General features: G+C 36.4%; 3 protein-coding genes and 1 long non-coding RNA gene across 4 annotated transcripts; 3 read left to right on the forward strand and 1 right to left on the reverse strand.

Annotated features, from left to right (window-relative positions):
* Positions 1–28,304: 28,304 nt before the first annotated feature.
* LOC145098031 (hypothetical protein At1g04090-like) lies at positions 28,305–30,353 on the forward strand. Its single transcript, XM_079035718.1, has 2 exons — positions 28,305–28,455; positions 28,675–30,353. Exons 1-2 carry the CDS (start codon positions 28,338–28,340, stop codon positions 30,246–30,248), a joined length of 1,692 nt encoding a protein of 563 aa, XP_078891844.1. The 5' UTR covers positions 28,305–28,337; the 3' UTR covers positions 30,249–30,353.
* A 26,816-nt stretch (positions 30,354–57,169) lies between these two features.
* On the forward strand, positions 57,170–58,779 carry LOC145070727 (uncharacterized). Its single transcript, XR_013690058.1, has 3 exons — positions 57,170–57,417; positions 57,634–57,733; positions 58,739–58,779. It is a non-coding gene; the product is annotated as an uncharacterized LOC145070727 (long non-coding RNA).
* A 2-nt stretch (positions 58,780–58,781) lies between these two features.
* Positions 58,782–61,835, forward strand: LOC145070719 (protein SOSEKI 1-like). The gene is made up of 6 exons (XM_079017676.1): positions 58,782–58,920; positions 59,142–59,211; positions 60,130–60,248; positions 60,470–60,793; positions 60,863–61,163; positions 61,539–61,835. The coding sequence occupies exons 1-6, from the start codon at positions 58,878–58,880 to the stop codon at positions 61,696–61,698; spliced, it is 1,017 nt and encodes a 338-aa protein (XP_078873802.1). The 5' UTR covers positions 58,782–58,877; the 3' UTR covers positions 61,699–61,835.
* Positions 61,836–84,364: 22,529 nt separating this feature from the next.
* Positions 84,365–88,187, reverse strand: LOC145098038 (elongation factor 1-delta, putative (DUF936)). The gene is made up of 4 exons (XM_079035723.1): positions 87,271–88,187; positions 85,728–85,988; positions 85,537–85,628; positions 84,365–85,397 (listed from the first exon to the last, which is right to left on the reverse strand). The coding sequence occupies exons 1-4, from the start codon at positions 87,922–87,924 to the stop codon at positions 84,740–84,742; spliced, it is 1,665 nt and encodes a 554-aa protein (XP_078891849.1). The 5' UTR covers positions 87,925–88,187; the 3' UTR covers positions 84,365–84,739.
* Positions 88,188–144,179: the final 55,992 nt, after the last annotated feature.

Raw genomic sequence — 144,179 nt, forward strand, 5'->3', positions numbered from 1 at the left:
GCGTACTGCTGTACGCCCAGCGTACTCCGAGGTTCCAACCTCCTATAAATAGGATGCGAGGGCAGCCGACTCATTTTCTCTTTTTCTCTCTTCTCTCTCCCGTTTTGCATCATTTTGCGTGCCAGAAGTACCCCGAAGCCCCGGTATCATTCCCGAGCCCCGAAGCAAGTCCCGAGGTCCTGAAGATCCCGAGAAGTAAGATTCCCGAGCCGAAGCTCTGCTCGCGAGGAGTCCGGTTTTTGTGAAGATCTTCCAGATCTGCCGAAGAATACTACTTCTACAAGCTGTAGTGTTGTCCGATCATCTTCTGATCAAGTGAGTGTGTAGTTACTTTCTTCTAACACATAAATATGAAGTATTTGCTATGAAATACGTGCTATGTGTTTATATATTATTTGTCTATTTGAGATGGGCGTGGAATTGATGTTTTATACAAGTGTTAAATGATTTAAACTGTGTAAGTATTTATATCTACGAAAATGTTGGGTAGAACTTGGGTAGATGGGATAGTTGGTGACTATGGAGTTAGCGCCTATTGTACAAACCTTGGCGACGATGTGACTTCATGCCTATTTGATGAACATTGGCGACTATGGAGTTAGCGCTTGTTGAGTAAGCCTTGGCGACTATGGAGTTAGCGCTTGCTAAGTGAACCTTGGTGACTATGGAGTTAGCGCCTGATAACTATGGATTTAGTACTTGATAAATAAACTTTTGCAGCAATGGATTTCGTGCCAATTCCTTAGGAATAAATGAATGAAGGATAGTTGGTTCTTAGGGTAAAACCTTAAGAAGATAATGGGGATGGGTAATTGGGTTGATCGTTTGCTGATTAAATATAATAATTATATTATTGTGGGTTGAAAACCCTATATGCTCACCAGGCTCCCGAGCTTGACCCACTCAGTTTTCTTTTCATTACAGGTAATGGCACAAGGGTATAAGTTGGTGGACTTGATGAGCGATTTTGGATTATAGATCAGTAGTTAAATAACTATTGTAAGGTCTATTTTATATTGTTTATGCTTTTGGTCTGTATCGAACATGACATCCCAAGGTTTTATTATTTAATGAAAAAAATACATTCTCTTTGAGAAATGTTTGGATAAATGGTTATCATATTTTTGTTTTTGGGAACAAATTCCGCAATAGTTTTCTTTAAACGATTACTTTGATTTTAAAAACAAAGCATAAACAAATCGGTCTTTTATGGCCGTGAAATTGGGGATGTCATAGTTGGTATCAGAGCATTAGTTTAAGCGAACTAGGAATATGGATTTATTTCTAGACTTAAACTTAGAATGCTAAGCAATGATTGTGAGTTGGGTATGTCCATTATATTTTAGGTAGTACACCTAAATTGACACAAGCACTAGTTCATTTTAGGAAAATTGCCTAAAATGCTATTATGTGCTAATTGTTATATGTTTACCATATATGATGTTAATTGTTCGGATCTATGGTCTGTTGCCGACCGGATCTGGAAACCTTATGTGTTTAGGATTCTAAGCGTGCGTCTACGATGTTAGAACTAGCATGTAAACATTTCGGAGTGATAAGGATGATTTCAATATCTATCGTGAATAAGGATCTAATTTCACCTTATTCGGTGTATAGATCAAAAATGGTGAGAGCGAGGAGTGGAGATGGAAATGCTGATGAAAACAGGAATCAAATACCAGTGATTGAACAAATACCAGTTGTAGCAGCAACACCTGAACCAATTACAATGGATGGAGTTCAAGTGATGATCCAGGCAATGTTCGATAATCAGATGGAAGAAACCAGACGTCTGATTAGGCAGAATCGCAAAGAATTGTCAATTCAAGTTGAAGAGCCCGAAGTAAATGGAGGGCAGTCTGAAGCAAGGAACTACAGTGGGACCGTTGGTCAAGCCAACCCACCAATAGTTCGCCAAAACAACCAAGATGGAGGAAATGACGGACGTGGATGCAAGTACAAGGATTTCATGGCATCCAAACCACCATGTCTTTCTGGGAGCCCGACAACGGTGCAATCATGGACTGGATCTCCGAAATGGAGACAATGTTTGAAAGTTGCGAGCGTAGCAACAGACAGAAGACCGCTCTTGCAATCCCTCTGTTAAAATCTGGAGTACTGAGCTGGTGGAAGTTACTGGTGTTGGATAAGGTGTCTAATTCCATAACTTATTTGGTACATACTTGACCCGGCCTGGCATGGTCCATTTGGGTTGCACTTCACCCAAACGATTTATGGATAATTTTATGAGAATTGTATACTTACGATTTATTAATATATTATAAGTTATAATATATTAATATGAAGTCATGTTATTTAATTAGTTTAGTCTTAAATTAATTATGAATTAATTTAGAGATTAAAATGAAGACTGATTAAATTATGGGCTATTATATTTTATATAGTGTGGGCTAATACTCATTTGTTAATGGGCTAAGCTAATATGGAAGTCCATGGATGATCCATGGAGCTTTAAACCCATGGATCCTTGGAAAGGAAAAGACATGGGTTATTAGGGTTTCACCCTAACCATGCACACTATATAAAGAAGCATATGATGCAAGAAATGTGACACTAGTAGTGTGAGACTTAGTGGTGGCCGATTCCACAAGAAAGTATACTACTCTCTCAAAGTTTTCCAAGTGTTTGTGGTGATTTGTGATTCCATTTGAGGCATTCACACTATTGGTGCTTGGCTCTCAAACTACAAACAATCAACCATCATCAAAAGGTATGTATTTCTACTAGTACTTTTATGATTCATAATCCTTATGCTATGCTAGTTAGGAAGAAACCTTGGAAGTTATTATTTGCATGTATTTTAGAAGAAAACATAGATCCAAGGTTTATTAGGGTTGCATGCACACTTAGGAAGTGTTAGATTGCTCAAAACCCAACAGTGGTATCAGAGCCTAGGCTTGTTTTCTTGAATACTTGATGCAGATTGCTGAAAATCGAAGTTTATGTGCTGTCTGCACAGCAGACCCGCCGAGTCCATGAAGGGACTCGACGAGTCCAAGACAAAATTCATCCAACTCGGCGAGTTGGTTCATGCACTTGACGAGTTGGAACCCCAGATAGCATATCTTCGAGTTTTGGTGCTAGTATTGGTCTAGAATCATTACCTTAAACTGTTTTGGACTCATAAAACCTATTTTTGATGTGGTAATGATGATGGTGGACCAATTTCAAAGTTATAATCAAAATTTCAAGTTTATATGTGTTCATATGATTCTTGAAATTGTTGATGTGGATGTTCATGTTCATATGAGTTTTGTTAGATCATAGGAATTATTTGCAAATTGTTTGTTAGTTAATTCTTGATCTTAATGTGTTTTAATGGAATTCATAATTTGTCCTCAAGTTATGGAATTCCAAAAGTTTTTCTTTTAAATTTTTTTTTTAAGAAGTCATAAGTTACACTTTAGAAGAGTTTTTCTAATAAATGCTTTTATGGACTTCATAACTTGTCTTCAAGTTATGGATTTGCAAGAGACTCTTCATTAAAAGTATTAAACACTTAATTAAAACTCATAAGTTATGAATATCCAAAAGTTTATGAATTCTTCAAAACTTGCCCTCAAGTTTTGGAATTTGTAAAGTCTCACACAAACTTTAATTCCATACCCTAGAAGTTTTAAAAGTTAAAATTCTACACTTATACTATTTATAACATTAATGGTTAATTATTATATATATGTATAAGAACAAGTCGTTTTACCGTTAGTAGGCCTCATTCACGAAGCCGGTCTATAAGGTGGGTATAAGGTTGTTGCCTATAAAATGGCAACTTAATGGGTGTCCACTCTCACCCACCGCTTGCTTGACTGGTGGAGGGTCGTTAGCCAAACGGGTAGGAAAATGACTTTAAATTCTCATTAAAAGTATAATGATTATTATAAAGTAACTAAATGTTTTATTTAATTCCCAATCTTAGTTACTTTAGGAAAAATGTGAATTTGGTGCTAGCCCATGGAATTCACACTTTGTACCTTACCAAGTCGTTGGTGGAGCGTGTGTGGTTAACCGGCACACTAACTTGGACTAGTAAGGATCACGAAGGGTGACTTAATGTTTGTCATAGATCAATGGAGCGTGTGTGGTTAACCGGCACATTGATTAGGTGATAATATTAAGGGTACCAAGTGAATTGGTATGGTTATTCACACCTTGTTTTGTGATCCTCGACATCCCAGTCACAAAATTTGAGAGGGCACACTCGAGATTGAAACATGCCATTGAAAAGTTCAATGAATCTCAAAAGATCTAGGAATTTCAAATCCAATTAAAACCTAATAAATTATTTCGTTTTTCATGGTGGAAATTGGTGAATCGTCATTCGCCTACCTTCAAATATTTTATAGCTTGGATTACGGCATCCCTCTTCCAAATTATAAAATATTGTGTTGGGTCCTAGCCTTGATATTTCATATTGGGTGTTATATTAAGGACTTTGAATCAACTAACTTGATTTTCACCCATTATAGATGTCTGGTTCAGACAACTATGATCTTCCCAAATCTCTTGAACATGGTGTCCCTCAACATCATGCTTCACTTCCTCCACCTCCTCCAGTTATTCTCCCTCACCCACAAGTTCTTGAAAAGTTTAAAGTCACTCTATCCCTATTGGCAAGCATAGTCTATATGTTCTCACATCTTGAAGATAAATTCACATATTGACAAGCCGGGAGAGTTGGGTGTCAAAGTCCCGTGAAAGTTGGTTGTTCAATCACTTTCTTAGTAACATAATGAGTCTCTTTGGGACTACTGTGAGACGGACTATGACATGACCCTTAATGATGTTATCTATTTGCTTGGTGTTGTGGACTCAGCAATGATTTGGAACACCAGTAAAGCAAATTTGATTAAAAGAAAAACTTCCCAAGTCTACATGGACATTGACAATGGTAGCATTGGATATCTAGAAAAGGATTTCTCTTCCCAATGGAAAGGGATCGGCTATAGTCAACTCGGTTAACCAAATAGTAAAGAGAAAGGCAAATTCTGAGATAGTCTCATGTGCCATTACCAAAGGGTCCATGTGTTTTGTTGCCAAAGGAAGGGGCATTGGTTGCGAAGTTGTCCTATTCACCTGAAAGGTCATAAGGTTGATCAAGTCAAGAGGTTTGACTCTACTTCGGGTAAAGTCCACTGTCTAACTCTATTAAGTTCCTATTTGGAGATTCTTATTACATAATGTGAATAGGTCAGATGTTGATGTTTTTAAGAATCAAAGAAAAGATAGGAAGCTTAAAGTAAGTATATGTTGATTCTGATTGCAAAGGTGGTTTTCGATCGCATGGTTCGGCAATCAGAATTTTGAGCTGTTGCTTAAGAGTTATAATATATTGCTTATGAATAGATAACAACAAGGTTTTCATGTGGATTGTAAGGATAAGTTTTTCCGCAAAGTTTTAAAATAAAAGAAAAAAAAGAGTTTTAATTTTATTTATTTTAAAAATATCCTTACAATGGCATTTGTGGAAAATTGTTACTTATATGTTTCCAGTAATAGCAATATTGGAAAGTGGATTTGATTCTTTCATTTGTGGTAGTGTCTGAATTTACCAAATGAAGAAAGTTTTCCATCACCCAAGTTTCAATTGGATAGAAACTTGGAATCATACAAGTTGTATTGTATGATGAATGAGAATTTTCATCTTTGAAAATTAAGACTAATTCTTTGATCACATGTATATGTGAGTCAATTGAAGGACTAAGGAATTAGGTACACTGGGTGTGCGCTGGTCAAGGTCCACCATAAAGATTGATTTGTCATGATTTACTGAAGATTAGTAAATATGATTATACTTATAAGGTTAAGTATAATTCTGTAACATTGGAAAGGTTACAATGTATGACAAAACAAATGAGAAGAATCAAATTAGGCAGAAATATAACAGTTTCTCAAATCTGAAAGGATGGGAGAGTACTATAGTATCGTATTTCATGATCATCTTAATGATTATGAAATCATATCACAAATTCATACTCTAAGGACGTCTTAGTGCATTGTTATGGCTAAGAAGAGAGGTCATGAATTGTTGGATTGGTTAAGATCGAGAAGATGAGTCATACTTCGTTCCAAAACAATTCTTAGAGTCATACTCCAAGATTGTAACATTGAGTGACATAATGTAAGGTTTAAAACACTTATCAAATGTAGTGTAAAATGTTTCTACCCTTGTACATTTGAGATTGGTAAGTTGTGATGTCTTGGATGAGACAAAGACCAACTAAGACCAATTGTGTGAAGTGTTAGTCTTGATAAGAATCCGCACTATCCCTTGAATATTTGTTTTGTCAAGGAATGGTTCTTGACTGGGGAAACTTATATGTCAAGGGGACAGTGGGAGCCTTAAAGATCCTGAAAGAGTTTCAAGATTTAATCAAGAGTAAAATATGTAATTTATCACTAGCACACAACTTAAGGTTTGCAACCTATCGTGTTGACATAATTCTTATTTCTGTACCTACTTCAAATAAGTTGAATTTGCATGTGAGTTATCAGAGTTCAACTTGGAAGCGTTGGTGGGCCTTGTGCTACCAAGGTGACAAGAAACTAAGATTGAACAAGTTTAATCCATGTAAGGCTGAATTTGTCACTAACCTTATCTTGTGATTATGGTTTTGACAAATTCACATGGATAGGAACTCATACACTATAAAATCTAAGTGTCATAAGGTTTCTCTCCGATTCATGAAAATGATGGTGAGGAAACGCTTTCACTAAGTAGATTTTACGTAGATATCAATTGTGTTATTTGCATTTTCAAAAATCGTTAGTGGAACGTGTGTGGTTAACCGGCACACTAACATGGACTTGTGAGAAATGGCAAAGGTCTAAGAAATTGAGACTATGATTACGGCATCCCTTTTCATAGTTCTTGAAATTGCTTAGAAATACATGTGAGCTATCTAATAAAGGGTGTATGAATCTAAATTTCAGAAGTCCAGCAGATTTCTGGAAATATGTCAGAGCTAGTGGGAGCATAAGTGTTATGCTGATAATCATCATGTTAGTGGGAGCATGATTATTACGTTTGGTGTTGCAAGTTAGCAATGTTAATTATAGAAAACAAAGTTTCAATTCGTGAAGTTGCAGGGGTTGAAAAGTTGTTTTGCTATAATTAAGGGAGAGGAAATTATACTTCGTTTCAATTCTAAAGCTTAGATTGAGATTTTAATCATCTTTAGTCAAGAATATATATATGTATGAATTTTATGTTGGAATGGTTCAACTTGAAGAAATTCTATATATATTGCGTTTTCAAAATTCGATTATGATAACGGCATCCCTCTTCATAGTTAAATTTTGAAAACATGGAAAATAAAAAATATTGTATCAAAAGACTGGTCTAGTATCATGTCTTTATGTGAGACATCATGAATCGTGTCCCATATGCTTCGGATATAGGATCGATTGCATGTTCTATAATATTCATCTTTTCTAAATTTTCCAAATGCTTAAGGCATTGAGAAGGGAAAAGTCTAGAACTGGATATGACTAAAGTGATTAAGCAATTGTCGAGGAAAAATCTGAGGTTCGCCAAATATTGGTTGCTCAGGGAAAGTTGGAAGTATGATGTAAGTTGTCGGAAAGGACCGTATTGACATGTTCTGAAAAGAAGTAACTCTTGTTCGGAAGTGATAGTCAAAATGGGACTATGGAAATGTCTCCATAGGTGGAAGTTATTCAATCTATGTAAGATTAGAAAACCTTAATGCAAGAAGGATGTTCAAAGCAATGTACTTTGAATATGAGACTTCGTTCCATAGAGGTTGACCTTCTTTGGAATACTCTATAATGACTGGTGACAAGGTTTTGGTGACTTTGCGCATAATCATTACAAGAGGAACATTGCATAAAAGTTTAAAATCTAACAGATTTTTGGTAAATGATAGGAATCGGGGATTCTCACATTTACAATAAGGATTTGGGATTGTGAAATGAGTATCAATGGAATCATGTTCAATTGATCTACATCACAATGTAAGGATCATAGAAAAACATAGTGTGCATATTTGGAGTATGGAATACCTATTGTTTAGAAAAACAAAGTGTACATGCTAGGAGCATGGGACGACTGTTGTTTTTTATTCAAGTCTTAAGTTGATTGTTTGAAACATTATACAATGAATAATGTGTAATCAATATGGTGATAAATAAAAGGTGGTTCTATTTATATTCAAAAGGGTTCTGAGACCATATTGGATTCGATTATTATTGTGTTTCACTTTGCATGTTTTGACTTCCAAAATAGCTAGGTTATTCTTTCCGAATGACTAAGTTATTTAAACACTCCACAGTCGTTCATATGTTGGAAGTAGGTATGAATCAAGACTGTCATGAATCGAGTTTGTAGATGGCTAAATGGGTTTAGTCATAGCAATGGTTGCTACAACATTCATGAGTGCTCATATGTTATGAGTATTGGAATAAACCCACGCTCACTTGTATCACTTCATGGAATTTATCTCGAGTGATCGTGAGACAGTAATATCATATAAATCTTCAAACCTAGAGATATGAGTTGTTACCTATGAGTTGGTTGTGCATTGATTGCACGTAAACGCATCAGTAACTTGATGTTATAAAACGTGCCTTTGTGTACAATTCAACAAGTAGTAGAACAAGCATATGAGTCGAAGTTTATCTGTTCCTTCTAGAAATAGAAGCGATATCTGGGCCCCTCGATGATTTTGTTGTGACCTATGTACCGGCCGGTCAGAAATAAATTGATGTGTTCGATTAGGTTCTTTGTCAAACAAATCGAAAATCGGGAAACAAACTGCTGGACAATAAGTACGACGTTGTTCCATGTATTTGTCCGGCTGATATCATGAGAACAAAGGATTATATGATCACTTATCTAAAATGGCGCTTCTTAGTTCAACAGAGTTTTCGAAAGCTACGATTGCTGGTTGGCTCCTGAAGTAACATACGCAAATATAGTTATTAGACTTATCCAAGTGGGAGTCTGTTGGATAAGGTGTCTAAGTCCATAACTTATTTGGTACATACTTGACCCGGCCCGGCATGGTCCATTTGGGTTGCACTTTACCCAAATGATTTATGGATAATTTTATGAGAATTGTATACCTACGATTTATTAATATATTATAAGTTATAATATATTAATATGAAGTCATGTTATTTAATTAGTTTTAGTCTTAAATTAATTATGAATTAATTTAGAGATTAAAAAGAAGACTGATTAAATTATGGGCTATTATATTTTATATAGTCTGGGCTAATACTCATTTGTTAATGGGCTAAGCTAATATGGAAGTCCATGGATGATCCATGGAGCTTTTAACCCATGGATCCTTGGAAAGGAAAAGACATGGGTTATTAGGGTTTCTCCCTAACCATGCACACTATATAAAGAAGCATATGATGCAAGAAATGTGACACTAGTAGTGTGAGACTTAGTGGTGGCCGATTCCACAAGAAAGTATACTACTCTTTCAAAGTTTTCCAAGTGTTTGTGGTGATTTGTGATTCCATTTGAGGCAGTCACACTATTGGTGCTTGGCTCTCAAACTCCAAACAATCAACCATCATCAAAAGGTATGTATTTCTACTAGTACTTTTATGATTCATAATCCTTATGCTATGCTAGTTAGGAAGAAACCTTGGAAGTTATTATTTGCATGTATTTTAGAAGAAAACATAGATCCAAGGTTTATTAGGGTTGCATGCACACTTAGGAAGTGTTAGATTGCTCAAAAGCCAACAACTGGCTGGTTCAATGCCCAAGGCGGAAGCTAGCAAGATGTCTTGGGAAGAGTTCGTGGTGCAACTGAAAATGCAATACTGCTCTGAGCAAGATCTTCTGGAAATCAACAATGAGTTCTAGAATCTGAAGAAAGGAAAATTGAGCATCACTGAATACGCTACAAGCTTTACGGAGAAGATGAAGCTTGTTCCATACCTAATTCCAACTGAAATTTCCAAGGTCAACAAGTTTTCCAATGGATTACCAGCGGACTTTGGTCCGATAGTCAAGCAAGCAACCACTCTGAAAGCCGCCATCTGGGCAGCCAAGAATGTTGAGACCCAAATAAAAGAAAAGGGTCTGGAAAAAGCTGATGTTGGAGAGAAAAGGAAGCGTAAAGGATCTTCAATAATCGACAAGGAAAGCAAATTCTCGAAATCTGGGGGAAAAGATGAAGCTAAGTGGTGTGAGAAGTGTAAGAAGAAACACTTCGGGAAATGTAGCGAGGAAATGACTTGCTACAAATGTGGGAAGACAGGGCACTACACCAACAAGTGCGCTCCTATCAAGAAGGTGTGCTATAGGTGTAACGAAGAAGGGCATATTTCTAAAGACTGCCCGAAGAAAAACACACCTCCACATCCAAGGGCATTCCAAATGTTCCTCAACGAAGCAGAAAAGGATGGGAGAATTAAAAGATGAAGACTTCATATTAACATATAAAGTATGTATCAGGAAGCATATCCTGTTAGAGGCATAGTATAGGGTGAACTTGAACTTTTGTGTAATAGTTTCAAGAATTAATATAAACCCTGGTTTTGTTATCTGATGTGTTGAATGATTATATGATTTATGTATGGTGACTAGGTTAACTGCGAGACAATGCTTGGGACGAGTATGAGTAGGTGTGAATGGTAGTAGAGATCTATACTACCGGAAGCACAGGACTCGCACTTGGATCAGGGAAAGTCACAAGGTTACCAAGAAGCTAGAAATTGTTTCCGTTTTATTCAAGCATGTCATTACCATTGTTTCGGTAATGACTAGTAGGATGATGGTTATTCCGACCCTAGTGGTCATATTAAATTGAGTCCGACTACGATGAGAGGTCACCGGGACACGACCCATCGGTTAGTTACAATAGATAAATGAATGTATTTATCCTAAGAAGAAGAAGGAGTCCACAATAAGGATTTATTTTGTAACTTGAAGGTTACGATTTAAAGTCCAACATAGTAAGAAGAGCAGATGCAGGATTGAGCATCAAGGTTATTACTTAGGATGGAGAGGTAACTTATGGAGTCAGTATATGAATCCTATTTCGTTGATGATTCCGGGACGTAATCATCCTAAGGGGGAGATAATTGTAACACCCGTAGATCAGGGCTAGTCAATTTAGAGACGATAAGCGTCAAAAATGACTTTTTAATAGAAGATTATTTAGGATGAATAATCTTAACTAAGTTGTAGTATATGTTACAAGGATTCCGTACAGATAAAGAACCCCGAAATTCGAGTTATAACGAAGAAGTTATGACCTGTCGAAGTTTTGCGACAGAACCGGTACGACGCTGAATGATATAAAAAAAGTAAATTTACGTTAGAGTGATATTTACCCTTAACGATCTAAACGAAAGTCATAGAGTTCGTTAAACCATGAGCGTGCATAAAAAAAGAACGCCCAAATCTGACTTCGTATGACGAAGTTATCATTTTTCGAAGTTTCGACTTAGCGGTATGCAGCCCGAATACTCGATTTGAGACCGAGCGGTTTTTAGCCAAAACAATATAAATGAGAATCGATGATCTCATTAATTGTTGTAAAACGATGAAAAGTTAGGCGAGAACGGACGTCAAACGAAGAAGTTATGAATTTATAACGAAGTTTTTCTATCCCGGCCTACTAAAAATAATTAATAAAAATAAACTCAAAATTAGCCGACGGAGTATAAACGAAAGTTGTAGAGCGTAGTCTCACTACGCGTGGATATAAAGAACGTCGAAAACGGAGTTCGTATGAAGAAGATATGAATTTCCGAAGTTTATTAAATAATTAATATTTAAAATTAATTATAAAATCTGGTATTATCCGAAGGGGAGTCATCGGACTCATCCGAAGTACGCCCAGCATACTCCTGTACGCCCAGCGTACAGCGAAGCGTGACATCCCTCGCACTCGAGTTCTTCGGATGACGCATGCCATGACGATTCGGACGCATACGCCCCGCGTACTGCTGTACGCCCAGCGTACTCCGAGGCTCCAGCCTCCTATAAATAGGATGTGAGGGCAGCCGGCTCATTTGCTCTTTTTCTCTCTTCTCTCTCCTGTTTTGCATCTTTTTGCGTTCCAGAAGTACCATGAAGCCCCGGTATCATTCCCGAGCCCCGAAGCAAGTCCCGAGGTCCTGAAGATCCCGAGAAGTAAGATTCCCGAGCCGAAGCTCTGCCCGCGAGGAGTCCGGTTTTTGTGAAGATCTTCTAGATCTGCCGAAGAATACTACTTCTACAAGCTGTAGTGGTGTCTGATCATCTTCTGATCAAGTGAGTGTGTAGTTACTTTCTTCTAACACATAAATATGAAGTATTTGCTATGAAATACGTGCTATGTGTTTATATATTATTTGTCTATTTGAGATGGGCGTGGAATTGATGCTTTATACAAGTGTTAAATGATTTAAACTGTGTAAGTATTTATATCTACGAAAATGTTGGGTAGAACTTGGGTAGATGGGATAGTTGGTGACTATGGAGTTAGCGCCTATTGTACAAACCTTGGCGACGATGTGACTTCGTGCCTATTTGATGAACATTGGCGACTATGGAGTTAGCGCTTGTTGAGTAAGCCTTGGCGACTATGGATTTAGCGCTTGCTAAGTGAACCTTGGTGACTATGGAGTTAGCGCCTGATAACTATGGATTTAGTACTTGATAAATAAACTTTGGCAGCAATGGATTTCGTGCCAATTCCTTAGGAATAAATGAATGAAGGATAGTTGGTTCTTAGGGTAAAACCTTAAGAAGATAATGGGGATGGGTAATTGGGTTGATCGTTTGCTGATTAAATATAATAATTATATTATTGTGGGTTGAAAACCCTATATGCTCACCAGGCTCCCAAGCCTGACCCACTCAGTTTTCTTTTCATTACAGGTAATGACACAAGGGTATAAGTTGGTGGACTTGACGAGAGATTTTGGATTATAGATCAGTAGTTAAATAACTATTGTAAGGTCTATTTTATATTGTTTATGCTTTTGGTCTGTATCGAACATGACATCCCAAGGTTTTATTATGTAATGAAAAAAATACATTCTCTTTGAGAAATGTTTGGATAAATGGTTATCATTTTTTTTTTGGAACAAATTCCGCAACAGTTTTCTTTAAACGATTACTCTGATTTTAAAAACAAAGCATAAACAAATCGGTCTTTTCTGGCCGTGAAATTGGGGATGTAACAGAAGGTTTATGCTTAATTCTCTAAATGTGATTTTATGTTGAGCAAGGTGTATTTCCTGGGGCACATCGTCAGTCAGAAGGGCATCTTGGCCGACCCAACCAAGAATAAGGGAGTGATCTGATGGGAGGTTCATAGGACTGCATTTGAGATCTAGAGTTTCCTAGGTCTTGTAGGGTATTATCGGAGATTTATCCAGGATTTCTCGAAGATTGTAGTGCCTTTGACCCGCTTGACAAAGAAGAATGTGACATTTCGGTGCAGTCCTGGTCAGCAGTTCGCTTTTGAGACTCTGAGGCTGAGATTATGAGAGGCCCTGATTCTCGCACTTCCTCGAGGTTTGGATGATTGTGGTTTATTTTGACGCCTCTATTTTGAGTTTGGGAGTTGTTCATTCGCAGAGAGGTTATGTTATTGCTTATGCTTCGAGGGAACTGAAGCCTCATGAGGCGAACTATCTTACGCATGATTTAGAGTTAGGGGTCGTGTTTTTTTATCTCAATATTTGGAGACACTATTTGTATGGATTTCGGTGTACTATCTACACTGACCACAAGAGTTTGAGGTACTTGATCGACCAGATGAATTTTAATATGCACTAGCGGAGGTGGTTGGATGTAGTACATGATTATGATTGCGAGATCCTGTAAAACCCTGGGAAGGCCAATGTGGTTGCCGATGCTTTGAGCCATAAGGTCATGAGTTCTTCTGTTAGGGATACTTGTATGAGAATGGTTGTCACTTCGCCTTTGTTGGATTTTATCAAAAAGGCCCAGGTAGAAGGATTGAAAAGGAGAACTAGAAGGCTGAAGGGATCATGAGGAAGATTCCCTTATTTTTCAAAGACAATCGACGGTTGTTGACTTAGTGTACTAGATTCTGGATTCAGATAACTGGTGGGGTGAGGCAGATAGCTTTAGAGAAGGCGCATAAGTCAAATTTTTATATCCATCTTGGGGCCACGAAGGTGTATAGGTATCTAAGGTTGAGTTATTGGTGGTCATGTACGAAAAGAGAAATAGTTTAGTTTGTTAAGCAGTGCCTGACTTGAAGGAAAGTCAAGGCCAAACATCATAGACCTGATGGCAAGATGAAGCCCTTACCCACTCCCATGTGGAAGTGTGAAGCGATTGTCATGGATATCATCATAAAGTTGCCAAGGATGACACGTGTTGTTGATTCTATCTGGGTCATTGTTGAGATGACCAAGATTGTGAATTTCATACCAATTGTTGAGAGTATATATGATAATAAGCTAGTTGACATCTACGTTCGGGAGGTGGTAGTTCAACACGAGGTGCTAGTTTTGGTGGTTTTAGACCGGGATGTTCGTGTTTTGGAGGAAGTTTCATGCGGAATTTGGTACTCAGTTGCATTTTAGTACAACATACCACCCCCAAACTGACAACCAAAGCGAGTGGAGGATCTAGATGCTGGAAGATATGCTCAGGGCATGTGTAATATATTTTGGAGGGAATTAGGATACTTACCTTCCACTGGCCGAGTTCTTCTTCAACAACATTCATCATGCCAGTATTAACTGATCGCCGTTTGATATGTTGTATGGAAGGAGGTGTTGGACCCTTGTTTGTTAGGGGGATGTCTGGAATTGGTTCATGGGGAGTATTGAGGTTGTACTCAATACCACTAAGTTAATTCAACATGTGTGCAACACGTTGCGAATTGTGGAGAGTCGGCAGAAGAGTTATGCAAATCAGCGACGTTCGGACCTCATGTTTTAGGTTGGAGATTTGGTGCTTCTGAATGTGTTATCTTGGAAAGGTGTCATCCGATTTCGGAGGGGGTGAAAGTGGGACCCTAGATTCATTGGTCCTTTCACGATATCTGCCTGAGTGGGCAAGGTTGCGTACCGGGTAGAATTGCATGATGAGCTCAGCCAGGTCCACAACACTTTTTATGTATCGCAACTTCAGAAGTTTGTGGCCGATGACAATGTATTTGTTCCTCTAGATGACGTTTAGGTTGATGATCACCTAAATTACATGGAGAGATCGATAGTGATCATGGATTAGAAAGGTTCTACGCAACAAAGAAGTGACTCTGATCAATGTCCAATATCAGCATCGAAAAGGTTCTGAATGGACGTTGGAGCCTGAGGCGGAGATGCAAGAGCATTACCCACATTTATTCGTGGTATCAGAATACGAGGGAAAGGTCTAGTTCAAGTGGGGGAAAGTCATAAAATCTTAATTTCCACGTAATTTTCAATTTTACCCTTGGTTGGTGCTTGTTTTTCAAATTTGGTCCCTATGGGAAATTTCATAATTTTGACCATGACTTGCATATGTTGGGCATACAGTTATTATGTTGGGTGTACGTAGCCAGGGTGCAAATCCTATTTTTTTTAGGGTTTAGCTCTATTTAAACATCTTTATGGCTTCATGAACTATCTTAAATCCAGCTTCAATTCTCACTTTGAAACCTTAAAGTGTGTGAGTACCTTGTGAAGCTTAAAGAGCCTTGTACTGCCACTTTGGATCTTTTGGAGATGATCGGAAAACCTTGGGGTTGTGGTATTTCCCTCAAGACCTTGGATCCATCATCTACACTCCCATGTGCACCTTTTCGAGGTAAAGCTCGATCTGTGATGAGTATTTCATTTAGATCTAGTTTTAGCTTGATGTTGGCACCTTTTGTCCCAATTTTGATCTTTATGAGTATGGAATACTACAAGACATTTGAGTTGTCCTTTTAGATGTTTTAGGGTGTGTTATGTCATAAAAATGTGATCTTGGACATTAGTTTCTTTCCATGCGTGATTAAGATTGACTTAATCGGTAAAGAAGCTAGGGTTTTGGATGCTAAGTTCTTAATAGCCATGCAAAACCGTAAAATTGGTATTTTATGATATGTTCATAGCTTAATCATATACGTAGTCTTGTTCATAATATGGCATAAATATAAACTCGTTTTTTACGGAAAATATAATATAAATCATTTTATCTAGTTCAATCCTATGGCTAGGTCCTTTTAAGATAATCTCAAAATGGTTCCATGTGGAAATGTCACGAGTCCTCCAAAGCAATCTAGTATATTGATCCCTTTCAAGATATTGTGAACTTATGCATAAAGATTTAAATCTTAAACATTATTCTTTATCTATCTCTTTAGATTTTACAATCCATGAATGTATCTTATCTTTCTTAAGTCTTTCATCTTAGAATTAGTACCAAGTCAAGGCGAAAGGGCCTTACATAGTCAGAGTGTAGTTTCCCATGATTAAGTATGTCTTATTCATACTAGATTAGGAATATCACTATTGCTCTCACTATTTCTTAGTAAACACATATATTTTCTTAATTGTAATTCAAAAGCATACCTTGTATTTGCATATTAAAATGACGATTCCAACCTTAATATGTTTGAATTATATCTACAAATGGATCTTGAGTCTTACATATTATGTTAGGATAGTAGGGATAAAGAAAACCTCCTGGCTAAGCTACATTGACATCTTCAAATAGGTGTCTATTAAGAAAAGTAGGTTTTCTTGAAATATATTTGTCATATATCATAATCAGAATATGTAGTTATGATAAATAATGTCATGTTGATCTAGTTATAGCTACTTGAGTAAAGGTTTGTTCATAGTCATTGGCATTAAGATGATTAAAGCCTATAACAACAAATCTTGCAAAATGATGTCACACCCACAAACCAAACGACAAAAACGTCTAGGGGCTTGTGCGTGACTTCATCTTGAAATATCATTAAAGTGAATATAAACGAAACATAACATCATCATCATCACACATGTAATATAACAACATTCATTGTTTACATCGAGTATTGTATTTGAATATTAAATGTCAAAATAGTAAGAGTAAGATAAAACAAAATATAACACAATATCCATTAGTTTTTTTCGTTCATCCTGCTTCAACGGTTTCCTGAGAGTACAAGTTATTTTGAAAAACGGTAAACATAAAAATGTTGGTGAGTTCATAAGCATGTTTGTGAAAATGATTTGTATAACTTTGAAAACCACCAGAAAATCCTATATTTTCTGCAAACTGTTTAGTGTGTTTGTGTCAGATATTGTATTAATGCATGTATGTTATTGTTTATTTGATAAAAAGGGTAAAGAGAATGTAGAGAGAATGTAAAGAGCATGTAAAGAGAATGTTCCCAAACAACCCGATGTTGTCTGTAAAAGAGAAAGCTGCCATACCAACCCTCGAGGTTGAGTACCAGTACGAGAATGTTTCCGAGTAATCCAATAGAAAAGAGAATGGTCTTCCGTAAACTTCATAACGTTAATTCCTCTAAGTGAGTCATCATAACCATACTAAATAATGACAATTTCGTCTGTCTTATAGTTGTTGGACGCCGGTTTTGATTTTTGATTATAAGGTTTTTGTCACCCTAGACTAAGTTAGTCTAACTGTAGCGAACAGCTTAGGTGTGGGGTGTCATCCCCGTATAGATCTATACACAAATCCTCGCTCTCCCTCCAAGAGACTCTGGTTATAACTACAGGCTACGGACGTATACTTAATAGGTGCCAACCAATATAACTCACTAGATCCTTAATCAAATTTACGCGAAGAAAAGTATAAACTCATTCCAAGCCTAATGAACCATGTAAGTGAACTACTAAGGCATCACTAAACATGTAAATCATTTGAAGGCCCAATCGGAATAAGATTATATAACATGGGCCCAAATATATATATGAAAGGACAACTAAGGCCCATTTCACATGTAAGGTATTTACAGGCCCAAATAGCACACAAATAGTATCCAAGGTCCGTCGCACATGTTAATGGGTCAATGAGGCCCAATATCCATATAAATAGTATACAGGACCTATCACACATAAAAATGGGTCACTAAGGCCCAAATAGCATACAAATAGTATCCAAGGTCCGTCGCACATGTTAATGGGTCAATGAGGCCCAATAAACATATAAATAGTATACAGGACCTATCACACATAAAAATGGGTCACTAAGGCCCAAATAGCACACAAATAGTATCCAAGGTTCGTCGCACATGTTAATGGGTCAATGAGGCCCAATAAACATATAAATAGTATACAAGACCTATCACATATAAAAATGGGTCACTAAGGCCCAAATAGCACACAAATAGTATCCAAGGTTCGTCGCACATGTTAATGGGTCAATGAGGCCTAATAAACATATAAATAGTATACAGGACCTATCACGCATAAAAATGGGTCACTAAGGCCCGATAACCTAGAAAATGATCAAATTAATCCGTTTCTTAGTTTATCATTGGTTTTGGTTCATGTGTTCACTAAAATATCGTAAAAGCCCACTTTTTGTAAAAATGACATTCTTGGCCCAATAAGCCAAAGAGTCACAATTAAGGCCCAATCTTTGTAAAAATAACACTTTAGTCTCCATTTTGTTCAAAACTTGTGTTGATGACTAGTTTGTGGTAAAATTAACATTTTAAACCCATTTTTTTCAAAAATATCATTTTTGGCTTGATTTTTTTGAAAACACACATTTTCTGGTTTTGGGCTTTTCTGACCTAGTTGTTGGAAAATTTGTAGAAAAATCATCGTAAGTCGTAATTTGGATCCGTAAATTCTGGAAGTTTTGAAATTTTGTCTACTTTGTTCACAAATTTTCTCATAATTTTTAATGGCTTCTCGCAAGTGTGAAATTGCTCACCTTCACAGGCTAGTCTGAAATTATTTCAAATCTGATAGGAAGTTTTGTAAAATTCGCCAAAAATTGTAGAAAAGTCGTATCAAAACATGAGTGTGGTCATTTTAAAGGTATAAATCTGAACTTTATCCATGTAAAACATTTTTGAAAAATACTTCCATTTATATTAGGTCAAAACAGTTCGAGATTGGGCTAAAACTTTCCTGCAAAAAGCTGATTTTTGAGTATAAGTTATAGATCTTTGAGCACAACACTCATTTTTGCTATTTTAAGTGTATAATCCCCAGATCTACAAGTTTATATGTAATATATGTGATAAAAAACATACTTTTCTCAAGGTTCTTATGAAGATCCAAGTGATAAACTTCAAGTTCTTAACATATTTTTAGATTAATGAAGTAATCAACACATAATCACCAAATAATTCATGGAAAACACACATAGTCATGCATATACACATAGATCTACACAAAGCAACTTGTATTATCCCACCCCCCCCCCCCCCAAATCATATGAAAACCGAAAATAAGGGGTATGAACTCACTTTGGGGTTTGGATTTTGGTTTTGATGAAGATAAGAAGAAGGTGGTGTAAGTTATGACTCTAGCTAGCTTCTTGAAGTGATCTTCGAATCTTGATGAGTTCTAGGGAGCATGATCACGAATTTCAGGTGGTAAGAGGAGTGATTTGAGTTTAAAGATATAGCAAATCAATTTAGGTTGTGAGATCTTACCAAGGATGATGATCTTTGATGAAAACTCCTCTTGAAACACACCCAAAATCTCGAAACTTTTATAGTAAGATGAGGAAGTTCTTTGAGAGTGTTTGGAAGTAGTTTGAAATGAGAAAATGGAGGTGGTATGTTGGGAGATTGAAGCCGAGATTAATAAGAAAAGAGAGAGAGTTTTGTGAGGTGATGTTGCATGGAAATCCACCAGGCAACAATGATGTGTCAAGGTAGGATAATTCATCTCTTATCTTTTTTTTTTGTATAAATGTGAGTTGGGCCGAGATTTGGGCTAGAGTAATAAGAATGAAATGATTTGGGCCTAACCTTGGCCTTGTTTGAAATTTTTTGAAGCTCCAAGCATTTTTCGGCCCATTGGGCCATTAAGAAGGTTTACGGTCCACTAGGGCAAATGGAACCATTTATGGCCCAACAAGACCTATTAGAGATAAAAATGGATTATTTTAGGCCTACATGGCCCAAAATGCTAAAGTTTTATGAATGTGGTCCATTTGGAATCCAATTAGGGTTCGTAGTACCAAAATAGTCACATTGAAAATTTATTCGTCCATTAGGCCCAATAAGGGGATCCCAGTCCATAACAAACTTGAATTGGGGTTTTTAGGGTTTACAATCCATATGCGATGTATTGTATTAGGTTTTGACTTTAAATCAAGAGTTTTGAATTCAAACGAATGGTTTTGATTAAGCATAGAGTATGATATTCACTTAGAGTACAAGCCTTACAATAGATGATGTTTTCATGATAATAGAATTTCCTAGCAAAAATGGCAGTTGTGACAAATGTGTATAAATATGTATGTTTGCATTCTTTCTAAATATATAAATTACTCCATTTAGCCTTTTTTTAGGGAGGAAATTTAATAAAGCCCATACTTGATTATTATAAAAGGATTACATATCATTGTTCATGACTCTAACTTATTTATCAGGTTTAAAATCTAATATATCATTTGTCGTAGTTGATCGATTTGCCAAAAACCATCAACAAGAACTCATCACTGAGAGATTTCATATTTTTCATGTTATATATGATTCTTACCATATATCCAAACATTTTGTGTTTATGAATATTTTTTATTCTTTTTCAACATCTCTTTGTTGAAACTAGTGTCAATTGTTGTTACATCAGGCTATGGTTCTTGAGCTTCTACAAGTTCCATTTGTCTCCCACTTGATTTATCATTAGAAGCTTGCTTTCTAATAAATCAGCTTTCAAAGTAATAAGAAAAATTATTCTTGGTGGGTTTGTATAGAATAATCTAAGCAACCTTTTACAGTACTCTACAAATATATAGTTAGTATATTTTCGGTCTAGAAACTTTAGTCTAACATAGGTTTTAAATCCTGCAAACATTAATGAAGATAAGGATAGAGCCTTTCCATACTTAATCTTATAAAGTGTTTTATCTACTCATTAGTTAGTGTATATATTAAAAGTATCAGTGATAGTGATTACGGTATAAACCAAAAAGAAAATGAGAAAGGAAGATAATTTCTACTGATTAGAAAGTAAACCATATCTATTGTTTAATTCATCATTTATTATTACTAAGGATTCAGATGGTATTATTGGTTTGTATTTTAACTGTATTCTTGGAAAAACTTTAACAAAGATTTAACAATTATATTTTAACATGTAAAAGATAATTACAACAATTATAGGTTTTAATCAAGTTAATTTTGTATCTTGTGCTAAATCTTACACATTCATTAGAAAGGAAATACTTTATGTTGTAAGAATAAATAATAAATTAAACTCCGAGAGGGAAGTTCCAACTTGTTTGTACTCAACTGCTTACTCTTTTTTAATATTTGTAGACATTTACAAATATTATATTAGTATTAAGTATCAAGTAATTGATTCTTAAATGAAAATTATAAGTTATATCTAGCAGATACTATAATTACTGACCCGACCGGTATTTCTCAAATAAGAGGGACAAGTGCTCTTCTAATGTCATGTTTCTTGACAAAAGAAACAAGATTCATCTTTAAGGGCCTTATTGGATTTATTGGGCCTAAAGGTGTCCTTTCCTTAAACTAACTTCATATTAGAGCTCACAGGTTGATTCTTTTCAACATTGCATTCTCCCATTGTTTGTATTGGCTCAAATTAAAATATCGTTGTATTGTTGGAATATTTACTTAACCTATCAGAATTTCTGATATATATCTAAGTTAACCAAGACTTCCTAAAAGTCAAGAATAAATATTCCCATTATGATTTTAGAAACATATATATCATCATATTGAGGCCTTCAATAGGTATCATGTTCAGGTTTTCTTCTCAAAACATGTAGTTTAAGAATAGACCCTTTAAGAATGTTATTAGTTTAGCAAGTGAAACGTGATGCATGATAATGAGATTGGATTTTGTTTTCATCTATAAACTTAAAATTTTAATATTTTGGATATTTAAATCATTAATAATTAATACCGTTCCATTTCAAAAACATTAATTATTAAAGTCTAGGATCCAAGTTGCAAAACAAACAAATGATTAGGTGACCTTTATCATATTTTTTGAATTCAACAAGATAGATATCAAGTATCAATTACATTCTAATATATAATTCCTAGTGTTATGGGATCACTAATAACAAAGTTTAATACACATGTTTGATCTCATCTATGCATTAGATCTCTATTCCTTAGATGAACTTTATCATAACAGATTCCCGATTAAATCATCGAGTTTGAAGAACTTCTGTAATTGGCCTATAACTATGTTATAGAAATCGCAAATACACCCCAGTTATCAAAAGATAACACATGACCATTATCCTACTGGCACATACAAGTGACAAAATTTGAAACTTATAATTTTTATCGTGAAATTTACTGTTATTGGTTTTAAACGATAAAACTCATTTTTTAGAACTATTTTACCATCTTATGTAAAAAAGATAAATTCAATTAAAACCAAACTATTTGTGATGTTATTTATGTTCAAAATATTATTTTGCAATTAAAATCTAAATTTAACAATTATAACATAATATCAACATAAAAATAAACAACACAAGCTTGCAAAATATATGTGCATAAACCTACCTTAAACTATTGACATATTTCGAACCATCACAAAAATATCAAGTCCATTACTAAGGGACATAAAGGGACCAAAAAGTCTTCTAATGTCTTCATGCTCCCACTAGCTTCAACATGTTATAGCAAGCTTATAAAAATAATTTAATAAAGTCTGTAAAACTTAAATAAAATCGAGTTTATAAACTTTTGTTCTTCAAAATGGGCACCATCTTCATTCTTGTTATATTTTTCTAAAAATAAAGTATTTCTAAAACTAATATATTACTTAAAATATAAACAAAATGAAAACTATCTTTTTAGTTATTATATATAATACGAATAAATATATACTACAACAATTTTAACAAATCAACATAAGCACGTCACAAGAGGTCAATGACTAGTTTATACACATCATATATATATATATATATATATATATATATATATATATATATATATATATATATATATATATATATATATATACACTAAAAATTTTGTAAAACAAGACTTTATTTTTCTAAGACAACTTGGTGACAAAAAATGCATGAAAACTTTTGTTACTAAACTAAAAAATATAGAGTTATATAAAATATGTGTGAATTTTCTTACAAAAAAAACGTCATCATTGCTTTCCAAAAACAAAGATTATACGAAACAATATAATAATCTAACCAAGTTTGTAAAAATGACTTTGATACCAATTTTTGGGTTTTATTCAAAATCGTTTTCCAAAAATGCTAATAACGACAATGGAAGACAAAACATAGAATAAATTTAAAATTCGTTTTAACCCACAAAGGATCACTTTGGAATAAAGGAAATATCAAATCAATCATAAAAGGTAAAGTGTTACAACATTTGAAGACTTTGATTCTCATGGGAGATGGGAGTTAATGAAGTTGTTCTTAATCATTAAGAGTTCATACCAAATGAACCTTAAAGAGAAGCAACTTATGAAGCCTTAATTCAAGCAGCAAATTGCAAGAAAGAACAAAAGGGACCGGGGCTTAAAACCACGAAATTGGCATCCCCATATAAAGAGAAAATCAACAAAAGAACAACCATTTCATGCTAATAATGTCTTCCTTTTATACATCCTAATACATAACAAGGTCAAGCGTATAACAAATGAAAGTATGGTGTTTTTTATGTCAAATATGGTGTGTAAGATGAAAGACAACAAGCATGCCCTTACTTCCTTCCTTCTACCGTGACTTTGACGCACAAAGTCAAGGGAGTGGATTGTCTTTCACATAATACATAACTAGCTAGTTACTTCCTAACTAAATGGTTTACTCTAAGTGCCCAAATATTGAAGATAACTATAATATTTATACCATATGATATTTACTAGTTTTTTTTTAATATTATTATTTTATAGAAACAATAAGTCCCGATATGTTGGCAAAATATTATTTGACTAAAATAATAAGGTTTCAATTAAATACAAGTGTTTATATTTATTTGTAATCAAAATTATTCTAATAAATAATTCGTTAGTAGTAACTTTCTATAAGTTCTGACTCTATAAGATCATATGTCATTAGTAAATATTATTTTATAATGACTCGTGAGCATAAGATCTTTCAAAACTATGACCGAATTGGGAAGGATCATGCAGGGTCAGTGAAGCCAATAGAGAAAAATCATATATCCTGGAAACAATGAATGGCGAAACAGTTTCTAGGTGCTGACACATCAAAAATATAAGGAAATTTCACATGTAAAGACACTTGGCAAAAAACAATTTCAAAAATAAACAAGAGACCTTTCAGAACCAACAATCTATCACAATATGAGCACAAAAAGCAAGTATCATTACTACTCCTAACTGGAAAACGACACCCTAACCTGATCTAAATGTCAACATATTACTACCATTGATTGTACCATACAATGAGTCTCAATGATTAGTTTAAGGTTGATTGGAACACCACTCCAAGAACTTACAATTTATTGGAATACGAGCACAAAAAGAAAACATCAATACTTCTCATAAAGCAAAAACGACACCATAACTTGATTGAAGCATTAACAAATGACTACCATTTCTTGTACCATACAAGAAGTCCCAGTACCTAGTTTAAAGTTGATTAGAACTCAACTCCATTTCTTGTACCATACGAAAAGCCTTGATAACAAGGGAAAACGACACTCTAATTTGATTGGAACGTTAGCGGATGACTATCGTTCCTTGTATCATTCAAGAAGTCTCAATGACTAGCATAAGAAAACTAGTTGCTAAAAAAATGCAACACAACACGAATAAAATCTGAAAAGATGACCATAAACGTTGCACATCAACTACCTTTTGGTTACCAACAAGGGTACTTCAAACATGCATGTTCAAGCAACATTGGTCATCGCAACATTAAAATAAACGAGCAAGTCATTGAAGTAAGAAAAAGGGATATTTATGAAGAAAAAAAAGTCTATACATAATAGTCATGCAAATTAGTGAGTTTGGGGCAACAATATACAACAAAAGATATTGGCAATGTACATTGGTTACACATGCAAGCTACTTCCAAGGAAAATCTTGTCAACTAAAATCATAACCGACCTCCCCACCAAACCACCAAATCAATTCGTTATAGCCTTACAAGTAATAAGGAAAAGAAAGATCAATAAAAGAATAAAAACCACCACATAAAATTTTGAGAAACTATGTATCATGAACTAGAACTGAACACTAATTGTGAAAACATGTTTCGCCAGCCAGCTGTTACTCACTAAAGACTAGCACACACTTTGGTTTTACATATATACTATTAATAATAAGAGATAAAGAGTCATCGCTCAATAAAGATTAATAACCCTAATCTAACAATAAATTAGACATAAATGAAGAATACCCAATAGGAAGCAAGAATCCATAGATAGGACATCACCTAGGGCAAGAATGTGTCAAGTGACGTGGTTGCTCTGATACGATGCTTTGATTTCTTATGTATGAGTTTATCACCAATCTTGTTTCAAAATCAGATCAATTTTTAATGTACGAGCGCATCAACAAAACTTGTTGAAACAATGGAAAGGAGTTGATGGAGGCCGGCGTCGACGACAGGGGGATCCTCCGATGTGTTAACTTCAGACCGGTGGACTTGAAGGAGAGACATGAATTTGGCTAAGTGAAGGAGAAACGAGAGTTGGCAAATGGCAAGGCCATCAAAGTTTCCAATTGGCTTTATTTTTTAAATGACTAGGTGAGATAGACAATCCTCCTTAATAAATGAAGATTTTTTTTGACAAATATCAATCTCTCATTAGTTTTAACACTTGTCATTTTATAGTATTTTTTATATAAATATTATCCACTTGTCAATTTTTGGTTTGTTTCAATATTTAAAATTAAAGTCATATACTTATATATGTAAAGTATTAAAGTATTATATATATATATATATATATATATATATATATATATATATATATATATATATATATATAATATTAAATTGCATTAAATACATTTCTTCTTTTTTTATCTTAAAATTATACATTAAAAATTGTTTTATGTTTATATTTTTTTTAAATCAACCCGTATAATATACGGGCCTCTCACTTAGTAACCAACAAAGAAACTAAATCTCCCTATTCTAATAAAAGAATAGGTTTAATCTCATATTGACAAGTGTCATGCAATTAGAACCCTTCATTAATGTTATATATCATTTATAATGCCACTTGTCAACATATTAATTATTCATTTCAAATTTCAAATTTTAAATTTCCCACTCTAATTTTATTAAATTAATAATTGATTCTTCATTTTAAATTTCAAATTTTAAAATTTCTTTCTTTAATTATATTAAATTAATAACATTAGATTAAAAAATAAAATAAAATTAATATAAATTATAAAATGATATAACTCCATGTATTTATTTAAATCAACGATTATAATTTTATATACCTAAAAAATATATCTCTTAAGTAATAATTTATTTAAAATGATTGATTAATAATTTTATTTTTTAATACGAAAGTTTGATTAATTTTATAATCGTGGTTATCACGGGTTATAAACTAATTGATTTAGTGCAACCTCTTACTATTCAGTAAAAGGAAAATCAAACAGCCCACAGACTTTAAAGCGGTAACAATTTTTTTAGTCATTAAGCATCTAATATAGAGCGACCATTATATATATATATATATATATATATATATATATATATATATATATATATTAATTTTATTCTACAGTATATATGACCCGTGAGCGATGACTACCATAATATTAGTCATTAAAATCGTAGCATTACCAAAATTTATGTACGACTTAATATATGGTGTTCTAAGAACATTAACATGGAATCCAGCTCATGTCCGTCTTATGCCCCTATTGTGAGTTGGAAGAGGAGGATACGACACACGTACTATTCTGGTGTCCACTGGCATCAAAGGTATGGGAATATGTAGGTCATTGGTGCAACATTCCACATCTCCAATTTCAGAATGCTGAGGAAATGGTGAAATATGTAACACAATGGGGTACATGTTCAAAGAAAAGAAAAACTCTAACTAGCATATGTTATGGGACTGCATGGAGTATTTGGAAAGCTAGGTGTGATTGGATCTTTAAAAAACAAAGAACAACGCCACCCAGACTAGCAGATTCGGTGAAATTCATTGTGTTTACATGGATTAAGCATAGGAGAGACCGATGCAACATTAGTTAGATAGAGTGGTGTGTTAGTCCTTTTACAATTATGTAATTTTTCTTCTCTCCTGTATTGTACTCTCTCCCTCCTAGCACCTTGCTGGAGTTGTTTGCTTGTTTTTATAAAATTATTTGCCGGTTCCAAAAAAAAGACTTAATATATGGTGATCATATGTTAGTGATCAAAAAAGGTACTCATTAAAACGTGGTTACTAGGAAAGACTTTTGTTGTAGTGATAAGATATACGCATCGGACAAATGTGACAACTGAAACTTATATTTCAAAAGAAGAAATAAAAAAGCCACCCAACACTTCATCCAAAACAGCAGAAAAAAGACAGAGAAAACCCCCCAAACAAATCGGCAGAAAATGTTTGCAATATGCCAATATTAACGTCCGGCATCAATTCAGGACAACCAAATAGGAACAATATTGATAAAAAGAAAATATTTGAAACATAGTAATTATCCTAAGTTAATCATAATACGTCGTTCCAAATCAAGAAAACACATATATATATATATATATATATATATATATATATATATATATATATATATATATATATATATATATATATATATATATATATATATATATACAAAGTAGCAATGGTCTTTGCTTCCATTTCTTGCAAACAACTTAAGCAGAATCCCGTTAATCGTGTTCCAATGTCACATATATAGCCAAAGTCGGCATATAAAACGGCGGTGTTTTGATATTCCCTCAAAGATAAGATGATTGTGTGTTGTGACAACGATATTATTCTCTTTTTGAAAATTATAAACAAGTCATGAAAAAGAATGATAAGGATATTTCTATATACCAAATGGGGTTGATGGAGCCTTTAAAGGCTTAACTTACCACTTAAAGCTAGTCACATGGATACCTTGCACGCCATGTACTTCACCAGACGCAAAGCCTGCTTTCTCTTTTTATTTCTTTTACATTTCTCTTAACTTCTAGTTTTCTAAATAACATATATATAATTACATGTACAATTAAACTTTCCGTAACCAAGAAACACGTTTATACCAAAATCATGGGACCGTTCTCCAATTTATTTGCAAATATATTGAAGAAAGATAAGAAGCCTTTGAAGCCTTTGCCTATTGAATCCGTATTCAAGCTTCCTTCATCAATACCCAACTTTCCTCCAGGTAATGTTCAATTCATCATCTATAATGTAAACATATATGATGATATCTTATTAGATATACAGACAATAAAATCCATTTGTACTTGAAACTTGTACATCTTCTTTGTTTAAAAAATGTTGCAAAAGGGTCATCTTGTGTGACACATGCATCAAGCCTGTTAACCATCACTAATTACAAGTTATGAACTTAATGATTTTATGTTGAAATATATGATGATAGGCGATGGTTTTGCAACTGGAACAATCGATCTAGGAGGTTTAGAAGTGTGTCAAGTTTCTTCATTCACCAAAATTTGGGCTACTCTTGAAGGCGGACCAGATAATCATGGTGCAACGTTTTATGAACCATCTTCAATACCTGAAGGATTCTTTATGCTCGGATGCTACAGCCAAACCAACAACAAACCTCTATTCGGATGGATTCTTGCTGGAAAAAGTGTCGCAAATGAGACTTCACCAAGTGCACTAGCTATGCCAACAGATTATTCTCTTATTTGGAGTAGTGAGTCTCATAAACTAAAACAAGATAGTGGAAATGGCTACATTTGGTTGCCAACTCCTCCTGAAGGGTACAAGGCCGTTGGTTATGTTGTCACAAACTCGCCAGAAAAGCCTTCTGTTCACAAGATTCGGTGTGTCAGGTCTGATTTCACTGACGCTGTTGAAGTTGATAAATGGCTTTGGGGTTTAGACAAGAAGATGAACACAAACAATCTTAATCTATTTGAATCAAGACCAAAAGATAGAGGTATCAATGCGGTTAGTATGCCTACTGGATCGTTTGTAGTCCAAAATGGTGGTGCACCAAATGACGTATCACTCGTTTATTGCTTGAGAAATACCAAAAATAACCTTTTGGCCATGCCGAATTTGTCGCAAGTTAAAGCATTGATTCAAACTTACTCACCTAAGGTGTATTTTCACCCAAATGAAGAGTACTTTCCCTCTTCAGTCAGTTGGTTTTTTCAAAATGGAGCTTTGTTGTATGAAAAAGGCAAAGAGACGACACCAAGCCTTATTGAACCCAATGGCTCTAACCTACCTCAAGGTGGTTCGAATGATGATTCATACTGGTTAGACCTCCCTATCGATAATCCAGCTAAAGAAAGGGTCAAGAAAGGTGATTTGGAAGAAGCTCGTGCATATTTCCACATAAAGCCGATGTTTGGGGCAACATTTACTGATATAGCCTTGTGGGTGTTCTACCCGTTTAACGGTCCAGCGAGGGCAAAAGTGGAAATCATCAATGTTTCCCTAGGAAAAATAGGTGAACATGTTGGTGATTGGGAACATTTGACATTAAGAGTTAGTAACTATAATGGAGAGCTAAAAAAGGTTTACTTTTCAGAACATAGTGGAGGACAATGGATTAATGCTTCAGAAATCGAATTTGAAAATGGAAATAAACCTGTGGCTTACGCATCATTGCATGGCCATGCGTTTTACTCAAAACCTGGGCTTGTTTTACAAGGAAGTGGAGGGATAGGAATACGAAATGATACAGCCAAGGGCACAGAAGTGATGGATACCGGAGTGAGGCCGGTTGTGGTGGCAGCAGAATATTTGGGAGCGTTGGTGGCTGAGCCACCGTGGTTGAACTATAGTAGAAAATGGGGTCCAAAAATAAGCTACGACATTAATAAGGAGATTAAGAAAGTGAGGAGTGTTTTACCAAGGGTGATAAGACGTGCCTTTGACAAATTTGTTAGCGGCCTTCCAAATGAAGTATTGGGTGAAGAAGGTCCCACTGGCCCAAAAATGAAAAATAATTGGAGTGGGGATGAGAAATACTAATTATTTAAAGTAATTAGCATGTATAATTATCAATCGATTTATTAAGTATTATACCATGTACCTAGTTATATTTATTTTCGGTATTGAAAGTGGACAAGTTTATGATGGGCAATATGAATAAAGCTTAGGTCTAAGGTAAAAAATAAAAAAAATAAAAAAAAATAAAAAATTGATATTGATGATCATGAGATATTGAGATGTTTGACCGCAATTAGGGGTGTGAAAAAAAAAAAACTCAAACCCGACTAACCTAATCCGACCTGAATGTGAATAAGGCAAATAAGGTCCGGTTTAATCGGGTCTAAAATTGAAAACGGGTTTATTTGGTCAACCCGTAATATGTATAGGTTCGGGTTTCGAGTATATAAAATTTCTCTTAATCGGATTCGGGTGAACCCGGTTAACTCATTTAAGCCTATAATTAATAACATGCTCTTATTGCTTCTACTTTATAATATTATTTAGGCTTATGTGATTTACTTGTTAGTCATGCAAAAACAATAAGCGTAGTCAGAAACAAACACGCCTCAAACCCCAAGTCGCAACACATCTCAAACCCTCGCCACTTGCAAGTTTTGTTTTTAACGTCGAGCTCTCCTATCCTCTTCGAATAAAATCCCACAAAATCGTTATGTTTTCACGTCTTAAACTCTCAATCTTCATCACATATTCGATTTCTTTGCTTATTCGCTGAATATGTTCAATTTATATATTTAGAAACAAAATAATTAAGTTCTTTTACAAAATGGAAATTCTACATGTTAGAATCTCTTAAATTTATTTCAAATAATATGTGAGTTTTTAGATAAACAATTGGAGTTTTAAACAATATTGCCAATTGATTGTCTTTTTAAGGGCGTATATATAAAAGTCATTATATTTTGGAATTTTTTTACAGTCTACCAAAATAATTTATTTCGGTCAATTAAAGTCATCCATTTTAAAATATTTTTCCTGAAGTGACAATTGTTTCTTTTATTTTCAGTTTAACAATTCTTACAAGTAATTAAAATGATTTGTCACTAAGCATCATATGCACTTCCTATAATAAGATCCAACATTTTGAAATGCATCCTCATTGCTCAAATGGTATGTGAACAATGTGCTAAACCGGTTGATAAGAACTTATTGACTTCTTATTTACATAAATGACATCATATGTATTATATTAAAATAGCATATTAATATGTTATTCTTTTATGGTAAATAAGATGTCATATATATATATATATATATATATATATATATATATATATATATATATATATATATATATATATATGACACTTTTCTACAACATTAAGCTTTCCACGTCTCTGAGAAACTTCCCCAACGACCCTCTTCATGTCTCAATCATTTGGTAGTAAGTTGTTTGCCTGCTTAAACTCCTCTTAGCCCCACATCAGTCTAACATGACATTGGGAATACAGAAACGACATCGTTTGGCTGCAAATGAAAGCATCTTGCCTGCTTGCTTCTGGTCAGCCTGACCTCACGATGATGTAGAAGACTTGTAGGTGGGTTTTTCTTCTTGATGGCGTTGTTTCCCAAATCTGATTGCTACTATTGGATTTCCTTTTACTGCCACCTCCCCTGATTGCGGCTGAGTCACCCTCTTGACTTCCTCTTCACGCCGACTTCATTTGACTTCCTCTTCAAGCCGACTTTATCTTCATTCTGTATTTAAGGTCTGTATAATTTCATATGTCTCTGGTTAGTTGTTTTTTTAGGATTTAAAGTAATTTCAATTACGTATCGGTCTGATTTCTCCGTCGACTGCCAAGAGCCCTAAATCAGAATCACGTTCCTATATAATTGAGTCTAAATTGCTAAACGTGTCTTGCTTGCTTCCAGGGTTTGTCGTATGTTATCCTAACTGGTAAGTTTCTTTTCATTAATTTTAGTATCTTTCTTCCCTTCAATGTGTTATTGGGTTTCACTCCAAGTTGAATTGTTTGGGGCTCGTCATCTCATTTGGTATGGTTGTGAAGTGCAAATGATTTTGTGTTATAAAATGTTGGTTGCACCTAATACTTTTGGTGGCCAAGTGAAGGTATACTCCCCTATCAAACTACATTTTGTTGGATTTGAGTTACGCACAAGATATTAAGTTTTAGTTTTCATTTGTTAGACAGTGGGTAACAATGCACGCCAGTTGTTTGATAAGAATACCATGTCAATACCTAAGTGTAAATAAAAATTTTAAAGCTATTTTTTTGCTTTTTCATCTAATAAATAGCCTCTGAATATGGGTTATAGGATAGTGTAGTAAGCTTTGGTCCTTTGCCAATTTTTTTTTATTTTTAGCAATATTCTTAATATATTATCATCCTAATAAAAATTTATGTATGTTTTTTCTGTTATTGACGATGGGAATGTCAGGGATGTTGGATGTATTAATCAAACATGTTCCATCATTGCATAATCACATGAGGTAACAATATTGTATTACTACTTATAGAAATTAAGCCGATTTAGTTCAAGATTAAGGGATTAATCTTTCAACTTAACCTTCTTCTTTCTTATGCATCTATTAGGAACCTGGGAATTTTTTCATTACCTTTTCGAGATCTTATCATAGAGGACTATCTTTGGTGAGCTTCATATTTATTTAGAAATTAAATTTTGTTATCTTATCTTTCTTTCTTGTTTTCTCAATTACTTCTTCATGAAGGTGTCGTAACTATGAGAAAATCACCTTATGTGCTAGGTGTACCTCATATATGGATTAGATATGGAAATAATAGGAGATTAATCAGGTCAACGCTTGGGTTAAGGGGTCTGTAGGTCTTTTCTCTTGTTATTTTAGTTATTAGGTTAGAATAAATAAAAGGTATTCGAAGTTAGTTAAGTATCGATTGTTTGATTGTTAAGACTATGTTCTTATTGGGAATGCTAGGGTTCCTTTATAATCATTCAATCATTCATTTACAAGTAATTTCATTCCATTCTATCCTTAATTCCATTGCATTCTATGCAAAATCAGGCCTACACTGTTACAATGCTCTTACATACTCTTATTTGACGTCATATAACTCAAAATTGTTTTCCATAATGATTGAGGGAATACGATTATTATCGTATTTAGTTTATGTGTTTTTCAATCCATGGGCAATTATATGTGGAAAATTTGAGCAACCACTCTTACAAAAGATCCTGAGGCATAATAGACATGTCATCAATTTGAATGTACAAAAGATCAATCCATGGGCATACTTGAATTCAATTTTTTGGATAGAGTTTTTACTTTTGGAGTCCTGATTTGTTGAATCCCTCAACAAGGTGTCTAATTTTGGTTCAAATGCTCTGATGTATGGGTGGTGGTGGAATCAGAAATGATGCGAACGCAAATAATCCCAATGCTTTTGTTGAACAAAATCATGGTTTTTACAACAATTAAGTTTTGATGTTTTCTTTATATATTTCATGTTTAGATTTTGAAGTCTCATAACCTTTTCTCTATTTGAATCAGGGTTTTGAAGTTTTCGGCATAAAATTATAACTTTAAAGCCCTGCATGAGTTTTCCAATATTTTTTTTTAATTTTTGGAAGCTATTTGATTTATTTAGTTTTGTTGTTGATCCAGGATGGTGCTTGCATTAAAGTTCCTTTAATTTTTTAATTTCCATTTGATTGGAAACTATTGAAATGAACATTTACTTATCTTTTTCATATTTTAATTGTTTATAACATTACACTATAGAGAAAAAAAGTCATTACAAGAACTTATAAAAAGCTTAACTTATTGACAATTATGCTTAGCAGAGCAAAAGAGTAAGAATTTCCTTACATATAAGTTTCTTAGTGCATGTTTGTTGCATCTAAATAATATCAACATGAATATAATGTGACTAATATTAAAATTAATGATTAACACTTTTTCATCATTTTTGCTCTAAATAATAGCAACATGAATACTTCGTCATGTGACTAATAAAAATCATTCAATACACATTTTCGATATGGTGTGGCTATTCGAAATCCATATACCCACTTTGAAATAACAAGTGACTATACATATAAATGGTAAAAAAGCTATAACACACGTTCAACTTCAATCACACTTATAGTTATGAGATCATATGTACTGATTTTTGCAACGATAAAATCATGTGAGAAAAACTCCAATTTATGAGTTAGCGACGTAAACATTTACTTCATGTGATGGTTTATGACATGTGGACATTTTTTGTCACTTTTTTTGCTCCAGTATATTTGTCATTGTTTTTATGTATAGGTTAACTAGTGTGTCAAACTCAATCATCTATAGTCACGCCTCCCTATTAATAAGTGGCTGAATGTTCCGCCAAAATCTTTCAGTTCACTTCAGCTACTTAATTATTGGAAGGTGTGGCAATATGGTTTCGAATAGTCACACGATGGAGACCTTTAATTACATAAAATATTGTATGAGTGACTATTCGTTTCCGGCGTTGGGTGACCAAAGCCCGCTTTTGTAGTAGTGTATTTGGGTTGTAGTGATTTGAGAAAATAAGCAAAGGAGAAACTTTATTGTGCATGTTTCAAACACACAATAGGGAATTTCGTTATTATTTTTTAAAGGCGTTTCTACAAATAGTTAGTGCGCCACTAGTTTGATGAACTAGATTCAAATGTTCATGATGAAGTTCAATTACCTCTTTTTTCATCCCGTCCACTTCAAATGAGAGTATCATCTAAAATAACCATGTTCAAACTAAATCAACAATCAACAGGAATTTCTTTCTCCAATCGAGTATCAAAAGAACCATGACCAAATCATGAATCTTAGAAGCAATAATAGTGATGGATAAATTACGAATTGAAGGCTCTATATATGTCTTCATTGTTAAGCATCACTTGAGCTGATGCTCATGGGTTTTGATACAAAATATAAGGTTTTTTTTTCACAAAAAATGTAGCAGAAGTCTTATAAAAATAACAAGTTTGTTTTTAGTTTATAACAAAACCAAAACATCAAGGCTCCATTTATAGAGGTTAGAATGAAAAAAATCAACCAAAGTGTGTTTTAGAATAAAAACCTTTGAAGCCTTTGAACCCACTTGGTTTTGGGGTGTTGATGAAGATAGCAAAATTCAAGAGTAGAATTTCTCTATGTGTATCCATCATCAAGAGTAAGGCACATGGATGCTAGTTTCTTCTTCTATTCTTAAGTATCTTAAGCCTTTAAGTGCTTAACTCAAATAAGAACTAATGTGACAACTCAAGGAAGCTTTAAACCACCAAACTAACTTCAAAAGAGAGGGAGGATGAGGGATTGAGAAGGTTTTTGCCATATTAAGAAATGAGAGATTTCACTAGAAAAACTAGCCAAAAACTCATGCAAAACACTCTCTTATATACCCATGAAAAAGCAAAAGCAACCCCATATTATAATCAAAAGTATTGACCTTACTTTAGAGGCATTGGGGACAAGGGAGGAAGGTTGACAAGAAACCTCCCATGCTTTCACCTAATTTCGGCCACACCCTAATAAAGAAGAAGAATCCTTTAATTTTTATAAACTGAAAGTTTATAAAATACAAAATTTGTGCATGACAAAAGGTTGTGCATATTATATAAAATTTGTTTTTAGGTAAAATACAAAAAGGATTATTCCAAAAGGTTGTGCATGACTTATTAATTCACAAGATATGAAATAATAACTAGTTGTACTCTCTTATAATTATTATTTTCACAAAACAATAATTATACCCTAATTAAAAAGAAGAATTGATATTGTTTATTAATGACCATATTAATAATAACTATACAAAATGTAACACCGTAAAAATTTAAACAATTTTTCGCATTTTAAAAATCATATAATTTCATGCATATAGTTTAAGTAGCATGATTTCCCTTATTAGCGCTTTTATACTACCTATAAGCTTCAACCTTTCATCCACGTTTTAAAACATTGTATCATCATTATCTTAATACAAAACCCCAAGATCAAAATATATAAACCCCAGTGTGCGTGTGTACGAGTCATGCCGGCGCCTTCCCGTGATCATCGTTGGTACCTGAAACACCACACGTAACACTGTAAGCATATTTGCTTAGTGAGTTCCCTAAAATACCACATAAACACATATCATCCACTCAAGGTTGTAACTCTGTTGACCCTCTGGTCGAATATCTCCGTGAGACCCTCTTGGCCCTATACTCTGTGGACCCACTGGTCATAACTCTGTAAACTCTGAATCATGCATATCACATATCACAATAAATCACAACACATAATAACATGAAAATACCCTGGCATATAACTCTAAAATACTCTGTCACATAATTATGTTACCACACTTGGTATAGTATAGTGAGAAGACTCACCTCAGATGTCTCGGTAAATCTCTAACTCGGTAGAAATATGATCTAGCCTCCGCCTAATCACATAAAGTAAATATTCTCATAAATATAACTCTTGGGACTAGACTAAACCCTCTCTAGGCACCCTCATCATGCAAAAGACCATTTTACCCCTCTTCTAGCTCAAAGGCCACATTTTTGACAAAACCCTAAAAGTCAATAAAAGCCAATGGCCAAACTTTGACCCGACTCATCGAGTGCACTTGGGCAACTCGGCGAGTCTACACATGTCCACTAACTCTTTACTCCCGCTTGGCACGTCGAGTTCCTCCCCTTACTCGATGAGTCACACCTGGCATGAATCGTGGGGCTACCCCGACTCAACTCGCCGAGTCTCAAAAACAACTCGGCGAGTTCCGCCTTGAACTCCAGTCCCCTAACCCCTTTCTGACTCACTGAGTTATTTCCCCAACTCGGCAAGTCTACTCACTGAGTGATTTACGGGAAACCCTCACCCTACTCGCCGAGTCTGATCTTTGGACTCGGCGAGTTCATGCCGTGCACAAACTCCATAGACCTCCTGAGGTCAGATCTGTTCCTTTAATCCATAGATCTGACCTTCCCAAGCATGCTAACCACGTAAAGTTCAGACCTTGACACACATATAACATCTAGATGGTCTCACTTGGTGATTTCGCCCCAAAAATAACATCCTAAGTTCATGGCTCCCAAAATAGCTCATAAAGCTCCAAGGGTTAACGTCTCTGGACCTCTTTGAGTCCAGATCCAAAGCATAAACTCGAGAGGGGACCAATTGCTCTACATATCCATCCTCTAAAGGGGGTTAGAAAACCCTAACTCTAAGAATTAACACCAATCTAAAGAAGGTCCGAATAGATACCTCAAGATGAAGTCTAGGAACTCTGAGGTCACTAGAATCGCACCTCCTTCAGCCTCCTCTTGCCTTGGTCACCTCCTTCTTGCAATTACACCAACAAAATGATCAAGAATGGCCTCTCCTTCCTCACAAACGCTCTAGATCTCTTAGGGTTTCTCTCTGGGGTTTGGTAGCCGCAAATGACGGCCCTAAAGGCCTTTAAATATGTCCCAAACCCAGGAAATTAGGGTTTCATTAAACAGCATGGACTCACCGAGTTCACTCATGAACTCGTCGAGTCCAGCTGTGAACCCGGATACGAATCCGCGACCATAATCGGCGAGGCTAATTACCAACTCGCCGAGTCCCCTCCCAACCTCCAAAAATAAAGGAATAAATAATATACCTGGGAATCAGGTGTTACTATTCTCCCCCACTAGAATTAGACTTCGCCCTCGAAGTCTCACTCTACAAACAACTCTGGATGTTGCTCCCGCATCTCACGCTCTGGCTCCCAAGTCAACTCTGACCGTTTCCGATGCTGCCACTGGACCTGCACCAGAGGTACCTCCTTGCTTCTAAGAACCTTGATCTTCCAATCCCTAATCGCCACTGGCCTCTCAATATAGTTCAGGCTCGTATCCACCTGAATATCTTCTAATGACACCACTGCCGACTCATCGGCTATACACTTTCTCAGCTGCGACACGTGGAAAGTGTCATGGATCTGGCCCAACTCTGCAGGTAACTCCAAACGGTAGGCTACCCTGCCTACCCTCGCGATCAACCTGAAAGGACCAATATATTGGGGCCCCAACTTTCCCCTCTTCCTGAATCGAATCACTCCTTTCCAAGGAGAGACCTTCAAGAGCACGAAGTCGCCGACTTGAAACTCGAGCTCGGACCGGCGCCTGTCCGCATAACTCTTTTGACGACTCTGAGCAGTCAACAACCTCTGTCTGACCTGCTGAATCTACTATGTCGCCTGAAGCACGATCTCAGTACTACCCATCACACGATACCCAACCTCTCCCCAGCAAATGGGGGTCCGACACCTCCTCCCACGCAACAGCTCAAAGGGTGGCATACCAATGCTCGAATGATGGTTGTTGTTGTAGGAAAACTCTGCCAAGGGCAAGTACGTGTCCCAACTCCCGCTGAAATCCAACACACATGCTCGTAGCATGTCCTCGAGCGTCTGAATCGTCCGCTCACTCTGCCCGTCAGTCTGTGGGTGATATGCGGTACTAAAATGAAGTCTCGTACCTAATTCCTCATGAAACTTCTTCCAGAATCTGGAAGTGAAACGTACATCTCGATCTGAGACAATTGATATTGGCCCTACATGCCGCAATACCACCTCTCTCACGTACATCTCTACCACACTCTCTGCAGAAGAGCTCTCACTGATAGCAAGGAAATGAGCGCTCTTCGTCAACCTATCCACAATCACCCAAATTGCATCGACACCTCTCACAGTCCTTGGCAATTTGGTGATGAAATCCATGGTAATCTGTTCCTATTTCCACTCGAGTATCTCTAACGGCTGCAGCTTACCATGTGGACGTTGGTGCTCGGCCTTAACCCTGCGACAGGTCAAACATCTTTCTACAAACCATGTGACATCCCTCTTCATACAGGGCCACAATACTCCCTCTTCAGGTCCAAATACATCTTAGTGTCCCCGGGATGGATCAAGAACTTCGATCTATGAGCCTCTTCCATCAAAATGGAACGCGTCCCGCCCACAAACTGTACCCATATCCGACCCTGAAATGTCATAAGCCCCCGGCCATCGGTAACGAACTCCGATATCAGCCCGACAACTCGCTCTTTCTTCTGGCTTTCTGGCCTCACGGCCTCAGCTTGGGCCCCACGAATACTATCCAACATCGTAGTCATCACTGTCAATCTCAAACAAACATCTCGCATCGAGGGGCCCTCCGCCCTTCGGCTCAGTGCATCGGCTACAACATTAGCCTTGCCCGGGTGGTACAGGATCTCACAATCGTAATCCTTCACCACTTCCAACCATCTCCTCTGGCGCATATTCAGGTTGGGCTGATCCATTAGATACTTCAGGCTCTTGTGGTCCGTGTATATGGTACACTGAACCCCATACAGATATTGACGCCAAATCTTGAGGCGAACACCACCGCCCCCAACTCCAGATCGTGTGTGGGATACCTCATCTCATGAGGCTTCAGCTGCCTTGATGCGTATGCTATCACATGACCCTTCTGCATAAGCACCGCTCCCAGCCCATATATCGACGCGTCACAATACACTACGAAGTCCTCCATCCCCTCTGGAAGGGCTAACACCAAAGCTTCGCATAGTCTCTAGCGAAGTGTTTCGAAGGACACCTGCTGCTCTGGACCCCATGAAAAAGCAACACCCTTCCGGTTCAACTTGGTGAGTGGCACGGCGATCTTGGAGAAATCTCTCATAAATCTCCGATAATAACCAGCCAACCCTACGAAACTCCTGATCTCGGTAGGTGACCTCGGCACCTCCCAACTCATCACTGCCTCAATCTTGGCCGGGTCGACCAATATCCCTTTCTGGTTCATGAGGTACCTTAAGAACCGGTCGTCCTGCAACCAAAAATCACACTTGGATAATTGGCATAAAGCCTCTCCGATCTCAGAACTCCAAGGATTTCCCTAAAATGCTCCTCATGCTGCTCTCTGGATCTCGAAGACACCAATATGTCGTCGATGAACACGATCACCGAGCGATCCAACATTGGTCTGCACACTCTGTTCATGAGATCCATGAACACTGTCGGTGCGTTGGTGAGTTCGAAAGGCATCACCACGAACTCGTAATGCCCATAACGAGTCTTGAATGTTGTCTTCTGGATGTCCTCATTGATGGGTTTTAATCATAAGAACATCCTATGTGCTCATATAAACCCTATTGCTTGGATCTAGGTTTCTCTGTTGTACATGCAATTTATCCAAGACTATAAACCCTAGATCTAGCATATGATAATCAATATAACATATAATTAGGGTTTAGATCATACCTTGATTGTTATGTAGCAATAACAATCTTAAATCCTCCTTGTATTGACTTTAGAAAGCTTAGAGTCACAAATGCCACTCCTCTAATTGTTCACAAACACCAAGAGCAAGAGGATGAATAAGAGAAGAGAAGGAGGCTGCCCAAAAACGTGTGGAAACCCTAGACCATTAGTTCACCACGTTTTTGGAGCAAAAGGGTTCTATATATAGTGAGGCTATTAGGGTTATCTAACAAGGAAACCCTAATTTGGATGCTTAAGCCCTAAGCAACCCATGGACTCCTTTCCTTAAAGGCCTTGGACGATTTCTAATGGGTTTCCCCATAGAATTCGTCCAACCTTATAATATAAGGCAATCCATGGCCCAATTGCAATTATCTTATAATTACAATTCCAGCCCCTTAAGTTTAATTAATCTCTTTTAGTCACAAACTTAATTCTTATTAATTCTTGACTAATATTAATTAAACAATATGATTTCTCCTTTAATATATTATTCTCATAATATATTAATAAATCATATTTAATCCTTTCTCTCCATAATTCATCCTATCAAGTTGCTTTGGTGAACGCAACCCAAAAGGACCATGCACCATCAGGTCAAGTACATACCAAAATAGTTATGGACTTAGACACTAATCCAACAGTCTCCCACTTGGATAAGTCTAATAACTATTCTGCGTATGACTTCAGATCCTAATCTGCAATCGTAGCTTTCCAAAGCCGTTGTCAACTCTGATCCTATCAGATACGCATGTCCTTTAGATAAGGGATCATATATTCCTCCATTCTAGATATCGTAAGACATGATTTATAATCATTCTTTCTATACTATTTCTCGACTTCCGATTTATGACGACTGACTAATTGAACAAATCAAATTAGCCCTAGCCCGGCCGAGCATTTACGTTTGTCGTCACTAAATCATCGAGGGGCCCAAAGATATCGCTTTTATCCTACTTTGGAGAAAAGGAACGGATAAACTTTGATTCAATGCTCGCTTGCACTCACTCACCGAATCACACACAACAATATGTTTTATGACACCAAGTTACTGGTGCGTTTACATATTATCAATGTGCAACCGATTTGCAAGATACAACTCACACATATCGGTTTCAAGAATATAAGATATTATCGTCTCACCAATCACTCGTGATACAATTCATAGAGTGATCCAAGTGAGCGTGGGTTTAATCCAATGCTCAAATCATATTCATAAGCACTCATGAACGTTGCAGCAAACATTTGCTTATGTCTAATGCTCTTTAGACAATCCACACATCAATTCACGACAGTCTTTATTCATACCTACTTCCAACATATGAACGACTGTGACCCGTTCGAATAATTTGACTGTTCTAAACCAATTAAATTATTCAGGAAGTCAAAACATGCAAAGTGAAACACAAGCATAATACTAATCCCATATGGCCTCAAACCTTTGAGCATAAATAAAACACCTTTTATTTATCACCATATCGATTACTCATTATTTGTTGTTTCGGGTAATCAACTTTTTACTTGAGTTATTACAACACTTGTCCCATGCTCTTAGCATGCACACAATGTTTTTACCTATGGTTCTTACTATGTGAAATAGATCAAATGAACACATTTCCAATCATACTCATTTCACAACTCCAAATCCTTTTTCATAAGTGAAAGAATATCAAATTCTTGCCACTTATAGAATATGTTAGATTCTAACATTTTATGCAATGATCCTTTTGTAATGTCACTGCACTAAAGTCACAATGACTATTGCCAATGAAATTACAAATTTCTCTATCGGAGATTGTTACAAGACAATTCCTTAAATATGATATCTCTCACTCAAAGTACATTCCTTTGAACATCCTTTTGCATAAAAGTTTCTAATCTAGACATAGATTTTCAATATTCAATTCCCAATATGAAAAACTTTCCATACTTACCATACGACAACTCATTCTCAATAGAATCTTATCTATTCATAATAATGTCGATATGGTCCATCCAATATCATACTTCCAACTACTCACAAGTGACCAATCTTCTTATTCGTTCTGCTATTGATTTAAACTTTTTCAATCAATTCAGAATTACACTTAATCATATAAGTATAATCATATTTACTAAACCTTTAGTAAATTATGACGAATATCTTTGTTACTCTTATGGTGGACTTGATAAACCTGCAACTTTGTGTACTAGATCTCCTAGTCCTTCACTTGACACTTTGTCAATGAATTAGTCTAATTTCCAAATATGAAATTTCTCATTCATCGTGCAACCAAGTTGCATGATTCCAAGTTTCTGTCTAATTGAAACTTGGGCGATGAGAAACTTTCCCTATTTGGTAAATTCTCGACATTTCCACAAACAACATAATTAAGAATCAAATCCATTATTTATAATATTAGAAACATTCAAACATCAATTTTTTCATATACTCCATTTCAAGGATAAATAAATAATAAAAAATCAAAATTTATTTTATTGCGGAAAAATTTGTCCTTACAATGCAATTCATTGAAAAACTATGCTAATACATCTTTCTTAGCAATCTAATTCTAACTCTAAGTAGCAGCTCGAGAATCTAATCTTCAAGTAATTTGATCGAAATCCATTCCTTCTCGGTTAGATTCTGCTCACTTCTTCCCTAAAGCTTCCTCTATTTTCTTTGATCCTACAAAACATCAATTGTAATCTTATTACATTATGTATTAAGAATCTAGAATAGGAGCTTAAAAGAGTTAGTCAATGGATTTTACCTAAAGCAGAGCCATATGTTTTGACTCTCCCATCTCTTAGATCTCTTAGGTAAATAGGGCAGCTTCGTCTCCAATGCCCCTTCTCTTGGCAATAAAAGCAAATTGACTCTTTTGGAACAGGACATGGAACTACTTCAGACATTGCCTTTCTCTTATGATCAAACTTTTCGATCATAGCATGTCTTTCGTTGCCATTGTCTATATCCATAGAGGTCTTGAAGGCAGATTCACCAATCAACTTTGTTTTTCTATTGCACCAAACCATTGCTGATTCAGCAGCAATAAGCATATAGGTGAGATCTATAAGGGTCACGTCGCAGTTCATCATATAGTACTCTCTTACGAACTCACTATATGAGTTAGGAAGTGACTGAAGAACCCAATCAACAGCCATCTCCTCACAGACAACGGATCCCAACATTCTTAACCTATCAATGTGTGACATCATCCCTAGGACGTGTGCACACACCGACTTTCCTTATTTATGTTTACTTGCCAAAAGGGCTTGAGTGAGCTTGAACTTTTCAAGCCTTCGAACTTGTGGGTTAAGGAGAATAATTGGAGGAGGAGGAGGAAGTGAAGCATGATCTCTTGTTCCTCGATCGAATCGTGGAATATCATCTTCATGCGGAATGCTTGTTCCACGGGATTTGGGAAGACCATAGTTGTCGCACTTTGACATCTACAAAACGGGAGAAAACGAATTCAAGTTAGTTGATTGATTGAGTCCTTAGTAAATCACCCAAATGAGATACTAAGGCTAGGACCCAACACAATACGCTACAACCTAGAAAAGGGATGTCGTAATCTAGTTGCAGAATATTTGAAGGTAAGTGAATGACGATTCACTAATTTCCACCATGAAAAATGAAAAAGAAATTTAAGTTTTAAATCTATGAAAACTCCTAGATCCTTTGAGATTCATTGAACATTTCAATGGCATGCTTAAATCTCGATATGCCCCTCTAGTTTGTGACTGGGATGCCGAGGATCACAAAGCGGGTGTGAATAACCATGCAAACTTACATGGTGCCCTCACATGTTACAGTCACCTATTCGATGTGCCGGTAAACCACACACGCTCCACCGAACTATGACAAACATTGAGTCACCCTTTGCCACCTTTGCTCAGAACCATTTAGTGTGCCGGTAAACCACACACGCTCCACTAACGTCTTTGTTAGGGTACAAAGTGTAATTTCATGGAATTGCATCAATTCACTTTTGCCTAAGTAACTAAGATTGGAAATTTGTAAAACATTCAGTTACCTTTTGTACTTCATTATACTTATAATGGAAGGTTTTGTCCTATCCTACCCGTTTGGCTAACGACCCTCCACTAGTCAAGAGTGCGGTGGGTAAGAGTGGATACCTATTCAATCGCCATTTTATAGGCAATTTCCTTAAACACCCCTTATAGACCAGCTTCGTTAATGAGGACTACTAAAGGTAAGACTGACTTTACTCATATATATATATATATATATATATATATATATATATATATATATATATATATATAATGTTAGACTTTTAATGTTATATATAGTATAGGGTGTATTTTACACCTTTTAAAATACTAGGTGGTCAAATTTAACAATTATACTTTTAATTCAATTAAATTGTGAACTAAAACTTTTTATGGATTTATTAAACCTCTTTTAATTATACACCTTAATTAATTAATAAAACCATAAGGGTGTGATTTGAACTTTTCAAAACAATACTAGGGTTTTAGAATTTAACATTCCTAAATTAAACCTTTAATCAACTTTTAAATTCCAAAACTTGAGGGCAAGTTTTGAAACATTTCTAAACATTTAGGTTTAGAATTTAAATATACATCAAAATTAAACTTTTAATCAAATTTAAATTCCAAAACTTGAGGGCAAGTTTTGAAACCTTTTCAAAACATTAGGGTTTCAACTATTTAAATTTCAAAACTAAACTTTTGAGTTCAAATTTAAACTATAAAACCTAAAGGGGAAAAATGAAACTTTTCATAATACTCGGATCAAATAACAAATAATATAAATTAAGCAATTAATTTCATCATTATCTATATTTGACCTAATTTCAATTTCTTGCAAAATAAGTTACCCAATTAATACAAATAATCCAATCTTTATCATATAAGGAAGTTATTGTCTAATCAATTGGTAATTATCTTTTGTTTAATCAAAGATATACTCATAAATATGATTAAAATCGGATTTTAATGACCTAAAACAGATAAGGCAATTATCCATGAGAAAAACAGCAAGAAATCCCGAAACCCCCTCTTTCTGATGCTCGAACTCGCCGAGTACCCATATGGACTCGCCAAGTTCATCAGGCAGTTTCACAAAAATCGATTTTTTTAACTTGAACAAACATACAAGGCATTAATACAATAGAAACCAATCAAGGCTCTAATACCACTGATGGGTTTTAATCATAAGAACATCCTATGTGCTCATATAAACCCTATTGCTTGGATCTAGGTTTCTCTATTGTACATGCAATTTATCCAAGACTATAAACCCTAGATCTAGCATATGATAATCAATATAACATATAATTAGGGTTTAGATCATACCTTGATTGTTATGTGGCAATAACAATCTTAAATCCTCCTTGTATTGACTTTAGAAAGCTTAGAGTCACAAATGTCACTCCTCTAATGGTTCACAAACACCAAGAGCAAGAGGATGAATAAGAGAAGAGAAGGAGGTTGCCCAAAAACGTGTGGAAACCCTAGACCATTAGTTCACCACGTTTTTGGAGCATAAGGGTTCTATATATAGTGAGGCTATTAGGGTTATCTAACAAGGAAACCCTAATTTGGATGCTTAAGCCCTAAGCAACCCATGGACTCCTTTCCTTAAAGGCCTTCGACAATTTCTAATGGGTTTCCCCATAGAATTCGTCCAACCTTATAATATAAGGCAATCCATGGCCCAATTACAATTATCTTATAATTACAATTCCAGTCCCTTAAGTTTAATTAATCTCTTTTAGTCACAAACTTAATTCTTATTAATTCTTGACTAATATTAATTAAACAATATGATTTCTCCTTTAATATATTATTCTCATAATATATTAATAAATCATATTTAATCCTTTCTCTCCATAATTCATCCTATCAAGTTGCTTTGGTGAACGCAACCCAAAAGGACCATGCACCATCGGGTCAAATACATACCAAAATAGTTATGGACTTAGACACTAATCCAACACTCATCTCGCACCCTCACCTGATGATATCCAGACCTCAAATCGATCTTGGAGAACCAAGATGCCCCCTGCAACTGATCAAACAAATCGTCGATCCTCGGCAATGGGTAACGGTTCTTGACCGTTAGCTTGTTCAACTCCCGGTAATCAATGCACATCCGGTGTGAACCATCCTTCTTCTTGACAAAGAGCGTAGGCGCTCCCCATGGCGAACTGCTTGGACGAATAAACCCCTTCCCCAGCAGCTCCTGCAGCTGCGAGGATAACTCCTGCATCTCTGGAGGCGCAAGACGATAAGGCGCCTTGGCGATAGGCGCAGCCCCCGGAACCAAATCGATACTGAACTCTACCTGCCTCTCTGGAGGCACACCCGGCAACTCTTCTGGAAATACATCTAGAAACTCACGCACTATCGGGACCTCATCAACTGACCTCGGTCTCTCTAAATCAACCCTCACATCCATCACATATGCTACAAATCCCCTACAGCCCTGCTGTAGACTCTGTCTCGCTCAGGCGGCCGAACAAAATGCAGACCCAGAACGTGTACCCTCGCCATACACCGTAAGAACTCCCCCACTGGGGTCTCGTATGGTCACCAGCTGTCTCTCGCAGTCGATAACCGCTCCCACTTTGCTCAACCAGTCTATGCCCACGATGACACAGACATCCCCCATCGCAATAGGAACCAAATCAATCGGAAACTCGACGCCGAAAATCTCGAGTACACATCCTCGGATCACTTCGGCGGCATACACCATCCTCTCTTCAACTATGGAAACTCTCAGAGGTCGACTCAACGCCTCTTGACTAATAATGATGTGCTGACTAAAAGCCAAAGATACAAAAGACCGACTCGCACCCGAGTCAAATAACACCAAGGCAGGTACAGAATTCACAAGAAAAGTACCTACGCATATCATCAAATAAACACTATATCCCAACATCAAAATAAATTCAAGAAAGGATACATACCAGCCACGACGTCGGGCGCAGCGCGGACCTCCTCCGCAGTCAACTAAAAGGCTTTCCCTCGTGCCTTTGGTACCTCGGCCTTCACTGACTGGCTCTTAGCAGCTCTGATAGCAGCAAGGGCAGATCCCTGAGGTGCTCCCTGGGCTGTCCCTCGCAATTGTGGACACTCTTCCTTGCGGTTTCCGGTCTGGTTGCAGTGAAAGCATACTGCAAACCCTTTGGGGCAATCCTTGGCCATATGCCCCTCCTTGCCACATGTGTAGCAAGACCCCGCTCTACACACCCCATTGTGGCTCTTTCCACACTTGCCACAAGTGCGGCCCTTCTGACTCCCAGATCTCGAATCAGCGGGCTTAGCCTGCTTGGCTGCCGGCTGAGACTGTGTCGGTCGCCGATCCCTCCCCTGAGACTCAGCCTCCTCCCTAGCCTGAGTCTCCATCTCTATCTCCCTCTTCCAGGCATTTTCCTGAAACTCAGCAAATGTCCGGTACGTTGAGTTCGCCACGAACTCCCGCATATCCCTCCTCAAAATGCTCAGATATCGGCTCATACCTGCCTGCTCGGAGGACACGTGCTCTGGGTAGAACATCGCCCGCTCATGGAACATCCTTGTAATCACTGTGACAGACTCAGTACCCTGCTTGAGGGTCAAAAACTCCTGGGCCAGATGCTCCCTCTCCACCTGGGGAACGTACTCGTCTCGAAACATAGCAGTGAACCTCTCCCAGGTCATTGCAGCAAGCTCAGCAGGCATATAGTGCGCTGTCACAAACTTCCAGCACTCCTTCACTCCCAAGCGAAGCTGGTTCAGCGCGAACCGGACTCTCAAATGCTCAGGAGATGAGAAAGTAAAGAAACACCCCTCAATGTATGAAATCCACCTCATCGCTGCAATCGGGTCCTGGGTCCCATCAAACTCTGGTGGTTTTGTGTTGCTGAACTCCCGGAACAGCAACGCATCACCACCCTGTGGTCTAGCCGCAGCTACAGCTGTAGTGGCCGCAGCAACAACAGCTTCAGAAAGAGCAACGTATCTCTCGTCAAATGTCTCTATCAGGGTGGTCTTGATAGACCCGAACATCTCTGGAATCTCAGCGCGGATGGCAGCAGCCACCTCATCATGAATCATCTGGCGGAGCTCCTCGTCGCTCACACCCCCTCCACTAGTCCCTGGTCTGTGGTGCGTTCCCACCATGATACCTCTCTGAAATACAACATAAGATATCAAGGACTCGCTCGAGCGTGCACACACTCGATACCCCTAATCCTACTTAGTTTCTGGTACCCTAAGGATTCTTACTTGGGTTGCGCACTGACCCGGTGCCTTCGGTAGTACGGGCCCAATACTATCGACCACACCAACTCGACACTCATTCCAAGTACTCCTCCTAGAGTCCCAAATTTCCAAGCACTCTACTCTCTTAAATCATGTGCTACTCACAAGCAGATATCTCATAAGCACCTCGCTGCTATCTAAACACTCTCAAACATTTCTAGCAGCAAAAGCCCCTAGACTAAGGCATCATATATTAGGCCACTCTAGTATTAATAAAAATACCTAGTCTACTCTAGCATGCATATCATAATTCATCATATGGCATAATATAACATATCTGATAGCACTTATTGTAAGGGTATTTTGGGAAATCACCGTTCAGGCGCTAGCTGATCGTACACACGGCTCGGCTCTGTTTGTCTCAAAACTCTTTTTACACTTTTCAAAAAATTTACTTTATTATCAAAATTTTCCTCAAAACCTCAGTTTGAGTTCAGATACACCCGAAGATGTATCCAAATCCCTCAAACCAAGTCTCTGATACCAACTTGTAACACCGTAAAAATTTAAAGAATTTTTCGCATTTTAAAAATCATATAATTTCATTCACATCCGTGTTTTAAAACATTGTATCATCATTATCTTAATACAAAACCCCAAGATCAAAATATATAAACCCTAGTGTGCGTGTGTACGAGTCATGCCAGCGCCTTCCCACGACCATCGCTGGTACCTGAAACACCACACGTAACACTGTAAGCATATTTGCTTAGTGAGTTCCCTAAAATACCACATAAACACATATCTGCCACTCAAGGCTGTAACTCTGTTGACCCTTTGGTCGAATATCTCCGTGAGACCCTCTTGGCCCTATACTCTGTGGACCCACTAGTCCTAACTTTGTAAACTCTGAATCATGCATATCACATTTCACAATAAATCACAACACATAATAACATGCAAATACCCTAGCATATAACTCTAAAATACTCTGTCACATAATTATGTTACCACACTTGGTATATTATAGTGAGAAGACTCACCTCAGATGTCTCGGTAAATCTCTGACTCGGTAGAAATATGACCTAGCCTCCGCCTAATCACATAAAGTAAATATTCTCATAAATATAACTCTTGGGACTAGACTAAACCCTCTCTAGGCACCCTCATCATGCAAAAGACCATTTTACCCCTCTTCTAGCTCAAAGGCCACATTGTTGACCAAACCCTAAAAGTCAACAAAAGTCAATGGCCAAACTTTAACCCGACTCGTCGAATGCCCTTGGGCGACTCGGCGAGTCTACACGTGTCCACTAACTCTTTAGTCCCGCTTGGCACGTCGAGTTCCTCCCCTTACTCGACGAGTCACACCTGGCATGAATCGCGGGCTACCCCGACTCAACTCGCCGAGTCTCAAAAACAACTCGGCGAGTTCCGCCTTGAACTCCAGTCCCCTAACCCCCTTCTGACTCACTGAGTTATTTCCCCAACTCGGCAAGTCTACTCACTGAGTGATTTACAGGAAACCCTCACCCTACTCGCCGAGTCTGATCTTTGGACTCGGCGAGTTCATGCCGTGCACAAACTCCATAGACCTCATGAGGTCAGATATGTTCCTTTAATCCATAGATCTAACCTTCCCAAGCATGCTAACCACGTAAAGTTCAAACCTTGACACACATATAACATCTAGATGGTCTCACTTGGTGATTTAGCCCCAAAAATAACATCCTAAGTTCATGGCTCCCAAAATAACTCATAAAGCTCCAAGGTTTAACGTCTCTGGACCTCTTTGAGTCCAGATCCAAAGCATAAACTCGATAGGGGACCAATTGCTCTACATATCCATCCTCTAAAGGGGGTTAGAAAACCCTAACTCTAAGAATTAACACCAATCTGAAGAAGGTCTGAATAGATACCTCAAGATGAAGTCTAGGAACTCTGAAGTCACCTGAATCGCACCTCCTTCAGCCTCATCTTGCCTTGGTCACCTCCTTCTTGCAATTACACCAACAAAATGATCAAGAATGGCCTCTCCTTCCTCACAAACGCTCTAGATCTCTTAGGGTTTCTCTTTGGGGTTTGGTAGCCGTAAATGACGGCCCTAAGGGCCTTTAAATAGGTCCCAAACCCAGGAAATTAGGATTTCATTAAATAGCATGGACTCGCCGAGTCCACTCATGAACTCATCGAGTCCAGCTGTGAACCCGGATACGAATCCGCGACCATACTCGGCGAGTCTAATCACCAACTCGCCGAGTCCCCTCCCAACCTCCAAAAATAAAGGAATAAATAATATAGCTGGGAATCCGGGTGTTACACAAAATATTCCAACTTGATAAATGTGTGACTCTAAAAGATCATATATTATTAGAAATGTCACTTCATAATGATTCTTGGGCATATAGATGCAACAGACGTTAACTTGTGGTAGATTGCCATGAACTTTCACTAGGGTTGCCAACTCTCTGATAAATCCTTATTGATGGTTTATGAGCAAGAAAGTGTAGCTTCAATCACCTCGCTCATCCTCATACACTGGCACTTTCAGTGACATATTATTAGACAGAAAAGGATACTAGTTTTATAGGTGAAGATTGGGGAAAGTAATTTAGATAAGTGAGGTGTGATAGTTTTAAGAGGGGTGTAGATTTATTTTCATCCATGTATATTTTACCCTACCTCCTTTTCATAAAATGAATTTTTAAGACCCTCAACTCCATTATATTAAAATGGTTCTGAATTTTTGTGAGGGGGAATAAAACAACGTAATCGTAATCACTAGGTCCAACTGAATTAGACGTACGAAGGGTTATTGGATCTCAAGAATTCTTATGGTTCCTTTGCTTTTTAGCTCTTAGATGAGACACAAATTTATAAGAAAGGTTTTTAACAAATGAAGCTTTCAAGAGAACAAATTAGTCCAAATTTGTGAGAATATGTAAAGTTAATCGAGATTTCTTAGTTTGTTGAGGCTTCCCAAAGAAGAAGAAAATCAAGTTGTGTAGTTTTTAGGGAACAAATCCTTTGAAGAAAACGGATCCATAAGATCTTTAGGCAGGTGAATCTTATGTTAGAAATTTTGGGGGTAAAAGCACTTGAAAATTCTTATAATTGTGTAACCATTTTCAAATTGAATTATTTAGGTGGTGCTCCCTAAACTTCAATTGGATAAGACTCAGAATATAAGAGAACAAGAACAAAGAATGAGAAGTTATGATTGTTGTGAGTACTAGAAATTGAAGGCCAAAATTGGTTATAAACCACATTTGTCTGAAAACTATCTCAAATCAGCTCCATCCCAGCCTGGAGCTCTGCCCCCTTGAACCCCGCTCCCAAAGTAGTTGTCGTCGGACCCTCGTTCGTTCAGAGGCTTGGCCCCCAAATAGTGTACTTTGAATCTTAAATAAACTTAAACGAATGTGCACTCTGCACCTTCCTTACTTGCTTAATATTCATCAAGATTTATTTTTGGTCAACAAGCCTATAGATTAAACTTGAATATAATTAGTGAAAATTTTCAGCAACAACTTCTAAAGAGTAGATATGTACAACAATATGAAGAGATGAAATTTGAAGAATGGATCTCTAGAGATTTTGAAGAGCTCGAGCTTTTAAGGAACATATCTTTAAAGACTCTCGTAAATGTAAAGCTTGGACCTCAGGCAACAATGGATGTTTTTCTTAAGATCCCACGAATAACTCCAAATGATATGATATCATCTTAGGCTGTTAGGACTTGCAGACGGATCTGGATCAGAGATTTGGAGTATGTGACGCTAACGAGTTCTAGATGATATTCCTAGATGTTATCATATTACAAAGTCAATAGAACCACCCTAGGGATTGTGTCGCGGTAGAAGGCTTCGATGTTTAATTTAGATCGTTATATGAGAGTGGCATGGTTTCTCGTAGTCAGATAAAACCATCTTTGTATGATGGGGGATTGTATAGGCATGTTGGAGGTTGATGTATTAGGGTCGAAAAATCTATCTCCATGGAGGAGAATATATTCTATTAACAAGGGACAATTAGGTCATGTGACATTAATTTAGTCCTAAAGCCAGCCCAATTCAGGCCCACAAAGCCAGGGGCTAGTCAAGGCTACCCAGGGGCACTAATCAGGGCAGGCAAGTAAGAGTCAGGCAGGACAGACAGGCGAGCGACAAACAAGGCTGCCAAATGAGTGTCTGGCAGGGTAAGCTCGCGAGAGCTGTGTAGGTCATGCCGATAGACCTAACATCATCAATATATATATATATATATATATATATATATATATATATATATATATATATATATATATTGGTTTATAACCCGTGAGAACCATAGTTACATAATTAATTAAACTTTTATAGTAAGAAACTCAAAATTTTTAATCAATTATTTCAAATAAATTATTAATTAAGATATATTTTCTTAGTTTTATAGAATTAGAATCATTGGTTTAAATAAATGCGTGACAATATAATATGTATTAATTTATTTTAATTTTTATTCTAATGTTATTGATTTAATGTAATTAGAGTGAGAATTTAAAATTTGAAATGCTAATCAATAGGTTGACAAGTGGCATGAAATTAATTAAGAATACAAATATGTTGACACATGGCAAAAAGAGAATAAACTTATTCTTTTTACTAATTTATAACACGTGAGAATCACGGTTATAAAATTAATTAAACTTTCATAGTAAAAACTCAAAATTATTAATCAATTATTTCTAAATTATTTTAAATTAATTATTAATTAACAGATTTTTTTACTTATATACAATTGTAATCATTGATTTAAATAAATATATGATTTTATGTCACCTTATAATATATACTAATTTTATTTTATTTTTATTCTAATGTTATTAATTTAATGTAAGTAGAGTGTGAAATTTAAAATGAAGAAATGAAGAAACGAAGAAATCAGTTATTAATTTAATGTAATTAGAATGCGAAATTTAAAATTTAAAATGGAAAATTAATAGGTTGACATATGGCATGATAGGTGACATATAATATTAATAAGGATTTACAATATTGTGGTATTTATGAATAGTAAAATAAACTTATTCATTTATTATAATAAAGAGAAGAGATTAGAATAGAATAGAATAAGAGATATAAAAAAGACTTGGACATTAAGGCTATGTTTGGCGGACTAGCTGAAAAGCTAGATGTTAGCTGAAAAGCTAGCTGATGGCTGAAAAGCTCATTGTTAAATAAAAAGCTAGCTGATAAAAAAAACGTTTGGTAAAACTAGCTGAAAAGCTAGCTGAAATATATAAAATTACATAAAAGGACATGTAAGAATATGTGTTTCTATAATTCATTAAGGGGTGTATTTGGAAAATTTTAAAAAAAACTCCTAAAAAGCTAGTCTAAATAGCTTTTCAAAAAGCTAGTTTATCAGCTACTTTTTGGCTTACCAAACACGTCAACATAAAAAAGCTCAAAAAATAAGCTAGCTGTGGCGCGCCAAACACAGCCTAAGGCTTGAGGGAGTGGCCTCACCACCCCTCCCGCCTTTATACTCGCCAAGAGTGCCAGCTCCACACCAATTAAAATGTTAAAGCACTTGCTAAGAATGTCTTGCCATAAACATGACGAGAAGAGAGAAGAGAGAGAAACTTCAATGGTGGGTTTTTATTGGCTAAAATCTTTTTCTTTTTTCTTTTTTAATATTTTTTTTCCAATATAAAACCAATTAAACTAATACATCACCACTCCCTACCTTTTTCAATTTGGATGCTACAGCTTTTTTAATCCTATGTGGCTTCAAAAAATTTGGCATGGCATCAAAAAATCTGATGTAGCAACATGTTAAGCATGCTACCACTCCCTTCAGCCTAATCATATAATTTTGAATACAGAAAGAAAAATATTTATATGAATTCATTTACATCAATATCGATATAAATCAATGAAAGCTTAGGTTATTATATTCAAAGTAATTATTGTGTTATTGGATGCTTAAATGCGGGTCAATCAATTTTACTTATTTTAAGCAAGTGATTATTACATATTATTGAATTAAATATAATTCAAAAATACCATCTATTCTAACTAGAAGGGTATTTTAGTCAATTAATATATATTTAATAAAGGAAATTTGCTTATTTTAAAGGATCATATATTCTATTAATTTTAAAAATCTGATTTCACAAATTATAAGATTTTTAATTCGGACATTCTGACAGAATATGTTTGAGTATGTTCAAAAATAAAAATATTCTTGAACCATAAAATAAATAAAAATATTCTTGAACATATTTCTTAATCATGAATTTAAAGATTTCTTGTAGAATAAAAAAATTCTCGAACCATTAATTGAAAAACTAAAATAAAAATTACATTAATTCTTATAGAATACATGTCACAATTGCTAAGAATTACATCTATTGTTAAAGAATAAAACTAAAAAACTTTCAAATCGGGAAAAAAAAACATCATAATCTAACAAATACACTAATACATTCTAAAAGAATAATGTTGCTAAGAAACACTTTCAATTTTGTTGTCGGTTCTTCAAGCATGAACTTCTTTAAGCATCAACTTTTTCAAGCATCAACTTCTGTGAAAACAAATCCAATTGTAGTTTAGAATCCAATAACGCATTAGCAAATGATAAATAAAAAACTATATTCGTTTGGAAAAATAGGCAGACTTGTTAATTGCACCAAAACCAATAACCAAAAATTGTAGAACATGTATAATCAATGAAAAATATCCATATTCTATTCAAACAGAATTAGAATTCGTGTTTCCATTCCGATAGAATTTGAATTCGTGATTCCATTCGGATAGAATTGGAATTGTGTAAAATACAAAAACCACTAAGGGATTACTAGAAGATTGATTTAGTACTTAGTAGTAGCAAATAGTTACATAATCGAATTAGTTACTCATGTGTTCTAACAAAAACATAGTATAACAACAAAAATGCCAACAAAAAGTTTTCATAGATTGTAAAGATTAAAAAATACATCACAATATATGTAACACATAATAAGAATTAAAAAATTTGTATGTAGATATTTAGTAAGTAGGATAGTAGTACCCGGATCCGTTTACAGGTGGAGCTCCATAAGGCATCATGGGTGGTTGACCCGGTGCAACATACCCACCATTATTGATTTTAGCCAAACTAACTTGACATTGCATTCCATCTCTCGCATACTGATTCCAAACCATTTGTTCTTGAACAAGCAAGTGTTGTTTCTTTTCAATGTCTACCATTTAGACATAAGCAGGTAGTGGGACACTTAACGAAACAGCAAAAGGGTCACCACCTACGGGTTGAACTGGCCCGTCAGGAGCCGGGAGAGCCAACATCGGTGTGGTGGACGACTTCGCCGGTAAAGCCACACTACTTTCACTACCGCCACTCAAACTGGTGGTACTCACATGTTGCCTCACTATTCCTTGGTCATACATTTCGTTCAACAACAACAGATCAATGGTGGATATTGTGCACACCAACAAGAAATCGAGAAAGAGAAAAAGGGGAAATAGAGAGGGGGGATGTTGGTTTCTTTGTTTTGGGTGTTTCTTGAATTCTTGTTTCCTGATACATATTCTTGAATTAGGCTTAAGCTCGACAAAGCAAGATGATGAAGCTGAGAAATCATCTGGTTCGAGGAAAAGGAAAACCCAGTACAGAAGAATCCGTCAACGACCTTGGGGTATTGATTTGCCTCACTATTCCTTGTTCATACATTTTGTTCAAAAACCTTAGAGAGAAAAATAGGAAAAAACGATACTGGCTTCAATTTAGGGTTTTAAATCTTGATGCCGATTGAATATTATAAATATATTTGTGCTTCTTGCGATTTACTAGGGATACAGCTAAGAAGAGTCAACGGTTACCATAATTATAGGATATTATTTGTGGAAACTAGTTATCAAATTACCTATTTACTCTTATTTATTTATTTAATTATTTATTTTTATTTTAAATTTTGATTGGCCCACATTTATGCATACAATAACATAATAATTAATTTAAACAAATAAACCTAACTCAATCAATAAAACTACATACTTTAAACAAATGAACCTAGCTCAATCAATAAAACTACATATTAATTCCTGTCTCTGACCGGTGTCCAGCGGATGATATGTAGAATTCCATGCTGGATGTCATGCTAATGCTCCACCATTGACCACCATTGATGGTACGGTTTTTTTATTTTTATATTGTATTTTAATTTAATTGTTTACCCATATTAATTCAATGAAGATATTATGTCATCTACATTACTTTAAGAAAAATTTAAGCAACTAGAGTTTATATAATTTTAAATTTGACAAATAGAAATGAATTCATATTTTTTAACCTCAAAATCTTGGCACAGATGTTGTCAGCTGCTTAAAACTTGTCAATATAATAGTTACGGATTATTAAAGATCCAACAATAAAAAAATATATAAATTACATAGTAAATAAATATGACTCATGGGTTACATTTTCTTTTTTTGGTTATCAATTGCCTTCAAAACGAAACCCAACTTATAAACAATCATCTGGGCTGAAACGGCACGCAGACTTTTCTACAAACTGCGTGGATATCACCATCTTGCAGATAACCTTCTTTTGTCTTGATCAAACCCCACAACTAACTCTTCGTTTTTATCTGTGCATATATATAAGCATACTTAATTAAGCTTCTTCGAAACATAAATTTTCCGTCAAATATTAGAATTGATCGTGTAATAGTGATTGTGATCGTTTAGAGGCTGGGGATTGAGAAGGTAAGACTTTTTCGTCCATTCGTTCAAATATCATTGGTATATTTCCTTCTTCCTTTGTTTCATTCTTGATGAATGTTTAATGTTTGATGTGTAGGTATTTGTATTTACTTTCAATTATTGAACTTGGATCATAAGTAAAATTAATAAGTTTAATTTTGAAATAACCCCTGTGAATATATTTTTGTTGGATTGAAAATTAGTTGTCACCATATGCAGGAAGAAAAAATTAAAGAAACAAAAAGAGAAGGTTGATCTGGTAACCAGTGAAGCTGATCATGGAAGAACTGGCCTTTGCAAATGAACGTAGCTTCAAAAGGTCAAATATGATTTATTTACTTTTCATTTTTCATTTTTTTTTGGAGAAGCCACCACGTTAAAACATCAAATTCATTTTGAATTGTTTCATATCATGCGATCAACACTGTATTAACTTATTTTTTTTCTTTTTTTTTAACTAGAGTTAAAAACTGTATACCATTGGCTTTCTACAAACGGAATTGAATAGGGCTTTAAATCTATAATCTTTAAGGTATCAGCAATAATTAATGAAATCAAATATTAACCAAATGAATGGTGGATGATTTTTTAATTTTTTATAACTGTATCAACTATCAAGTCTGTTGCGAAAAGATTGAAAACTTCAAAGAAAGGTTAATTATAAATATTTTTGGGGTTAATTATAAACGTAATTGGAGTAAAAGTGTATAAAAAATTACAGAAAATGGAAAAATAGTAGATACCGAAGAAAGTTGCGGGCTTTTTTTTTAAATGGGAAGTGACTCGTATAATGTAATTTTTTGTTATATACAACAATTTATATATTATATAATTGTACAATACAACATTTTAAAATATTAATTATTGCGTTGTGTTCCGAATATCTTATACTCATACTACTAATTAATTAAAGAATATTTTGAGAAATATTAAACTCTCTAGAATGCTTTTGATTCGTATAGAGGCCATTTGAGGTGCCGCTAATTTAGATCAAACTTTCTTGTATGACGTATTAAACATGGGGCAATGATTATTATTTATAAAACGGATAACGATTATTGGGCAATAAGGTTGGTGCGTTCTTTGTCTTGTCACATGTGTCTTTTAGTGTGAAAAAAATTTATCTCGTATGAAGAGAAGATCCTTCTTAAATCTATGTTTGCCTACCTAAGACTTCAAAATTCTGTCTTTTTTTGGCCGGCAAACGACATTATCCTTTCCATATTATACGTCTTCTAGCTTTTCTTGTTATTTTTATTAACTTTTTTCTAATAGGGAAGTGTGGCTTCTTGTTGTTGTCTTGCCTTGGCCCTCCCCATTGCAGAAAATTGATGGTGGCACAACTCACCGGTGGTGGTGGTGGTGGTGGTGGTGGTGGTGGTGGTGGTGGTGGTGGTCAAGTAAGAAGAGTTCATATTGTATATTATCTTAGCCGTAATGGTGGTATCGAGCAACCCCATCTCATGCGCATCCATCAAGTCTCATATCATGGAGTTTACTTAAGAGGTCAGTAATTCATAAACAAAACATTGTATTTTAAGATGCATCGACTGCATAATGCGTAATATAATACTACGTTGTGTAAATTTGCACTTTCTTCCAATTTATTACTCAAAATTCTTTAAGGCTTGCTATTACAAAAGAATATATAAAAATCGATGATGGAATATTCGTAATGTCTTACCTTATAATTTAATGATTTTTGAAAAGTTACTATAATTTTGTAGATGTTAAAAGCTGGTTATCAGAACTCAGAGGAGAAGACATGCCAGAGCGTTTTGCTTGGTCATACAAGAGGTTCGTTTTTATTTCTATACAAAGTAGTGAATTATTTCAAACAAAGAGGCCAAAGCGGACATCGATTTGGTTATTTATTTATTAAGTAACCGTTGTATGTAATAAAACCGTGTGATTAATTAGTACACTGTCATAACGATATGGGTTTTTGTGGAGCTTTTCTTAAGACTTGTATTATGTAAAAGCTCTATTGGCGATTTTTTTTTCTAAAGCAATCTTTTTCAACAAACATGTTAATTAGCAACTTCTAGAGTAAGAGGTTTTTCAAATATAATTTTATTCTATTTATGTAATGTTATTATATTTATTTTTCACATGTAATTGACATGTAGGAGCAATAAAAAAAAGTATGTGCATGTTCTTACTTCTAAAACAAATAATTATATAACTGTTAAATGTTGAGTTTGCTTATCAATAATGGTTTATTTTTTGACGTTTTTTAAGTTGTAATATTTGAAAAACCAAACCAAAAAATAGCTTAAGTTGTCATTTTTGGCCCTTCACAATCTTTTTTAAAAAATTTCAAGTATACCCTTAACTAATTATAAAAAAATATTTTTAAATGTGGTTTTATATCATTTTATATTTTTTCAAACTACCTTATCACCTAGATTTTACCAAATGTCATTTTTTATCAGTTCATTTATTAAGTAAAAACTAACATTTCAGCTAATAAGTATCATGTATCAGTTACTTTAGCTACTAGGTCAAAATAACAAAGCTTGGTTTGTTGTAATAATGTTTTGGATTCTGTTCATTAAAGCTTCCAAAATCACATATATTAATTTGAAGTTATATAAAAATATTAATGCCGTTTAAAAAAAATATATTAATAATTGTTTAAAGAAAAATTAATAATTATAAAACTAAAACAATCATTCATTTATTATTCCATTTGTTTTTATTTAAACAACGCAGAATGTACAAAGGGGGATATGTTTGGCAAGACCTACTGGATGACGATCTCATTACCCCTATTTGTGACAATCAATATGTTCTGAAAGGATCAGAAATCTCCTCAACAACATTAAATAATGGTAAACTTTATCTTACTCTTTTAATAACTTACATAATATTTCCAATCTCAATAATACCATTTGCACTTAACTAAAGAAAAACACACCCTCTTTTGGTTCAAGCAAAAAATAAATATACATGATCCATAGAATGAAAAAAAAAAAAAACATTAGTATTATTGATGAGTTATGAACGAAGCTCCTTCTTTTCTTCTCATTTTCAGCGTCTGATTGATTCACAGATATTAATCCATACAACGAGAAAGAAGTCTTTGACCTGAAAAATTCGCCAACTTTTGAAGTAAACGTCAAATCCCCAAAATACCCATCAACCGAGAAAGAAGATCCTCTAGTTTTCTCAATAGATACGTCCTTTGAAATAGAAGAATCTTCCTTTGTCTCTAACGTCACAACCGAAGACACAACAAAGAATCAAGATACATCTGAAGACCAAGAAATAACACAAAGCCCAAAAGACAAAAATGAGAATAATTCCCTAAACAAGATGTTCTTCAACAAGAATACAGATGACAGCAACAACAGTAATAACGATAAACACAAGAAAGGTGGGAATAAAAGTGTAAACAGTTGTTTGAAAGCTTCAGCATTACCATTCTATTTGTTTGGAAAATCAGGTCGTTTTTCAGGCTCAAGAGCATCACATATGTTGCGAAACTGGATCACTTGTGGGACTGCTAACACGGACGAAAAGGCTGTGGTGGCGATCAACAAAAGGAAAGGTGGTAGGACTTCTACAGTAACTTCGGTTTCTGATCAGAATAACTTCGGGCAAATAAGTAAAGAGCAGAAGTATAAGGGTTACGAGAAAAGTTTTGATGGGATAAATGGATCAAAGAAGAGTAAGAAGGAGGAGTCAAACAACATCAAAACCTCGGGAACTGCTAAACATAAGCCTATTAATGGCCCGAATTGCTCGTAAGTTCATTTAGTTTGTATATTGTGGATTGATTTTTGTGGCCAAATTAAACCCTACCTTTATGTCTTAAAATTAACATGGAATTAATTGTGAAGATATTTTGAGAAACCCTTAAAACCGATTAGAACTTGGTGTTGAATTTCGTAAGTATATAGACCATATGTGTATAAGACTGAAAATTTGTATATATATTTGACTTTAAGTAGTCAAAGTTCTACAAGAAGTGTTTGTATAGTCATTGTTCACCCCACAAGTACCTTTTTAACATAAGAAGTATTTAATCTTCTGAATAGTACCAATTTCCATAACCATGAGACTGCACTAGACTTCTGTACTATGCATGAAAATGAGTACATTTGATGTCATCAATGCAGGCAGTGCGGCAGGCAGTTCAATCCAGAGAAGCTTCACAGCCACATGAAATACTGCAGAGGAATGAAGGCATTGGCCAAGTCTGCCAGCGCAAGACCTAAGCCGAAGATATCATCACCACATCCAGCATCGCACAACACCTTTTACTTGACAAATAACTAAACACTTTGGTCTGTATTTTTGGATTTAGATATTTTTTAGAATTAACTAGACTTATGTAAGATCACTGCATGTGTATAATTTGGACTAAATGTGAACAATAGCAATGGACTTTTATTAATAATTTGTTTATTATAGCATCTCGATCTTATTTACTTTTATTACAACATTCTCCTTTCAATTTTTTTAAGACATATTTTTTTGTTTGGAAATTGATTTATCAAGATAATTATATTTTTTTTTGCTCACAATTGAGTAAGTTTTTTTTTCTGTACAAATCTAGATAACGAACTTGTTGGAAGTGTTCACATATAATCATTATGACCAGTTGTAACAAGTTACAACTTACATGGTATGGATGTGGCAATGATAATTACACATGAGGGTAATGAACTATTGGTTTTGTTCACATCTAGGCAATTTCTATGGTTGTTCACATTCGACCATCCAAATTGTTAAAGCTATTCATATAAAACCATTGTTTTTGAAATCGAGACACTTGGTTCCATCTGACACAAGAACATCATTTGTTTCTTAGGGTGGGGTTTGAACCAAACGATTAAACTTTTGCTTTATGATAATTATCCTAATGGAAGCTTGAGGTCACTCATTCATTATTTTGGGACTAGGAAACGAGGATCATAGTGGGAGACTAGGTACTAGGTTTAATAAGTGGGAGAGTGGGAGCCGACTGTGGTTTCTAGTTTTGGTCTTTCGTAACAAGTCTAACCAGCCTAAAATCACCATGGTATGGTTGTAGATTCGGACCCAATAACACATTCATGGCTTTCACATCTCTATGAGCACACAATCATGACGTAGATACGTGAGAGCATGAGCCATGCCTAGTATAACCTCATACATAGTCTCCTACTTTACTCCTCGTTTCCTAGTCCATGCACCATGGAGAAGTGAGTTGAAGCTTCCATTAGGATAATAATCGTAGAACAGAAATTTAATTGTTTGCTTCGAACCCCGCCCTAAGAAAAAAACGATGTTCTTGTGTCCGATCGAACCAAGTATCTTGATTTCAGAGATAATGGTATTATGTAAACAACTTAAACAAATTAAACAGCTTAACTATGCATTTGGTGCAATAGATATAGGGGTGATGGGGCGTTACGATGTGTTAGTGATTAGGGTTAGGCTAATACTCATTAGGGTTTAGGTTACATCCACAACCCATTTTGTATTTCTATGGACATGAGGTTAAATCCTTATGATGACGAAGCAATATCAAAGCATTCTAAAATATAACATGGCATCAGAGCTCTAGGTTAAAACCCTACTACTGACAACAACTCGTAACCGTCGCCCTCCACCTACGACGACCTTCTCTAATAGTCGTCGGAGATGCCTTCAATATGATCAATATTTTTCCCATTCTTCTTTTTCCTCGTAAATAATAATATAGTTGTGGGATCTAAATTAGAGCTCCTTCCTCGACTTCTTCTACTGCCTCGTAAGTTTCTGCCTTCTCCTCAGATGGCCGCTCTCCTCGACTAGCCTCTTCTTCTTCCATTCTCTTTTTCGATCCATCCTCTTTAGATGTGGTTAATGTATCCTTTTGATGGTACTTTCTCTATCGGCCAACCTTTGATCTGTAGTTACCTCTATTCTTTATATATTAACACTAAAGCCATCGTTCTCGCTAGAATTAGCTCCATTCGCCACAACTCGAGCCCTCTCTTTCTTTCTCTTTGCCTTTCCCGAACTGATCTGGCTCAATGATAGTCGTCAATGTCTACTAAAACAGAACCGCATTTGGCCATTGTTCCTCTCTTCTTCTATGACGGAAGAAGAGCAGCCATTCTTAGCCGTCATCGTCAGAGATCTACCATCATTGATTTTGCTATCTTCATCTATGTTTTTGTGTTTTTCTTTTGCTTATTTTTCTAGTTTAATAGACTCTTCTAGATCAAACTAAAGGAGGGATGTTATTTATTGAGGTTAGGCTAATACCCATTATAGTTTAGGTTCGACCAAGAGCTATGTTTTTTCTTATTTGTATGAGATTAAATCAAGCATTCTATAAAGTGTCATGATGCAATTTACTGGGCAATGCATGTTGCATACTTGCTTTTAGTGAAAATGAATGTTACTTTCTTTTTGCATGATCTTGAACTATTCCCCTTGCAACTCACATAATTTGAACCTAAACATAAATCATGTATTCCGTTACATAATCATAAAAAAATCAATATCAATATATATATATATATATATATATATATATATATATATATATATATATATATATATGGATATATAATTGAGAAAACGTAATAAATTGAATAACTCTTAATACCAAATATCTATTAATCATTAAAACAAGGGTTTGACAAATAACAAATAATTATAAAGAGTTTAATCCCAGATCCTGAAAAGAACATATAGGTGATCAAAAAGTTGACTAATTATAGATAGAAAAGTAAACAAACTGATAAAATAATAAATTGTTTTTGTTGATCTTCAGTTTTTTGCATCTATATCAGCGATAGACTGATATAGCCTTTTAGACTCTCAAAACGGCTTTTCCAGGTCGTTTTCAACCCTTTATGGTTTCTGGAAATTCCCTACCGATTAATTATCATCTTTGGATGAAATTAGGTTTCTATATGTAGTTTTCTAAGACTGGCTTATTTCGTGGCAAGATTTAATAAATCCGAAAAATATCTTCGGTATCTCCATAAACTTCATAATCTTTTCAATGCTTAACTCCAGCTTTATTGGTCTAACTTCAAGGTTGATTTTTGAACAAGATAAAAGTTGGATTATTAAAAAGGCCCTCACACATGAGTTATAGGAAATTTTGTCTATTTTCCATAACATATTTAGTCTCGTTAATGAGAGTTACAAGTTGAAAGATATGTCTAAAACACTGCAAAGGGATCCATTAGCCAATTTATATTTTAGCAAGTCTTTTTCTATTTTGCTCCAACTCATCAATTTAGCTCCATTTTAGCATGTTTTCGTTCCATTTCATCAACACGGACTTTTTACCTACAAAATATATCTAAAGTAAGTATCTTTTGTCCAATTTTAATCAAGTATCCTTAAAATACGTATAATTTAGGACGTATCAACTTTGATTTTCATATTTAAGTTTAAGTTTTGATTCTAAGTTGATTTTAGATTTGATTTGAAGGTTTGATTTTAAATTTGATTTTCAGGTTTCATTTTGGTTGAGTTATTTTAAATATGATTATCATTTGGATTTGATATTGGTGGTTAGTGGTGGTGGTTGTTGGAGGTGGAAAAGGGTATCACTGGTTAGTGTTGGTGGTTATCGGAGGTGGACGGGGGGTTGCCAACAAACAGGGGTGTGACCGTGAGTGTTGGTTTCCGGAGGTTAAAGGTATCGTCGACAGAAAGTGGTGCCACTTATCGAATCTTTAAAGAATAGTAGGGTTTGTGTAAGCTTATTAAATCCAATGCAAGAAATAAACACATGGATTTGGATATTGTGGGTGGTAATATTGGTGGGTGGCGAAAATCAGTGATTTTGGTCAGAGGCGATGATCGGTGATACTGATACCGGAGATGGTGGTATGGGCTAATCTCATAAAACTCTAAAACAAATAATGAATAATGTTGGCTCAGTTTTATTTGAATTAATTATAAATAATAAATTTGTAAGTAAATAAAAAACAACCTTTGGAAGTATAGTCATTCCATGTTAATAGGGACTTAACATAAAAAAAAAAAACAAAAAAAAAACAAACTGCAAAGATGGTCCGAGTTTTAAAAAAAAAGTTAGGGATCAACCGCGCAAATTACCCCAAACCAGAGGGACCATTCGTGTAATATACTTTTTTAGACAAAACTAGAAAAATGGTGCATGTAGTTTGTTGAAAATTATCACTATGGTTCAATAAGTTTTGGACTAGCACCACCGATCCAAAACTTTGATTTTGTTGCGAGTTTGGTCCAAAATATTTTGAAAATATCTAAAATTAAGGAATTGCCCTTGGTATTTTCTTTTTCTATTTTTTTATTAATTTTATATTTTCTGATTAAAAATTAAACAAAAAGTAGAAATATATAACCCTACCCTACCCACATGCCTTTTGTATCACACACAAACACCATATCTCTCTTCATTCCGTCAAAGAGAACTACCACCGCCAGCCAGAGCACCACCTCTGATGTTAGAACCCTAACATTATACATCTAACACAACAACCACCACCACTAAAAAGCTCTCACACCCTCTTTATCTATCTTTTATATCATAAGACTTCCCTCATCAACGCCACAACCACCTGTCAACAAAACAACAATCACCACCTCCTAACGCAACAACTACAACCGGTGAATGGCACCATTGGTCAACACGTTCATTTGTAAACAATGATGCCATCATAGATCCGATAGTAACGTTGTTTTTTCTTCTCTCTCTTTATCTCTCTCTCTCTCTCACACACACACTCACTCTCACTCTCTTACAAATCTCTGTTTGTGAATGTGTGAAGTGAGAACGACGATGATATCCTTCTTCTCTTGCTCATATGATCTCCTTCTTCTCCTACTCAGACGATCTCCTTCCCCTCAATTTTCGTCACCGTATCTGTTCGTACCAGCGAGAAGAGTTGGCTAGGGTCGTTCGTCACCGGTTCTAAGTTTCCTCCGTCTGTGGCTCGAGTTTATTCCACCTTTGTCTGTGGTGAAGTGAAAATGACAATGAAGGGGTGAAGCAAGACGACACCGACATTTGTATAAATCCTCCAGTGTCATCGCCACTTCTAAAAACCCTAAAAAACCCTTGTTTCGATTTTGGGTCACCACTACCACCGATCTAACCACCACTACCAGAACAAGACGAACAATATGGACAGATCTAAACCTATTTGCTCCGATGATTGGTTCCTTGTTGTTAGAAACCTAAGTCACCGGAATGTTGCCTCTGTAAACCTCCGTCGATCTTCGTCTTCGAAAACCATTCCCCATATCCTTAAAACGTAATGTCGCATTTTCACAACCAAAAATTTTTAATTTATTAAACTAAAACTTCATAATTATAAATCCATTATTAAGAAAATTGTTTATTCCAAAATACATTTATTAAAATTCACAATATAAGAAATGTGGAATCCTCAATGTTGTTGATGAGTGTGTATATTGCCGCCTTTGCCTTCCCACGGTCACCGATCAAACCTGAAAAACATAAACAACTGGGTAAGTACAAAGCTTAGTAAGTTCCCCCAAAATACCCCATACGAAAAACATACAATCATGCATAACGGTCCACAATCATCGGATTGGAATGCCTAGGCCCAATCAATCCTCGGACTGGAATGTCAACATGTAACGGGTCCAATCAGCCATCGGGTTGGAAGACCCAGGCCCAACGTACACGGCCTGTTCTCACTCCTCCATTATGCACTTTATCCATTAAGGCCTTTTGTACAGAGCTCAGATCTAGACTCAAAACATCGACTTAAGTCATAAAATTTCCACTTTTATGACTTTCCATGGCTAGAAAATGTCCCAAAGCTAAAACCTTAACTTATTAATCCATTAAGACATCATAACGCTTGCATGGAAGGGTTAGAAGGACCAATATCACGTTTTTATGGTTCCTAATAGTTCCATGATGGATAAAGTTTCCAACTTTATGCATTAGGATGGTCCAAACAATCAATATTTTGTCTTTAAATCTCAAATGGACCAAAAGTGCATCTTTCTCAACTTAATCCATTAAGCCCAAGTCTCCAACCTTCATATATGAATCAATATGATGATTAGATGGATAAAGTTTCCAACTTTATCCATAACAAGGTCACAAACTTTCAAGATCTAAACTTTATGCTCTAAATTGGCCAAAAGCTCATAATACTCAAAACTAGCTAGATCTAACAAATGCATCATAAAGATTCAAGCTTTATACCTCCAGAGGAAAGTTCAAGGTGAACAAGGTCTGGATATACAAACTCCAGTGCAACCAACACTTCTCAAATGAGCTCTTTCTTCTCCAATATGCACCATGAACACTCCAAAGCACTCAAAACACCTTTTTTTGCTCACAAGGATCAAACTAGGGTTAGGTTTTCAAGGGAGGATGTTGGAGAGGTAGAGGCTGATAATGGAAAGGGTTTGAGGAAGTTAAGGAGTTGAAGTAGGGCTCAAAACCCCAAAAGTTTAGGTTCTGATTGCATATGCCCAGCGTACTCCTGGTATACCCAGTGTACCAGGTTAAATGTGTGCGATCATCCATGCCTAGTACACCCAGCGTACACCCTGTACGCCCAACGTACTAGACTAAACTTAAAACATTCCTAACTTCTAACGGTCATAACTTCTTCATTCCAACTCCGTTTTCGACGATCTCTATATCCGCAGAAAGGTATTGAAGAGTCCCACATTATTATTTAGATATCCTGAACTAAAAACTTCTCGAACAAAAATCCATATTTCATGCAAGCAATTGGCCTGTGACTTTCCCCTTTCTACCATTCGTCCCAAAACACAATTCAAATGTTAAGATCTTGCAACCATTATTTCCTCCTTCCAAAAGGTCTAAACATTACCTCCTTAACACCCAAAGAATTTATACAGTCGACTTCCAGCCCACGGCCCTAAAATATGAAATGACTAAAAACATGATCTTACATAAAACCTTCTGGTTGTCAGACCCTTTTGGTTTGCTGTCAGAAAACATCTTCGTTGATGGAAATCCTCTCATTGATGGAAACCTTGGTCACCGGAAGAATGACCAGAATCAGATGGTGGCGGTGTTTCTTTTTTAAGAATGGGAGAGAGAAAGAGAGGGGGTGGGGGTGATAATACATAACCGTTTTTTTACCTTTTTAGATATTGTAATATAGAAAAAGTAGAAAATGAAAATATAAAGGGAAAATTTGTCATTTAAAAAAATTCAAGATAAATTTGGGCGAATTTCGCAACAAAATCGCTACCCACTCCCGTGAATCGACTACCCACTCCCGCGAATCGACGATCTATTTGACCAACTCCAACGAGCTAGTTACTTTTCTAAGATAGATCTATAGTCTGGATACCATCAACTCAAAGTCCGGGAAGAGGATATTCCTAAAACCGCTTTCCGAACTCGTTACGGGCATTATGAATTCGTCGTAATGCCCTTCGGTCTAACAAATGCCCCTGCCGCATTTATGGATCTGATGAACCGAATCTGTCGACCATTCCTTGACAATTTTGTTATCGTCTTCATTGACGACATCCTACTCTATTCCCGAAGCAAAGAAGAGCATGGCCAACATCTCCGACAAATCCTAGAAACCCTGCGAACGGAAAAGCTATACGCAAAACTCTCTAAGTGTGAGTTTTGGCTCCGTAGTGTGAACTTCTTAGGTCATGTTGTTAGTCAGGAAGGAATTCATGTGGATCCTTCCAAGGTCAAATCCGTCGAAGGATGGGCAATCCCGACAACGCCCATAGAAATTCGACAATTCTTAGGCCTAGTAGGCTACTACAGGAGGTTCATTCAAAACTTCTCTAAGATCGCCAAGCCACTTACCTCACTTACAAAAAAAGGCGTACCATTCAAATGGACGGACAAACAAGAGATTGCATTTCGAACCTTAAAGCAAGCCCTCTGTAGCGCCCTGGTACTATCTCTACCGGAAGGAACGGAAGATTTCGTAGTCTACTGTGACGCATCAAATTAGGGCTTAGGTTGCGTTCTCATGCAGCGTGGAAGGGTGATAGCTTACGCATCCCGCCAATTGAAGACGCACGAAGTGAATTATACAACCCATGATCTGGAATTAGGAGCAGTGGTCTTTGCTCTGAAGATTTGGAGACATTACCTTTATGGTACAAAGTGCACCATCTTCACAGACCACAAAAGTCTTCAACACATCTTGAACCAGAAGGAGTTGAACATGAGGCAACGAAGATGGGTTGAATTATTAAACGATTACGAGTGTGAAATCAAGTACCACCCAGGCAAGGCCAACGTGGTAGCTGATGCATTGAGCCGGAAGGAGTACTCTAATCGTCGTACGAAAACTCTCTCAATAACCATTCAATCTCACCTAACCACTCAAATTGGGGTAGCCCAGTCAGAGGCCATGAAGACAGAAAATAGAGCAAGCGAAGCATTACGCGGAATGGAGAAGAACCTAGAGGCAAAGGAGAATGGAGTATACTCTTTCATGAACCGTATTTGGGTCCCTAAACTTGGAGGATTTAGGGAGATAGTCATGAAGGAAGCTCACAAGACGCGATACTTCATCCATCCCGGCTCGGACAAGATGTATTTGGATATTAAACAACACTATTGGTGGCCTAACATGAAGGCGGAAATCGCCACCTATGTTAGTAAGTGCCTTACTTGTGCCAAGGTAAAGGTGGAGTACCAGAAGCCCTCAGGGTTATTGCAGCAACCAGTAATCCCTGAGTGGAAATGGGAACGGATTTCTATGGATTTCGTGGCCAAGCTACCTAAGACGTCGGATGGACTAGACACCATATGGGTAATAGTCGACCGACTGACGAAATCTGCCCATTTCCTACCAATAAAAGAATCCTACAAGATGGAGAGATTGACACGTTTATCCATTCGCGAAATCGTGAGACTCCACGGACTGCCAGTGTCTATTATCTCGGATAGAGACAGTAGGTTCACTTCACGTTTTTGGCAATCACTCCAGAATGCACTGGGAACTCATCTCGACATGAGCACTGCTTATCATCCACAAACGGATGGTCAAAGTGAACGAACCATTCAAACGCTCGAAGACATGCATCGCGCATGTGTGATAGACTTTGGGAAGTCTTGGGATACCCATTTACCTTTAGTCGAATTCTCGTATAACAACAGTTATCATTCGAGCATTAAGGTCGCTCCTTTCGAAGCACTATACGGGCGTAAGTGTAGATCACCGTTATGTTGGGCTAAAGTAGGTGACACCCAGCTAGCAAGAGCACTCACATCGGACAAGGGGATAACGGGACTGGAGATCATTCATGAAACCATGGAAAAGATCATTCAAATCAGAGCTCGATTACAAGCATCGCACGACCGACAAAAGAGCTACGCCGATAAACGGCGAAAGCCCTTAGAATTTCAGGTCGGGGATCGAGTACTGTTAAAAGTATCACCTTGGAAAGGAGTTATTCGTTTTAGGAAGCGGGGAAAATTGAACCCACGGTACATTGGACCTTTCGAAATCGTCGCTCGAATAGGTCCAGTGGCATACAAACTGCAACTACCCGCAGAGCTAAACAGTGTACACCCCGTGTTCCATGTCTCTAATCTAAAGAAGTGCCTATCAGATGAAACACTCGTCATTCCCCTTGATGAGATCGAAATCAATGAGAATCTCCTGTTCGTTGAAGAGCTGATTGAAATCATGGACAGGGAGATGAAGCGTACTAAGCAAAGTCGCATCCCGATCGTGAAAGTACGATGGGAACGCGAAGATCAAATGAAGCTAAAGTACCCTCACCTATTCTAGCATTCTCAAATCTAGCTTTCAAACAGAATTTCGGGACGAAATTCTCTCTAACGGGGGGATGATGTCACAACTAGAAATTTTGTGCCTTGTAATCACAACACTCAAGTAAAATGTTGAATCAAAAACTTAAGAGCATGTAAGATGCTTACTTCATGGCAACAAAAATTTCAATCAAGTACACCATACAAGCATTTCAAATAGTCAACAAGTAATTGGAAACCCTAGAAGTTCTTGTTTAGGTCCATTTTGGACTAGGACTTCCTCATTGGGCCCAATGGGCCAATAAACTTCCAATTTGACTATCTTGGGCTTAGAACCTTTAAATGGGCTCTAATTGGACCCACTTTCATTTATTTCAACATTTTGGGCCATATTGGGCCTAAAATGAACTAAATTAAATATTATGAACTATTATGGACCATAATTAACCAAATCTAGCCTAATGAAGCATAAAAATCACACATATATTTTATAAGGCCAACAATCATTCAACATAACTCTAATATGGGTTTAGGGGCAAAAAGCCCAAAAATCCTCTCTTTCCCTTCTCCATTCTCGACCCAAGGCAAACCCAAGAAGAAGGGTTAACTTATGCTAGCCACCTCATTGTTATATTGTGGGCATCTAGGCTATTATTCATCATGCATCCAAGCCTTACTCACATTCCCATGCACTCTCTCTTCCCTTCTTGTTTTGGCCGAGAGCACACACACATACACACCTCACAAAAACACTCTCTAAATTACTCAAGAATCATCCACTCTCTCCATCCAAGATCTCAAAAATTTGGCTAAAAGTTTAAGGATCTTCATAAAGTGATTCATCATCTAAGGTAAGTTAATGGCTAACTTATGATCTAACTCCCTTCACTTCATAAAAATCTCTTCTAAATTCATTCAATCTTGTGATCTTGCACCTTAGAAGCTCCTAAACTCGAGATCTTCAAGGAAAGGTTGCTAGGGCCGAAAATCACCTCATTTTCTTCCATCTCTTCTCCAAAACCGAAACCACACCCAAAGGTGAGCTTCATACCCCCTATTTTTCGGTTTTATAAGTTTTGTGGGGGGAGAGTACAAGCAAATGTGTAGATCTATGTGTATATGTATGCCTTGTGTGATTTCTATGTTTATATTTGTGTTTTTGTGTGAATATGATGTTAGATCTAGTCAAAAAGTCCTTAAAACCGAGATTTACATTAGGTTATATGATACTAGCATAAATTATATTACTACATCCAAATCATTTCTAGAAAAATAACCAAATTGGTTAATATGAACTTCTTTGGGCTAAAAACTCATTTTTGGACTCAAAATGTTAAAAATATAAAGTTAAACGGCCCAAAATGACAAGATACAAATTCTGATGGTTGAAATGTGTCAAAACAGTTTCAATAATGTATTTTCTGGAAATATATTCTTTTGAGGGATTAAAATGTAAAATTTTAAGCATAATGGGCCAAAAATGAAATTTTCGGCCCAATAAAGCCCAATATGCGAGATTTTCAAATTTGAAGGGCTGAAACTGTACTTTTCTGTAAAATAGGGGACTACTAGTGCTCCAAGTCCATTTCAAGGGTTAAAAATACTTTTCATATTTAAAAAGGACCAAAGATGCAAAAAATTTCTATTTTGGGCCAAAAGTGTAAAAATTGCGAAAAATGAGGTTTTAGCCGAGAAAATTACATTTTGAGGGACTAAAACTGTTTTCAAATAAATATGAGCTGAAAAATACCATTTTCAACAAGTTTTGATACTAAAATGTCAAGAAAAATGGTTTAAGGACTAAATCGGAAATTCTTTTATTCAAAAGGGTTAAAAGTGTAAACTTATCTAAGAAAGGGGCTGCAAACAGAAAAACTCCAAAGTTTTAAACAATAAATCCATTGAGATAAAATACTGGTACCGCGACTACCGACAAAACTTAATACACCATCAACACCAAAATCGTTGCCAAGCGAATTGATTCGGTCTCGAATCAATAACGAATCTGAAACTACTAACACGACGATATTCAATACACACGCGGAAATTCCGGGAAGTCAACACATACGTGGGAATACACAGACGTCGATACACCATCTTTGGGCCCAAAAGTGTCAAATCTTGCTTGTTGGGCCTAGCTAGCCCAATGACCTGATCTTTAGGCCCGAAGACAACTTACTTACATGTTGTTGGGTCTTACATAACCTAACTCCATGTAAAAGGACTTTCAATGGCTTTTGTGCTATTGGGCCCCAAGGGTCCTTTGGTACTGCTAGTAAAGTCGAGAATTCACAAAATGCGGGTCGGGCCAAAGGCCCTTCGCATTCACTATAGCCTTGAACGACTAATGGAATTATTGAGGTCTTCGTGCCCTCTTTTCTCCTCGGTTGTGGGGCTACGAGAAGTCAGGGTGGTTGGATTAAGTGAATAGTACGGACGACGCCTAAGGGATCATTAGTATAGTTGTAAACTAGTTGTTTTTATTAACGCGTGTTTATAACAATTCACAATGCACATTTTAATTCAATGTCACCTGGAATCATTGACTTCACATGCCGCAATGGTACAACAACTATACGGAAAGCGTAATTCAAAGTATTAGGAAAACATCGGGTTTTCCTAGGGTTTTTCAATACATACAACTACGAGATGCATACCAAGTATAACAAATTCTTTTTTACATTTATAGAAACAAACTAGCATACTTACGGATCTTCACACTTTTTTTACGATACTCTTTTCCGAAAATATCGGATTTTCTGGTGGTTTTCAAAACAATACAAAACATTATTTTTCAAACACTGCTTATGACTCACCAACATTTCATATGTTGACGTTTTCAAAATACTTGTATTCTCAGGTAACAGGTAAACCGAGGGAAAAAATGCACTCAGTGATGTCTTGTTGTTTGTTTAACTATTATCGAACAATTTACTTTTGAGAATGTAATGTTTAAAACAATGTACTAAATGTTAACACCACCAGTTGTACTATCTCAATGCATGGTGATGAATGATGTTATGTTTCATGTATATTCAATGTAATGGTATTCAATTGAGTCACAACAGCCCTCGAACGTTTCCGCCGTCTGGTTCGGGGGTGTGACAGGTTGGTATCAGAGCTTTGTTTATAGTGAACTAGCATATCTAGCCACACATTGATATGCAACTATAAACCAAAAGAGGGACTAACACAACTCTGAACAAAACAAGTAAATAAAACACCCTTTCTTGCATTAGGAATAAGAACATAACGCCGAACCAAACAAGATAATGCTAGTATCCCGGTTAATTCAGGAATGTTCTTAGTGGTATCAAAGAGTGGATGTAGCCTGATCAACTACATTCCCTCCAAGGTATAACTAATACATGTCCTGATGAGATCGTGATATCTAGGGAACCTAAAACTATACCCCTTTAGCACCAAAAAGAGAACGTCTGTTTAGTTTATGCAATAGTGGTAGAGCCATAGGAGAATGATAGCTTATTCGTATACCTTCTCCCAGTCTTCATGGAGGAAGAGCATCAGGGCATTCAGTTTCACCAAGCCCTAGTGGCACACGGGATACTTGAAAATGAACCATAAGGGAATCAAGAGGGATCCCACGACGTCGAACCTGACGAGTACATGGACACCGACTACGAGTTCGAGGAGACCGGTGATGACATGGAGGAAGAACAAGCCCTAGACAAGGATCACGCCGCATCCCCTGTTAGCGAGGTGCAGCAGGACCATCCCACCCCACGAGTGAATCCCGCAAGGGAGAATCGCTCCCCAGAAGCCGAGATTGCCGCCCTGCAGCAACAACTGTTCGCCATGGAAGCACGTGCAGTGCAAGCAGAGCATGAGAGGGATGAGGTCATTGGAGACATGACTGAGATGGCTCAGTTGTTGGCCCAACACTTCGGCATATGATTCCGCCGCTATATCAGGGTACAGCTCATTGCAGTTAGGGATAGACTTATCTTACTAGGTCATTAGGAACCATGTTATGTACTTCGACTCTATGTTTAAGTGACTACACTACTCATAGAGTCGTTATGCTGTCGAACTAGTGTCACTCATGTATGCTCTCACGAGCAAAATTTTCATGTATTAAATGCGGATAATATTAGTGAACTTTTGCGTGTTTTATTGTGACATTACAAACTGTTATGTGTTAAGAATCTATGATTGTATGCTAAACGGTAGAAGTGTTTAAGTTCGTACCATGTACCTAGTCAGTAGGATCACAACCTCATAGAAACCACGTACACTCAACATCTCTCCATTTCATGACAGAAAGATGCCTCACCGACCTACTTGCGGAAACCCTGGACCAACCCCACCCGAAGTTGACTCAGCCGCATTCCAGGCAGTTGTATCTGTTGCGGTCACTACTGCAATGGCACAAATTCATCTAGGGAACAATGGAGGAGCCAACGGGCAAGGGGTCGGGAGTTCAAACAACGGAATGAATCAAGGACCCACCAAAACATGTACCTACAAGGACTTCACAAACACCAAACCACGAACTTTTAACGGCACTGGAGGAGTGATCGCTTTGAAGCGATGGATCGAGAAGATGGAATCGGTATTCGAGATATGCGACTGTCCTGGGGGAATGAAGGTGAAGTTCGCAACATGCACTTTTGTTGATCAAGTACTCACCTGGTGGAACGGATACGTGGAAGCCATGACGCTCCCTGTAGCCAACTCCATGTCGTGGGCAGAAATGAAAGAAATGTTGATGGCTGAATACTGCCCACGAGGTGAGATTCAGAAAATGGAACAAGAGCTGTGGAACCTCACTGTGCGGAATGCGGACATCGATGCCTACATAACAAGATTTAGTGAACTATCTCGGTTATGCCCGGGTATGATCACTTCAGAAGGAAAGAAGATCGAGCGATTCATCTAGGGACTAACCTATCCGATCCAAGGAAACGTGATAGCTGCAAATCCCGAAACTTTTGACAGTGCTAAGAGATTGGCAAAGAAGTTGTATGATCATAACAACAAAAAGGGTGACAAGTCAGTGGAGACTGAGGCCAGGAAGGAAGGTGATAACAAGAAGGGGAAGAACAGCAAAAGAAAGGGGCATCAAGGCTCCGAGGCATCAAAGAAGCAACGAACAGTGACGGTTAATGCTGCCACCGCACAAGTTACAGCTACACCACATGCTCCAACCTCAGCTGTTCCAAATGCTCCTAGACCTTCTTCCGGTAATCTTCCCAAATGTCACAAATGTGGATTCCATCACAATGGAGAATGCAAGGAGGTACATCGCACCAATTGCAATCGGAAAGGACACACTGCAAGGTACTGCAGGGCCTACCCTCCTCAGAACCAACAACAGGGAAGCAACATCAACAGCAACCGCAACAACAACAACATAAATGTTGTCGGCAACAGCGCCGGGCCTAGCCACATCTGCTATGGGTGTGGAAGGACTGGGCATTTTCGTCGCAATTGCCCTAACAACAACAATCCCGGAAATGGAGGAACGAGAAGAGTGCTGGCCATGGGACAGGGAGAGGCAATTCAGGATCCCACTGTGGTTACTGGTATGTTTCTCCTAAACCACACTTATGCATGCATCTTATTTGATACCGGAGCTGAGCGAAGCTTTGTAAGCAATAAGTTTAAACACTACCTAGAACAACGACCCCAGAAGCTCAATGAAACCTTTACGGTGGAAATGGCCAATGGGAAAACCGAATCCACGGGGGAAATCTACATCGGATGCACCCTAACCCTGAACCAACACGTCTTCTGAATAGACTTAATGCCTGTATCTATTAGGAGTTTCGATGTGATTATCGGTATGGACTGGTTAAGCCTCTACCATGCTGAAATTATGTGTCACGAGAAGGCCGTTCGTCTCTGCCTTCCCAATCACGAAACCCTACTTATTTACGGAGACAAACCCGGAACGAACCTTCGCCTCATCTCGTGCATCCAGGCACAAAAGCATCTGCGAAAGAAAGACCTGGCATTTCTGGCTCACATAGTGGATAAAACCAAAGAAGAGACTAACATTCAAGATATTCCAGTAGCACGTGAATTTCCAGACGTATTTCCTAATGATCTTCTGGGAGTACCCCCAGAGAGACAAGTTGAGTTCCGAATCGACCTCGTTCCAGGAGCAACCCCTCTCGCCAAATCGCCCTACCGGCTAGCTCCTGCTGAAATGCAAGAATTGTCCAGTCAACTCAGCGAACTTCTGGACAAGGGATTCATCCGACCTAGTTACTCGCCATAGGGAGCTCCAGTCCTATTTGTCAAAAAGAAGGACGGATCTTTTAGGATGTGCATCGATTACAGAGACTTAAATAAACTCACTGTCAAAAATCGCTACCCACTCCCGCGAATCGACGATCTATTTGACCAGCTCCAAGGAGCTAGTTACTTTTCTAAGATAGATCTACGGTCTGGATACCATCAACTCAAAGTACGGGAAGAGGATATTCCTAAAACCGCTTTCCGAACTCGTTACGGACATTATGAATTCGTCGTAATGCCCTTCGGTCTAACAAATGCCCCTGCCGCATTTATGGATCTGATGAACCGAATCTGTCGACCATTCCTCGACAATTTTGTTATCGTCTTCATTGACGACATCCTAGTCTATTCCCGAAGCAAAGAAGAGCATGGCCAACATCTCCGACAAATCCTAGAAACCCTGCGAACGGAAAAGCTATATGCAAAACTCTCTAAGTGTGAGTTTTGGCTCCGTAGTGTGAACTTCTTAGGTCATGTTGTTAGTCAGGAAGGAATTCATGTGGATCCTTCCAAGGTCAAAGCCGTCGAAGGATGGGCAATCCCGACAACGCCCATAGAAATTCGACAATTCTTAGTCCTAGCAGGCTACTACAGGAGGTTCATTCAAAACTTCTCTAAGATCGCCAAGCCACTTACCTCACTTACAAAAAAAGGCGTACCATTCAAATGGACGGACAAACAAGAGATTGCGTTTCGAATCTTAAAGCAAGCCCTCTGTAGCGCCCCGGTACTATCTCTACCGGAAGGAACGGAAGATTTCGTAGTCTACTGTGACGCATCAAATCAGGGCTTAGGTTGCGTTCTCATGCAGCGTGGAAGGGTAATAGCTTACGCATCCCGCCAATTAAAGACGCACGAAGTGAATTATACAACCCATGATCTGGAATTAGGAGCAGTGGTCTTTGCTCTGAAGATTTGGAGACATTACCTTTATGGTACAAAGTGCACCATCTTCACAGACCACAAAAGTCTTCAGCACATCTTGAACCAGAAGGAGTTGAACATGAGGCAACGAAGATGGGTTGAATTATTAAACGATTACGAGTGTGAAATCAAGTACCACCCAGGCAAGGCCAACGTGGTAGCTGATGCATTGAGCCGGAATGAGTACTCTAATCGTCGTACGAAAACTCTCTCAATAACCATTCAATCTCACCTAACCACTCAAATTGGGGTAGCCCAGTCAGAGGCCATGAAGACGGAAAATAGAGCAAGCGAAGCATTACGCGGAATGGAGAAGAACCTAGAGGCAAAGGAGAATAGAGTATACTATTTCATGAACCGTATTTGGGTCCCTAAACTCGGAGGATTTAGGGAGATAGTCATGAAGGAAGCTCACAAGACGCGATACTTCATCCATCCCGGCTCGGACAAGATGTATTTGGATATTAAACAACACTATTGGTGGCCTAACATGAAGGCGGAAATCGCCACCTATGTTAGTAAGTGCCTTACTTGTGCCAAGGTAAAGGTGGAGTACCAGAAGCCCTAAGGGTTATTACAGCAACCAGTAATCCCTTTGTGGAAATGGGAAGGGTTTTCTATGGATTTCGTGGCCAAGCTACCTAAGACGTCGGATGGACTAGATACCATATGGGTAATAGTCGACCAACTGACGAAATCTGCCCATTTCCTACCAATAAAAGAATCCTACAAGATGGAGAGATTGACACGTTTATCCATTCGCGAAATCGTGAGACTCCATGGAGCACCAGTGTCTATTATCTCGGATAGAGACAGTAGGTTCACTTCATGTTTTTGGCAATCACTCCAGAAAGCATTGGGAACTCATCTCGACATGAGCACCGCTTATCATCCACAAACGGATGGTCAAAGTGAACGAACCATTCAAACGCTCGAAGACATGCTTCGCGCATGTGTGATAGACTTTGGGAAGTCTTGGGATACCTATTTACCTTTACTCGAATTCTCGTATAACAACAGTTATCATTCGAGCATTAAGGTCGCTCCTTTCGAAGAACTATACGAGCGTAAGTGTAGATCACCGTTATGTTGGGCTGAAGTAGGCGACACCCAGCTAGCAAGAGCACTCACGTCGGACAAGGCGCTAACGGGACTAGAGATCATTCGTGAAACCACGGAAAAGATCATTCAAATCAGAGCTCGATTACAAGCATCGCGCGACTGACAAAAGAGCTATGCCGATAAACGGCGAAAGCCCTTAGAATTTCAGGTCGGGGATCGAGTACTGTTAAAAGTCTCACCTTGGAAAGGAGTTATTCATTTTGGGAAGCGGGGAAAACTGAACCCACGATACATTGGACCTTTCGAAATCGTCGCTCGAATAGGTCCAGTGGCATACAAACTGCAACTACCCGCAGAGCTAAACAGTGTACACCCCGTGTTCCATGTCTCTAATCTAAAGAAGTGCCTATCAGATGAAACACTCGTCATTCCCCTTGACGAGATCTAAATCAACGAGAATCTCCTGTTCGTTGAAGAGCTGATTGAAATCATGGACAGGGAGGTGAAGCGTACTAAGCAAAGTCGCATCCCGATCGTGAAAGTACGGTGGAACGCAAAGCGTGGGCCAGAATTCACGTGGGAACGCGAAGATCAAATGAAGCAAAAGTACCCTCACCTATTCTAGCATTCTCAAATCTAGCTTTCAAACATAATTTCAGGACGAAATTCCCTCTAACGGGGGGATGATGTCACAACTAGAAATTTTGTGCCTTGTAATCACAACACTCAAGTAAAATGTTGAATCAAAAACTTAAGAGCATGTAAGATGCTTACTTCATGGCAACAAAATTTTCAATCAAGTACACCATACAAGCATTTCAAATAGTCAACAAGTAATTGGAAACCCTAGAAGTTCTTGTTTAGGTCTATTTTGGACTAGGACTTCCTCATTGGGCCCAATGGGCCAATAAACTTCCAATTTGACTATCTTGGGCTTAGAACCTTTAAATGGGCTCTAATTGGACCCACTTTCATTTATTTCAACATTTTGGGCCATATTGGGCCTAGAATGAAATAAATTAAATATTATGAACTATTATGGACCATAATTAACCTAATCTAGCCTAATGAAGCATAAAAATCACACTTATATTTTATAAGGCCAACAATCATTCAACCTAACTCTAATATGGGCTTAGGGGCAAAAAGCCCAAAAATCCTCTCTTTCCCTTCTCCATTCTCGGCCCAAGGCAAACCCAAGAATAAGGGTTGACTTATGCTTGCCACCTCCTTGTTATATTGTGGCTATCTAGGCTATTATTCATCATGCATCCAAGCCTTACTCACATTCCCATGCACTCTCTCTTCCCTTCTTGTTTCGGCCAAGAGCACACATACACACACACACCTCACAAAAACACTCTCTAAATTACTCAAGAATCATCCACTCTCTCCATCCAAGATCTCGAAAATTTGGCTAGAAGTTTAAGGATCTTCATAAAGTGATTCATCATCTAAGGTAAGTTAATGGCTAACTTAGGATCTAACTCCCTTCACTTCATAAAAATCTCTTCTAAATTCATTCAATCTTGTGATCTTGCACCTTAGAAGCTCCTAAACTCGAGATCTTCAAGGAAAGGTTGCTAGGGCCGAAAATCACCTCATTTTCTTCCATCTCTTCTCCAAAACCGAAACCACACCCAAAGGTGAGCTTCATACCCCCTATTTTTCGGTTTTATAAGTTTTGTGGGGGGAGAGTACAAGCAAATGTGTAGATCTATGTGTATATGTATGCCTTGTGTGATTTCTATGTTTATATTTGTGTTTTTGTGTGAATATGATGTTAGATCTAGTCAAAAAGTCCTTAAAACCGAGATTTACATTAGGTTATATGATACTAGCATAAATTATATTACTACATCCAAATCATTTCTAGAAAAATAACCAAATTGGTTAATATGAACTTCTTTGGGCTAAAAACTCATTTTTGGACTCAAAATGTTAAAAATATAAAGTTAAACGGCCCAAAATGACAAGATACAAATTCTGATGGTTGAAATGTGTCAAAACAGTTTCAATAATGTATTTTCTGGAAATATATTCTTTTGAGGGATTAAAATGTAAAATTTTAAGCATAATGGGCCAAAAATGAAATTTTCGGCCCAATAAAGCCCAATATGCGAGATTTTCAAATTTGAAGGGCTGAAACTGTACTTTTCTGTAAAACAGGGGATTACTAGTGCTCCAAGTCCATTTCAAGGGTTAAAAATACTTTTCATATTTAAAAAGGACCAATGATGCAAAAAATTTCTATTTTGGGCCAAAAGTGTAAAAATTGCGAAAAATGAGGTTTCAGCCGAGAAAATTACATTTTGAGGGACTAAAATTGTTTTCAAATAAATTTGAGCTGAAAAATACCATTTTCAACAAGTTTTGATACTAAAATGTCAAGAAAAATGGTTTAAGGACTAAATCGGAAATTCTTTTATTCAAAAGGGTTAAAAGTGTAAACTTATCAAAGAAAGGGGCTGCAAACAGAAAAACTCCAAAGTTTTAAGCAATAAATCCGTTGAGATAAAATACTGGTACCGCGACTACCGACAAAACTTAATACACCATCAACACCAAAATCATTGCCAAACGAATTGATTCGGTCTCGAATCAATAACGAATCCGAAACTACTAACACGACGATATTCAATACACACGCGGAAATTTCGGGAATTCAACACATACGTGGGAATACACAGACGTCGATACACCATCTTTGGGCCCAAAAGTGTCAAATCTTGCTTGTTGGGCCTAGCTAGCCCAATGTCCTAATCTTTAGGCCCGAAGACAACTTACTTACATGTTGTTGGGTCTTACATGACCTAACTCCGTGTAAAAGGACTTTCAATGGCTTTTGTGCTATTGGGCCCCAAGGGTCCTTTGGTACTGCTAGTAAAGTCGAGAATTCACAAAATGCGGGTCGGGCCAAGGGCCTTTCGCATTCACTATAGCCTTGAACCACTAATGGAATTATTGAGGTCTTCATGCCCTCTTTTTTCCTCGGTTGTGGGGCTACGAGAAGTCAGGGTGGTTGGATTAAGTGAATAGTACGGACGACGCCTAAGGGATCGTTAGTATAGTTGTAAACTAGTCATTTTTATTAACGCGTGTTTATAACAATTCACAATGCACATTTTAATTCAATGTCACTTGGAATCATTGACTTCACATGTCGCAATGGTACAACAACTATACGGAAAGCGTAATTCAAAGTATTAGGAAAACATCGGGTTTTCCTAGGGTTTTTCAATACATACAACTACGAGATGCATACCAAGTATAACAAATTCTTTTTTACATTTATAGAAACAAACAAGCATACTTACGGATCTTCACACTTTTTTTACGATACTCTTTTCAGAAAATATCGGATTTTCTGGTGGTTTTCAAAACAATACAAAACATTATTTTTCAAACACTGCTTATGAACTCACCAACATTTCATATGTTGACGTTTTTCAAAATACTTGTATTCTCAAGTAACAGGTAAACCGAGGGGAAAAATGCACTCAGTGATGTCTTGTTGTTTGTTTAACTATTATCGAACAATTTACTTTTGAGAATGTAATGTTTAAAACAATGTACTAAATGTAAACACTACCAGTTGTACTATCTCAATGCATGGTGATGAATGATGTTATGTTTCATGTATATTCAATGTAATGGTATTCAATTGAGTCACAACAGCCCTCGAACGTTTCCGCCGTCTGGTTCGGGGGTGTGACACCTCTGTCTAGAACAACAGCCAACAACTGCATATCTCACCGGAAACCATTGATATCATCGCTATCTGATCTTTCACCCTATTCTATCTCTCATGTGGTTTTCCCCCATTACATCTGTCATATATTTTGTTGTCAACGGAGCTAAGGTCTACAATCCCTAAACAACAGAACTGGTGGTCAAGTTAGAGTACCTTGTGACCATCATCGGCGCCTCCAAACTCGAATTTCAGTCCTCCATTTTCGAGTACTCTTCCGCATAACCCTTAGGTTCCAGTTTATGGGGAAATCGATCTACCCTTCATAACCAGTTGTGTTGTTATCTGAAAGAGATGATGATGATGAAGTGTGAAGATGGTAGACAGTCACATTGGTGTTGGATCTCGACTGATGAGATGGTGGAGCAAGGTTGATGATGGTGGTGCAATTGTAGGTTTTAGGGTTAAGGTGATGTGGGGAATACGGTAACTCAATAAGGGAGTGGGGGTTGGATTTTTATGCATAAACAAAGTTAGGGAGACGAACGTCGGTGGCGTAGAGGGGCGACGAATCTCATCAACCACCACCGCCACCATTGCTATGAAAAACCACCACTACTCATCTGGTTCTCCTTTCAAAATAAACCTACCACCAGAACCAATCATGTTCATCCAAACACCGATTAACCCACCTCCACTCCCTCCCTACTTCTCCATTCCTCCAATTTCGATTGATAATTTGATTTATAGAACCATTTTCGATTTTTGGATCTTGGTGTGATTTTGGTGGCTGTTAGTGGCGGTATAAGGGCGGTTTATGGAGGTTCCAGTGAAGGTGATATAGTAGGTGTAAAAGGAGAATGGTGGTGTTCCGGTGAAAAGGTTGGCGGTCCGACGGTGGTGGTGACCGGATGGTGGTTCCAAATATTAAAAAGAAATTAGGAGGGGTGGGGTGGGTAAGTGGGTTTTTTTTTGGTTTTTTAATTAAATAATAATAAACTAATTAAAAGAAATTTAAAAAATATATATTTAAGGGTATTTTCGTCATTTAAAGTAGGGTATGGACTAAACCACAAAAAAAAATGACAAGCATAAGGACCAAAAGCAAATGAGATATCCAAAATTGGACAACTAATGTACTATCAAACTTTTTTAAACCAAAGTCACATATTTTTGACAACCACACTAATCATTTTTGTAATTTTGTCTAGTTTTTTTATTTAAAAAAAATGTTATAATAAATACCTCAACAAAAGTACAATGCTATTTCTTCAATCCAACCCTATAGAATTCACCATTTGAACTTTCCACAAAGAAATCGCCATTAAATAACGGGTATTCAACCAAAAGCTTGAATCATACATAAACACAAAAAGCTTCTAAACCAAACTAAATGCATCATTTTCTTCCCCATTCTAGTGGTCAAATTAAAGTAGTAGCAAGTTATGTCATACATTTTGCTCAAAATAAAAATTAAAAGCTACCTTAATTAATTTCTCCTACATATCTTTCTCCATCTTCCATTAGTTTTAGTTAGAGCCACCTACACTTTCACATCTTTAGTCATTAGTCATTTGTTTTTGACCTAAACTACCAGATAACATCTGATTTACATCTCTCATGATACTGACAATATATGGTCCACAGGGTCCTGGAAGAATAACTTTTTTTAGCAAAATCTACTTCCGAACATGCTCAAGCAAAAAAGTATATAATTTCTTCCTCAAATTTTCCACCTTTTCGTCCCCAATAACCGAATCATCGAGCCATTGATTAACCCTTTTGAGTTGTCCCAAAAGACAAATTGCAACCCCCGACTCTTCTCCTTTCGTCAATTTAAACCCCTTGTTTAAAGAAACTTCCAAGTAATTCAAAAACCATTTCCTCGATGCCAAAAGTAGTTTTTCACCTAAGCTCGCCGTTTCATTTAATCGACTACTTCCATTTGACAATTCTACCCTTTCTTTTTTCACGGTAGGGCCAACACACCGTGTTCTAGAAGCAACCGGTTCGTTTGTTCTCGGGCTTTTCTTGTTTTCGGGTAACCGGTTTTCCACTTGAATTTTCTCGGTGTCAAGGACAATATGGTAATTTCGCTCGGTTTGTGGAATCTTTTGATTTTCTTCCATTGTGAACAAAGTAAACTTTGCAAGGTTAGTTTGTAAAGCTGCTTGTACCCACAATGAAGCTTGACTTTTTGATTTATGGAGAGTTGAGTTTGAGTCAATTAAGGCGTTGACCATGGCAGATGAGGTTTGAAGCTTCTGATAGAAGTTCAAGAATTGTTCGAGGGGATTTGTAGAGGTCTCAGCAAGTTCACATATTTCTGCAAATTCACTGAATAAAAAATAAAAATAAATAAATAACAAATTAATTGTTACGTAACGAATTAAACGAATGTTCATTCCTAGTGTCATTTTATACAATAAGAAAAATAACTAATCATATCAAATTTTTATATTTGCGAAACTTGTACCTCATGCATTGAAGGATGTTCTCTATGACCGAAGTTTCTTCTAACGCATTTACCGCATACGAAAATCCTAAATTCCTACGTCCAATAAGATCCTAAGAAATGTCACATTTCAAATAAATATTATTAGCACATCAAAATCACGAAAAAGAAATAAAATAAAAATCAATAATAAAATAAAAAAATTTAAACACCTTTCCGAGTTCACGGATTGTGGGTGAAACGGAATCCCATGAAACTTTTGAATCCGACGCCGTTTTAGCATTGATTGGGATTTTGGTGAGATGGATTGGTGTTGGAATGGAATCGAATGATGTTTTCAAGTCTTTTTTAATTGGTTTGTTTATTAATTTTTCGGAGACTATTATGTTTTTGTTTCTAAGAGGTGGTAGATTTAAATTTGGTGGTTTTAGAGGTAAATCCTTCACTGAAGAAGCTTTCTTACCCGAACGTACCTGAAAAAAAATATATATATTGTAGCTCGAAATGTAATTAATACATTTTAAATTATATGTTTTAAAAAAAGATGTGTGCATTTTGAATTTTGAATCAAATTAAGTAATTTTAAGGTAATTTTAAGGTCGGTAGGTAAGAAACCGTTAATATATAAAAGACCTTATATTTTGTTTATATTTTGTTTGTTTTTTCGGATTAAAACTTCGAACTTTATTTTTTGTAAAAAAGACAATGTATTTTTTTATTTTTTCGATCCGGCCCTTTAGTCATTTTTTTTCCCAAAAAAACTTGAAAAATGTGAGGGGTTTTTTGGAAAAAAAGTAAAAAAATTGAGGGTTTCTTCAAAACCAGTTTGAAGGTTGAGGGCTTTTTTCCAAATAAAAAAAAAAAAAAAAAAGACAAAGTTGAGGGTTTTTTTTTTTGGAAAATTTTGAAAAATACTTCAAGGAAAAAAAATAAAGTTAGAGGATTTAATCCGGAAAAATAGAAAATACAAGTTTTTTTAATAAGATTAACCTTACAATAGTAAAATGTATGGTCTTTAACTCTACTTGATAAATTATTAAATTCCATTTTTTTTATAAAAATAAAAGGTTAAATATAATAAAAACTCATTAAAAGTAAAATAATATAGAAAGATTATCGACTTATTTTTAGGAAATAAAAACCTAATTAAATTTAAATCATAATTGTTTTTTGAAAAATATTTGACATTAAAAGTTCAATAAACAAATATGGGTTATATTGTAATTTCATAGGATTTCACAGAAACCCCAAAATATAAAACCAAATAAATAAAAACAAAACCGAAAAAGCAAGTTCTTTACTTGATTATCATTTGTAAACTTATACAATGTCATTTTGCTAATGCATATTGTAAACTTGTAAGATTAAACAAATTTCCTTTTCATGCTTCCATGTGATTTTCTCTTTCTTTTCGTATTGCTTTACACATATCTAAAAATCAACAAACATAAGTTACAAAATTTAATGTTGCTGAAAAACATCTAAAAATAGATAAGAAAACCACATGAATCTCAACATCAAAGAGCAATAAAGTAAAGTAAACCAAGAAAAGTCGACATTAATGGCAATTTCAAGAAATTAAGGTTCACTGTTCAGAACTTTATTGCAATGGTCATTTTAAAGGCTAATGATATAGTCATTAATCCGAAGGCATCATGAAATGTACAAGTTGCAAAGCAGTGTCCTATACAATGTACAAGTATTTAATGCAGGATTTGAGTGTAATGATAATGGTGAAAGAAAGTTGAGATATACCGGAGTAGAACTGAGTGGAGACGAAGGCTCTGTGAATTTTGTACCCAACCCGCCATTAGAATCTGAACCAGACCGGCGGTGTTTACTCGCCGGCGCCGGACTCCGGTCCCAAGACTTCCTCGACGAGTAATCCAAACTCAACCTTCTCGTTTCCGGTTCATCACGAGTCTTCACATTTACCAATGAAAGCCTTCTGGATGAATTACTATTACTCTCCTTCACTTTTCCCTCTTTCTTCTTCTTAGAGAAATCAACCCGACTGTTACTCCGAATCACTAACGAATCACTCGAGATCAGGTCCTTCGGGTCGCCGACGCATGGACGCCGTTTAGGAACCGGTTTAAGGCCGCGAAGAACCGGAACAGGGGAGCCAAAATCGAGGCGAGTGACATGTATGAACTGACCTAGTTGGATCTTATCTCCCAGAATCAAATCAACATCAGCCTCCGCTACAGAAACGTAAGCTGAGTGAATGGAATCCGAGACTCTCAGATAAAACCCTTTGTTTTTCCTATCGAAATCGAAAACGTCATCCTTCGGAACAATCCCGATGACTTGGAGGAGAGGAGAGCGGTGGTCTCCGGCGACTTTGGCGGTTGGGTTGTCTAGGTTTTGGAGGAGCTTGGATAGAACCCCAGGTGTAAGAGACGCCATGAAAATGAGAGAATCGAGGACACCATGGCAAAATGGGAGAGAGATGGAGTGTGGATGTGGAAGAGAGATTTGTTATTATCTAGGGAAGAGAGCGAAGGGTGGGAAACGAATCTCAAAGTGACATCGACATTTGGGGCAGGTGTCGAATTGCGAGGCCGGCTGCGACAGCGGAGGGTGACAGGATTTTGCAGTGGGTTTTAAACAAATGAGAGAAGAGGAGGCTCAGGCATCCATGGCCATGGCCATGTGCAACATCAAAAGCTAATGACGACAAGAATGAACAGAAGATGATCCTTTTTACAAACTAGTAAAATCCAAAAATTACATCTGGACTCCTAACATAAAACAAACTAAAAGTATGATTAATAATATTGTTAATTTGTTAAATATAAAATGTAGGAATATATTTTTTGTTCTTTATGTTTTTTTGTTTGAACCGTGTAATATTTTATTGAAAAAGTTAACAACATGCAAAAGGAAAATTACACCAAATATGTCGATTGAAAGATATCGACAAAGAAATCACTTTCCACTTGTATTCTTAATCCATAAAAAGAATAGGAGGGCCATAAGGAAACATTATTGAATACCTTGTCATTCCTAATGTTTTATATGAACTAAAGACAAGCCACAAATAGACTATAGGCCAATTTGCGTTGCAATGGTGATTGAAAGCTTGGGTGCATAGTCGAGAGAAATTGTTTCAAATATATGATAATGGACAAATCTATAACATCAAGATCCAATAAGCTTCCAAACCTCTTGAGCCCAGACACAAGTCACGAACATGTTCTTTGTAGATTCACGTACAAGATTATAAGAACTAAAAAGGCTAAAATCCACAACTATCCCTCTTTTAGCGAGTTCCAACTTGGTAAGTATGCGGTTTTGATATGCCCTCCACCCCAAAACAAAATTGATTTTGATAGGGTTCAATTATTCTAAAAATGTTTGTAGGGACCTGAGCAAAGACTTTTGACTCCCAAAGCTTGCGCAGAACTCGCTGAAAAGGAACCAGAGGTATCGGCGGCTCAATCTCATTTATCCCCGTCATATGGAAGCACAAGCCTCTATAAATCCGATGTACACCATGGAAAGTTCATCCAACTCAGCTTGACTGCCTTTTCCAGCACCAAAGAAAGTTTAGTCTCATTCTTTCAAGATCCTCAATTACTTTTTTTATAGAGCTTTAAATATTGAGAAGAAGTAAAGAGGTAGACTACTTGGAACCGAGTTTATAAGGTTAATTCGATCACCAAATAGTTAACACTTTAAAAGAAAGTAACATAGATTTCATGCCTTCGAGTTTTATGCACTTTATCAACATTTCTAACAATAAAAGGGCATCCTTAGACCAAAAATATTCAATATAACTTAAGTTAAAAGTCAATTTTGAGTATTAGGAGTATATGTTCTATTTTTATTGGAATGGGAGTACATATTTAGCGGCAGTGAAGCAGAGATAGGAGTTCGTTATATAGGAAGAGGTAGAGAATATGAGTGTAACACCCCAAGTTTTTTTTTTTTTTTTACTTTTTAAAACTCTTTAAATGTTATGGTTATAAAAATCATATCGAGTGTTAACCCACATTTAAAAAAAAATGGTCCCATAAAAACATTACAATTAAAATATTAGGTGTTACCATTAAACATTATAATTAAAGAACTTAACAAGTTCCACTCTGCTCTCTATCTCATAACTTCTACTTCCATCTATCATCTTTCTTCTTAAGTGTAACATGTGATACATGACATCAAAAGAGATATGTAAACGAAAAATGTCTCGTGAGCTACATGGTTTCAGACCATAAAACATTTCAATCATTTTTGAGAAAAAATCCTTTCATTCATACCATAAAGCATACTCATACATAACATAAATGTTATTTTTTTCATTTTATCATTTCGTTAGATTATTTTCCATTTCCATTTCCAAGACTAAGATGGGAAGAACAAATATGTTGGAATAGTGTCCAAGGTCATTAACTGTTTGTAACGACCAAAATTTCAAAACAATTAAAACTTTTCAAAAACCATTCATTTTAATAACGTTGTTACAAAAAGGTTTTCAATACATTATTTAACAGAGTATTTTCCCAGGTTCATATCATAAAACATCAACGTGAGGAACGGTACGATCACGCCTTTGCCTTGTCACAGACTCCTGAGAACCTGAAAACATAAAACCACAACTGTAAGCCCGAAAGCTTAGTGAGATACCCCAAAAATACCAACCACATATACGCCTTTCCAGGCCATGACCTTCCGGTCCAAAACATATCGCCTTCCGGCCCATAACGCAATGCCTTCCGGCCCATAACATATTGTCTTCCGGCCCATAACATATTACCTTCCGGCCCATAACATATTGCCTTCCGGCCCACAGCATAATAAGCATACATATCAGCATAAAAGCATACATAACCTAACAGGACATAGAACGACCCTGCATACCGGGTCACACCCCAGGTCTAGCAATCATACGCATAACACATAATCATATAACAGTTCACAGTCAGCAATTGATCAACAGACCACATAACATAGCATTACTCTATTCAAGATACCGGTCTAGCCGGTCACTAGCATAACATCACCCTACGAATCAGTCAACATACTAAATGCACACATACGCCTTTCCAGGCCATGACCTTCCGGTCCACATAGCAATGCCTTCCGGCCCACAACATGTAATGCCTTCCGGCCCACAACATATAACGCCTTCCGGCCCGTATCATAACAACTGACAACTACCCGGATTTCCATCCGATAAAAAGGTTGGCCTTGGTGCCATAAACCCTAGCGATATAGTGAGGATAACTCACCTCGAAACTGCCGACTGAACAGATAGCTCAAGCTGCTCCGATCACTGATACGATCTCCACCTCTGGACAGCCACCAATGCACTGAACTCAAACAATAAACAACAATTACCAAAATACCCCTGGAACCACTGGTCAACCCTTGGTCAAAGACAAGGTCAAAGTCAACCCCTGACTGACCCTACTCGCCGAGTCAACCCTATGACTCGCCGAGTCCCCATACTCAGAACTTCACTCAATCCGCGATCTAACTCGCCGAGTCACCCCGAGACTCGCCGAGTTCAACAACTCTGAGTCCACTCGCCCTCAACTCACCGAGTCATCCCTTGACTCACCGATTCTCGACTCAACCCTAGAATATCGGGACTCTTCGACAAGACTCGCCGAGTCCAAGAACAGACTCGCCGAGTCTATGGCTATCTTCAACCTACTCGCCGAGTTGTTCATACAACTCGCCGAGTCCAAGGGCATCTTCAAGCTACTCGCCGAGTCTGTTCATCGGACTCGGCGAGTCCATGCCATGCAACCGCTCAAACTGCTTTCTAAGGTCAGATCTGCTCCGACAATTCATAGGTCTGACCTTCCTAGACTGGTTCATCACGTAAAGTCCTTATTTCGGTGCTCATAATATACCCCATGACTCATAATTCACATTTTGACCTAAGGCATAAGGATTCCAATCCAAAACCTCCATTGATTCCCGAAAAGCTCAGGCATGGGACATTCTGGACTTCCAAGGGTCCCAATATAGGGTTCCAATCGCTTGGGGGACTAAGGAAGCACTCAATCTAGCCACAAAAGGGTTCCATAAACCCTAAATCCATATACACATCAACATAGAAGGGAACAACTCGAAAATATTACCTGAATAACGTTGCTCTGTGTCCCCAACCCTCAGAATATTGCTTCTCCTGTTGTTCTCTTAACCAAGCCTCCTCCTCCTTGCACAATAACACTTCCAAGATTAATAATGGTCTTCTACCTTGCTCCAGATGCTCACAATCGAATTAGGGTTTCTCTCAAAGGACTAGGGTGAACAATGACGGCCATAAGGCCCCTGATATATGTCCCAAACCTGGACGGTTAGGGTTTCGCTAAACAGCGCGGACTCGCCGAGTCCATATTCGGACTCGTCGAGTCCAGTCGCGAACCCGCGACCAGATCTGCGATCCTACTCGGCGAGTCTGAGCTCCAACTCGCCGAGTCCCCTCTTAAAACACCCAAAATCATAAATATAACAATACCTGGAATTCTAGGCTGTTACAATTCTCCCCCACTTATATTAGGCTTCGCCCTCGAAGCCTACAGCAACTCAACTCCAAGGATATTCCCACAACGGTCCACCGGGCCTTAACCGGCCCAGGTCTCTCAAGGCATAAATATCGAAACTCGAACATACATTCCCCTCCTTCACGGTGTCCTGATCACCATCTCGAACCGGGCATCGACTGTACCCCTGATCATCACTCTCAATAACCGAGAATTACCCAAGATGCAACTCTGCTCTAAATCGCAACGATCACTCGACCCATAAGAGCTAGAAAACCCTGAACCATCGAATCCCCAATCCGAGTTCCACTCTATCCATTCCGCGACGACGGAATGACCCATCCTCAATCTCAGAGCAACTCTCACGAGTTCCCCTCTTGCAACCGCATACTCATGTTGTACTAGCTCCTACACCCTCAGGTTGGGAAAACCTGACGCACTGATAATATCCTCAAACATCTCCCAGAATGAATCACTAATATACACCCCATACCCTGATCAGAATCACACTGAGAGTTCAAGACTCTCTCTCTCTCTACATCCCTTCCGAGCCTTTTGGCTCTACACTTGCGGATTTCCCTCCGCGACCTCAACGGTCATTCCAAACCGGATGAGCTTCTAATCCACTGCCGCAAACACGCTGCTCACTAACCATACTCGAATTGCTCTAACATAACTCTGCTCTGCCACTTTCACTTCCGTGGACTTGTACTCCCTCTCGGAGTTACACACCTCTTACCTTTCTCTCTTCCTTTACCAAGGAATCCACCCGGCTACAATGTCACTCCGACAAATGCCATGGTGTTTGCCCGATGCTACACCACCCTTAGCGTGTCCGCTATCCATCCAATACACTTATTCTGACTCTCCTCGCAGGGACTCTCAAGCCCATGCACTACCTCAACTAAACAAGATCGCTACCCGGGGCCAGACCTTCCATTGCAAACACACTGCAACATACACAATCCGCAATCTCAAACTGATCCAACAATACCAGCAGAGTCTCCAGCATGACTGGACCGACTCACATAACACATATTAGCCACTCGAGGCTATATCTCTGTGGGTCCGTACACCCAAACTCTGCGAACCCTCAGGTTCTAACTCTGGGAACCTTCCGGTTCCAACTCTAGAAACATGCACAACATAAATCCCGTGGGATTAATGCAGTACAACCCATCACGTACATCAAGCATACAAATACTCTGATCACGTAACCCCGGTTACCTACTCAAACTTGATCCCGGCCTGCTCCCAAGCCTCCACAATCAAATGCCCTAGGTCTGTATCCCGCCCCGCATACCCGACACTCGCTCTTGTCAGCCTATACTCTGAGCTGACAGAACACTGCTGAATCCCAACAGCTAAGCACCCTCACATACTCATCGATCTCCCGGAGAATTCTCCAATTCTCCCCCACTTAAAGCACTGACTAACAACCACCAGTCGCCAACAACGACCTTCCAAAACAACCCTACACAAAGAGAACACTTACACACTGGCTGCTTCCCACAAGCATAAACAACCCTCAGCAAAACACATCTCCTCACTGATCAATCCGCTCAAAAGAATCCAATCTCTAATTATCCATTCCACGATTGTAGATGCTACCCGACACTCAACCCAATGCTGCATCTCCACTAATAACCCTCACGAACGATAACCAGCGATAGCACAAAACACCAAACTATAATCATATCAAACCCTCAGGGAACAACGGATACCAAAACGAAAGCCCGAAACACAAATCCATAACCATGCCAAACCCGCGAAACAACGAATACCGCATCGAAATCCACACAAGATACCAGCACAAACAATACGCCACAATAAACGCAAGATAACAAGACATCAAGAAAGCAACATACCCGCAGCTACCTCCGGCACTGCTCCGACTCCCTCTGCCGCAAGCTGATAAGCACGACCCTGAGCCCTTGGGGCTCCGCTCCATCCTGTCCTCCTCCTGAACTCCTCAAGGTGGCCAGTGCTAGAGCCTGCACCGGTCCTGCAGAAAGCTGTGGACAGTTGACCCTCAAATGTCCAACCTGCCGACAACGATAACAAATCCTCAAATCCCGAATCGGCACTGACTGCCGACAATCCCGCGCATAGTGCCCCTCCTTTCCGCACTTGCGGCATGCACCACCGGACCAACAAACTCTGGTGTGACCCCTCCCACACTTCCCACAGGTGTGGCCGCTCCGATCCCCCACTCTAACATCAACGGTCCTGGACCGTTTGGGCGCCGGCTGCGACTGCATCGGAGCCTGCCTCAGCTCACGCAACTGCAACTCAACCTCTAACTCACGCCGCATGGCGGCCTCCTGTAACTCCAACAAGGTCTCGCACCTCTGCGCAGACACGAACTGTCTGATATCCCCCTTGGGCGTACTCAGATATCGGGACATCTGAGCCTGCTCCGAAGCGAACTCAGGGCAAAACATCGCCCTCTCAATACACATCCTGGTGATCTCAGTCGCCGACTCCCGAGCCAATCTCTCCCTCTCATCCCGCGGAACATAGCGAGTACTGAACATCTCTCTGAACTGATCCCATGAAACCGCAGCCCTCTGCGCATCGAAATATGACCCCGTGGTCAATCTCCACCAATCCTTCGCCCCGAGCCTCAATAGGTTCAGAGCACACCTCACCCTCTGATCAGCAGGGCATAAACTCGTGGAGAAACACCCCTCCACGTCTGATAACCATCTCATAGCAACAATCGGGTCCTGAAGTCCATCGAATGTGGGAGGCTTCGTATAATAGAAGTCCCGATACTGAAAACCCCGACTAGCTCCTCCCCTTGCCGCTGCTACAGCCGCTGTAGCCGTCGCGGCAGCCGTCTCTGCGAGAGCCGCATATCGCTCATCAAAATACTCAATCATGGCGGTCTTGATCGACCCAATAATTCCGGCAACTCAGCCCGGAACAATGCAGCAACCCCATCACGTAGGATCTCGCGAATCCTCGCATCCAACTCGCTCGTGCTTGTCTGATCGATAACCTCAGACGACACCGATCCACCCGGAACTCGCTCTCCAGCTCCCGATCCTGATCTGGATCCACTATCATCATGCCTCGAAATCTCCATACCGAAGACACCATACCAATCTCAGACACTCCCCACAATCCTGGGATCCAACTCTCGCAACCCAACCCTAGAGATCATGGTCTCCCTGATACGCGTATGGGTCCTGTGCTTTCAGTAGTATGGGCCCATACTACCTTCCACACCTACCCATATTTGTATGAAGTACTACCACAATACCCTAGAGAACATGCATAACAACTATCAACCCTCACCACTAGAGGAACACTGAGAATCTCCCATAAGGGACCCTAGGCTACATGCATCACAAATCAGGCAGCATTATCATGAATTCCTGAAGATCCCTAGCCTAACTCTAGCATGCTGTTCTATCAAGCTCAAATAAAACAAATATCATGTATGGTATCTTGGGGTTACTTACTGGCTCCGGCTGATCGTACCTCCGCGCCCTCCCTTTACTTAATTTGAAAACCATTTTAAATTTCCTCTTTTTTAAAATCCTCCTCGATTTGAGACTGGAGTCACACGAATGTTCCCCCAATTCACTCAAACCAAGGCTCTGATACCAACTTGTAATGACCAAAATTTCAAAACAATTAAAACTTTTCAAAAACCACTCATTTAAATAACGTTGTTACAAAAAGGTTTTCAATACATTATTTAACAGAGTATTTTCCCAGGTTCATATCATAAAACATCAACGCGAGGAACGGTACGATCACGCCTTTGCCTTGTCACAGACTCCTGAGAACCTGAAAACATAAAACCACAACTGTAAGCCCGAAAGCTTAGTGAGATACCCCCAAAATACCAACCACATATACGCCTTTCCAGGCCATGACCTTCCGGTCCAAAACATATCGCCTTCCGGCCCATAACGCAATGCCTTCCGGCCCATAACATATTGCCTTCCGGCCCATAACATATTACCTTCCGGCCCATAACATATTGCCTTCCGGCCCACAGCATAATAAGCATACATATCAGCATAAAAGCATACATAACCTAACAGGACATAGAACGACCCTGCATACCGGGTCACACCCCAGGTCTAGCAATCATACGCATAACACATAATCATATAACAGTTCACAGTCAGCAATTGATCAACAGACCACATAACATAGCATTACTATATTCAAGATACCGGTCTAGCCGGTCACTAGCATAACATCACCCTACGAATCAGTCAACATACTAAATGCACACATACGCCTTTCCAGGCCATGACCTTCCGGTCCACATAGCAATGCCTTCCGGCCCACAACATGTAATGCCTTCCGGCCCACAACATATAACGCCTTCCGGCCCATATCATAACAACTGACAACTACCCGGATTTCCATCCGATAAAAAGGTTGGCCTTGGTGCCATAAACCCTAGCGATATAGTGAGGATAACTCACCTCGAAACTGCCGACTGAACAGATAGCTCAAGCTGCTCCGATCACTGATACGATCTCCACCTCTAGACAGCCACCAATGCACTGAACTCAAACAATAAACAACAATTACCAAAATACCCCTGGAACCACTGGTCAACCCTTGGTCAAAGACAAGGTCAAAGTCAACCCCTGACTGACCCTACTCGCCGAGTCAACCCTATGACTCGCCGAGTCCCCATACTCAGAACTTCACTCAATCCGCGATCTAACTCGCCGAGTCACCCCGAGACTCGCCGAGTTCAACAACTCTGAGTCCACTCGCCCTCAACTCACCGAGTCATCCCTTGAATCACCGATTCTCGACTCAACCCTAGAATATCAGGACTCTTCGACAAGACTCGCCGAGTCCAAGAACAGACTCGCCGAGTCTATGGCTATCTTCAACCTACTCGCCGAGTTGTTCATACAACTCGCCGAGTCCAAGGGCATCTTCAAGCTACTCGTCGAGTCTGTTCATCGGACTCGGCGAGTCCATGCCATGCAACCGCTCAAACTGCTTTCTAAGGTCAGATCTGCTCCGGCAATTCATAGGTCTGACCTTCCTAGACTGGTTCATCACGTAAAGTCCTTATTTCGGTGCTCATAATACACCCCATGACTTATAATTCACATTTTGACCTAAGGCATAAGGATTCCAATCCAAAACCTCCATTGATTCCCGAAAAGCTCAGGCATGGGACATTCTGGACTTCCAAGGGTCCCAATATAGGGTTCCAATCGCTTGGGGGACTAAGGAAGCACTCAATCTAACCACAAAAGGGTTCCATAAACCCTAAATCCATATACACATCAACATAGAAGGGAACAACTCGAAAATATTACCTGAATAACGTTGCTCTGTGTCCCCAACCCTCAGAATATTGCTTCTCCTGTTGTTCTCTTAACCAAGCCTCCTCCTCCTTGCACAATAACACTTCCAAGATCAATAATGGTCTTCTACCTTGCTCCAGATGCTCACAATCGAATTAGGATTTCTCTCAAAGGACTAGGGTGAACAATGACGGCCATAAGGCCCCTGATATATGTCCCAAACCTGGACGGTTAGGGTTTTGCTAAACAGCACGGACTCGCCGAGTCCATATCCGGACTCGTCGAGTCTAGTCGCGAACCCGCGACCAGATCTGCGATCCTACTCGGCGAGTCTGAGCTCCAACTCGCCGAGTCCCCTCTTAAAACACCCAAAATCATAAATATAACAATACCTTGAATTCCAAGCTGTTACACTGTTGGTCGTATTTCTAATAATATCAGGGTCCTTTTGGGTTACCCTCAAGACCCAAATTGAGTAGAATAAATAAAGGAGAAATTAGTTTATTAATTATTATAGGTAATAATTAACTAGAAACTAATTGGAAATATATTATGGGAATTAATTAACAGTTTAATTAATTAAAGGGTTGAATGTTCATTAATCGATGGTTGGTTAATCATGAATGTTCCAGAATCTTATGGAATTAGGGTTGGATGAAATTCACTCCATCCCACATGGGAAAAGAGTGAAATTTCGTGGTTATGCTCCCACCCCACATGGAAAGGAGTACAAAACCCTAAGAGGCATCCAAGGCTATAAATAGGGCCGTAGGGATTTCATTCCTGCTTGCACATTGGCTTGAAGTTTTGCCAACCCTTCTTCTTCCCCCTGTTAGGGATGCTTTCTAACCCCTTTGGGTTTGTGAAATTGACCCTTATCCTAGTTATTTTTATTCTACTCTTTGGTGTCATTTGGTGTGATACCATTAGAGGGATTCTGGTTTGGGTCCTTTCATCCAAGCAACTTCATGGAGCTTCAAGATCTCAAGCATGGAGATCAAGGGATACATAAGAGGTATGTTTTCTTACTTATGATTTAGTTTTCTAGGGTTGATGTAATTAGTATGAAGCCATAGATCCATAGGTTACATGTACACTTAGGTATCGCGTTGTTTCGATTTTTCCGCTGCCTAGTTTTAGAGTGTATTTGATGCGTAGAAAACCCAACAGTGGTATCAGAGACATTGGTTCATGGTTACTTTCACCTTAGATCCATGTTTTCTGTAAAAACTTGTTTGAAACTGAATGAAAGAAGAATAATTGAAAATTTCGTAATGTGTTAAAACCTTAGTCGCAGCTCACGACGTGAACTAGAAGTTCACGACGTGAGCTCGACAGAATTAGGGTTTCGGATTTTTTGCCATTTTTCGAATATGTAGCTTTGATAAACATGGATAAATACCTAATTTAAATTTTTTTTGAATCTGGAAAATTGATAAATATTATTTAAATGTGTTTATTTGAATTTGAATATTATTTGATAATGAATAAATATTATTTAAATATGTTTCTTTGAATTTGAATATTTATTTGATAATTTATATATATTATTTAAATGTGTTTATTTGAATTTGAATATTTATCTTTTATTTATATAGTGAATTTAAATATTTAATATTTTTATAATAGAGATTTATAAATTTGAATATTACACCCTTATGATTTATTAATTGTTACATTGCGTCCTTGCAATTAATTAGAATTAATAATACACAACAAAATTTAAAGAGTTTTAAATTTACCCTGTGTATTTAGATATATTAGAATTGTGACTATTATATGTATAAGAAAGTTACAACATGCGCTCTCGTGTGTTTAAATATTGACATTGTCAGTCTACCTCGACTAGGCTCACCCGTTCTAATGTAAGGGTTTAAGGAGGTCTCTTCGATTCCTAATAAGGTCGGTTTTTAATACGCTTCGCGCTTACCACCCTCACCGCCCTATTGCATTGTGAGAATGGAGTTACCAAAAGGGTTTGATAGTGATAATGGTCAATCTAAAAGTATTATAAATAGAAGTATAAAAAAAATCCCGTTTTATTAATAGAATGTGAGATTATATTATCCATGAAAATTGCACTTTCTCTTTATATTCTGTTGGTGGAGCTCGTGTGGTTAACCGGCACATAAATCTAGAATATAGTTGAGAATGATATGGAACTCGTGAATCTCAAGCGTAACTTGAGCCTGGGACCATGCGATTTTTCAAGGTTAATTCTCAATCTACTTAATGTGAATCTTATGTTATCCATAAAAGTTGCACATTCTCTTTATAACTTGTTGATGGAGCTCGTGTGGTTAACCGACACGTCAATTTGAGAGTATAGGTAGAGAATGATGTGGAACTCGCAAATCTCAAACGTAACTTGAGTCGGGGACCACGCGATTTTGTATGGTCAAATCACCATGATAAGTTAAAAACTAACTTGAAGATCGATTAGATCTTAAACACGTAAAATAAAGAGTAAACAGCAAGAACACGAAAACAGTAAACAACTCAAGAATGGATCGAACAATGTCGAATGATTATAAAACAATCCTCAGAAGAGCTCGATAAAGAACATCAACTGTAGAGGATTAAAGGGTTTACAAGAACGATAAAGAAATCTGTAATGTTATCGTAATACTATCGTCTTCTAGATCGTTAATCTAATATGCATGCAAGCACATTATTATATAGTAAACCCTACATGCTCACGGTTGGACAGGCCCAAACCGGAGTGCAAAACATTGGACTATAAACCGAGACCAATGACGCAATACAAAATAAGTCCTACGCTACCTGATTGCGGTTTTCAGGTTCGCTTTTTACAAATTCTGAACAATCAACCGTATCCTCTACATAAATTTCACTCATATTATCGTCCTCATTAAGCTCAGATGCATTTTCAACATCAATTTTATTTTTTGAGCTCAAGTTGGCGTTTAAAGAATCAAATTTTTGTATGGTTTCGGTTCTCAGTTTCAGTTTATCATTTTCATCCAAAAGGTTTTTAAGCATGTCCTTATGGTCCTTGGATTTAATGAAAGATTCTATTTTGTCCATTCCATACATGTACGTCGGATTAACGTCCTCAGATGAAATAACACTCTCATAATTATACGCTTCAGCATCAATTTCATCCTCCTTAAACTCAAGAAAGGGTAAAATCATGCGATGAATCTTTTGTCCTATTTCACAATCCAAATGAAGCTGAGTAATATTAGTGTAAAGACGTTTGGCAATCAAACAAAAAACATTTCGCTGTTTCAACAACTTTAAATTGTCTCTTTGTAAATAAATGTTTTCATCTTTTGTTTTGATTAATTCCGACTCCTTTAGTTCGATCCACATGTGCCGTTCCTCACTCTTCGAAGACACCCTGCTTAATTGGTCAGTTAGGTTAGAATTGGTGACTCGAGTTTGAGTTAAACTACTATCTAAATGAGAGATTCTTGAACTAACACTTTTTAGTTCTTTTTCATATGAGCTTTGTGGGACTTTAAATGAGACAAAGATGGATTGTACCTTCTTGATCAGTTCGTTGAGCTCATTAAACTGCACGCTGAGCGGCTTAGCTGTAAAGCACATATCTTGTTGTTCCTTCGGTTCATTACTCCCACCATCAGTGTTGTATCCCCTCATCTGAGATACGTCGGACACCATCAAGCACCTTCCTCCACTGCTTTCTTCTTTAGCCACACAGGCCTTTCCATGAGAAGGCTTCTTCACTTCATCGTCTTCAGAGTCGGTTGACCAAACCTCCACGCCACCAAACTCGTGATCAGCAACCGAACCCTGCACAATTAGAGCGTTCATAGAAGGGTTAACGATAGATTTCTTCTTTCTTATCTCATCAAGCTTTTTCTGCAGCAAAGCTTCCTCATCCTTTTCAGCCATCTTTTTAAGGACACAATCCTTTGCATAGTGGTTCTTTCCACCACAATAGTAACAGCTTACTCCAGAATCACCTTCTGCCTTCGGTTCCTTCTTAGACTCTTCAACCTTCGGTTCATCTTTAATCTTTTCAGAACTATAACTCCCCTGCCAGTTTCGATTTTTGTTGGAGGGAAATCTCTTCTTGATGAACCTCTTGGGGTTAGATACCATCATAGCATAATCCTCAGACGTGAGGTCATAATCTTCCAAGTTGAGGTCTTCGTCCTCCATCATAGCCTTACTTTTGGACAGAAGAGCCAACGAACCTAGGCTTGAAACCACATTCTTTTCCTGCAACACAATCTTCTCCTGAGATTTGAGAATGCCCACCAGTTTCGCCAAGGAATATGATTTAAATTGCTCGTGGGCTTTAACTGTGGACACGACTGCTCTCCACTCTGATCTTAGACCATTTAAGAACGTAACCTTCTGCTCAATAAGCTTCCTTTCGATGTCATGTTTGATCATCTTGCTAAGAAGATGATTGAAGCGATCAAACGTTTGGGTCATGGTTTCTTCAGTTCCTTGCCTGAATTCACCAAACTCAAACAAGAGTAATGTTTGAATGGAATGTTCTAGATCTTCGTCTGTAGAGTATAGTTCACGTAACCTGTCCCATATTTCTTTTGCCGTCGTGCATGAACTTACCAGCCTGAAAGTGTCGGATTGAAGGGCGAATCTGATCAATCTTAATGCCTTGATATTGCACTGAAATTAATCTTTTTCATCTTGCGCAATATCTTTAACATCTTTCAGAAGATCGTTATACTCCTTTTGAGTTTTAATAATCCTTGAAGTTGCAGAATGAGAAAATGGTCCATTAATGATTGCTTCCCAGATGAGGTATCCATTATCCTCAGATCCTATAACATAATCTTCAAAGTGATGCGCCCAGACTTCATAATCATGGGTGTACAGGATGGGAATCTTCGTTGTTGATCCAATGCTGTTCGAAATATTGATGGGATTCGATTGCGACTCGTCCATAATGATCGAATAACCTGTTCAAAGATCAGACTTGTAATAAATCAAATTAGGGCAAAACAATAAATATCGAGATATGTCAATAATGAGATGACGGCTCAATAAATATCAGTAATTGCGGAATAACCCTAATCGAAACCTTTTTCACAGAAAAGAAGTGTATCGATTACACAGCCTCCTGCTCTGATACCAATTGATAAGTTAAAAACTAACTTGAAGATCGATTAGATCTTAAACATGTAAAATAAAGAGTAAACAGCAAGAACACGAAAACAGTAAACAACTCAAGAATGGATCGAACAATGTCGAATGATTATAAAACAATCCTCAGAAGAGCTCGATAAAGAACATCAACTGTAGAGGATTAAAGGGTTTACAAGAACGATAAAGAAATATGTAATGTTATCGTAATACTATCGTCTTCTAGATCGTTAACCTAATATGCATGCAAGCACATTATTATATAGTAAACCCTACATGCTCACGGTTGGACAGGCCCAAACCGGAGTGCAAAACATTGGACTATAAACCGAGCCCAATGACGCAATACAAAATAAGTCCTACGCTACCCAACACACCATCTGTTCTGTGATCCGCGGTGACCACGTCATTGAATTTGAGATGGACATAATCCGAGATTAACCTGCCATTGATAGTCAATGAATCTCAAAGATCTAGGAATTTCGTAGTGAGCGAAATTGGCAAAGGGTTTTACCTACCTAAATAACTTCATGGTGTGTTTACGGCATCCCTTTACACATCATGGAGCCAAATATGGATCCTAGCCTTCTAAAATAATTTTAATTTGGGTGATTATTTTCTAAGGATAAGTAAAACAAACTCTAATGGAATTTTATTGAATGATGTCTATAATCTTATCCACTAACATCTACTGCTATAAACCTTTGAGAGGATTAGCTATAAGGATGATCAATCTTGTCAATTCGTAGTGTGGGAATAGTTCTCATAAACGAAAGGAAAGATCATTCCTTTGTTAAAGCTCTTCCTAGGTTACTTCAAACATTGCATTCTAAATTGTTAGAAAGAGCAATTTTCAAATATACGTTGTAAATTGACATATTGAAGTAAAATGGAACTTCCTTGAGTTAGAAGTTTACTAGGGTTAGTCATCTAGCTGATATGTACATATAATCAATTCAATTTGATTTTGATATGAACAACTTGGAATATCCATTAAGGAGTTGTGTAACATGTTGAGGTTTCCTTTTGGAACTAACAAGGCCAATGATAGAAACTCATACTTCAAAACACTCCCATATTTTGCTATCATGAGTAGAAGTATCAAGAAGAAGAAAGCCAATTGCCTATGGTTTAAAAGGCGATTAGTATATCTAATCTAGGCCCAAATACCTAAGACAAAGGAAGGCTTATTATGAGACATGTTCTGACAGCAATTCATTTCCATAACGAGAAAAGGACTAAGAAAGCAAACTTGCCTAAATGTATATTTGAGGTGAAAGCATTGGAACATGAAGAAGTTAAATTTGATTGTGGATCACGGGCCCATGCTACTTTCCATAGGATCAAAAGATAACTAGTTCTCCGATGTTTGGTGTTCAATCAAATATATGGATTTATAATGCCATCAAAACATTGCTTCTAAACCTTGAGTGTTTTACTAAGGATTAAGTACTGACATTTGCAAGAATGTGCAGTGACTAAAATGAATTAAGAAGACTAAAACATGGAGAAGGTAATTTGATCATGAATGCCAAGCCCTTGCTACATTCATAGGATCAAAAGACAACTCTTTTCGAATGTTTAGTCTATGGCATTATATTTGAAATTGTTTGTACTATGATTCATGAGATAGTTCATTCTAACATGTTAAAAGAAAGTCATGAAATCTATGAAGCTAGTATAGTAACAATAGTTCAAAGTTGATTAAAATATTTGAATAAGGTGTATAATTGTGAATGGATCGTTCAGATTAATCACAATATGTACTTATTCAAAGACATCCAAAGGTGTGGGTGAAATGTATTTGTGGAATCATAGTCTTGGATACATAAATGAGAAATGCATTACCAAGTGTCCAGTTGGATCGGATTTTGGTTATCATTTGACCTCCAGTCTTATGATAAATGTAAATCTTGTTTATCAAGATAGATGATGAACATATCAATATCTGTTGGAATTAGTTTGCACTAATTAACAGTTCAGATCAACCACGATACGTGGTAAGACCAACTTCGTATGAATGTGATTCTGGAACCTTTCAGATGTTCAGAGCTCTCATAAAGTGAAGAATCAACTGGGCAATAGGATGAGACACTCATAGTGAGTATCTCAGTCCAAAACCTTATCGATCATCTAAGTGATTGTGAAAGAGTTTCACGATCTATCTCCGCCCAAAACACTACCACTAGGAAGTGTTAGTTGGATAGAGAAACAAATCATTAATTAATTTTTTGCTAGATGAGTCGCGCTATGTTTTCTAACAATTTGTGGATTGTACCATGAATAGTGTTACAAGAAGTCCTTTGGTCTTGTGCCAACTAAGTAGGTTCTTGAAACACTTTATGATATGTGAAATGGGATTCTATCCTCACTACCATATATGGAATTCTACGATTATGAGGCCTACACTCGTCGTGAAGTGCTTGACAATCTAGAACTTTAAATAGAGATGTGTTAACTCGTTGGAGAGCGCATCAAGAATTTTGGATAATTGTTTAAAAACCCATCTGAGAAGAAAGTGTATGTTGCTCGAAGGTTAGTCTTCCAAGAGAGGGAGTTGATTTCCAAAAGAGCTAGTGGGAGCCACATTGCTCTTGATAAGATTCGAGAGTCAACCAACGAAGAGCCTAAAGTTGGACATAACAGTCAATTTGGATTTGAAAGAGCTATTAAGGAAACTGACATATTTCCATTTTTCCTTTTAGATCTGATAGAAGACATCATGAACATGAACCTATTTATATAAGAGTTTATATTGATAAGGTAAATGAGTCACTGGTATGGAGAAATCAGAGTATACCAGCTATCGGAAGCTATGGTAGGCCCTAAAGGCTACAATATGGAAGGAGGACATGGAGTGCGAGATTCAGTCTATGTATGTGAAAACTTGGTAGATCAAGCACCTGACCTTAACCCTTAGGTGCAAGTGGATCTTCAAGTAGAGACAATCATGGATAGGAACAAACACATAATCAAACCAAGATAGGTTATGAAGGATGTGTAAGCTTAACAAGTTCATTTATGGACCGAAATAAGCATCTCACAATATAGATCATTATTTCAATGAGAAAGTTCAAAGAGTTTGAATTTTAAGAAATAAAGATAAGCCATATACATGTCGAACTCAGTGGGAGTAATTGGATTCTTTGTTTCAATGATAATTTTCAAGGAGTTTGAATTTCGAGAAACTTAGATAAGCGATATATATGTCAGTGCTAGTGGGAGCACTATAGTCATCCTTGTATTGTACATAGATAATGTATGATTCATAGGAAACTATATTCTAACTTAGAAAGTGTAAAAGCTTGGCTTGGTATGGGAATTTCTTTTCTATGATATACATGGGAGATACAAAACACGTACATAATAAGGGTCTTTGGAGATAGATCAAAGTGATTCGTTTGATTAAGCCAAAGTACATGAAATAGGGCATGACATTGAGCGATGCTAATGTCCTAGTTCTACTAGAGGTTATGAGTCGTGTCCCACATGCTTCTACTATGGGATCGATCATATATGCCATGACATGTACAAGATCTGATGAATCGTATGCCTTGTGCATGACAAGTTTGATTAGATCAATTTGATGAGAATGAACGAATCAAGATCAAGAACATTCTTAAGTGTCCTTGGAGGACATAAGAGATGATCTTGATAGTATAGAAGAGATCATTGTAAGAGTTACATTGATGAGAAGTTCCGCACTAATAAAGGCAATTCCGTTCGTAGTCAAAATTCATGCTTTTACTGACTGGTGATATATTAGCTTGAAAGAGTACCGGGTAATACACCATAGTAGATTTAACATACTTAGAGTATATTTCAGTTTGTTAAATTGCAAAGTGGACAATATAGTTGAAAGAGATTCATTAGTGACATCTTTGTTGAAATTCAATCATTGATGCTCCTTATGAAATTTCTTGTGACTTTGGGTGAACTTACCTCGAGTATGGATCCCAAGTCATACAAGCTCACATTACACATACTCAGTAAATACCAACACATTTGATAGTGAGTCAAATATAAAGACATCATAGTTAATATGTCGTATCGAAAGATAATCTTGTTGACTCATTCCTAAGCCAATGTCATTGACCAAGTCTGACAGTCAGACAAAGTCGAAAGGCATTAAATCTACAAGTAAGTTGGCTTAAACACTCTTAGTTTGGTTTGTTTTATAACCCGAGAACTTTAAGCAGTATAAGTTTTAATTTGATTTGGTGATTATTAAGTGGTGATCTTAAAATATGATGGATTTCGGTTATTTCAATTAGCTTATCACTACGTTCTCACTTTTTCATGTTTGGAACGAAGAGCACATGTTGTTCTTTGGCTACCACCTTTAAATCTTTTAAATTTGATGAGAAATCAGACTTCACAGAAGTTATCCTTGACTCATTGTTTTGATAAGACAGATCAATCTTTTCCATCAACCTGGACTCAAATTCTTTAATCATTGCGGAAACTTTGGTAGTCAACCTTCCTTCGAGTAAGGACAACATTCCATCAATTTCCAGGCTTGACACAACATGACCTCCCCCAATGTCAACTTGAGATTGAATAATGGAGTTAAGCTTTGTATTCAAAATCTTAAATTGTTTCATCGTCATTAGCATATGGTCCAGGAAATTAGTTTCCTCTTCTTCAAACACAAGGTTGTCAAAAGTGCCTCCAAACCCTTCGGATTCAATTTCAGTTTCTACGAAGGAATCTTTCAATGGAGAGGTAGTGGTTGGTGGATCAATAGATTGTGAAGAAAAGAGAGTGGTGAAGGGATGTGAAATAATATGAGTAAATGTGGTGGAATCTGTGGTAGATGTTGTTGGAACAATAGGAGTAATCTACGGAGGTAGCGAAATGAAAGAATCTGAAACAATAGTCGAAGTGATACCTTGAGCTGCAGTATTCGAAGTATCCTCACCCACGATGACATTTGTATCCATATCAGATATGTTTACAGTGATGTATGAAGTTTGAGCCTCCACAGTAACTGTCTTGGCTATCGAAACTTCGGGTGGTTGTGTCACTGAAGTATCAACTTTAAAAGAGTCAAGAATAAGATCTGCTTCGGGAATCTCAGGAATAACTTCTGTGTCATCAGCTGTTGAATCAGAAGAAATAATCAACTTTTTCCTCTTCTTCTGAGAAATATGTTTGGCCATGTCAACAACCATTCTCTTCTTTGTTGATGGAGAAACAGGAGCAGGAACTTCCCGAAAAATCACCCCTTGATGAGAAACTTGTGGTTTACGAACCTCCTTCGTACCTGATGACCTTCGCCTGTTCTTGTACTTCATCTTAATGCGTCTGAATACACCAGTCTTCGAAGGAATTACTTTTGTTTCAGTGACCTAGGTATCAGGAATAATAGGCTCTAGCTGAATTGGCTTAGGTTCAATCACAGGAAGCTGCTTCGTTTTCTTTGAGGGCTTGACTTTGATATCCGAAGATCCAACATCAGTTTTCTTTGTTTTCTTTGATTTCTTCTCAGATTTCTGTGGTAGAAGAATCCCGGTTTCCATAGAAGTATCGATAGTTGCTAAGTAAGAAACCAAAACTGGATTCGAAGGATCAATTCTCTTTAGCACCGCATCGGGAATACGAGCTGCAAACGGAAACTCATCCAAATCATTCGTTTCATCCTTTGAACAATGATATGTGTGAAAGATAGCTTTCTCCTCATCAGCTGGTGCTAAGATCCCTTCTTTATCATAGAAATATTGTAAAATCAAGCTCCAGTACCTAGTACACGAAATGCCCTGAATAGCATTCGTGTTCTCGATACTCTTTTGAAATTCCTTCCACAATTGAGTTGAATAGTCCGCTTGAAGATTATAATACGGTCTTGCTACCATGGCGTATACCTCCATTCTTCCCTTATCAAGACCCACCGTTCTGCCAGTCAAGCAACGGAGAAAAATTCCAAAAAGAAAATTCCATACATCGGGAAGACCCGATTTCTTGAAATCACTGATTTTGGTTAACTGTGGTTGATGTCCCATTTCATTTAACATATGGACTATTTGTGGAAATGTGAAAGACACATATGGTGGAGAATTTGGGATATCGAGAGTTTTACAAAAAAAGATTTTGGGTCAATCTAACCTTTTTGTCATTGATTAGGTTAAATGTAATTGCATCCAATCCCTTTGAATATGTGGCGGTTGATCCTGCTTGTGATAACCAGGAGAGAGGAACAAAAAAAGAGTTGAACATTGCTTTTGACAGGACGGAGTTTTGCAGAGCAACGATCAGCATCTTAAGTTCTTCCGGATACAATGACACATTAGATTCCACCTGATAATTAGTTCCTTGGATTTTCATGATTGGCAACGAAGTAACATCATTTGTGGTGTGTGAAGGTTCAGCCGTAACATTTTCAACATTCCCCATTTTTAGGGTTTTAAAGAAGATGATGAACAGAGAGAATTTGATTTGAAGAGAGTATTTGAGATGAAGAAAGCGTAAACTGATTAATACCCCTTGTATCCCCTTTTATATGTGACTCTGAAATTTGAAATCAAAGCGAGATGTGCATTGAATGCATGCTGATGTGACACTGAGAAAAGTGCATCATGATGATGATAAAGTTAACATGCTTCAAAAAGTAACTGTCACATCGCCTTGAAAACCGAAAGGAATACAAAACGTCTCCTCAAACAGCCTGTATTTATTGACCCAATGGAATTGTAACCGTCAGAACCCTTCGGATGGAGGTTAGGCTCTTTTACTTTTGGGTTTCGAAGTAAAGCCATTTGCCAGAGTTTTGAAATCGTCAGCCTAAGTTGGTATTACTCAGAACCTCAAAGATTTTGTGTGTGCATTGTGTCAAAGAATTAAGATCAGAAGCAAATTAAAAAAATTTGGATATTTATGATGTCAAAAATAAATTTGACACGAAGGCAGTTAAACCCCAGGCAAAGGTTGCTTCGTTAATTATCAAGAGAGATAATCAACAACTTGTGTATGTTCCCGTGAAATACAATCGAAAACTTGTAGATAACTTTCGAAGGGCATCTTTTGAAAGGTTACATGGGCGGCTAAAAACAATTTCATTACATATCAGCCTTAACAAAAGGTGAGTAATTGTAACAGAAATTACTTGTTTGGCCAGTGTAGCCAGTGACAAGTGTGCTTTGGAAAATATTTGGAGTGACTTTGGGATACGAAGTAAACTCACACAGAAATCATATTAATGACAACATTAAAGCTGGATCTTGATGGGTAACAAACTTCGTGGGTTTCGAAAATTTGATCAAGACCACTCATACGAAATGAATATGATTTTGAGTTTCGAAGATTGGTACTGAAACAAAAGTTTCGTAAAATCTGGAATATAATTCCCTGTCAATTCCTTAAATTGGAAAGAAATTTGGGTTTCACTTTCATCACAGTCTCATGATGTCTGATCATAAACACAGATTTGTGATATATCTAGATTTCGATTTGTTCTGATCAGAAACCTCTTGGATATGTCTTTTTGAGTGCAAGTGTAAAGATTTTAGGATGAAAAAGATTTGTTCCTTAGAAAGAATGTACCTCTGTTATATTGGACCAAACAGAAAACTCTTAACTCAGTTGAGAAGAGTAAGGTAGCTCATTGGATTAATGTGAATGTAAGCCTTATTGGGAAGAAATCTTCGTATGAATAATTTCATTAAGGCTTTCGAACATTGAATCAATTCGAGGCTTTGGTCAACATACAACAGCATGCTTCTAGGGACATCTTAACTAGTTTTTAAACATTTGAAATTCAAAGTTTAGAAATTGATACCTGATCCTAGAATCTTCGAACATTTGCCACCTCATCCTTCAAGAAAAGCTACTACAAAGTACTTAAAAGAAAAAAAAATCTTTTTGTTGTTTTTGATTTTTCGAAAATAAAGAACAAAATAAAATGAAAATCTTTTTGACGTTTTTGTGTTTTCGAAAGTAAAGAACAAAAACAAAACTCACAAAAGTTACTTGTTGTAGATCTTTGAAAAAAAATATCAAACATATGTATACGAAGCATCCGAAGAATGATATATGAACAGTAACCTTATCTGTTGATGACGTGTCTAAGAACCTTCAAACTTCTTTTTCGTATGAAATTGAATTACCATCAACCATTCCAAGTCCTTACAGAATCCTCACAAATGATTTTTCATCCAATGCTTTCGTGAAAATATCAGCCAATTGATCAGTAGTTTTCACAAAATTAACTTCAATATTCCCATCTTCTACATGATCTTTTATGAAGTGATAACGAAGAGCAATATGTTTGGTCTTCGAATACTGCACAGGACTATGACAAATTCTTATTGCACTTTGTGAATCACAGTATAAAGGAATCTTTTTCATATTAATTGCATAATCACGTAATTGAATTAGAATCCAAATTATCTGTGATGTGCAAGCAGCAACAGCAACATATTTAGCTTCGGCCGTTGAGATAGAAACACATGTCTACTTTTTCGATCGCCAACTTACCAATTTACCATCAAGTAATTGACAACCAACACTTGTACTTTTCCTGTCCAGATTACACCCTCCCAAATCGGCATCCGAATATGCTTGTATGAAAAACCTAGTATTCGAAGGATACCACAATCCATGCGAAGATGTTCCTTTGAGATAACGAAAGATATTATTTATAGCAGTTAGATGTGGTTCTCTAAGATTTGATTGATACCTGGCACAATTACAAATAGAAAACATGATATCAGGTCTACTTGCAGTCAAATAGAGTAAAGATCCAATCATGCTTCTGTATAGAGTAATATCAACGGAAGGTTTATCTAACGAAGGAGTGAGTTTAATGCCAGTTGCCATTGGAATGCGTAATTTCTTACTATTCACTAATCTAAACTTTTCGAGCAGATTCTTCGTGTATTTTTCTTGATTTATGAAAATTCCTTCTCTGTTTGGACAAATGTTTAAACCAAGAAAATTGTTAGTTTTTCCCATCATGCTCATTTCGAACTTACTCTTCATCAGATCTTCGAATTCTTTAGACAAAGCAGAGTCAGTTGAGCCAAAAATAATATCATCAACATAAATTTGAACAAGCATTAGATGATTCCCAACTTTCTTACGAAATAATGTGGGGTCAACTGATCCTTGTTTAAATTTAGATTGCTTCAAAAACAAAGTAAGAGTTGCATACCAGGCTCGTGGTGCTTGTTTCAAACCATAAACTGCTTTATCTAAAATATAAACATAACCAGGATGATCTTCGTTTACAAAACCTGGAGGCTGTTCAACATACATTGTTTCTTCGAGTTCTCCATTCAAAAATCCACACTTTACATCCATTTGATATACATCAAAATCTTTGTGAGCTGCATAAGCCAAGAATATACAAACTGCCTCGAGTCTTGTAACAAGAGCAAAAGTTTCTAGTAATCAATTCCTTCTTGTTGTGAATAACCCTTTACAACATGTCTGGCTTTGTTTCGAATGATATTTCCATCTTTGTCGGTTTTATTTTTATAAATCCATTTTAATCCGACAATTGAAACATCTTCACGTTTAGGAATTAATCGCCAAACCTTATTTCGTTCAAATTCAGGCAATTCAGATTGCATTGCAACAACCCAATCTAAGTGTTCCATTGCAATCTTAACTGTTTTTGGTTCAATTTTAGAGATAAAAACGTTGAACATAAAAAATTCTTTATTAGTATTTAAAACCTCATTCTTCGCACGAATTTGAGCTCTCGTTAAAACTCCTTCTTGTGGATTTCCAATTATTTGCTCCTTCGGATGATCTTTTGTCCATTTGTCTATTGGTGGATAAGTTGGATCAAAGTCCAAAGGTGCATCTTCGTACACTTCTTCGTTTTTAGATCCTGCAATCGAACACACATCATTAATATCATGAAAAGTTTCATCATTTTGATTTAACTCCCCCTCAATATGATCATTTATTTGCTCCCCCTCAACATCATCACATGCTCTTTCATTCTCCCCCTTGAAAGAATGCTCCCCCTCAAGTAGACTGTTCGAATCCGAGTGCTCCCCCCTCCACTAGATCATCATGCATACTTTCGGTCATTGCTTGAGGAGATGATGTTGAATCATCAACTAGTTTTGAAACTTCATTGACATGATTGTATAGAGCATTACACTCAGCATTCGCCGCATAATCTAAATTTCCAAAAATCAAATCATAATCAATATCCAATGATTGTATATTTTCAGATTCCGTTTGATTTTCTTGCATTATGGAATGATTTTCAAATTGCTTATCAGATTGTTTAATATAATAATCATCAAAAGTAAGATTAAATGTTTCTTCCACTTTTTGAGTTCGTTTGTTTAGCATACGATAGGCAACTAAATTATGCGAATATCCAAGGAAAATCCCTTCATCAGCTTTTGCTTGGAGTTTCGAAAGATTATCCTTTAGATTCATAATAAAGCACCTGCATCCGAAGACATGGAAAAATTTCACATTAGGTTTTCTGTTATTGATGATTTCATAAGGAGTAATATTAAAACGTCGATGAATGAAAGATCGATTATGAGTAAAACATGCAGTTGAAATTGCTTCTGCCCAAAGATATTATGGAAGATTCGCATAGGCCAACATTGTTTGTGAAGCTTCTCATAAAGATCTATTCCTTCGTTCAACGACACCATTTTGTTGTGGTGTATATGGAGATGAGAAATTATGCGAAATGCCTTTATCCACCAAAAATGAATCAAGAACATTGTTCTTAAACTCAGTTCCATGATCACTCTTTGTCCTTCGAACCGTCTTTTTCAGAGTTGTTTCCATTTGTTTGATATAGTCAATCATGATTTGAGCAACTTCGGATTTAAGCCTGAGAAAATAAACCCACGTAAATCTTGAAAAATCATCAACAATAACTAAGATATACCGTTTATGATTTAGTGTTGAAAGTATCGAAGGACCACATAAATCAATATGTAAAAGCTCCAGTGCTTCGGCAATCTTCGAATCAATAGTGATTGGATGACCTTGTTTATGTTGCTTGCCAACTTCACAAGCTGCACATAAAGAATCATTATCAAATTTAAGTACAGGAAAACCTCTTACAAAATCTTGAACAACAAGTTTATTGATGTTTCGAAAGTTAAGATGTGAAAGTCGTCGATGCCATAACCAACTTAGATCTGATGTGGCTTTCGAAAGAAGACAAACAACAGGTTTGCCTACAATTGGATTGATATCTAATGTAAACATATCACCCTTCCTCTTGGATTTAACCAAAACTTATTTAGTATCAACATTCGAAATGATACTTCTCTCTTCGTTAAAAAGCACTTGATTGCCAGTGTTGACAACAAGTTGAGAGACACTTATCAAGTTATGTTGCAAACCTTCAACATACGCCACTCGATTTACTGTGAATTTACCATTCGTGATTTTTCCATATCCTTTTACTTCGCACTTCTGATTGTTTCCAAATTTAACAACTCCTACATTCTTCAAGCCTCGAAAATCTCGAAGATTCTCCTTTTTCCCAATCATGTGACGAGAGCAACCACTGTCAATGTACCATTTATTATCGTATTGCTCGTCACAAAGTACCTGCAATCATTGAAAAAATTTAGGTACCCAAGGCTTTTTGGGTCCTTGGAAATTAGATGTCAACAAAGAATTATATGAAGAATGTTTGACCTAGTCACAAAATTTAGTCTTGAGACTATCAACTATGTCTACATTATCATTCGAAGGAATTAAAACATAAGATTTTTTTGGTTTCGAATGTCCACTGATTTTACCTTTCGCATTCTGAGATTGTGACTGAACTATCTTCGGTTTTGTGGCTGGTCGCCAAGCTTTGATTGAAATATTCGAATCTTTTGATGAAGAACTTCCATTTGAAGACGTATTGACATACTTTTCATAAGCTTCTTTGATTTGTTCTTCTGAAAATTTGCTAGACTGATAAACTTTGCCTCGTCCTTCGAGCCAATGATCTATATTTTTCCTTGAAGTTATGCCTTTTGCATGCGAAGCCTTTAATGTTTGTTTCTTCATATGATTAGGAAAATTTGGTTTTTGAGGAATAAAATCAACTTTTGGTTTAGTTAGAAAAGATTCAGCATAAGAAGTATTCATAGTGGTTTTAAAATGTTGTCTTTGAGAAAAAATCTTTGGAGTATTCGATTTTTCTGAGAATTTAGTTGAAACATTAGGTGTTGACTCATTCGAAATCTTTTGAGATGTTTTCACTTTGTAAACAAGTTTTCGTGATTTAGAATCAGACCCTCTTTGGTTTATTTGATTAAAAATCTTCTTTTTGTCTGAAAAACGTTCTGAACTCATATACTGAACTAGTTTTGATTTCTCATGTTTCAATTTCTGATTTTCAATTGTTTGCCAAAAGAGTTTCTTTCTTGCTTGTCTTTTTGAAATGTTATTTGCTTTTGAAATTTGACAAGTTGCTCCTTGAATTCCTTAGAATTAAGTTTTGATCCTTGTTTAAATTCCTCAACCAAAGGCTGAATGAGTTCATTTTCAACTTTAGATTTTTCAACCCATTTTCTCTTTGGTTTTTTCTTTGAAAAACATACGAATTATTGGTTAAATTGTTTTTAGTTGTGCTATGATTTGCAAAGAAACCCTTCTTCGGATGATTTTGTGTTATCTTGTTCCACCATTTTCTTGAATTCTGGTTTAATATTTTCAACATTTCCAGTTGTCACAAAGACTTGGTTCGGAAAAACAACAACATCAGAACACTTGAAAATTGGGTAAACCACAGTATTCGTTTCTAGGAAATGAGCCCCTTTCTCAGTTAGCACTTTTTCGAACTGTTGTGTATCTCCATACACTTGATCAACAACTATACGAGGAGTTTCTATTTCTTTAAAAACTTCCTTTTTCTTTGTTTTTTTCTCTTCTTTTTCATCATCACTATCATTGGTTTGACTGTCTTTGACTTCTACGAAGTTCTCGTCACAAACTTTTGAACTTGATGGTTGATCAGTGTCAATTTCAACCAACAATTCCTTAACTTTTTCTTTTCCTTTGAATGATGATGCAACATTTATAATAGACAACTGAGAACAATCAACATCCTCAAGATCACTTATTTCGCTAATATTATCGGAATTATCCTCGATATCAGCAAAATTAGATTGATGACCAGATGTTGAATTCTCAGTCTTTTTCAAGATGTTAACTTGTTCAGACTTAGTCAAAGTTTCATTTACAATGTTAACCAATTCATTTGAATCTAGATATTCATCTACTTTAACTATTCCATATTTATATCTATCATCAGGAACTTTGTTAAAATCAACAGTTTCTTTTTCACAATCATACGAAATATTATCTACTATAGCTCTTTCGTAAGCTAGAAAAGGCAGTAATTTTCTATGTTGTTCTTTGCTGATTTTGCATGAATGATGTAGTTCAGGTAATTTTCCATACAATCGTTTAGCCGAATTACAATAGATGTTCCTCTGGGCTAACAACTGTTTTGAATCACTAGACAAGTTATCTCTATCAACCATGATATTAGTGATTTGAAGTTCTAAACACTCTATTCTAGCAATTTTTGAATCTAGTCTCTTCTGTGTCTCTAACAACTGATCAGACAGCTTCTTAGCCTCGTTGCTAGCAGATATCACTATTGAATCAAAATAAGTAACAGTTTCATCAAAGGAGATTAATTCTGAATTATAAGCATGTACTGGAATATTAAAAGATTCAAGAATGCACCTTTGTAGTCAATGGAGATTTGTCAGCTGCTTTCGATACGAAGCATCTCCCATGAACTTCGTATGTTTCCTCATCTGAATCTTCTTCTAGCTTTGCATACATTGCTCCATGTGTCGGATGTCTCATCTCTTCATCATCTGATCCAGATGACCAGATTTGAGAAGTTCCATCTTCGTCTTGTTCACCATGAGCAACCAATGAGAGATTCTTTGCCTTCGCATGCAACTCCTCCAGCTTCTCCACATAGTACGTTTCATCCTTCGTCTTATTCTTCTTTTCATCCTTCTTTCGAAGCGTATAATCATTCGCAAGGTGATTAGCACCATTGCAATAATGACAATCAATCCCAGCATTTCCCTTTAATTTCTTCTCTGTTTTTCCCTCAACAGGCTTCAAATCTTTCATCTCTACTTTCTTTTTCTCATCCCCAACATTTTTACTCACAAAATTCACTTTTGTCTCAGAAAACTTTGCCTTCGAATTGAAAGGCTTTTTGAAGAACTTTTTCACGCTATTGTTTGAATAGAAAGCAATTGTTTAATCATCTGAGTTCATGATGAACCCTTCATCTTCATCCGAAACATCTTTCTCAGCTTCCTTTTCAGAGATCTTCAAAACCAACGCTAGTGGACCTCCCAAACTTACCTTCGATTCTTCAGCTATTTCATTCACTTCGCTTTCATGAGTCTTCATTTGATTGTACAAATCATTCAAGGTTGACGTATCAAAGCTCTGTTGATTCTTAATCATCATGCTCACACTACGCCACTCTTTATGAAGCCCATAACAAAAATTAGATTGAACTCCATGGCTGATCTGGTGATACCATATCGATTGCATCGATAGATCAGTTCATTAAGACGATCGTAATAAAATTCAATCGTTTCACCATCTTTTTGTCTGAAGTCCTTCAGTTACACCAAGCATTGCTTCACAGAGTTAACTTTTGTCTTCTCACTTCCCTGAAATTTCTCCTTGAGATTGTTCCAGATTTCCTTTGTTGTTGTACAACTTCTTACGTAGTTGTAAACAACAGGAGGCAAAGCCCCTCTCAGCTCTCTCATGCATCTTTTCTACAATTTTTTAAGACGATCAGATTGATTCTCAGCCTCGAAATTTCCAGACGATGCACCAATTGGTTGAACATTTGATGGTGGATTGCAATCACCAGAAATACAGTTCCATAGCTCTTCATCCAAACCATTAAGATAGTCCTGCATACGATCAGCCCATTGATCGTAATATTCAGGAATTAGCATAGGAATTTTAGTGGATGATCCTAGAAGATGAGAGAATGAAGTTATTGGATTCAAATTGAAAGACGCCATTGATGTATGGAAGAAAAACTTAGAGATTTTGAAGAAAACTTTGAGAATTTAACAACAAACTATATGATTCAAGTCGGAATCACTAGTAGAACACTCGATTCTAAGATTTAATGGCAGAATCGAGTCACAGACAGAGATCTAATGCAATTTTTCACTTTTCACAAAAGTGCGGAAATTTTTAACCAGACAACTGATTTAAAAACTTTAGAAAAGATGAAAATCAGATCAGAGATATGATTCCTGCTCTGATACCAATTGTAGTAGTAAAGAATCGAGTATGAAATCAAACAGAGTTTCAAATGATCAAACAGATGTTTGCAAGATTAGAACACAGATGTAAATATAATTTCTGATTCAGCTCTGTTATGCTTTTCAAGTTTTACGGAGTACAAGTAAATATTCTATAAAGACTTCGTTACTATGATTCTAGTAAACACTCCCATTTATAGGAGAGGAAAGCGTACAAAAAATATTCTAAGGACTAAACATTAAGCTTCGAATACAATGCCTTAGAAAAATATATTACATAAGGAACGAAGAACAAAACATACGAAGACACAAAACTTTGACTCATTACAACAATATTCACCCTTACAGTTGCATGTACACTTAGGTATATCGTTGTTTTGATTTTCCCGCTGCCTAGTTTTAGAGTGTATTTGATGCGTAGAAAACCCAATAAAATCAACTCACCATGGCATCATTTCCAAAACCTAGGTGGAAAGAACAAAGCAATCCACCAAGGCATCATTTCCAAGACCAAGGCAGAAGGAACAAATCAATCCACCAAGGCATCATTCATACAGGACATCTACTTCGCGACAGGTAGGTACCACCCAATAGATTCCTCTAGACCTCTTATGAGCCATCATGCCCCAGACAATTTTCTTTTCATTATTTTCCAGTTCTTTTCATTTCTTTACATTACTTTCCATTTCTTGTCATTACTTTCCAAGCTTTACACATTTCATATGTTAGTATCAAAATGATCATCTCAAAAGTAAAGCATCTATATTTCAAAACATTTCAAATACATTTTCAAAACATTCGACCTTCCAAAACATTCTTTGCTTTCAAAAATATTTTTACCTTCAAGGCATTCTTTCAAATTACCCTTTCTAAAACATTTGACAGTTTCATCTCAAAACATGTCATATATTAAACATTAGTGTTTCATTATCATAAAATCATTTTGCCATGTACCCCAAAGTGGGAAAAAAATGTCAACACAAGGCTAGCTAGTTCTCTTCAAGTTCTTTTCATTTTAGCAACACTCTCAAACATCACCTATATAACAAGTAAGTAAAGGTCAATCAAAATGACCAAAATAACCCTCAAATATTCCATTCCTAATTTTTTGCTTCAACTCATTCCTTATGAAAATTATGAACGTAGGCAAAAACCGTACATAAATATGAGTCTTTATGGAAACGTTATAAGGAAAATACTAAAGTTCAGATTTTGGTCGAGTTGGGCACTTTAATTCCTTTGCATGGGTCGCGTTCTTGACCATGCGGGTTGTGTCCCATAGCAGCCCAAACACCCCCAAAGCTCACTATTTGAGACCTACTGTAACATCCTGTTTCCCATCATTTCTTATTTCAAGGTCGTGGGCCGGAAGTCAATATTGTAAAATCTTTGGGAATTAAGGACGTAATGATGGTTAAGAGATCTAATCCTTGAATTGTGTTTTGGGCCAAAGGGTAAAAAGGGAAAAGTCATAGGCTGGGTTCTTGCATGAAATATGGATTTTTGTTCAAGAAGTTTTTAGCCCAATATATTTAGATAATATTGGAGAGCTCTTCAACACCTTTTTGTGGTTATAAAGAACGTTGAAAACAGAGTTGGAACGAAGAAGTTACGACCATTTGAAGTTATGGTGATTTTTCGGCAATCAACGTACGTTGGGCATATAGGGAGTATGTTGGGAATACTAGGGCATCCCTAGTATGCTGGGCGTACCAGGAGTACGATGGATGTATGCGATAAGTTCCCAAACCCGATTTTTGTGGTTTGAGCCTTATTTAAGATCCTTAACTTCCCTAATCCCACTTCAGTCTTAGCCTCCACCTCTCTATCACTCTCTCTTGAAACCCTAACCCTCGTCTGAGTCTTATGAGCAAAAAGAATGTGTTTTTAAGTGCTATGGAGTGTTCTTGGTGCACCTTGGATAGGAAGGAACTCATTAAAAAACGTTGGTTGCATTGGATCTTGTAGATGCAGACCTTGTTCACCTTTATCTTTATTCTGGAGGTATAAAGTTTGAATCTTAATGAAGAAATTGTTAAATATAGCTAGTTTTGGGTGTTATGAGCTTTTTATCATTTTAAGTACACAAAGTTTAGATCTTGAAAGTTTGTGACCTTGTTATGGATATAGTTGGAAACTTTATCCATCTAAACATCATATTTATTCAGATCTGAAGGTTTGAGACTTGGACTTAATGGATTAAGTTGAAAAAGATGCACTTTTGTTCCCTTTATGGATTAAAGACTAGATATTGTTTGTTCGGACCATTCTAATGGATAAAGTTGGAAACTTTATCCATTATAGATCTATTAGGAACCATAAAAATATGATCTTGGTCCTCCTATCCCTTCCATGCAAGAGTTGTAATGTTTTAATGAGTTAATAAGTTAAGGTTTTAGCTTTTGGACCTTCCCTGGACATGGAAATTCATAAAGGTGAAACTCTATGACTTAATACAATGTTTTGAGGCTAGATCTGAGTTTAGGTGAAAAGTCTGTAAGGGATTAAGTGCTTAATGGAAAGGATGGAACCAGCTCAAGTATGCTGAGCGTAATTTTTGTACATTGGTTGTACTAATCTATCCCATGTACACGAGGCATAAGTTGAGTATACATTGGTTGACCAAGTTTGACTTTAGGTAACTAAAGTAGAGAAAATGACTTAAAAGGGTAACTAAGTTTCAATTTTGTGCAAAAACAACTTGAAGTCTATCATGTTAAAAAAATGCCAACAAACTAAAGAATTCATTAAAAAAATACCATTTAAGTTTACTTTTTGGTCTTATCTAACCTTGTAATAACTTGTGGTATACTAGCTGACATGGCATTTGTTTTTTACATGTGGACTTCTTAGTTGGCATAAAACTCCATATAGGATGTTTTCATCCACAAAACCCATATTAATTGAAACAAACTAAGGTAAGACTCTCCCCATCCTCTATGTGAATAGCTTCATCCTTCATCCATGGCTTCTTATTATTCTTCTTCTTCAAAATCAGTGATCTACAAGTGTATCTGAAAGCTTCTTATATCCACGTCCGAAATAATTTCTTGGTTATGCAATCTATTTTTTTGAAAATATGAAGGATGCAAATATGAAAATTTGTAAGTTATGGAAATGGGTTGATGATGGTGAACCAAGAAAAAAAGACAAAGTTAGATGAAGAACAACCATAAGCAAGTTCAATGGAAGTGAAGATTTCAATATTGGAAAATGATTTGAATTTGTACAAGATGAAGACAGATGCAGATGCAGATTGTATAAGTTTTAAAATGAAATTCGATGAAATGGCTAGGAAATTGGTGATTCAGAAATGTTGTATGTAGATGCTTTTTATTATGCTTGTAGTGAAAAGCATGATATAATATGTATTTATATGATTTTGTAAGGGAATGCTTTTGTAGCTTTAATGAAATCAAAGGCATATATGTCTATTTTTTACCCTTTACTTTGTATTCTTGAATTGAATGACTGATTATAATGCTTTTGTAGCTTTAATGAAATCAAGGGCATATATGTCTGTTTTACTTGGTGATGTTAAAGTTGGGATCAAGAAAGTAATATGCTAATGAAGTTATATGTGTTTTTGGTGATCAATGCAACAAACGAAAACAATCTTTCATTTGTTTGTTTATTATAACATAACACTTCCATTTTTTTCAAATTCAGACATTTTACTAAGTTTTACCATTAAACTTCTAATTTTTTTCATTATACTTTGAAATTTTTAGTTGATAATTTAACTTAAAATTGATTTGTATTTGAATGAAAAGTAGGATGCCATTATATAACAATGAACATGTAATATGAGTAAATGAAAAGTAGGATGACATTCACTGTTTTTTAACTGTTCGTAGAGTGAATAGGGGAAAAATGGTCCAACTATTATCATGGGCAAAATGGTCCAAATATTTTGCTCTTTTCTATACAACTACAGTTACTCATAATACAACCATAGTCCCAGAAGTTGATTAAACTCTTACAATTAAACAACTATGTCATGATTCATTCACGATTAATTGGTAAAACTTTGTTTCATCTATTGATTTTTCATTCTCTTCATCTATGTTTACTTATTGATCATGTCCTATTAGTTACTATTTGCATCGTCATTAGATAATACTTAACAAGAACACTATTTTCTCACAAGTAGCATCTAGATTAATTAAAAACCTTCAAATTAGTATAAAATAACTATAAGAAACTACTAGAAAAACAACCTTTTACAACGTGCAATGCGTGTCGTAAAACGCTCAGACGACGCGCAAATGCATGTCAAGGAAGGCCCTGTCATAACGAGAGATGACACACTTTTGTGCGTCATCTATTTACGACGTGCATTTACAATGCCCAATTACGACACACATTTATGACACACGTTTACGACACACATTGCGTGTCAAGGAAGGCCCTGTCATAAAGGAAGATGATACACATTTGCTAGTCATAACCTTACGATGCGAGTTTAGGACACACATTGTGTATCATTAAAGCCCCTGTCATAAATGAAGATGAAATGCATTTGCATGTCATAAACTTCAGCAACCATTTACAATATACATTTACGACCCGTCTTTACGATACTCATTTATGCATAATACAAAAATATGGAAACAAATATGGACCAAAACAATCAATTTCATCCAATAACATCATGTCAAAAAATTGTAATACATTGGTATTAAGAGGATCTGATTGTACATTGTTATTAAGAGGTCTTCCCTAACTATATAACCTAACACTAAATTGCTATTAAGGAACACCTTCTTGTTTCTACTTCTTATTGCTATGCTTTGTTTCCACATCATACATGTTTTCATCATCAACACATTAGTATTCAGAAAAGCTTCAAGCATCATCAATCTATATTATAAAATATTAAAGTTTAATACACATGTAGTAAAATACCTTTTGCCAAGAATCCAGGGTTCAATACATCCCATACATGTATAAAATATTAAAATTTAATACACATGTATATTATAAACGTTAATATGAAAGAGTGAAATAGTAAAATACCGTTTGCCAATTGTCATTGCAGGAATTCAATACGGCCCATACCTGTATAAAATATTAAAATTTAGCTTGGAGCCATACTCTAGAAAAAAAGGATAACTTTAAACCCCCCATAAACTATTGGGTTTTGAGCATTCTAACACTCCTAAGTGTACATGCAACCCTAAATACCTTGGATCTATGTTTTCTCTATTATACATGCAAATATGAACATCCAAGGTATTATCCTAATCTAGGATATAAAATAATGGATATAACAAGATAGAATACATACCTCTTAGATGTAGAATGTCTTATTGAAGCTTGAGTGCCTAGTGCCCCAAGTGTGACACCTCAAATGGTTCACACAACACCAAATATACTTGGAATAACTTGAGAGAATTCTACACTTCATGAAAATCGGCTAGCCCTTCTTTTACACACACTAGTCGCCGATTTTGGTCAAGAATAAGATGCATATATAGTTAGGGTTACACCATGTAAACCCTAATTGTCATGGCCTTTCATTTCCATGATCCATGGGTACAAATACACCATGGAGCATCCATGAAGCATCAAATGGGTTTTAGCCCAACTAGATAATCCATGGAGCATTAGCCCACTATATAAGTATGGATGATTTACACAATCAACCCATATATTTAATTAGTCTTCTTTTGATCACTTAATTAATCCTAGATTAATTCTTGATCAATACTAATTAAACAATCTTATTATTCTTATTATTAATATACTAGAACTTATAATATATTAATAACCATAAGTGTCTTATTTCTCTCATTTTAGTCTATCCAAGTGCATGATGCCATGCAACCCAAATGGACCATGCCGGGTTGGGTCAAGTCTTACCAATTATAGTTATGGACTTAGACATTAATCCAACAGTCCCCCACTTGAATAAGTCTAAAACTATTATTGCGTATGACTTCAGGAACCGACTGACAATCGTAGCTCTCAAAAGCTTCTGTCGAACTCTAACCTTGTCGATGAACTCTGACCTTTGTCAATGACTTTTCCATTAGATAAGGGATCGTATATTCCTCCATTCTAGATATCATATGGACTGAGACATGGATTATAATCATTCTCTCTGTCTATTTGTTGTTTCCCGATTTCCGATATACGACGACTGACAAATTGAACAAATCAAATCAGTCCTGGCCCGGCCGAGCACTTCCATTTGTCATCATCAAATCATCGAGGGGCCCAAAAATATCGCTTTTATCCCGAAGGTAAAAGGAATGGATAAACATCGACTCATATGGCTTGTTCTACTACTTGTTGAATCATACACGAAGGCACATTTTATAGCAACGAGTTACCGAATGCGTTTTCGTGCAATCAATGTACAACCCACTCATAGTAACAACTCATATCTCTAGGTTTGAAGAATATAAAATATTATCGTCTCATGATCACTCGTGATAAAATCCATGAAGTGATTCCAATGAGCGCGGGTTGAATCCAATACTCAGAACTTATGAGCACTCATGAGTGTTGTAGCCATTTGTCCAACACCTTAGACCTCTACAAGCCAACCCATGACAGTCTTAATTCATATCTACTTACAACATATGACCGACTGTGGATGGTTTGAATAACTTAGTAATTCCGGAAGAATAACCTAGTTTATTCGGGAAGTCAAAACATGCAAAGTGAAACATAATAATAATTGAATCCAATATGGTATCAAAACCTATGAACATAAATAAAACACCTTTTATTTATCACCATATGATTACACATTATTCATTGTATACTGTTTCAACCATCAACATTATTCTTGAATTTAAAATAATAGTTGTCCCATGCTCCAAGCATGTACACTATGTTTTCTAAACACTAGTCATGTCATACACCAAGTATGCATACTATGTTTGTCTATGATCTTTACTTTGTGAAATAGATCAATTGAACATAACTCAAATGATCCTCTTTTCACAGTCCCAAATCCTTACTGCAAATTCAAGAATTCCAAATTCATGCCATTTACTGAAATCTGTTAGATTCTAAACTTATATGCATTGATCCTCTTGTAATGATTATGCACAAAGTCAGAAAGACTTGACAACAATCATTACAGAGCATTCCAAAGGAGATCAACTCCTTAATAACATCCTTCTTGCATTAAGTTTCCTAATCTTACACAGATTGAATAATTTCTAACTTTGAAACATTTCCAGATTCCATTTTGACTTTCACTTCTGAACAAGAGTTGCCTCCTTACAGATTATGTCAATATAGTCCTTCCGGAATTATCACTATACTTCCAACTGTCCTTGAGCAACCAATCTTTGGTAAACCTTAGATTGTCCTTGACAATTGTTTAATCCTTTTAGTCATATCCAGTTCTAAACCCTTTCCTTTCTTAATGCCCTAGGCATTTGGAAAATTTTAGAAAGGATGAATATAGCACATGTAATCGATCCTATAGCGGAAGCATATGGGACACGATTCATGATGTCTCACATAAAGACTAAACCAGTCTTTTGCTATAACATTTCCATTTCTATTTGCCAAGTTATCATAATTCAGATTATGAAAAAGGATGCCGTAATCATAATCGAATTTTAGAACGCAAATAATGGACCCATATACAGAATTTCCTTATGTTGAGCCATTCCAACATGAAATTCATATATATATCCTTGACTAAATAGATTAAAACCTCAATCTAAGCTTTTAGATTTGAGATGAAGTATAATTTCCCCTCCCTTAATCATAGCAAAACAACCTTTTCCCAATTGAAACCTTTTGTTTTCTATAATTAACATTGCTAACTTGCAATACTTATCATAATTATCGTGCTCCCACTAACATGATGATTATTAACATAACACTTATGCTCCCACTACCTTTAACATGTACTCAGAAATCAGCTGGACTTCTAGAAATCAATACTTCATTGACTTTCTTACCAAAGTTCAGATTTCCGATACTAGATTGTTGTGATAAAACTTTATCAAAATCATACACCTTCCCTTAGATAGCACACTTGTGTGTCTAAGCAATTATGAAGGGGGATGCCGTAATCATAATGGTTAGACCTTTTTACCACTTCTCACAAGTCCAGGTTAGTGTTCCGGTAAACCACACATGCTCCACTAACGACTTTGAGAATGCAAATATCATAATTGCTATCTTAGCTAAAATCTACTTAGTGAAAGTGTTTCCTCACCATCATTTTCATGAATCGGAGAGAAACCTTATGACACTTAGATTTAATGGTGTATGTGTTCTTATCCATGTGAATTATCAAAACCATCGTCACAAGACAAGGATAATGACAAATCCAAGCTCATATGGATTGAACTCAATCTTAATTTCTTGCCACCTGGCAGCTCAAGGGCCTGCCATTGCTTCCAAGTTGTTGTGCAACAAATTGAGAACTCTAAGAACTCATATGTAAAGCCAACTTTAACTGGAATGGGCACAGAATATGTCAACACGATAGGTTATAAACCTCAAGTCGTGTGCTAGTGAAGAACTTCAGGTTTTATTCTTGATTAGTTCTTGAGACTTTCAAGACCTTTCAGACTCCCACTAGCCTCTTGACATATAAGACTTTCTTGTCAGATATTCAAGAGATAGTGTGGGTTCTAATCAAGACAAACACTTCACACAATTGGCCTAAGTTGGTCTTTGTTTTATCCAAAACATCACAACTTACCAATTTCAAATGTACAAGAGTAGAAAACTTTTACTCTTACATTTGACAAGTGTTTTAAACCTTCTTTAAGACATGTCACTCAAGTTACAATCTTAGAGTATAACTCTAAGAATTGTTTTTGGAACAAAGTATGAATCATCTTCTTGATTTAACCACTTCAACAATTCAAGTTCCTCTTCTTAGCTATAAGAAGGCTCTTAGAGGATGAATTGTGATAAGGTCTCTAAATCATTAAGATGATCACAAAACTGGTACTAAAGTACTCTTCCATCTTTTCAGATTTGAGAAACTTTTATCCTTCTGCCTAATTTGATTCATCTTATTCGCTCTGCCTTACATTGGAACCTTTTCCAATGTCTCAGAATTACACTTAAGCTTGTAAGTATAACCATATTTACTGAGCTATAGTAAATTATGACGAATAGTCTTATCTATCTTCTTGTGGTGGACTTTAGCCAGTGCACAAGCATGTGTACTCGATCCCTTAGTCCTTTACATGACTCACACATCCATGTGAAAAGCAATTCGTCTTAATTTTCTAATACTTGAAAGTTCTCATTCATCATGCTATACAACTTGCATGATTCCAAGTTCCGGTCCAATTGAAACTTGGGTGATGAGAATCTTTCCTTATTTGGTAAATTTAGACATTACCACAAATGAAAGAATCAATTTCATATTTCCACTCTTGCTATTAATGGAATCATATAAGCAACAATTTTTCCTCAAATGCCATTGTAAGGATATTTTAAAATAAATAAAATCAAAAATTTTCTTTTATTTTAAAACTTTGCGAAAAAACTTATCCTTACAATCCATATGAAAACTTGTTGTTATCTATTCCTAAGCAATATCTCATAACTCCTAAGAAGTAGCTCAAGAATCCGATCTTCAAACTACGCAATAGAAACCCATCTATGTGATCAGATTCAACATATTCTTTCTTTAAGTTTCTTCACTTTTCTTTGATTCTTAAAACATCACCATGTGACCCAGTCACATCATGTATCAAGAATCTCATAATAGAAACTTAACAGAGTTAGATAGTGGACTTTACCTGAAGTAGAGTCAAACTTATTGACTTTAACATCCTTAGGTAAATTTGGCAGCTTCGCAACCAATGCCCCTTTCTTTGGCAATATAAACATATGGACCCTTTGATAATGGTACACGGGACTATCACAGACTTAACTTTTCTCTTTACCATTTGGTCAACCGAGTTGACTATGGCCGATCCCTTTCAATTGGGAAGAGAATGATTTTCTGGATTTCCTGTGTCACTATTGTCAATGTCCATCAAGTTCTAAGGAAGTTGATCTTAACAAATAGATAAGATCATTAAGGGTCTTGTCATAGTCTGTTTCATAGGTGTCCCAAAGAAAGTCACTATGTGACTTAGAAAGTGATTGAACCACCAACTCTCTCAAGACTTTGACACTCAACTCTCCCGGCTTGTCAATATGTGACTACATCTCCAAGATGTGATCACACCTAGACCTTGCCTTGCCAATAGGGATTGAGTGACCTTGAACTTGTGGGTTAGGGAGAATAATTGGAGGAGGTGAAAGAAGTATGATTTCCATGGGACATCATCTTCATTTAGGAAAGCTTGTTTCAAGAGATTTGGGAAGATCATAAAGTCTAAACCAGACATCTTTTGGGAGATATTCAAGATAGTTGATCTTAAGTCCTTAATATGACACCCAATATGAAATATTAAGGCTAGGACCCAACAAACTATTTTATAACTTAGAAGAGGTATGCCGTAATCCAAGCTATAAAATATTTGAAGGTAGGTGAATGACGATTCACCAATTTCCACCAAGATAAACAAAATGTATTATTAGGTTTTAATTGGTTTTGAAACTCCTAGATCTTTGAGATTCATTGAACTGTTCAATGGCATGTTTCAATCTCGAGTGTACCCTTCAGGTTTTGTGATTGGGATGCCGAGGATCACAAAACAAGGTGTGAAGTAACCATGCAAATTACTTGGTACCCTTAAGTGTTTACCCCTCAATCGATGTGCCGGTTAACCACACACGCTCCATCGATCTATGATAAACATTAAGTTACCCTTTGCCCACCTTGTTAAATATGAGTTAGTGTGCCAGTTAACCACACACGCTCCACTAACCGACTTAAACAAAGTGCAAAGTGTAATTTCATGGATTAGCACCTTATTCACATTTTCCTAAGTAACTAAGATTGGATATTATTAAGAGTTCAGTTACTTAGTATTTATCATTAATACTTTTAATGAAGGGAGAATTATAGTCCTGTCAAACCCGTTCGGCTAATGACCCTCCACCCGTCAAGCAAGCGGTGGGTGAGAGTGGACACCCATTAAGTTGCCATTTTATAGGCAACAACCTTATACCCACCTTATAGAGCGGCTTCGTGAATGAGGCGTACTAGCGGTAAGACTGACTTTACTCTTATACATACATACATACATATATATATATATATATATATATATATATATATATATATATATATATATATATATATTATTAACTTATAATATTATAAAGTATAAGGGTTGAATTTTAACTCTTTAAAATTCTAAGGGCTAACTTGGAATTAGAGTATTCATAGGAAAACTTTTCAAATTCCAAAACTTGAGGGCATGTTTTGAAACTATTCAAAACTAATTAATTCCATAACTTATGTGTTTAAAGTAGTTTTAATCCAAAAACTCTTCAAGTTCCATAACTTGAGGACAAGTTATGGAAGATTTTAACTAATAAAAGAATTAACTTTTCTTTATTTTATAACTTATGGAATTAATTAAGGTTACACTTTTTTTTTATTATTATTTAATGAAGAGACTCTTGGTCCTCCATAACTTGAGGACAAGTTATGGAGTCATAAAACCATTTAATTAGAACTAGAATCTTCATTTTTGTAACCTTTGCCAACTATTATGAGTTTTATTAAACTTAAATGTGACTTTTCATATAACTTGAGGACAAGTTACAAAAACAAAATTTAGAATCAACTCTTAGATTAATTTGGATTGAAAACAAATATTTCACTCAACTTTCTATTAATCTAAGCAACTCATAAGAACAAGATAATTCAAATCAAATTTTTTCATGTAATTAGTCTAAACCTTAAACTAATACAAAACATGATTCTATTGACAATTATATTTGAAATTGGATTAGCATGAACATTACCACATAAAAAACAAGTTTATAAGTTCAAAAACATCTTAGGGTAATGTTCCTAGTCCAATTCTAGCCAAAAAAGTCGAATTTATGCTGTCTGGGGGTCCAACTCGTCGAGTGCACAAACCAACTCGGCGAGTTGGATGCTTTTTGCCTTGGACTCGGCGAGTCTGCTGGGCAAACATCATCAATACTCAATTTTTCAGCTCCATTTGTATGTATAATAAGAAAACAAGCCTAGGCTCTGATACCACTGTTGGGTTTTGAGCATTCTAACACTCCTAAGTGTACATGCAACCCTAAATACCTTGGATCTATGTTTTCTCTATTATACATGCAAATATGAACATCTAAGGTATTATCCTAATCTAGCATATAAAACAATGGATATAACAAGATAGAATACATACCTCTTAGATGTAGAATGTCTTAATGAAGCTTGAGTGCCTAGTGCCCCAAGTGTGACACCTCAAATGGTTCACACAACACCAAATACACTTGGAATAACTTGAGAGAATTCTACACTTCATGAAAATCGGCTAGCCCTTCTTTTACACACACTAGTCGCCGATTTTGGTCAAGAATAAGATGCATATATAGTTAGGGTTACACCATGTAAACCCTAATTGTCATGGCCTTTCATTTCCATGATCCATGGGTACAAATACACCATGGAGCATCCATGAAACATCAAATGGGTTTTAGCCCAACTAGATAATCCATGGAGCATTAGCCCACTATATAAGTATATGATTTACACAACCAACCCATATATTTAATTAGTCTTCTTTTGATCACTTAATTAATCCTAGATTAATTCTTGATCAATACTAATTAAATAATGTTATTATTCTTATTATTAATATACTAGAACTTATAATATATTAATAACCATAAGTTTCTTATTTCTCTCATTTTAGTCTATCCAAGTGCATGATGCCATGCAACCCAAATGGACCATGCCGGGTCGGGTCAAGTCTTACCAATTATAGTTATGGACTTAGACATTAATCCAACATAAACATGCATACCTGTTTTCAATAGAATTTATGTAAGAAAGAAGAATATGATTCAAGTTTCCAATATAAAATATAAGTTACCTCTCTGGAATTGACAATTTCCTAGGGATAGATAGTGTGGTAATTTGAGAAGACAAAAAGGTCCTTAAGAGAGAATATGATTCAAGTTTCCAATATAAAAACCAAAGCCACCTGGTTTACCACCCTGCAATACATAAATATTTTTTTTAATATTATTGAAGAAAGAGCAGCTACGATGCTATATATATATATATATATATATATATATATATATATATATATATATATATATATATATATAGTAATTTGTAATCAACTAACCTTTCCTTTATAAGAATCCATAGAAGATGACATCTTTTCACAGATCTGTGCCTTAGCAAAAAAGTAACCATAATTTTCCTGTAGAGTCTCATCATATACAAACACAACCCCTTTGTAAATTTGCTTGACAATTCCTGGTTTATCCTGCAATGTTTACCCAAACCACCAGATGCTTCATACATAATATAATACATTTCAAGTCTAACTTTGATGATAACAAACATGAAACTTTTAAATTAAGAACAAACCTCTAGTGGACCTTCCAAGACCCTCACCGTGTTATTCATGTATATGATCTTTTTATGTTTATCCAAGGCATTGAATTTCTTATCAAAATCGGCCTTCTTTAACAAACGAGCTTCAATTGCCACTACCACCATCCGTTCCGTACCTTCCTCAAAAATCTGGAAATAAATGTTGATATCATAAATAAATAAATAAATAAGAAACCAAATCAACAATCAAAAGAATAAGAGTGATTATAAATATAACATTATAACCTTAATGCGGTCATCCTTTTCTTTCCCAATTACAATCCCAAATGACTTGCGACTTCAAACAAAATTACAAAAAAAACGTATAAAGAAATGAAAAAAAAGGTAATGAAGGAGAACATATCAGATAGTTATAGAGAGAGAACACCCATGGAACACAAGATTAGGAACTTCAAAACTATTCTCCATGTTGGAGCTCCGCTCTCCTTTTTCACATGTTTTATCGTTATTTACTGTTTGTGTTTGTCTTTTTACGTTCACTACAAAGTCCGGTAAGCCATTCAACATCATTGGATTCTTCTTTATTAGCAGACATAAATTTTATAAGCTCAGCTTCAGTAGGCCTGACATCCCAGAAACTCAATGAATCCAATGGTACTTTTTTGTATGGGTAACCATCTTGCAGTGCCATTCCATCAAAAACCTCATATGTTTTGGATTCTTCTTTATTGGCAGGCATAAATTTTATATATTTTTTCATTCAAAAAATCAAATTCAACAGGTATAGTATGCGTTCAATTTCAATTTCAGAAAAGAAAAAAACCACTAATAGTATACCTCCCTGTATGTAGGTTCATATGATTGGAGATCCTTGCATTCATGAAGATTTGGAAATGAAGGATGATAGGCAAGTTAATGAATCATACAGGGAAGAATGTATGCGCTATTAACCAACCATGAGTTCACATCACTTTGTCTTGCCTTTCCTTGCTGACACATCTGAATAATGTCAACCGGATTCTCCTTATGTTGCCAAAAATAAATTCCCAAATTCAACTTCAACATTCACATCTTCCAATGTAAAAATACCAACATACTTTTCTTAGTTTCTTTACCATAGGCATAGCATCCTACTTCCATTTCCTCCTATTAAGACATTATTATACTTTCCAAATCTAAACTTCTTTGATTTTGGTTACCCATTATAGCGCTATACTTTCGGTTTTATTCTTATTAAGACATTGTACTTGGTAGTGTTCTTTGTATTAAGACATTGTACTTTGACAATCTAACATATTAAAACCTCATACTATGATATACATGTCTTGTACTATATATACATGGAAGATACCATATTAAACATTCAAATAACACACAAATATCAACAACTCAGCAACAAAAATCATTGTTTTGCTCCATAAAACGATTAAATAGCTACAAAAGAGTACACAAGGGGATAACCTCCACCACAAAACTTTCTTATCATAAAGTTTATTTTCTTTTAGAAAAGAAGTGAAAACTTAGGAAGTAATGGCAAAAGCATTTTATGATATGTTATTCATAACCTTGGCCATCAGTTAAATGGCTATAAGATAAAAAAAACTTTGAGAAAATTATTGTAATCCACTAAAAAGAATTCAAAATGGATGTGATTAAATTTATTTCACTTACATTAAATGTGGGATAATCCACAAGGTTGAACATTAGAAGCAATCTCTCGAAGATGCTTTTTCATCTCCATAAATCTGGCAAGTCAACAAATTGAGTTAAAATAAGGGAAATTTACAGGAAAACCATTATATTTTGGGTAGTTTTGCAGTTTAACCCCTATTACTTCATTTTTTTATTCAAACCATAAAAGTTTCAAACATTTTCCCAAATTAACCCTCTTGACCTGTTATATCATGTCAAAAATGCTTAAAATGAAAAAAAAAAATATGGAATGGAACTTTTATGGTTTAAATGAAAAAACATATAAATGGTTAAACTGCAAAAAAAAAAAATATAATGTTTTTTCTAGAATAGTTGGGTGTATATACTATATACTATATAGTATATACAATTACAAACCTCAAAGGTGAAAGCCGTGGGGACCTTTGCCACATCAAACATTTAATCTGTAGTGGTACCATGTGCCAGATACTTATTTAAATGCAACCTACTTTCATTTATTTCTATATAAAATTATCATCATCCTATTACAACATATATTGTATTTAAATTATTATTTTTTATCGAAAAAATCTATATTTTTGAATTTACAGTGATGATATATTATAAATAATAATACTTACCCAACAGATCCACCATCCAATCCAACCACACAACGGTCTCCTAATGAAGGTGGTTTAATGTTTCAAGCATGAACCTCATTTTCTGTGATTCCACTCTAGATGGCGTTGTGTTTTTGTGATCATATGGCATAAAAAGAGCCTGCAAAAAATTAAATATAAAACTAATCATATGGAAATATATGTATGTAAAAAAACAATGAATGAATGACTGACTAACAATTAATTTTGGACTTGGAATGGACTTAGTCTTGTAATATTATGCAACATCGAAAGATTTAACATCAAATAAGTAATTGCAGAAACAAAAAGTGGGTAATGAGGGGTATTTTAGGAAGAAAAACAAAGAGTTCACCTTCATTCCGGAATGTACATTGACCCAAATGTGCGGTTCAAATGATGTTAAGAGCTTTCGCGTTAGCTGAGCTTCAGGTTCACTAAATGGGCCAACTCCAAGATTCACTTCATAAGGATCAAAGTCCTGAAACATATAATAATAATAATAAAGAAGGTATGTTACATGTAACATAACATAGCTACGAAACTGGTATTCGTATTATTACTATACAAAATGTACAAATACAGAACAAAACAATCTAGAATAAATAACAGATGAAACAAATAGCAGGGGTATTTTCGTCCAACAATAGTGTAAAAATCTGCTTAGAAAACACAAAATGAAGCAAACAGCAGGGGTATTTTCGTCCATTACAATCATTAAGAGAACCAAAACCCCAAACTTTTTACACTTGGACATGTAAATCCATGAAATGATCACAATATCACATAGATAAAATAGGAAAATTGTTACGATCACATTCCATGGCTATTGAATTACTTTAATAATAAAAATTAGTAATAGTTATTACTCAAGAAGGCATACCAGAATGTCTGAACAGCCAACAGTCGATATGCTACTGATCAAGCACACCATCCTTTGTGTTTTAGTTTGAAATAGAGATTTTTTTATCATTAAAAACACACAGAGCATAATACTAATAAAAAATTGTATTTTATTCCATAAATCAATATTTTTTTTTCAAATGAATCAAAACCCATTATTCAGGAAACGAAATTTCAAAACCCATTTAAAATTTGGAGAATAAATGAAAGATTAGTAAATTCAATCAAGTATATTAGTGGTTTAGATAAGATTAATATCGATTGACACATCTAGGGATCGACTGATTCGACGGTACCCGACGATGGGAAATAGAGGTGGAAGTAGTGATCGCTCAAGCTAAAATAGTTGAAAGTATTAAGTAATCTGATAGAAAACGAAAAGGAGAAAGAGAGGAAGTTAACAACATTGGTACCTAATTGGAAGGTGATGTCAGTAAGCCGAACATGGAGTGTGACAGCTTTCGAGCCCTATTATTATTAGAAGTCAAATTGATCGGAAACGAGTTAGCTACCAACACATCTACCTGGACATTGTCAATCAGATAAAGTTCTTGAGATGTTGGAATCACGGAGGAGTGGTTTGATTATTCTCTGGTCAATGGCAGCTATGGGAACAAGTGACAAAGAAAGGGAGAAGTGAAGCGATGGAGGTTTGAGAATCGAGAGAGAAGAAAGGGATAAAAGGGGTTTTCGACGGGGACGAGGGTTTTCAGCCGGTGGACACAAGCCTGGTTTTTAATTTTTACGATTTCATTTCCCCCCTTGGATGGAACGCGCATTTCATTAATTTATAAAACGACATGGTTAGATGACACACATTTAATTTAAGGTGTCCTCCGTGTTTTTTTATTAGGCACTAATTTTAGGGCACGCAAAAATGCGTGTCCTAAATCCTTTAAATTTTCAGAGAGATGACATTATTTTACGTCACTTACTTTTGCGTATCGTAAATCTGTGTGTGTCATTATATGCCTCTTTTCTAATAGTGAGAGTATACTCAGAGCCCATAAATTACTAAAAAAGTTGGGACTAAGCTCTACAAACTCCTACTCATGTGTAGTTCTTGACAACTTCATCACAAATCAATCATATTTTGAAGACTTATATTCAATATAATGGAAAAATGTCGTTGACTATTTTTTTAACTCTTCCATTGACTATGAACAATGGAAAAATGGTCCAACTATTTTTGTAGCTCTTCCAACTGTTATGCAACACAATAATATACATAGTGTACTTATCCCCAATTAATTTCCGAAGTTGTGTGGTGAACTTCTTAAGCTATATAGTTCTGAACTCTGTAACAGATGTCCTTCACAATTAAGATCGATTGAAACCTAATTTCACTGATGTGTGAAATTTGTTCAAGTAAAAACCCTCGAATCGTCGTCCTTTGTGTTTGAGTTTGCTTTTCTTAAATGGAAATTCCATGTAATAGAGGAGAAACCACGTAATACTTTATTTTTTTTTGTTCCCGATAATGTTTACCTCCTAACCAACATACCCAGTTACACAAAGGTAATATGAGAAAAAAATGTGAAGATTGATGGTGTTTTTTTTACAATGTAGAATAGAATAAACTTTAATGGTGTTTTTATACAAAATTAAAACTTAGTTACCCTTTTAAGTCATTTTTCCCTAAAAAGTAATCCAAACACCGCTTGTTCCATCTTCAAACCCAATTGGTCAAATCCAAGAATTCAATTTTATCTTCAATGAAGAAAATATGGTGGTTGGTAGCGGTAGATGGTGATGTGCTTAATCACATAGAAAAACAAATATTTCAAAATTATTGATGATAAGATGAGACAATGGTGCTCAAATCCATGTGTTCATTCACCAAGAAGAAAGAAAAGTTTTTAGTGGGCTAATTTGGTTGTTCAAATCCAAGAAAAATATGTTTATCATTTATTATTTCAACATTATTGATTATAATATAACAAATAATAAATAATAATACTTAAAAAAATCAATAAAAGCAATGTGGACATTAACATGTCAATCAAAGTTGCTAGTTAGGAAAGATTAAACAGATGACCCCTTCAATTAGATGGTAATGATATTTTAAAGACGGAAGTATAGATTTTATGCCTTTACAGTACCAAAAAAAATATGAATGACCTTTTAAAACAAGAGGTTAAAGTTTGTTGGGCTAAAATGACATTGACCCATTAATAAAAGACAAAATTACATAAATGGTCATTGTGGTTGATAAAATCAATCAATTCTAGTCTTTATGACAAATTGTTTGCATATATGGTCCTTAATGTTTCAAAATATTGTGAAGTTGGTTCTTTTGGCTAATGGTGTTATAGTCTTGATGAGAGTAACCATGTCATTTCACATTGGATATAACTGTAGTGTTTTCAAGTAATTTATTTCTTTTATACATTTTGTTCATTTTCGATTTATTTGGATTCCGATTAGCTTATGTATAACTTGACATTGTTTTTCGATTTAGCCTATATGTTATGATTAGGCTATATATTAATCATATTCACATTAAACAAACATTTCTACATTTTTTTATAGAAAATGTTTATAAAAGGTTTTACAAAAATAATAATTATACAACCTTATATTTGTTATATAGTTATATATTTGAATTAAAAATAATAATTATATAACCTTGTCTACATTAAAAGAACAAAAATACAAAAAGAAAAACAAGATTGTAAGTGAATTAAATTACAAATTATGATTACAGTGACCATGAAATCTTTAACCAATATAAACAAACAAAACGTAAAAAAGATATTAAAAAATATAGGATTATTGTCACTGTAACCCAACGAAGTTTAGTATATTGGTTTAAAAAGTCTCTCATGATTTTTTTTTTTTGCCTTTTAGGGGTATTTACTTCTATTTTACCGTTTTAAAAGGTCACTAACAAAAATATGAAGGGGTCACCCGGTGAACCCATTCCTAATCATCAATTTTGATATGCCATGTGGCATTTGGTCAACTAAAATGGTCCATGTGGCTCCCATATATCTGTTGGATTCGGTGTCTAAGCTCATAACTATATTTGGTATGTACTTGACCCAATAGTAGCATGGTCCTTTTGGATTGTCTTCACCAAAGCAACTTGACTGGATAAATAATGGAGAGAAAGTATAAAAGTGATTTATTAATATATTATGTGAATAATATGTTAAAAAAGAAATCATATTGTTTAATTAGTATTGGTCAAATTAATTTAGAATTAATTTTGTGGTCAAAAGAGATTAATTAAATAAAGGGGACCGATATTGTAATTATAAGATAATTGCAAAGTGGGTTGAGGAAACCTTAAAGATAGGGAGTGGACAAAATCCTTATGGATAGCCCATAAGATTTCGTCCAAGGTGGGATTATGGAAGGATCGTGTGGGTTGCTTAGAGCCTAAGCGACCAGATAAGGTATTTGACTGAAACCGTAATTCCTCACCTATATAAGGACCCTCTTGGCTACCTAATTTCGGCTACACCAACCCTATGAAGAGTTCTAAGAGCCGAAATTGCCTTCCCCCCTCTCTCTCTCTAAGATTCTCCAGTTGCTTTGGTGTTTGGGATCTACTAGAGGTACAACATTTGAGGTGCTAAGATTCTAAAAAGCTCAAGATCTTCAAGCTACAATCAAAGGTAGCATTCTAACTTGTTATTAGATGTAGATTTCGAATTTTATTGTATGCTAGATTAGGGTTTGTAAGTCTTGGAAAATTATTACATGTACAAATAGAAAAACTAGATCTAAGCTTTAGGGTTTGCATGTGCACCATGTGATTGTTGCAATGCTCAAAACCCATCAGTGGTATCAGAGCCTAGGTTGTTCTTCTATTGTATTTGATGCCATGTTAATTGTTCATGCTTGAAAAAGTTCAAAATTCTAAAGCAGCAGCCTGGAGTCGACGAGTCCATAGAGGAACTCACCGAGTTCACTGCCTACTAAACGAGTCCAAAGCTGGCTCGACGAGTTCGCGAGTCTGATGGCTGATTTTTCAGGATTTTGACTCAAATTGGTTAATGATAATTACCAAAAACGTTTTTGACAGCTAAAATTCGATTTTCACTATATGGTAATGATTATCCTCATCTAATTAGTAGATAATTGTCAAATTTAAGATAATTACTTGTTTTATATGATAAAGATTAATAATTTGTATTTTTTATTTGAATTATCTTGTATGTAAAGTTGATTAGGTCAAATTATGTGATAAATATTATTTATATGATTAATTAATTATTTTCAAATACCATCTAAAAGATATTTTGAAAAGTTTCAAAATTTGTTCTCAAGTTTTGGAATTTAAATTATGGATTAAAGTTTAATTTTGAAATATTTAAATTCTAAATCTTAGATTTTTACAAGTTTAAAATTCGACCCTTATACTATTCTAGTGTTATAAGAATAATGATTATATATATATATATATATATATATATATATATATATATATATACTATTCTAGTATTATAAGAATAATGATTATATATATATATATATATATATATATATATATATATAACATGAGTCAGTCTTACTGTTAGTAGGCCTCATTCACGAAGCCGATCTATAAGGCGGGGGGGGGGGGGTATAAGGTTACTGCCTATAAATGGTGGTTTAATGGGTACCCACTCTCACCCACCGCTTCCTTGATCGGTGGATGGTCGTTAGCCGAACGGGTAGGATAGGACAACTAATTCCTGATTAATAAGTATAATGAATTCTACTAAGTAACTAAATGTTTTTATAAATTCTCAATCTTAGTTACTTTAGGAAAAATGTGAAATAGATGCTAATCCATGAAATTACATTTTGTACCTTGCGAAGTCGTTAGTGGAGCGTGCGTGGCTAATCGGCACACTAATTTGGGACTATCAATGGTGGAAAAGGGTGACTCAATATTTGTCATAGATCAATGGAGCGTGTGTGGTTAACCGGCACATTGATTAAGTGATAATGACATTGAGAGCACCATGTACATTTGCATGGTTATTCACACCTTGTTTGTGACCCTCGGTATCCCAGTCACAACCTTGAAGGGCATATCGAGATTTAAACATGCCATTGAAAAGTTCAATGAATCTCAAAAGATTTAAGAATTTTAACTCATTTAAAACTTAGTTTTCTTTTTCGTTTTTCATGTGGAAATTGGTAAATCGTCATTGTCACACCCCAAAACCATGAACGGCAGAAACGTTTTCGGGCGGAGGACGTCATGTACAGTATCACAACACTGAAAAGTAGTAAACAAGCAACAACATCATCCATTGCATTAATAATATAATTTTAATACAAGTGTTTTCTATCAAATTATGATCAACACTAAAGTACAAATCAAAATGAAAGATGAGTCTTGAATGAGCACCATCTTCTCTAAACCTTGCATCGGTACCTGTCTATGGTTCACCTGAGGATACAAGTTATTTTGAAAGAGAGTATCAGCTTTAAAGCTGGTGAGATCATAAGTATTTTAGTGTCTTAATTTGTATGTAAGTATTTGTATGTATACAAACTGTAAGTATTGAAAATGTATATGAACTGTAAGTATTGAAAATGTAAATGAGCTGTTTTGAACATCTTAGAAAACCATATGTTTCCTACTAAACGTATCCTTCTACCAAGGCATCTAGTGTCTGTGTGTGTGTCTCTTGTAAGAGTGTGTATTTTCCCAAATCTGACAATCATTATCCAAAATATAGCTTCTACATTACCGTGCATCGTGTGAATGTTCACAAACTGAATGTAATGGGAAAAGGAAATAGTACTATGGGGTGGTGTTGGACAACTACCACCGTACTAACTAACTTAAGTCTATTGTGATCTTGTGAGTACTGTAGTATTTGTAATAAGTGCCTACTTCTGTACTCCTATTGCCTTATTTGAGGGATAAGGCCTAATGTGATGGCTAGATCCCAGGCTAAACGCTCCCCTGTCAAAGGGATTTTGGGACCTTTACACGACCCCTGCATGATGCAAGCCGTGAACATCCACATTATTATGATCATGTATACCCAATATAACTAACACAATGCGTTGTGATTCATCGGTATAGTTAGATCCTGAAATTTTCCTATGCTATAGCACCTAGTGATGTCTGTCCTATTATCGTATATGTAAACGCACTCATGTAAACGTATATATGTAAACGTAATCATGTAAGTGTAATCATGTAAACATATCTATGTAATAATATAGTAATGTACTGTGTGTTCTGTGTGTGCTAGCTGTAATGTGTGTTCTCTCTCTATCTAGCAAGTATTGACTCATGAATGAACTGAATCATTGTATGATATCGCGTTCTAGTAATAGTTCTAGTATCTTCCTAAACTACCCATATGGTAGCTTACTAGTATTATAACTGGTACGAAATGAACATGGGAGTGTACCCTTGCTACCCAAGGGTATTGAACTGAACTGGAAGAACCTTTATGACTATATATGTACACATGATATATAACTAATATTTAAACGACCTTCGGACGGATACCCGGTGTCCCACCAGACCACATCTTAACGGCGAAAAGGAAATAGGGCGAGCAGACCTTCCTAAGTCTTTTAAACATTTCTTATATAACTATACATACATAGGCATGCAATTTATAATATAAAAGTATAAGCTAAGTTTTTTAAAACCTTTGAACATAATTCTTATCTAAGAAAAGATCGACTTGATGTCAATCTATAAAACGGGTGAAAACATGGGTTTGATAAACAGTTTTAGTATAAAGAAAGCATTTGGTGGAAACACAATTGTACATGAGATTGAAATGAAACATACAGTGTAAAAATAAGGAGTTATAAACATATAAAACATTTATGAAAACCATTTGAAGAAATCCGTTTGGTAAAACGGCTAATGAGTAGTAAATCATTCGAATGCTGCTTATTAATCACATGTGATTGATATAATAACTAGCATGATTCTACTTCATTACTCTACTTGTATCCCCCCATAAAACATTTAAAAACATTTAAAACATTGATTAAGGGGTATGAACTCACCTGTAGTAAGTGAATGGAATTGAACGGAGTGTATCGCAAGGAAGGATCGGACAAGTGCTTGGTGTCAAGTGACGACTTTAGACACACACAATGATCCTAATTACAAATGAAGACATATGTATATAAACAATTAGTGATTAAAATACTAATTAAACATGTATAAACATCCTAATGCGAGGAAAACACTTTGGTCAAGTGTTAGGAGGCTATCGGGTTGCAACAAAAGGGTGCAAAGCCTCGTACGTGAGTTTATGGTCCAAAGACCACGTGTTTTGGAGTTTACTATCACACCCCAAAACCAAGAACGGCGGAAACGTTCTGGGGCGGAGGACGTCATGTACAGTATCACAACAATGTAAAGTAGTAAACAAGCAACAACATCATCCATTGCATTAATAATATAATTATTATACAAGTGTGTTCTGTCAAATTTTGATAAACACTAAAGCATAAATCAAAATGAAAGATGAGTCTTCAATGCGCTCCATCTTCCTTATTCCTTGCATCGGTACCTGTCTATGATGACCTGAGGATACAAGTAATTTTGAAAGCGAGTATCAGCTTTAAAGCTGGTGACATCATAAGTATTTTAGTGTCTTAATTTGTACGTAAGTATTTGTATGCATGAATTTGTATGTATATGAATTTTAAGTATTGAAAATGTAAATGAACTGTATATATGAAAATGTTTGTAAAACAACTGTAATCGTTTGAAAAGCCCTAGAAATCTGTATGATTCCAATTAGTAACAAAAGGAGTCTTCTACCAAGACTTAACTGTTCTCAATGTAGTCTTCTACCAAGACCTAACTGCTCTGAATGTAGTCTTCTACCAAGACCTAACTGCTCTGAATGTAGCCTTCTACCAAGGCATCTAGTGTCTGTGCATGTGTCTCTTGTAAGAGTATGTACTTTCCCAGGTATGACTATCATTAACCAAAAATATAGTTTCTACATTACCGTGCGTCGAGTGAATGTTCACGAAGTGAATGTAAATGGGAAAACAAAATAGTACTATGGTGTAGTGTTGAACTACAACCGTACCAATTACCTTAAGTCTTAGGTAATCTTGTAAGTACTGTAGCATTTGTAATAAATAACTACATCGGTACTCAGCTGCCTTATTTGAGGGATAAGGTATAATGTGATGTCTAGATCCCAGGCTGTACGCTCCCCTATCAAAGGGATTTTGGGACCTACCCACGACCCCTGCATATCTGCAAGCCGTGAGCATCCACATTACTATGATCATGTATACTCGATATAACGATCACAATTGCATTGTGATTCATCGGTATAGTTAGATCCTGAACTGGTTCCATGCTATAGCACCTAGTGACGTCTGATTCTATGTATATGTAAGCGTACTCATGTAAGTGTGATCATGTAATTGTACTTATGTAAGTGTGATCATGTAATAGTATAGTATTGTACTGTAATGTTCTACGTGTGCTAGCTGAAATGTGAGTTCTCTCTCCATCTAGCAAGTATAGTAATGTAATCGTTCTGGTATCGTTGTATATGTTCTCTTTCTAGTATAGTTGTATATGTTCTTCTCTAGTATAGTTGTATATGTTCTTCTCTAGTATAGTTGTATATGTTCTTCTCTAGTATAGTTGTATATGTTCTTCTAGTAGTAAGTATTGACTCATGAATGAACTGACTCCTAGTATGATATCGCGTTCTAGTAATAGTTCTAGTATCTTCCTAAACTACCCCTATGGTAGTTTACTAGTAATCTAACTGGCACGTATGAACATGGATCTATACCCTTGCTACCCAGGGCATTTGATGAACTGGAAGGACCTTTATGACTATATATGTACATGTGATATATAACTAATGTTTAAATGACCTTCGGACGAGTACCCGATATCCCACCAGACCACATCTCAAGCGCGAAAAGGAAATAGGGTGGATAGCCGTCCTAAGTCTTTTAAACATTTCTTATATAACTATACATATAGAGGCATGCAATTTATAATATAAAAGCATAAAATAAGTTTTGTAAAACCTTTGAACATAATTATTATCTAAGAAAAGATCGACTTGATGTCAATTTATAAAACGTTTTGAAGGCATGGGTTTGATAAAACAACTTTAGTATAAGGAAACATTTGTTTGAATCACAATTGTAAATAAGTTTGAAAAGTAATATACAGAGTAAAATGTACAGAGAAATAAGGAGTTTTAAACACATAAAGTGTTTATGAAAGACATTTGAAGGAAACTGTTTAGTAAAACGGCTAATGAGTAGCCAATCATTTGAATGCTGCTTATTAATCACATGTGATTGATATAATAATTAGCATAATTCTACTTGTATCCTCCCACATAAAACATTTAAAAACAGTTTAAAACATTGATTAAGGGGTATGAACTCACCTGTAGTGAGTGGTTCTGAAGAAAATGTTGGATCAGTTGCTAAGTATCAAGTGGTGGCTTGAGTACACACGCGAATCCTATTTAGCATATATTGGCATATATATGAATATAACTAGTGTTATGAATGACTGGATAATGATTTTAGGACCACCTTAGGGACTAGTAAACACTTATAATGAAGTGTTACAATCATATATGATTGTATGAGGGTTTATAAGGCTATACAAGAGGGTGTATGGCCAAAATACACACTATATGTGTGTGTGCGGCCAGGTGTGCGACCTAGTGTGCTGCCAGATGGTGTGTGCTGCCATGTGTGTGGCCAGATGGTGTTCTTGGTGTTGTTGGTGTTCTTGGTACCTTTTATGAAGATCTTCAAGGAGAATGGATGATGCTAGAGAGGATTTCGTGTTCTATGCTTGAAGAAGTGAAGGAAATGTTCAAAAATGACTAAGTGTGGTATATATAGGTGGAGGGTGCGGTTGGGAAGGG

The sequence above is a fragment of the Lactuca serriola genome, chromosome 1 (assembly GCF_051521515.1).
Source record: "Lactuca serriola cultivar US96UC23 chromosome 1, Lser_US96UC23_V15, whole genome shotgun sequence".
Classification (NCBI taxonomy): domain Eukaryota; kingdom Viridiplantae; phylum Streptophyta; class Magnoliopsida; order Asterales; family Asteraceae; genus Lactuca; species Lactuca serriola.

Bases quoted from the DNA above. Each gene is read 5' to 3' on its own strand.
- LOC145098038 (XM_079035723.1), bottom strand. From the start codon at position 87,924: ATGGCGTCTCTTACACCTGGGGTTCTATCCAAGCTCCTCCAAAACCTA. The intron at 85,629-85,727 runs GTGTTTAAATTT...GACATTTCTTAG, and splicing joins CAATCCGTGAACTCGGAAAG to GATCTTATTGGACGTAGGAA. The intron at 85,398-85,536 runs GTACAAGTTTCG...TTTTTTATTCAG, and splicing joins AACATCCTTCAATGCATGAG to TGAATTTGCAGAAATATGTG.
- LOC145070719 (XM_079017676.1), top strand. From the start codon at position 58,878: ATGCGCATCCATCAAGTCTCATATCATGGAGTTTACTTAAGAG. The intron at 58,921-59,141 runs GTCAGTAATTCA...ATAATTTTGTAG, and splicing joins TCATGGAGTTTACTTAAGAG to ATGTTAAAAGCTGGTTATCA. The intron at 59,212-60,129 runs GTTCGTTTTTAT...TAAACAACGCAG, and splicing joins TTTGCTTGGTCATACAAGAG to AATGTACAAAGGGGGATATG.
- LOC145098031 (XM_079035718.1), top strand. From the start codon at position 28,338: ATGGGACCGTTCTCCAATTTATTTGCAAATATATTGAAGAAAGATAAG. The intron at 28,456-28,674 runs GTAATGTTCAAT...ATATGATGATAG, and splicing joins AATACCCAACTTTCCTCCAG to GCGATGGTTTTGCAACTGGA.